The sequence below is a fragment of the Stegodyphus dumicola genome, chromosome 7 (genome assembly GCF_044657685.1).
Source record: "Stegodyphus dumicola isolate Sdum_Otavi_A_Nest chromosome 7, ASM4465768v1".
Taxonomy (NCBI): domain Eukaryota; kingdom Metazoa; phylum Arthropoda; class Arachnida; order Araneae; family Eresidae; genus Stegodyphus; species Stegodyphus dumicola.
This window is the reverse complement of record NC_140774.1, coordinates 126,471,537-126,615,715: the sequence shown is the minus strand read 5'-3', so window position 1 is coordinate 126,615,715 and position 144,179 is coordinate 126,471,537. Positions and strand designations below refer to the sequence as shown.

The 144,179-nt window shown below is 34.1% G+C and overlaps 1 protein-coding gene across 1 annotated transcript; it reads right to left on the bottom strand.

Moving 5' to 3' along the window:
* Nucleotides 1-26,493: 26,493 nt before the first annotated feature.
* Nucleotides 26,494-132,707, bottom strand: LOC118193781 (uncharacterized). The gene is made up of 3 exons (XM_035364921.2): nucleotides 132,561-132,707; nucleotides 29,214-29,399; nucleotides 26,494-27,409 (listed from the first exon to the last, which is right to left on the bottom strand). The coding sequence occupies exons 2-3, from the start codon at nucleotides 29,231-29,233 to the stop codon at nucleotides 26,773-26,775; spliced, it is 657 nt and encodes a 218-aa protein (XP_035220812.2). The 5' UTR covers nucleotides 29,234-29,399; nucleotides 132,561-132,707; the 3' UTR covers nucleotides 26,494-26,772.
* Nucleotides 132,708-144,179: the final 11,472 nt, after the last annotated feature.

The window sequence follows — 144,179 nt, the reverse complement described above, 5'->3', positions numbered from 1 at the left end:
ATTGTTTAACTTTACACTTTATTTCTATTATTTAAATGCAAAATAAAGAAAGTTTTACATTGGGCTCTTTTTTTTGGGGGGGGGGATCTTATATCCTTTTAGTCAAAATAACTCTCCTAATTGCAAACTCGCTATCCAAAAAATAGAAGGAAATCTGAATTAAGTATTATACTACATAATCATTGTAAAACTCACAAGATTAATGAAAAAAATCAATAAATCGATACGAAAACGGAAAGGCTATTAATCAAAGTAAATGAGAAAATAAAATGTAGTTTTTTGATTATGAAATATGTATTCAGAAATCATCAAGTAACAAAACGTGTCATACAAGAGATTTGTGTTGAAATCCAAAACTTAGTCTCTCATATATAAATGTTAAAACAAGAAGAAAAATGTACTAAATGAATAGAATTAAGACTGCATAAGGCATGAAAAGAATTAAGAATTCACAAGGATACACGAGCAAATGTAAAACGTTAACAAAATGTTAAATAGCAATAAAGTAATAATAATAATAACAATTCCAATTAAAAAATAAAATTAAACGAAGTGTTTACTGGAATCAATTAAATAAAATACTACATAATCAGTTTTTAGTACTTACTATAATACGATTAAACCATTAAAAGTGCTGTTAGAATTTTACTAAATCTTAAACAATTGAAGAATTAAAACGTTCCAACGCTTTATGCTCAAAAACCTATTATCAAACTCCAGTGTAATATGATTTTGCTAATGGCTCAACTATGAAGCATTCACAGGTGACAAAAAGTATGGAAAAAGAAAGAATTACAAAAACCTTTATAAAACAAACGACAAGCCTTTTACCATTTAAGGGAGATGAGAAATGGCGTTAAATCGCTAGTAATCTTAGCAACGACTTACCAAGAGTAACAAGACTAGAAGCTTTTCTAAGCAGCGAAAAAAATTGCTTTGGTTGTGACTTTCGCAGCAGAACCGTTTAATGAATTCCCCGTTGAATAGTCAATTCACAAACTTGGGAAGTAGCCAAACGAGTTCTATTCAGTGAAAATGGCGCATCTCTTGAGGTTTATTGGCCCATTGGTTTTGCTCACTAGGAAGAGAAATGTTTCCAAGCTTTGCAGTCATTTAAAATTTAAGCAATTGATCAAGATCCAGTCAATATGTTTTCACTCTTCTAAAACTTAAAGCAGATGCCATTAATAAAATTGTGATTTCATATAAATAGCGTTAGTACTTGCCTAGTGCCTTTGGATTAATAAGACCGCTATCAATATAAAATGGCACATGGTTGTTCTTTAATAATTATGGAAATTAATTTACCCGTGCAGAACGAATGAAAACATGCTGATGGAAAATTCTGTGTTCATGGATTTTCAGCTCATGAATTTTCAGATTTGTAACTTCGCAAAAAAAAGTTTGCGTAGGAATTATATACGGCTAATGGGCTAGATATGTATGCACAAGCATCATCAATTGAGAGTGAGAAAGAAACATTCCATGTTATTGTGCAATGTCTTTTCTATATTGATTTAGTAATTATGTAGTCTCATTAGGTTATTTTTAAGCAGAAGTTATGAAGAATGAGCAATGCCTTAGACGGGAATGGAAACTGGGCCTCTCGAACTCGCCCGAGTGTGCTACCGTTACACCACGAAGGCATGCAGAAGAGAGGAAGAAAATACCTTAAAATGGCTCTGTGTTTTTAAGTTTTGAATAGTCAATTCACAAACTTGGGAAATAGTTTTAAATACTTGGGAAATAAATTTAATATATAATTATCATTTAACCTTCAAACACAACAGAAGTTTCGTAATAGGAAGATAATTTTTGCAGATGCATCCAATTTATCGGCTGCAGGAGGCTCACAAGGGCTCACGCGAACTCGTTGTTGAGTTTGTGTCTAATTTGAAAGTCTTTTTTCTTTTTGTTTGATTATTTATTTATTCAAAGGAAAGGTTATGTTTCGCCTGTAATAATCATGTTTTTACTTGTTTTAGCCTTTCTATTCTTGAAAATTAGAGCTTCGTCTTGCTTCATTTTAGTTCAGCCAAGCGCGTTGTAGATAGCCTAAAATTTAAATAGGTGCTGGAAAATGACGTCTGTTTTCAATTAATTTATTGTCGGGTATCAAATCTCTTAACATTAAGATGATGGGATGAAGTTTATTTAGTTTTCTATTAAAAGATGGAAGATATTCTTTGGTTGTACACTATATTTCTAATTTATCGGTAGTTTCCATAAGTGAAAAATCTTTAAGAGAATTGAATCCTAAATTTTATGCACAAACTATTTTGGAAGATCATACCTCAACTTTAAAAACTTATCAGAAGATGAAGTGATATAAATAAAGAAGAAATTAAATGTCCGGCAGCTTTTGACATTAACTGTGCCGTATAAACAAATGTACTTATGTAATTTCTGTGATAATTTGCGATTTTATAATTTTAAAGGCTTTTTAAATTTAAAATATATTCTTTTTCAGGTACAATTGTTTGTATTTTCTCTTTCTGCAAAATTTTAAACATTTAATTCAAATTTCATATTTTACTTTTATAAGATGCAAGCCATTTGCTAAACTTTTCTAGCTCACCAGTAGATGCAACTCATGTTTAAGCGTAATTACGTTGCTTTTAAGCTAAAGGACTCACAGCTGTCTTATAAAAACTCAAATATTTCTTCCTTTCTTCAGCCTCTCCTTTTTCACCATATGTCGCGCAACTGCACCATATGTCCGGGGTTTGTCCGGGGCTGGGTAAGGTTGATTCAGCCTTTCATCCCTTGAGTGGGTCGATAAAATTGTAAGGATCTTAAGTTTTACTAACGTTTATTGTTATTTTAAATCTTTACTATCACTTCTTATTTTCTACTTCCGGCCAGAATTAAAAGCTTTAACTTATTTATGCAAATTTGTCTGGCGAACGCCAAGTACTTAAGTTGTGGCTTTTTGCCAAGCAAGGGAGAGGAAGGAGTTAGTCGAAGCAGGCCGCTTCCCTTAGCAGTTTTACTCGGTTGCTGGTTGCCTTCCAGGCCAGAGGTTTAATCCTCTTGATAATTTTAAACGTATTGTAGAGTTAACAGTTCTCTGTACTACATACGGCTTCCTGTTAATATACGGCCAATCTTCCACGTAGGCCCTTGTTTATTATTCCAAAGTTAAGATAGAGTTTAGTTAATATTTTTATATTCTGACGTTCAGACCACAAGTAGTTGGTCTCTGTATTCCGAAGTACGGAAATTATTGTAAAGAGTGAAAAATAAAGGGTTTCGTATACCCTTCCTGTGTATCTTGTCTACTTCCCACATTTATTGAACATAGCTTTAGTAAGCTCCCTGTTCCGAGTCAGGTCTTTGCATGTTCTCAAAGCATGTAGGGCGGAACACTGAACCTGATAGTGGCGCCCGACGAAGAAGAATAACCATGGCCGAATTTCAAGAAGAACCTGTGCTGCCTGCAGAAGCGGCTCAGAATCCAGAAATGCCAGCTGCCGCCCTGGAAGGATTTGGTTACATCGTCCAGACCATGCGCGCAGCGATGAAATCAGAAGCAACATTTAATGGAAACTCACCGGTTACCAGTTTTTTGGAAAAACTAGATGACCACTTCATGATGTATCCGTGCATGAGTTCCAAAAAGTCACCTTAGCTACCAGCGCTTTGAGGGGCCAAGCGCTTAATTGGTTCAAATGCATAGGCAGAAGTCTCTTGGGTCAAGCGGGAAGTCCCACCTATACTTACGAAAATTTCAAGACTGCCATAGTAAAAGCTTTCCCTGTCGTAAGGGATCGTGCGAAATTAGAAGCGGAACTTTTCAGCATATACCAGAAACCAATTGAAAATCTCTCAAGCTTTATTTTAAGAACAATTCATGTCTTCAAACTCTTGTATGGAAACCGTCCGGATCCTGAGATAATTCAAGTGATTTTGCCGAGGTTACTTCCCCAAGTACAAGACTTTATTGAATTAAGGAATCCGACTGCACTGGAAAAGTTATTTGAGCTAGCAATCCAGTTTGAAAGTAGAAGAACGGCGGACATTGAAAGAAGACGCCAATATCAAAAACGAAACCAATTTGGTGAGCCAAGACCACAGCAAAGTCAAGCACACGGCTACGGAAGCAAAGCGAATCAGTGGGCAAGGAAACCCGAGCATCCAAAAACAGCCGGCGAACGTCGACAGTTCAATAGCAATCCAGGAAAAACGTCTCAAGGCCAGTGGGAAGAGAAGGAAAGCATGGAAAGAAAAAGGATTTAAACTAAAACGGATTTCTGCTGACCGGAGGGTGCGGAAATCCGAAGCCAAGAAAAACCCTCTTCCTTCAAGTTAAATACAGTAATGGTGAAAAATTTGACTCTTCCGAAGATTGAAGTGTTGGTGAATAACATCCCAGCCACCGCACTCCTGGATACAGGCGCGCAGTGTTCCTGTGTGGCAGAAGATTTTTTTAGGAAGTATTTTCGGAAATACCGCATATATAATTCGGATAATACGACAGTGTTAGCTGCGCAGGGAGAAAGATGTAAGTGCATAGGTAAATTACCGCTATACATTCGTATCAAGGACGAACAAATAAAGGTTATGTTTTTTATAGTAAAGAATCTGCAAGCACATATTATCTTGGGGATAGATTTTCTTTCAGAGGCAGAAACAACGCTGGATTTTAATGAAGCGTCCCTTAAGCTGAAGATGAAACCAGTTCGAGAAGAAAAATCGGAACCGCCAATGTTAAACCTTGATCACCTGCCTAAGGAAGAGCAACAAAGAATCCGACAAGTGGTAAGTGAATTTGCTTCGTTATTTAGTGATATTCCAGGATTTACTCAAGTTACTAACCATAGTATTGACACCGAAGATTCAATGCCAGTTCGCCACAAAGCATACCGGTGTGATAAGAATAAAGAAAAAATTATAGAATGGCACATTAGCGATATGCTACGTAAAAAGATCATAACGCCCATCTCAAGTAGTTATGCAAGCCCGGTGGTTTTATGTAAGAAAAACAAAGACTATCCATTAACACATCCAAAAAGGTGGCGTTTCGCGATTGACTATCGTAAACTAAACTCCATAACTAAATATCCGGTATATCCGTTACCTATTATTGAAGAAATTCTAAGGAACATAACGTCTACCAAATATATGACGACTTTAGACTTAACGACTGGTTATTTTCAAATAGGGATTAGACCGGAGAACGTGCCTAAGACTGCTTTTATAACCAAGTCTGGCACTTATGCATTCCTGCGTATGCCGTTTGGCCTTTCAGGGGCACCGGCAACATTTCAGCGATGTATGGACATTGTGTTAAGGCCTGTTCTTGGAAAGTCCACATTTATCTATTTAGACGATATCATTATTACTAGTGATAATCTGGACCAACATGTACAGGATTTAAGACAGGTGTTTTCTTTATTAAATGAGGCCGGTCTAAAAATTAATGTCGAAAAGTGCAAATTTGCAGCCCCTGAATTAAAATATTTAGGTTACAAAATATCTCAGAAAGGAATCGAGACAGACGAATCAAAAATAATCGCTGTGCAAAAGTATCCGCTACCAAATACGGCGAAGAAGCTCTCTTCTTTTCTAGGACTTTGTTCATATTATAGGTCCTTTATAAAAGATTTTGCAGCTATTGCTGAACCATTGTTAAAATTAAAAAGGAAAAAGGCAAGATTCTCGTGGACGGCCGCAGCCAATAGTGCTTTCGAAAAATTAAAACAAGCATTAACGCAAGCCCCTGTGTTGAAATTTCCTGAAAAGGATGAGAATTTAGAAATTTCAGCGGATGCTTCGGATTATGCGGTAGGAGCAGTACTTTCGCAAAATCAGCAGCCCGTGGCATTTTTTAGACGAACTTTAAATCAAACACAAAGAAACTATTCCGCGACCGAGAGAGAGGCACTTGCAGTTCTGTTAGCAGTGCAAAATTTCCGAGTCTATTTTGGAAGAGCGCCAATAACAGTGTATTCTGATCATGCGACGGTAACTAGATTGTACTCAGGGAAAAACTTATCCCCAAAGTTAATAAGATGGGCACTCAAGCTACAAGAATAAATATCGTAGCAGATGCCCTATCCAGAATAAAAATAGATGAAGAAGGTAATACTGTAAAGGTGGCAATGCTCACAGCATGTACAATAAATTCCCGAGAAACTGTAATAACCGAACTGGGTAAGGATCCTGAGTTTGGAAACATTTATGAGTATTTAAAGGATCCTGAAAATTTTAGCCACCAAGAAATTGTGGCGATAAGAAATAGGGCGGCCCATTACGAACTAATAGATGGTCTATTATTTTATACAAAAACTACAAATTCCAACAACGAATTTCGACCTGTTATCCCAGCTAGTCTTAGATTAAATATCCTGCAGGAGTTACATGACAGCCCTTTAGCTTCTCATGCTGGTATTCGAAAAACTATCCAACGCGTACGCGAGGCAGTCTACTTTCCTGAACTGCAAAAGTTAACAAGGGCGTATGTCCAGTCCTGCCCAACATGTCAAGCAGTTAATTATATTAATTTCCGCCCGGCCGGGTTTCTAAATGGTATTAAATCCGAATTTCCAAATGAAATAATTGGCATCGATTTATTGGGCCCTTTTCCAAAAAGTCAGTTAAATAAAAGTCGCTATCTCCTTGTTATGGTTGATCATTTTAGTAAGTGGACCGAAACTGTTCCCTCAAAACGAGCCTCCGCGAAATTAGTTACTGATTCTATTTTAAATAAATATATTTTAAAATACGGGGCGCCCCTAAAAGTTATATCGGATAATGGTCTTCAATTTGTAAGTAATATATTTGAAGACATGTGCCAAAAACTGGGCATACGTCATTTAAAAATGGTCCCGTATCGGCCGCAATCAAATATAGCGGAACGGGTCAATAGAAATATAGTGAAAATTATCCGTAGTTATGTTAAAAATTTTCATAAAAGCTGGGATAACTATGTCAATGAATTTGCTTTCGCCCTTAGGACCGCAAAACATGATACAACGGGCAAAACTCCTGGTGAGTTATTTTTAGGCAGAAAGATTATAACGCCGTTAGAAAAATTATTTTATGTTCAACAAAGAGCCCCAGAATTTAAAATGGGTGATATAGAAAAATTAATTAAAGAAGCAAAAAAGAACACTGAAGTAGCACAAAGAAAACAGAAGCTCTATTATGATTTGAAACGACGGGGAGTAACTTATAAAGTGGGAGATGAAGTATTAAAAATTAAGCATTCACTTTCTTCAGCACCAGAAGATAAAACCGCCAAATTTTTTCCACGATTTGAAGGACCATATGTCATAGAAAAAATAACTCACGCTGTAGTGGTGTTAAAAGCCAGGAATGGTGAAACATGCTCCGCAAACATTGACCAAATAAAACCATACTATGACCGTAATAAAATGCAAATATTCAAAGATCTTTTACAGGATCCGGCACGGCAGGCACTGCAGGCACAAGCTCCAGAGGTGGAACAACGACAAGTACAAGGGCAAGCCATTAGGAGGCAGGAGCAATTGAAAAGAAAGTTTCCCCGTTGGAAAATTGAAGGTAACAAGAAAAAGAAGCCGTTCCACCGACCACAAAAGAGAGCGCACGACCACCCCCAGAATGAAGAAGGGAGAAGTACGACGAATACAAAGAGAGCCAGGAGAAATAACGGCAACTATAACCCGGCTCCCAAACGGAAGATCTACTCATCGGACAGGACTCTTCGCACAAATGTCGCCGAATTGCGGAAGGACCACCACCGTCGGAGGAAAAGATACAAGGAAAATTTGAACGGCCAGCAACGAGATCCAAGCAGGAACGAGAGAGAAATGTCCCGGTTCCGCCAAGACCAGCTGCCATCAAACGGCCAAGTCCACAGGCAGAGGCGAAAAAGAAGGTATTCAAGGGTGACCGAACTGGAGGGAAAAGAAAGCTTCTAGAGGAAGGCACTGAGTACGAGCCCGCACAAGAAGGAGGATAAATCAAACCAGAATCTGCGCTACCTTCCAGGACTGGGCTCAGAAAAGAATGTCCGAATATCACAAAGATAAGTAAAATTTTATGTTACTTTGCAAACTTAAGTTAATCTTTCATTCTTACTGCAAGTGGCAGATTTCAAGAAGTTTTACCTCATGTGAGGTCTACCTTTATCGCCAAAAAGGCGAGAAATGAGTTGTTACCGATTTTGGTATTATGTTTTTCAATTACTCGCGCGTAAAACTAAAGTTGATGTATAATAGGAATGTGTAAATACTTAAATATTGTAAAAGTTATTGTATAAATTTTATTTAAAAACAGTCTAACAAGAAAGAAGTTTTAGTCTGAAAGACTTTTTGAAATGTAGTATTTCAATGTAGAATTGGCACTTGCTTGGAAAAGAATAGAAGTTAGTATGTTTTAAAATGCGTAAAATTAACGGCATGTTAATATTTTCTTATATACAATGTGAACTGTTATTTTAAATGTTAAGAAATACTGTGATATGGTAAAAGTGAAAGTAATGCCAAAAATTTTAAAACTTATTCGTGTGACTGAAAAAAGACCAAATTATGGTGAATATGTGTTAAAGGTTGAATGAATGTAGTTAGGCTCTCTGACGCTACACTTCAGAGTTAGCCACTTTCAGAATAGTACCTCAGGGTTTAGAGATGAAGATAGGGTGTGTTACGAGGTCTTTTTATGTTGAATTTTAACACGTTAGTGTTTTGATTGTAGGAGGCAGCGTTGAACACGTATACATAAACACATTCGTGTTTGGTGTTTTCTTTTACAACACATGTCAGAGAGCACGGGGAGAGATAATTAAAATAAAGTCATGAATGAAATAGGAATGTTAAGAGAAATATAAATATTCATGTTACTTGCCATTTCATTGTGTAACATTTCATTAAACTAGTTTTCCTTCCATATCTCTGGAAGGAACCAGATTTGAACTAAAAGCTCCTGTTTAGATGCAGTACAGATGAAAAGTGATTGTCCATGGAGCTGATAATGTAAAAACAATTTTTTTTTTAATTTCTAGTTTCTCGTGAGAAATGTTTGTAAAAGATTGGCCTCGCGTTAGATTCTAGAGCTAAAAGTTTTCAACAAGGTCGTTTTAGACCTCAGTTTCAAACTAATTAACTCTGGCGGGAAGTATGTAAGGATCTTAAGTTTTACTTACGTTTATTTTTATTTTAAATCTTTACTATCACTTCTTATTTTCTACTTCCGGCCAGAATTAAAAGCTTTAACTTATTTATGCAAATTTGTCTGGCGAACGCCAAGTACTTAAGTTGTGGCGTTTTGCCAAGCAAGGGAGAGGAAGGAGTTAGTCGAAGCAGGCCGCTTCCCTTAGCAGTTTTACTCGGTTGCTGGTTGCCTTCCAGGCCAGAGGTTTAATCCTCTTGATAATTTTAAACGTATTGTAGTGTTAACAGTTCTCTGTACTACATACGGCTTCCTGTTAATATACGGCCAATCTTCCACGTAGGCCCTTTTTTATTATTCCAAAGTTAAGATAGAGTTTAGTTAATATTTTTATATTCTGACGTTCAGACCACAAGTAGTTGGTCTCTGTATTCCGAAGTACGGAAATTATTGTAAAGAGTGAAAAATAAAGGGTTTCGTATACCCTTCCTGTGTATCTTGTCTACTTCCCACATTTATTGAACATAGCTTTAGTAAGCTCCCTGTTCCGAGTCAGGTCTTTGCATGTTCTCAAAGCATGTAGGGCGGAACACTGAACCTGATAAAATGAGTACCAAGTTCGCTTGGGGGCTAAACACCGAGGGTCCTGCGACCAAGCTGACCACTTGCCTCGGGCATATGCTGAATGCACCCCGCGGCCCAAGGACAAGAAAGCAGATTTCCGGGCACTGCAGGCCATGGCTCACTAGCACTGTTGCGCCACTCGGTTTTTTTTTTTTTTTTTAAATTTAGAAATAAACCTAACTCTGAAATTCGTATTGGCATATTTTATACCTAAAAATAACATCAAATGGCAAACTCGGATGACAAGCTTATGATAAAAAGCATCTTACCGCAATTTTGCACAGGGTGATGAGGCCACATTAAGAACATTTATTATTCCAAAATTCTAAGTAGTTTTGATATATGCATTTGATTACTGATTTTTATATCGGTGATTTAGTGCTTTTAATAGGCTTCAGGTAATTTATCCATTACACAAATACTTGTTCGCAAAGGAACGCTTAAATTAGTTTCAATGAGTCCGTCTTTCCTTAAATTTTAAGAATTTCAGATTTGAAAGAGAGTATTTGCAGGAATCTGTAAAACATTGTAAGAGCATATTTTAGAGCTATTCTTTTTACGTTTGAGATTTAACGGTAAAATCATCGAGATGCTTCTAGAAATAAAGAATGTATTTTTGATTGCTATTCCCCACTTAATGCTTTGTTCCAAACAAGCCTGCGCTTATTTAGCCGTTAGCATCATAGAAGGACATTCAAACGCATTGTTTAATAAATAAAGAGCTGGAATAGACCTTCCGTGATTTAAATGTAAAGATTTTGAATTAAACGCCAGAAATCAACGAATATCATATATTATTGGCTCTAGAAATTGCACAATAACTGACTTCTTTTCTCTTCGCTTATGAGGGACTGCGAAAATGAAAAAAACATAGAACTGCAAAACAACAAACTCGTATCATCTTTGCAAGCTCAATTTAAATCTGTTAGAATCAGAATAAGATAAATAATATGAAGATAATAAGAAGATAAATTTAGAATTGTTTTCTGTTCCTGAATTTCGCCTTCTGTCAAAGCAGCAAATATTGTCACTTGAGGGAAATTCTTGTTGCGAGCTTTGTATCCAAGCAATCCAATGAAATAAATGCGCAGCTAGGCCTTGAATAATTAAGTTCTTTCCCTGGATTATTAAGTGCTCAAGGTCGCACGTTGCATTAATTTAGGATGGAATAATGTAGCAATTTTTCTGTCTATTGTTTTGTATAGCCAACTGACTTAGGATTTTTAAACATAACATAGTCTCTATCTTAATTTCTACAGAACTAATTCTAAATTTTAGTGTAGTAGGCCTATCATAACTCCTAAGCATAAAATTAAACTTTTAAATTGAAATCTAATATACCAAGATCATAGTGAAATTTCTGTTTATCTTCTGATGTTTATATTATTTAAATTTTTAAATGCTTTTTAATTGTTTGGAACTTGGGGCCTGAACTCTCTGACAACTGTAACTTTCAGATTGTAAAATATATTTATTTTTATTTATTCAGTCATTAATTTACTTGCATTTTTTTTTGTTTCGTTATATCTTATACAGCCTCGTTCGTTTTGGTAGCATAAACTAATAAGCTCTAGAAAGACTGTATGAGGAATTATCCCCAGGTCTTAAGATAACAGAAAAGTCAGAAGAAGGGTGTAAAGAACCCTTTATTCGATCACATAAAGTTGAGCAAACGGCCTCACTTCGGCTTACGTAAACCAGCACTTCTAGCTTAAATCAAACAAGTAATGTTGAACTTGAAATAAAATGTAATCAGACTATCCTAACGGCCCGCAGGATAATTTAAAAGCGCAGGAAGGCTCGGACTCGTAGAAGCCGGTGGAAACAAGCTCAATGGCTAGAAGCATTCAGCGCCACAGGACCAAATCGCTAGTAAGTAAAAGTTACAACGTGAGTTTCAAGCAGGCATAGCACGCTCTAAAATCACCTTCCAAAAGCTCGCTTAAATAGCACTTCTCCTTTAATTTGAATACACGCGCGCTATCTGATTAGCATTCTGGCAGGGAAGCGTGGGTGAAGACAAGAATGAAAAGAAAGTTGCTTTAACTGAGATTCAACTATTAGTCAAAATAAATAAATAAATCCTAAGAATAAAGTTTTGTTCGCATATATGCCATGGAACATGCAATTTTATATTATGTCCTGATATATTTATATCTTTTTTATGAATTCAAAGAAATATCGTTTTCTTTTCATTGTCAAAATAAGGATCCCTGCCTTATTTCCTTAGAAATTTTGAAATTGTTCCCGTTGCTTAAACTTTCGAGTAAATTATGCTTACTTTTGGTTCCTTTCAATTTTATTAAGTTAGTGCAATATGAATATTTTCAATATTTAGACATGTTCAACTCCTCATTTGATCAATACTGAAGGACTTTTTAAGTTCAAATTTCCTGTTACACTTTTAATGTTTTCAAACTTAAGATTACTTCGTATATCGGTTTTATTAATTTTAGGCTTAGAAATTTCTGGATTTTTGGTTATTACTGCAAAGTTTCATGAAAATTTAATGATTTAAGTTTCATTGCGTGTGCTAGAATAACTGTCGTGTCTCAAGCATTTTCTTTTTCAATTTTATTTCGCTGGTTAAATATTTGTTTTAACTCTTTTATATATATATATGCGTGTGTGTGTGATTTAAAAGTTTATGCCGGAACGGAGAATATGATTTACGGAGTCGTAGAGCTTGGTGGAATAGAGATGGCAGTCGTAGTGGCCGATTTAACGTACTTCATTCACAAGCACATTCTTAATATGAATTACATATCATACCAGACGCAATCTGCTAGTGTATTTGATTACATTTATGTCTTTTCTACATTTTTACAGCAATTGATTTCGATGCAACAAAAATAGTGCAACAACAAATAGCAACTTATTGGCAGCAAAGAAGCAAAAGAGGGAATGCGACGAGTCTAAGAGGAAGACTTGGTTCAGAATAATTGGGTTTTAATTCTCTTTTAATCCCCATTGACTAATAATAAGTTTTGGTATTTTGCGGTAATTTGGTTTCAGCTCACAATTAATCCCTGCTGGCCTATAATAAATAACAGTTTATTTGGAGTCTGAAATATTTAATGCTTCGATTTGATTTAGCTTCTGTAAAATGACGCAGCGTAGAGACGCACCAAAACCTGAAATCTGAGTATTAATTGGATAAAATCCCTTCTAGAGTCATGGCATACTCTTGAGAAAACTCGAGTTATGATATCAACGTAATTATTCTTGCATATGAATTTTTATCCCTTACTGTATTAAGAGCAATTTAAGAAGTGTAAATCAGTAAAAATAGCAAAAAAAAAAAAAAAAAAGGCGACAGATTTATAATTTTGATACAGTACTTTAAAATAACGGGTTTAACATAAAGCGCATATTTAATTGAAATTTTATTGAATAATTGATAAATTTCTTAATTAGATTCAATTATTTGGTTGCAAAGTATCAATGAGCTAGTCTTCCGTGTCTCAGTATCCATGGAATCATTTAATCTGAAATTGATTCAAAAACAACCTTGCCGACAATAATTCTTGATGTTAACAAACTATAATGCAATCTAAGTATCTCAAAAAGTACATATCAGATTTTCAGTTTTAAAATCAAGTATCATTTACCGAAATAATACCAGAACGATATCTACGGTTAAATCAAAATTACGGTTAATAAGCAGTTAAAAATAAACAGAGAAGAGGAGTAACTCATGATATAACTAACACAAAATACTACTAACTATTTATCCGTATTTTAAGCAATTCAATCTAGCAAATAACTGTGTGCATTGCATAAATTTGTAGAGTCATTACATTTATTTCCGAGCAGAATGAATGATAAAAATCAACGATGCCTTCGTTTTCTTAAAGCAGGATGTATAGTAAAAATCAACCATGACTTCGCCAGGATTCGAACACCGGACTTTCCGATAATTAACTAAATTTGCTTCCAGTTACATTATAAATGCAGGCGGTAAGAAAGGAGAAAATTCTTGGAAGAATAAACGATTATAAATGAAAAAATTAAATTATAGATAGCATATGAATATGCCACTGAGTTCTACCTCGCTTAAAATAAAAGTTGGTTAAAAACTTACTGGTTTTTTTCCCCCACTGTAACAATTTTTATATATTCAGAACTAACTACATAGAAGCAAATTACTTATTGTTAAGGATGAAAAATAACACCCATATATTATGTCAGCATCTGCTATCACTGTTGGTATCCATGCTATTTTCTGCTGTTTTTGTATTTACCATAGGAGGGAGAGAGCTCCGTTTTACGCTTATGACTTATAATAGTAAGATTGCGCCATTGACTACAAGTTTTGCAGTGTGCAGCTTCAAGTCATTCTGTGGGAAAGTCGCCTACTGCCATCGGACGTGCATTACAGACGTTTGCAGAATATTATATGTACAAAGGTTTGCATTTCCGGTTATTTGTATCTACATGAGATTTACAATGCAATTCCGGAATGCATCTTTTAGAATTGTAACTTTGTAAAATGGTTGTAAAGGGGTTTTCCTCGCTCAGGAGAGTTGCAATTTCTGAACATGAGTTGGAAATATGAGATAGAAAAGGTACTAAATACTACAAGCTTACATTTTCTCTGGTTTTATTGCGATTTAAGCATTAGATGAAAAAAAAAAGAAAAAGAAATAAATTAATAATAATGATGGAAATAGGAGGCAAAATATAGTTTACTGTGAGTGTACGTTTTGCCTTACTTGCCTCCCTATAGATTTGTTTGTTTGTGTGTAAATCTAATTCCGATCATTTACTCAAGTTCACATGTTTGCTTTTCATTGGCATTTGAACATTTTGTTGCTATTCATGTGAATGTGCAATAGATTTTACAATGGTCTGTGACATAAAGTTTTCCATATTCTCACAACCATTCCATTTTCTTGACATTTCCTTATTTTTTTACGGCTGGCTACGTTAACTCACCAGTTAACGCTCTAGATTTTTCTAAACCTAGCCGCGTTTCGCTCATTGCGGATGATGTTATAATCTGGTTCAATGATTTTTTTCAAAATTTGATTTATATTTTTTAAACTTTAATTTTGGTTGATTGCTATGTATCTTCGTTTAACAAACAAACTGAAATTCTCGGAATTTTACTGTTTGCAACATCGAATAGAGAAGAAAAAATCTTTTTAATGAAATTTATGTGAGGTTTTAACGAAATTTCTGATATTTTGCCAAAATCAAAGGACATTTTTTCAACCATTTGATGTAACGAAATTATTGGAAATAAAAGAGTGATTATTCGTTGTTGAAAAACGTTTATTCAGTTGAATAATATGATGGATAACGTGTCATTCACACTAAAGATGAAAATAAAATGTTTATAATGTTCCTCGATACTTTTCTATATATAACGTCGAGGTACCTAGTGAGCTAAGTAGCGACTTATCGTTGAGTTCCAGTAGTTACTACAAAGATGCGAGAAGGGTTATTCACTCAAAGAAATAATAACAAATAGACCCTTCTTCAGCAGAACTTCCTCTAGGGCTTTTAAATCAGAATACGAAAATAAGAAACTAATTTAATGCTAAACTAAATAGACTTAGAGGCGAAGCTAGACACAAATACCTAACATAGCTTTACCTAACCTTAAATTAAGGTTAGGCCGATTATCAACAGGCACGTACAATACGGCCTAGCGCAATAGATTCAAGAATGAAGTAGCCAGAAGGTAAACACGCGCCACTAAGGACTCCTAAGCACTTTCTCACCAAGTAAGTTGAACTTCCTTTAAATACTTCTTCTAGCTCATTTGCATTCAACGCGATTCTAAAAACTAGGGTATGGTACGGCATGTGTAATAGTCGTGCAAGTCAGAGTATGGCAATATGTACCATGCAAGTCTGAATTGGTAGCGATAACCTAAGTACCTAATTATGTCATTCTAGATAAGGGCGGGCGTGGTGCTCATACCAATTAACCGTAACGGTAGAGGGATGGTGCCCACGTCCTCCGTCACTCACTCACTCACTCTAAAAACTAGGGAGTTTAAGTTGGAAACAAGAACTGAAAGTAAAGGGTTTCAAAATTAAAAATAAATGTTATAAAATTTAAGTACACTTTACATGTTTTATGAAAATGTGTTTTGTAAAATAAGCATTTATTTCGAATCTATAAAATCATTAATGAACTGAAAAAATAATTTATAATTTAATGGAAACAAGAAGTTGGGACTTAAGTAAGAAACCGAACAATCGCATTATGTTATCAAAATTATAAACCATTATCTTTATAATGTTGTCAAGAACGCCCTATGCTTTCATAATTAGTGATATAAAATTGTAGATAAATTTTGCAAGCAGACTGATTTACTCTCTTGTTCCCATTAAACTATATGATATTTTTTTTCTCCTTTTGACTCATTAATGATTTTAGGAGTTTTAAATAAAGACTCATTTTGGTAAAATGAACTTCTTTATTATACAAATAGTTTTATTACTCTGTAAAACTTTTTATTAATCTGCCAACAACATTTCTGTTTTTGTAAACATCTGTCTTTCAGCTTTAGAGATTATTCTACAGAATCAAGCCTTCCACGTACGTCCTTACTGTTATCACGCAACATAAAAAAAACAGAATGCAAACAAAGTAAGCGGATGCCTTCAATCGGAGGATATCACCCGTATGGACTGGACAGCATTCTCACCGGACTTAAATCCAGTATAGCACGTGTGGGACATGCTTAGCCGACGAGTTATAGCCCGTCAACCTCCTCCTACATGTCTACCGGAACTTCGGAGAGCATTGCTTTTTGAGTGGTGTAATGTCCCCCAAGATCAGATCGATAATTTGATACTCAGCATGCCTAGGCGTTGTACGGACTGTATTGCATCATCTGGGAGACATAGAATGTATTAACAATCATCAATCATACCAACCATGTAATATTGTTTTTTTGTAAATAGTTTTTTTTTTCTTTTTGTAATTTGCTCCAGGGAGGAAAAAAAATCGCTAATTTTTTTAATAATATCAAACATATAGCATCTTTTTTTTTTTTTTTTTTTGCTCTTTACTTTTTAACAATTTGACAAATAATTCAAATTTGCTTTGCTTCTAACTCTTCCTTTGCCTGATTTTGCATCATCCTTAATTTATGGACATGAGCGTATCTATAGTGACGTTAGCAGTCTGCGATATGGCACCATTTCCTTGAAAGCCCATGTTCTCTGAATTTGGCCGCAAAAAATACTTTATCATCAATAGGTGTTGCTCGCCAGTCATTGTAACTGCATCTCTTTCCTCTTTTTAGGGTGAAAATTTGTCCAATGATGTCATTATGCCATAAAAAGTACTACATAGTAACGTTACTATGTATTTTTGAAAAAGTGAACATAAATCATAATTTCGTGCTTACTGTAATTAAGATATTTTATTTGAAGTTAATTTCAAATAAAAAGACTTCGATACATTGAAGTGTTGTAAAACTTTGGCTGCTGTCTTCAATTTTTTAAATACGATCGTTGGCATAAACTTCCAATTTAAGTTCCTCAAAGCAAAGAATCTTAGGTAAACAGTTTGAGCTGTGTGAATATGCAAAACCTAATTTTAATGTGATAAACGAATACCAAAATATTTAATTAACAAGAAATCATTATGGTTTCATAAGTATAAACTAAAAACTCCCACATCCTGGTGCAAATTTCAGAACAAATATATTACCTTACATCATTTTTCACAGTTTGCAAAAGTTAAGATTATTTTACAATATTTAAGAAGCAGTTTCAAAAGAAAAGTTACTCTCCTCAGTGATTATTAGTTTTGCTCAATGTAATTAACCGCTTGCATAATTAACCGCTTGCATAATTAACCGCTTGCATAATTAACCGCTTGCATCTATTGATCCTTCTCATCTTCCCAATATTTTCGTATAGAAGGATGTGGCTTTTCTTGCATATAATTGAACAGAACTTAACAAAAAATTTACTACTCATAACTTTTGCTCTATAGAGAATATAACAAGAAGTTTTGCTTCATATTTACAGAACTTTTGCATCAGCAGGTAAGAAACTGTTTTTGTAAAACTTTTTACCTTATTTTGACAAACTGCCTAAAATGAAATATACATCTGGAGTTAATATTTGTTGAAATAAAGCATATAATCATCTTTTTCGGAAACTCTGCAGTATCATTTGTCAGCTGTGTCGAATTAATGTATCTTAAATTTCAAAATAGCAAAAGTAGAAACTTAAGTTAAGGGATGGGGAAGGAAAATTTAGTAAATGTTTTATCCATTAATAATTGTTGGCTTCTCTGCTTTTATCTCAGATTTTTACTTCTGCTAAAATTGTTTAAATACTTTTTGTTACTAGTAAATGAGATTTTCTTTAAGTTTCTTACAACCATCAATGTGTACCATGCCATTCATTTAATAATTTTAAATATAGTCCTTACCATTAAATAATAGTTTCAAACTTTTGCTCCTAAATATGGCTTTTATCCTTATTTTTTCATTTGCTTAAGTCAATTAGCGAACACAAGTATTTTTTTTTATTTAGCGTTTTCTTTTCAAGTCTGGAGAATTTCATGTGGTCTCAATACTTTTATTCCTGCTTATCATAACACCGCAATTTTAATGCACTCGTATACCTGCTTTTACGGTGTTTATCGCAAGTCTAGAAGATACAGAGCTGCATATCTTGGAGTCACGACTTTTTAAATTTTAGCTAATGATATTCAGAACCTACGCAACAAAATGCAACAAAATTATGTAGTTCCAAACGATCTAAGGTATAGAAAACCTAATCTCACTTTATCCAGCATACACCGTCAGCAACAAGAACTGCTCATTGTTGTGTAGCGAATTTTAATTACATTAATGTTTGTTTTATCATTATTCTAGTATTTTTTGTTTGTACCCATGTGTATTCTAATTTGGTAAAAGAGTTTTTTTAAGTTGTTAGGGCTTTATCTGGCTCGTTATTCTTAAAACTGTAGTGTAACAAAGACAAGAAACGGTTGCAAGAGCCACCTGGGTTTATGGCCTTTTACTGACAGTGGAAGCATTTAGAGTGTTGTTTTGTCGCTTTCTTCGCTGGTGGCCTTTGTACTAATGGCGTTGAAACGAAAATCGACTTGCTTTCGCTTTGTTATAGTTTCAATTTTGTTTACTTCAAGACAGTGGGATTGTTGTAAGCTTAGGTAATTAAATTCTCGTATAGCTTAGTTTCCGCTTGTTAGTTGGGGGGTCTTCTTACTTTTCCACGTTTCTGAGTACAGATATTTTGCTTCTTTGTCAGATTTTCTTGTTTTTGATTCGTCATGGGGGTGGAATTTTCTCAGTTAAAGGTAACGTAAAATTCTGGGATTGGTGTGATTTAATTTTAAGTAATTTTGTAAGCCTATGATCTTACGGAGGCGGAGAATCCGAGATTTCCTGGAAGGCTGCACCATGTTAGAATTCATTCGGACTCTGATTTTTCAAGCTAAAAGGAAAAGGAGAAAAAGAGTGTTGGATTGACCCCTTGCGGGTCTTGCTCTCTCGAGGACGTGAATCAGCGGGCTGCGATATTGGTTGTAGCGGAATCTGATTTAAGTGAATTTTGAGCAGCCGCTATGTGAAAGAGAAAGAAAGATGGAGGGGCATTTTGCCCTGTTGTGGGCTTCCTGAGTAAGAGGACTTGAGTTGCGTTTTTTCCCTTACTCTAGTGGATGCATTCTTTCTGCGAGATGTTTAAAAGTTTTGTCTTAGAGATGCAGGGAACTATTTCCTGCGAGATGTCTAGAGCAACGTGCGCTAGCTGCAAAGAGCATTTTAATGAGAGCTGATTTCTACTTTAGTGCGAGATATAGAGCAAATCTACCAAGAATATCTATGCTAAATTTTCTTGATAGATTTACTCTATATCTCCCTCTAAAGCAGTAATCAGCTCTCAGTCAAATGCTGTTTGCAGCTTATACATCACGCACTAAAGTAGTAATTGCAACTATAATCAAGCGAAAGCAAGACGATTTTCGTTTCAACGCCATTAGTAAAAAGGCCACCAGCGAAGAAAGCGACAACACAACACCCTAACTGTTTCCACTGTCAGTAAAAGGCCATAGAACATGTGGCTCTTGCAATCGTTTCTTGTCTTTGTTACATTACAGTTTAAAGAAAAACGAGCCAAATAAAGCCCTAACAACTTAAGAAAACTCTTTTATCAGATTAGAATACACATGGGTACAAACAAAATATACTAGATTAATTATAACTTAAAACAGACATTAATATAATTAAAATTCGCGACATAACATCATACATTTCAAGAGTTAATGAAGAAAACCTTCACTCTGCGTCATATGACGCACATCTACTTTGTAACCGAATTAATAGCTTTTTACGTGTTATCATATCCGTTGTAATCGTCTGCAGCACATAGACTATGCGATCATGAATTTCCTAGATGAATGGGGCGTAAACACTTTAAGGAAAAAATTTCGTATGGTGTAAATGTGGCGAACGAAGTGGTCAAGACAGGAGATCGTCTTCTCTATTTGTAGCATGTTGGACCTACACAGCAGTACATCAGTAGAAGAAACACAATTCAGAAGAGCTCGTATATTCCTATGCAGAAGAGCTTGTATATTCCTATGCAAGTGAGGGAAGAATCCAATCTATTTGTAGATTGTGGTCATTACAATTGGTAGTCACTTGGAGTAACTTACCGTTCTCTTACATATCCAGAACTGAATCGCTAGTAACAGTTGTGTTAGGAAAGCAAAAAGGATACTTTCTTGTGAACATTACCGAGAAAAAAATGTCTTTTAGAAAGTCATTCTGCTACGCCATAACCATACCTGAAACTCGCGCTACAATGCAGATCAAGATATTTTAAAACGGAGCACACAGGAAGTCTTCTCCTGGAATGAAGCTGACATAAAACCTTCCATAAAGTTAATCAACAAAGTGAACAGTGACCAAAATTACAAAGTTACCGCTGCTGACATGCAGTTTTTGCAGGTGCAAGATGAAAAATAAATTTGCTAGTAACAATAATTCAGAGTGTTTTTTTCTATACTCTCTTTTATATTTAATATATGTTATCAATAATTCTAACGGAATTAATTGTCTCTCAGTTTATTTTTAGCTGAGTTTCATAAAAAAATTTAAGTTTAATTGACATCCTTCCTGTATGCTTCGTTTCGTCGTGGAATCATTCTAAAGAATTATGTTGATATGAGAGGCACGCTGTTTAGTAAAAAGTCAGAGAAAATGTTCAAAACCGTGGTAAGCGTTCGGTTCAACTTCTGGGCTGTGCATCTAACACCCTTGCTTATTAATGAAAAATCTCTGTTCGAAGACGGAAGAAGAATTTCTGCACGTTAACTTGATTGGTAAGTTATGCGAGAATCGTCAGACTTATTCTTCTCGTTATTGGTAGTGCCAAGTAATAAGGTAATAACTTTATAAACTCTAATAAACGTAAATTATTGAAACCAAATGTAGATTTTCTTTCATAACTAAATTACTTATTACAATATAAAAGTAAATGAATTTCAGTTAATTTTATTTTTAAAATATGAGTATACTTTGTAGCAACATATGCTAAAAATCTCTTTTCGAAGGGAACATAAATAAGGCGGTCTGCAGATCATTATAATTTTTAAATGTGATGGGAAAATGGTTTTAGAAACACTGAATTAATACAAAAGTCAATGATCTCTTTAGCGAACAACACAAATTTCCCATATTATAAACTAAATGTAACTTATGTCTTATGGCATCAAATTTCAGTCTTCTGAAGGGGAGACCTGAGACACTCGAAAGTACACCTCAGCTCGCAGACCTAGAGTATTCAGTACATATTCAATAAGTATAAAATCAGGTGAGAATGGTGGGCAGTCAATTCGAATAATATGTTAAAACCCTGTGACCAGAAAGATCATATATATATGTGGTTCAGAACATTTTTGCGACATCTTTAAGAAATTATATCTACGTGCTTCTTGAAATACGCTCAAGAAATTGAGACAATGTATTAAAAGTACATAAATTCAGGGCAGTTGATTTTAAAAATCAAGAAAATGCTTCTTTCTCATTCGCAGTTTTGGGACACTTGAGGTTTCTTAGTGAAAGCCCGAGCCGGTCAGAGGGTTAAGTCTGAAGATATTCGTCCATTATGGCGATTCAGTGCGGTCTATTATTGTCTTCACGAGCTGTGACCACAACAACGCTGTGACAAACGACTGTGACCACAACATCACTAAGCAACCTTAAGTTGGGATTTAAGAATTTTATCAATTACCCTTGCATGTTTACAGGATCTTTCAATACGGAGCTCACAGAGGCCATTTCTCATGATTCCTCCTCAAATAAATAAGCTTTTATTTGCCCAGAATCACTATTTAAATTAAACTTGCGTTCATCCAGGAACAATAGTCAGCTCCAGGCATCTAGGCTACATTTACGATGGAAATACTACGAATTAAATGCACTTCTTTGGAAAAAGTAAGTCAATGATCTTCTTGCTTACCGAAAGATCTTGCAAAATTTTTAGAAGCAAAGCTTTGCTTCTTCGAGTATTATGTTTATTGGCTTTTGAGAAGCATCCGCACTGTCTGGCAGATGTGCAATTGTTTTTAAGAGGAAGGCAAAAATGACAGTGCACCAGGGAGAGGAGGCACCCAGACCCAGATTTGTTTCCATACTCGGTGGACCATCAGCCAGAGGACATTTCTTATTGGAATGGCACGTTATGACACAGGGCAGTTATCACAAAAGCATTGAACATTGCTTATGAAAGTGAGACTAGTGCCAAAGCTATATGTTGTTCCATTCCCAAATAATAAGCTGTTAAATTTATTCAAGGACTTTGTAGATGCCATGTTTTTTTTAATTTGAGAGATGCAACTATTACTTACCGGTTACTTTATAGAATCATTAAGTACTTGTCGGAGCAAGAAACATGAAAAAAATCAGCAGTACCCTGACCAGGATTGAAATTCTGGACCTCCCGATTGCTAGCTGGATGTACTTCCAATTTAATCATGAAGGCACGCTATGAGGGAAGAGAAAGTTCCTTTCATCTTTATTCCACCTTCCTTCTACTGAACTGATTTCGTGATGATTATGTGGCGTATTTTTTTATGTGGAATCTCACATACTATCTTAGTGGTATATTTATTTACACAACTGTTTAAGAAAAATAGTTCAAAATGAATCTTTATGAACCATCTTTATGAACAATCCAGGCACTCTGGATTTCTTATATCTGTAAATCATACATTGGTCTCCGTATCTTATTCGCCCAGGTGCTTAAAAAATATGGTTCAAAATAAATACAATTATTATCTTTTGAAATAAGCCATGTACAGATAGACCAAAAATTGCTCCAGAACGGATAAAGTTCATTACACACATCCTAATGTGTTTTCCCTTTTGGATATTAACATTTCAGTTCTTAAAGATTTGTTATGGAGAAATTCAGCACGCTCAAATAATCAAAATCGAAGCATTTTCCTTTTTTCTGGGGGAGGGAAGTCAATTTTCTCACAAAGAGAAGATACATGCGTCATTATTAAATGAAGTATTTCCCGCTAAATCGCCGATAATTCGTCTAAATCATTGTTTTCAAAACCAGGGATCTATAATCGATTTTACACGAATTGGAAGACCATGTTTCATGCGAAATTAGGTCATACGATAAAGGTTCATCCGGATAAAGAGCTCTCATGTTAAACAAAGCAATGAACACAATGCATTGCATCAGTGTCATTCCGACATCATATTCGTGACCTTTCAAGACGCCCGTACAGCGAGATAGAAACCTTCAATAGGTATGTTTGCAGAATGATTAATTTAAAAAATTACTTCTTGCAGCTGACCACCGTATTCACCCAATTTAATCGCTATAATTTTATTTTTCTTTGAGACCACCTAAGGAGACGTTTACAATATCCGCAATATCCAGCAGCTGAAGGAAAACATTCAAATATAAATGTTTTCACTGGAACCAGACGCGCTCAACCACGTCATGAAAAATGCACTGAAAAAGACGTACGTTTTCAGAACGCCAAATTAATGTCATTTTCGGGACATCATCTTGTCATATACAGAAATATTATATCATTTAAACTTTATTTTATTCTAAAAGGTTCTTTGCGTTTTAAATGGCAGCCTGAATTTTCGAACATTGTGTATATACGATGTGTATGCCATTAACCTTGTACACTGACTACCAATAAGTATTTGGACACCTGTGATAGAAAAGAAAAACTAACTTTATTCAAAATCAATAATTGGTAGAGCCTCCACGAGAGGTAATTACAGCGTGGAACCTCCGGGGCATACTTTCCACAAGTCTTTGTATGACAGTTAGTGGTATTTTCTTCCACTCGGCTTGGAGAAGACATAGAAGTTAGTTCACCGATTTTGCACGGGTAGTGCACCCGTGAATTCGGCGATGCAACTCGTCAAAACGGTTCTCGAAAGGGTTCAGGTCTGGACTCTGGGCAGGCCAGTCCATTCGATGAACTCCATTAGCACCATACCAAGCCTTGGTTAACGTCGAAACATTGTCGTCCTGAAAGTAACAGGGGTCCAACCAGTAAAACTGCCACAACGTAGGAAGCACATTGTCATCCAAAATAGTGCAGTAGGCATCGGAGTTGAGCTTACCATGAATGGGGAGCAAGGATACCAGCCTATACCAGGAGAAACTTCCTCATACCATTCTGGCATGAGACGTTCTCCAGGTAGACGCCAGACCCAGATTCTGCCATCCGAACGGTAAAGGGTGAACCTTGATTCGTCACTCCAAAAAATCCGTTTCCACTGATCTACGGTCCAATTTCGATGTGCTTTTCACCACATTAACCGAGCAGCGCTGTATGACTTTGTGATCAAAGGTTATGGGCAGCAGCACGACCATGAAAACCAAGCAGATATGCTTCCTTACGGATGGTATTCATTGAAACAATACTCCCGGATGCCTGTCGAAACTCCTCGCGGATGAGGGCCATCGGTTGGGTGCGGTTCTTCCGAATTTCTCTGGACAGCACTCGTCGGTCTCTATCTCCCAGTTTGGTTGGTCTGCCGACCCGGGGCATATTCCGATAATCACCGCTCACCTTCCACTTCTTAATCACATAGGCCACTGTCGATTTTGGGTACTTCAGATCTCTAGATATGTCCCTTAAGGATCGGCCACATTTGTGATATCCGATAATTATACCTTTCTCGAAATCAGAGAGCTCCGAACTGCGAGCCATCCTGCATGCGACTAAAGCCGATGCTGTTTCCTACACGATATATACCGGCGGAGTCCGTGACGTACCTTAGAACCGCAGATACCGTCATTGCATAGGTGTCCAAATACTTATTGGTAGTCAGTGTACAATAATATAATTAATAAAAATAATGTGTAATTAATATGTACAAAAATAATATGTAATTAATATGTACGCCATAAATATAATCAATAAATGTAGAATTAATATTTTTAGAATAATTGCTCCTAAATATTGGTTCAACAACGTATACTTTGTGGTCCATGAATGCAGATCATATTCTAAATGGATGGATTTTGAACACCACTGAATTAATTCTTTTTGGAAAATTAAATTTTCAAAATAATTTCTTTGTATCAGGAATATCAAAGTAATCTAAGCATGAAACATGAAACGTATTCCAGAAGTTTCAAATATTCAGATATTCTATAAGGTATATTCATGTAATTCATTTGAATTATCCGTCCTCTCAAATATGCTTGTTTCATTTGACTTGACAACTGAAAGTGAAAAGCAACTATGACTAAAAAAGGAAGTATCAAAATAACAATATCGGCATACTTTCAGACTAAACCAAAATGTTTTAATATTCTTGCGATCTTTTAGCTTTTCCAGTGTTCTTAAAAAATTACATTCTTTTTGTTCTGTAAAATCAATCATTTGTTACTAATAAATTTAAATAAAAATAATGCTATATTTCTATGCACTTCTCTCACTTTCTTTGGTAACATAAACTCGTGAGTTCTAGAAAGACTACAGAGGAATATTCCTCTTATCTTAAACTGCAGACAGGCAAAGTCAGAAGAATAGTGTAAATAGCCCTTTTATTTGAACACAAAGACGTAACAATGTCCCAGCTTGGGCTTACACAAGCCAACATTACTGGCTTAACTTAAACAAGTAACGTTGAATTAGAATGAAATGTAGTTAGATTAGCCTAACAGCTCACAGGATAAATTAACGAGCAGGAATGCTCTGGTTTCTAGAAAAGTGGCTAGAAGCACTAAACGTCACAGAATCAAATCGTCAAACAATCTTTTTAAACTATTGAATAATATATTGTAGTCATTAGGTTTTATTTGAAGCAGAGGATATGAAAAATTTGCAGTGCCCTCGCGGGGTCTCGAACCATGGCCCTCTCGAATATGCATCGAGTATACTTCCATTTACACCACGAAGCCATGGCGAAAGATGGGAGAAAATATCTTACGAACTCCCCCTTTTAAAGGGCGACTGGGGATTAGGAAACCCAATCGTTAAATCCTGGTGATACCGAATTATCGTCCACCACCTTTTAGTTCGGGCGTCACTGCAGCGTCATTTTGAGTTTTTTTAAACAGGACACGTGAAAATTTGCAGTGCCCTTGCTGAGACTCAAACCTTGGACCTCTCGAATACGAGTTCAGTATGCTTACAACTACACCACGTAAGCATGTGGAAAGGAGAGAAAAAAGCCGTATAATACTTACTCCGTTCTGTGAGGATACGTTATATATGTTGAGAATACATACATTATATGAAATGGCGGTATCAAAAAACAATATTAAATGTTATACTTCTTGCATTTTAATGCTACAATATTAAAAAATAACAAAAACAACAAGCTAGTATTTACATTACATTCTGTTAAAATTATTGAAGTTACATTTAATATTTGATTCTAACACTTGATAACGTCTTATTAACCGAAGCAAAAACATTTCAAAATTAGAGAAAAATACGAAAAATATGTACAAATCTTCTCGCATTTCACCTCTAAGACAAGCATAGTAAAATTTTGCACACTGCAGACAAGTACCAAGTTAATGTTCACAAATCAAAAGCATGCTAGTCGAATTTCACTCTCTTCTTATATTTCCTAGACTGCATGTATGCGCTTGGATGGTGAGGTTTATAATCGGTAAAATAACAAGAAGCGCCCTCAAATGGAGGCAGAATACAATCTTGCTCCGGACGGTAATATGTTGGGATGGGTTTCTTCGGGCAATAATCTTCGTGAGACAATGACTGTGCAGAAAATTTCTTTTCGTTGACGTATTCACCTGGTTTATAGTAGAAGTCTTCTTTTCGTTTGTTTCTGGGAAACTTGGCTTTGCATGCAGTTTCCTCTCGTAAAGTATATCTTCTATAATCTGTTTCTGTCATCGTCTTGAATGTGAATCTCTCGTTCTCCAAACGGGGTGGTAATGGCTGATGACGCTGCCCCGCTTTCAAATGGGCTGCTTCCTTTAATTGTCTAATAAGCGTCTTGTTGCAGAACTCCTTCTTATAGACCGAGTGGCTGTAGGTATCTGAAACGGGTTCTTTGTACCTTGGAAGTTGGAATGCGATACAACCTGGACTTGTCTCCTTCTTGTGATGCAGAAGGCGTTTGTTAGAACCTCGCCTGCAAGGACAGTTGTCGCAATTGCAGATCGCCATTTTAGAATCACTGGTCTTGTTGACCGAAGCCGTTGTTCCGGATCTGGGGAAAAAACATGATATTTAAATTCCAAAATTGAGGAGAAATGTACTATAATAAATTATATGTAACTAATCTACGAAGGTGTTAATAACACAGCTTTCTTTCAAACTCAAGGCAAAACTAATACTTCTCAATAAAGATTTAATGCTATCCTCATTTTGTAAACGGCGCCAAGATTATTGATAAATTGCAACCATCTCAAATGGTTGGCAGTCTTAAAGATGATCATTTATAGTTTTATCGTGACGAGAAAAGCTCGGAGTAAACCACGCATTATATATATATATATATATATATATATATGTTATGTACTGTATACATTATACACTAGACATCGTATTTTCATAAGTATAGTATTGATCATTGCTTCTGTAAAAACACACAAAAAATACTATATATAAACAAAATCCTTGCCGCCTTCATACTTATGTATGAATCTGCTGTTAATATACTCCCGACAGATCGTCGTTAGGGACCTCACGGGAGATGCTGGCATCCCCAGATAGTGGAAGACCGTGGTATAAATATCTGCTTACGCCTGCTACACAACAAGTATCTCCGTTTTCCATCACTTATCACCTGTTCAATTTTTTAGAACAAATGATAAACATTCACTAGGTAATAAAATAATAAACTTTTACTAGAGTACAGGCACAAAATAATAAATTTTACTAGGTCACAGGCACAAAATAATAAATTTTACTAGACTACAGGAAGAAAATAATAAATTTTACTAGGCTACAGGAACAAAAGAACCGCCGAAAAAAGTGAGACTTTCTATTTTTGACAAAACGGGTTTATTTTAAATTTAAAAATAGCATAACATTAATATTTAAAAAATAATATTAAAAAATAATATAAATAAAATTAATATTAAAATTTAAAACGTTTTCTGTAGTAGGAAGTACATGCCTATGAAAAACAGTCGCGAAAACAAATGCCATGTAGGACTATGGTGTATACTACTCTACATATTTTCTAAAAGCTGTTACATTAATTTAAATGAATACTATGTACAATGTATGAATTACCTCATAAAGCTTAAAATATATGCAGGTTATAATTATTAATAAAACGTTTATTTTTTGGTTACCTTGTGGGTAGCTGATAGTCTTAGCAACTGATTTTACGCCTAAAAATACATTAACAAATCAGATGATGTTTATTCAGTTCTCTCTCTACATATAATGAATATTTATCTTACAACATGCAGAATAACTACATTAAGTTAAATGTGGTATGTATTATACCTTGCTTTAATGAACTAGATGTCTTTCCATTGTAAAGCGTTAGCTGAGAAAATATTTTGCTCACCCCCCCCCCCGAAATTTTTATGTTAGAAACTGCGCAATTGATTTTGTCGACTTTGGGATTAAGCGCGATAGCTGCTTCAATAGCGAAATACTAAACTTCTTTCATTTTAATTCTGTAATTTTTGTTGAAGTAAAATGAAATAAACGAAGAATAAAATTAATTCATTTAACTGATAACAACCAAGTATTTTGCCTGAGAAGAAAGACAAGCCCAAATATACTGCAAATACTATGATCCAGTCATTCCAGACATTTGTCATACTTCTATACAGTACGTTAATTGAGTTTGTGTAGAAAGACATTTTGTAATATTCAGAGCAGTAATGATTTTTTCTCAAAATATGGCTTTTTCTTGTACACTTTTATAATGTCATTCACTTATTTGTATCATTCTCAAAACAGTAAAGAGCATGCAAAGCATTTCTCAGTATATTCATTTATGTATTTTTACACACGTCTGTGAAATTTTATAAAAGGAAAAATAAACTTACTGGCATAAAACTCCAGGCATCGTAAATCAGAATTTCGCAGCAAAATTTGATCACAGACTTGCTTTATCTTTTTCAAGTCTTCGACACTGCTATCTTTACACGTATGATCAATCCTAAAATTCTGGTTCAGGCAGAAGTAGGCCCAGTATTTATACGCGGAATAATAATGCCACAGTTTGGCTAGCACTGGAAAGGAAACTTATCAAGTGTTATTAAAATGCGCTTTTCCTAAATATCAACCAAAATATTCCATTTTAATTAAACAAATATGATAATACACAACGAATTAAAAATCTATGAAATAGATAACGAATTAAAAATATATGCTAATCTACAGCGAATTAAAATGCTTAAAACTTAAATTAAACAAAACATCATCAAACAAACAGTATCTTGGAACGAACGTGATAAACTATAGCGTGATTTTGGTCAAAAAACATTTAAATGTTGCCATTCAGTACTATCTTATTACAATTATCGCAACAAAGACACTTAGATTATTAATCAAAGTTAGTGGAAAATCTGTAAAAGGATTTCTTAATTACTTTTACATTTGTTTTAAGAAACTTCTTTTTGGCAAACGTTTCGATAATACTATATATGTCTTACGGAAAAAAAAATTTAATACGACTTTTTACATCCTTGTTCGAAGTAAAGGAAATATTGTAATCGAAAAAAAAAAATCCTGCATCATATTTCAACGAAAATACTCATTTTGACCGCTCTCGAATCCATATGAACGATTTTTTGGGGTCACATCCGTACGTATGGGCAGTACAAAGGACTTATTTTTCGAAAATGGATTGTAAATGGATTTAAAATAGTTTCAGAAGGGAATTTTTTGGTGTGACATCTGTACGTATGTACTTACATACATATTTCGCATAACTCGAAAACTAAGAGCCTCAGAACGTTGAAATTTTGTATATGGAACTGCTGTAAAATCTAGTTGTCTAGTTGCGAGCCTCTTTTTTTTTTAATGCAATGCGCTGCACAAAACGTATACGGTACACACAAACGTGTGTGTGTGATTGAATATATTGTTCTTATAAACTTGGTTAAAGGTTTCATGAATTTAGTTTATCTGCATGCAATAGTTGTAGAATTATATGCTTGCAATTGTTGTAGAATTATCAACAACTTAAAAGTGTAAGTATATTAAATTTAAAAGTGCAAATGTCTGAATTTAAGTTCGAGATATGTCGAGTCATTAGGCTATTTTGAAGCAGGAGTGCATGCAAAATGAGCAATGCCTCGCTAGGATTCGAACCTGGACCTTTCGAATACACGTGGAGTATGCTACCGGTACATTACGAAGGCATGCTGGAAGGAGGGAGGAAATACCTTACATACTTTCCCTTTTGAAAGGCGAATGAGAATTAGAGGACTCACTCGCCAAATTCTGGTGAGAACGAATTATCATCCACCACCTTATTCAGTTCAGACGCCACTGTAAGAATCATTAGATTATTTTGAAACAGGAATGCATGAAAAATGAGCAATGCCCTCCCCGGGATTCGAACCTGGACCTCCGAATACGCGTCGATTTATACCACGAAGGCATGTTGGAAGGAGGAAGAAAATACCTTATAGATATATATTGTTACGGATTTTGTTTTTAGTTAACTATTTTTGGTAGAATTGTAATTAAAATTGTTTTATTTCCCCGTGTAATTCAGCGCGTGACGAGTTTTAAGAGAAAGCTACGCCGAAAAATTAAAAAAAAAAAAAAAAAAGGAAACAGAAACACCCGCATTTAATAAATAGATATCTCACGATTTATATTTACATTGAAATAATGCAAGTGTGTGTTAGCTGCAACTGTAATTCTACTCTTTTGCTTTTCAGAAACCTCGAGAAATTATGAGAAGTTTCTCGTGACTGTTAAAAAACTTACAAAAGCCGGAGAAAAAATCTCAGTTCAGTTGTTTTAGTAAGTTGTTGTTGTTTATTGAGCTGCTGTAATTCTGAGATCGGATTAGTTTTCTCTGCTCTTTGAATTGTGTTTTATTTCACGTTTTAGCAGTTCAAAATATAACCACTGTGTGATAGTGTACGAATATCTGTGAGGAAAGATTTCAGCATTTCGTTTTTACTTCTTGTGATAAGAATAAATTTTATTAACTTTTCATCGGATTTGTGTATTCAATTTATTATGAACCCGTACGCACGCAACAATCTAAATCGCTCGCTGTCTATCCTCAGTCATTGAAACTCTTAGTTTAATTCCACGTTCCCTTAACTCATAAAAAATAAGATTAATCTTATTTATTAAAAGGTGATTAAATTTTATTTTATTTTTATTTTATAAATATATATTATGTCAATTAAAATATGCAACTCAACGATTAAGAATGTTATTTTTATTTATTTATCTATTTAGTCTTATTATAAGTTAATCGGAGTTGCCTGTCAGTCTTACGCATGCCATGCTTGAAATGCTGTTTCCTGTGTTATAACAGTTTGTGAATTACATTAAAACTACCGCGTGGTTGACAGTGGTTCACCTGTTTGCAGTGTCACTGCTTTAGTTATTTATTTTATCTTTCTATCGTGACAGAAAATTCTGTAATGACGATTTTAAGCCTACACAGCCAGAAGAACAGTAACATAAATCTGGTATTTTCATTTAGATATAGTTAGTGCCTCCTGAATTTTTCCCTTTTCAAATTTCATAAAACAGATTAATTTACATGATTAATGAAACAAAGAAAGATGGGAACTATAACTTCTGAGTTCTATTTACAAGCATAAAATAAACATCCGGTGAAATTCATTCATCTTGCCATTTGTTACAAATTATCTCCTGAATTCATTAATCTTCATAAATAACGAAAAGAATATTTTCAGTTCAGATTATAAAAAAAACCATCGTTCTTTATTAGTAAGGGAAACATTTATTGAAATACATTAAAGTTTGTGTTCAATTATTTTTTAAATGCCTATTTTGATTCAAACTTTATTAGTCCAAACGGAGTTAGCCCAGAAGGGCTATTAATTTCGTTTTGGCATTTTGCGTTGATTCACTATAAACGGCGAATCATGTTTTAAATTGCTGCAGCCAAATATTAGAGCCCTATGTTGTATTTAAAGAAATGAACTAATGAAAAATCTGCATAAATGTATGTATTGCTACGAATTTCTTATTTAGTTAGATATTTTTACTAGAATTCTAATTAAAACTGTCTTATTTTCCTGTGCAGTGCAGCACGAGGCATATTTTAAGAGAAACCTTCGCCGAAAAATTAAAAATACAGGAGCACGTGCATTTAACATTTAATAAATAGATATCTCGTTGTTTATATTTAATTTGAATAAATGTAATTGACTTTGCTAGCTGTAACCGAAATTCTACTCTTTTTGTTTTCCAGAAATTGCTAGAATTACCTCGCGCGAGCGATTTAAGAAAAGTTATGAAAAGCCAGAAGGAGAACATCTCAGCTTAGTTGTTCGTTAGCTGCTGTTAATTATTATTGATCGAATTAGCTTTCTCTGTACGCTGTGGATTGCGTTCTAATTAACGTTTTAGTAGTTTAAAGTATAGCTACTGCTTATATCGCGTGATATTGTACGAATATCTCGAGGCTAAAATTCGGCGTTCTGTTATATTTCTTTAGTGCTACTGCGGTAGACGGTTGCACGAATTTTGGCGATTTTTTTGGCGAGCAATATGACTTACGATAAATCCATTGCTAAACAACCTATTTATGGTAACCGATACTTCGTTGTCATTTTATTTTAAAATAATGCGTTTTATTATATATAAATTCCGTGTTTTAAATATTATTTATGGCTTCTAAATATTAAAAACCAAATTAATTTTGCATTTTTATTTGAAATAACATTTTTATTTTTTATGACATTTTATGGAATTTTATGTTGTGGATGATGTAATGAAGGACGTCACATTATTTTAAAAGTAATTGGTTTTAATATCTATAAATTTAATCTAATGTTTTAAACATTATTTATGGCTGTTAAATATTAAAATACAATTTAATTTTGCATTTTTTAAAATGATTTTATTATGAATAATTATGTAGGCTAAAATTCCATAAGCGGAGTAAGTTGGCGCCAAACTATTTTGGCCTTCAAAATTTGGCGAATTTTTTAGGCGCACTAAATGAAAGCACTAAAATGTGATTTTTAAACGTAAACAGAATAGGAACTTTTAAGTTTTGCAGTAGTGAAACGCCGTTATTTTATGTAAACAGAATAGTTTACTATGAGGTGATAAAATACTAAATGAGTAAAACAAAGTCCAACAGCTTCGCAAGTAAAAGCATAGTCCTATATATATGTAATTCATCATAAAATAGTAGAATGAACAATTCTTGTAAATAATAATTGAGTAAATAAATGTATACAATTATCAGATCAGAGCACTGCGAAGTCAGTTTTAAACGTAAACAGAATAGCAAATCATGCGTATTCAGCATCATAAATTAACAATAAAAACATTCATAAATTATAAACTTCATGTCATATGAAATCCAACATTCTCCCACCACCAACAGCCTAACCTTCTGCAAATATTTATATAAATATAATATTAAACATATATATAACAATAATATTAAACAGTAAAACTTTTAAAAACAAACACACTATTTCAAAATTAAATATAAAAAAAATCTGGCTACACTAAATTCGAAAGGAATTTTGTTTATAGATTACCTTCAAACTGGCAAAACAATTAATTCGGATTATTATCGTAACCTTTTGAATCAATTAGACGAAAATATTCGTGAAAGAAGACCTGGATTACCGAAGAAGAAAATAATTTTCCACCAAGATAACGCACCTGCGCACACAGCTCAAAAAAACATTGCTAAAATAACTGAATTGAAGTACGAATTGTTGCAACATCCAGTCTATTCGCCAGATTTAGCTTCCTCCGACTTCTGGCTCTTCCCACACCTCAAACAATATTTCCGTAGAAACGATTTTCTTCAAACGAAGAGGTAATAGCTGCTGTGGAGGGATATTTTGCAGAGCTGCAAAAAAACCACTACAGTCAAGGGATCCATAAATTAGAAGACCGTTAACCAGAGAACAGGGGCTCCATTACCTAGTTGACATGATGTCTGCCTTACACGGATTAAAGCCCATGCCTCCAGAAGCTATTTATTATGACTAAGCAGAATAAGTTTACAGTGGCATACAAGGCCTTCAAGAACACAAGAACATAAGTAACATAGTCATAAAAGACCCTAAAGAAAGCATGTTACAAGTAGTACCTATAGCATTCAAACAATAAACCGAGTATACTTTCATAATTTGTACTGAAAATAAGAAATACTTTCAAAACTGAGTCCAAATAATTTAAATAAAAACTATAAAACAAAATATAATACATCCATTACTGCATTATACACAATTAATATCAATTAGATTCACAAATTCAAGAAGAACCATTCAATTTAGAAAAAAAAATGCATAAAGATAAACTAAGACAATAATAAACTGCCAAATAAAATTTTTTCATAAGAATTCAGAATTAAGAACCAATAACTTTGATATCTGAACAATATTATCATAAAATACACTGAACCTGAGATATTATTACAATGCAAAACATAAATTTGGTTTAAAAACAAAACCACTCCAAGTAATATAAAAACTCTACATCAGGTTTGCTGGCAACGCGATAGAAATACAGTACAAGAATAATGCCAACATAAATATATGAAAAATTCCGATTCCAAAAACCGCATACATTCAAAAATAAGTCAAAAAAATTATTATAAAATACTGCTTAAATGCACATTTTACAGTAGAGAACTCAAGTAAAACCAATAAAATTCACAAAAACAGGTCAACTATTCAATTCAGAAAAGTGCAAAAAGGTATACAAAATAATTATTCTAGATTAGGTTTGCTGGCATCGCTAAGACAAATGCAATACCAGAAAAATGCCGACACAAAATTTTACAGAATTTCAAAATCAAAAACAAAATGCATTCAAGATTAAAGTAAAGAAAATTAATATAAAATAACTATCATGAATGAAAATTTTTATAATAGAATGCACAATTAATGCCTATCAAATTCACCAAAGTGAATCAATTCAATTACAAAAGAACGCATTAAAATATGCAAAATAATAAAATTGTCACAAAAATTTTCTGTTAAATTTAATTAACAATTACAAAACTAATAGGCTACAAGTAACCGTTACAATTTATAAGAGCATGAAATTAGAAGACCGTTGGAATAAGTGTATTGAAGTTGAGGGAAACTACGTTGAAAAATAAAGTCATTTTTACAAATAAAAATTGGTTTCTTCATTTCCGTTCCGCGAACTTATTGAACAACCTGGTATAGTTCTGTTAAAAATGGAGTGGCCACATTTAGTACTTTGAAGACATTTATCTAAAAACTGTCAAGCTGGCTGTTTTCAAAAGGAACTAGAGCGTTTAGTGATTATCTTAAACAATGTTAATTTCTCTAACTTTTTAAACTGTTACTATACTTATTTTGGTATTTTTACTCTCTTCAATGTATAAGACCTGAGTTTCAGCTCTGTACTAAATCATAGGTAGAATCTGACTTGTTTACAAATCGTTTTGACTTCCGCATTCCTGTTTTTGAATATAACATATTAGAGCTCCTGCTTTCTTCAGTTGACAACACGGTTTAGATTTTAAAAGGCTTAGTAGTATTACAGATTATGCTAGAGAAAACAAGAATTATTAAGTTTCTTTTCTACTTATGTTATCGAACTATAATGTGTTATTGAAGTTGAATAAAATTTAAGTATTTGACATTTTCATTATGAAAGTTATTTTTAAATTTTATAACTAAGACAACAGTCGAATATTTCACATTAAAAGAAACAAAAATTTTCAAGAAGTGTCATTTTACGACTTCAATAAAAGAATTTTAAATTAATTTCTTTTGATAGAAATATAGTTTCGATATTGTATTTCACTAAAAAGCCATAGAACACGAATATTAAATAAATATTCCAATTCCTTCTATTTACTCTTTTCTTCTTTCCGGTTATTATGCGTTTTACACATGCACTGCAAAAAATTAACTTCCATCATTTATATTATTCAAAAAACTTCTCAAAATAAAACATTTTAATACAATTTTTCTTAAACATTTAAGGTTCAGTAAATTTTAATGTCCTGTTTTAAACGTTAACTTTTATTACTGGTGTTTAAATTTTAATAACTCCCTCTTCGAACCATAACTAAGATAAAGCAAAGTATCGTTAACTTATAGAGAAATTAGGTTATTTCGAAGCAGGAGATGTGAAAAATGAGCAATGCCCTCGCCTGGACTCGATCCACGGACCTCTCGATTACGCGTCGATCGTGCTGACCATTAAACCACGAAAGCATGCGAAGAAGGGAGAAATACCTTATATACTACCCCTTTTAAAGGGCGATTGGGGTTCTAGGAAACTCAATCGCCAAATCCTGGTGGTGAAGAATCATCATTCATCCTGGTGCTGAAGAATCATCATTCATCCTGGTGGTGAAGAATCATCATTCACCACCTTTTAGTTCAGGCGCCACTCTAGAGCCTTTTTTTTTTTTTTTAAAGCAGGATATATGAAAAATGTGCAATTCCCTCGCCGGCAATCGAACCACGGACCTCTCGAATACGCGTCGAGCGTGCTGACCACTACACCAGGAAGGCATGCTCAGAAAGCTCGAGAAATACTTTATAAACTTAGCGCAAGGAAAAAAAACTACAAGTGTTTAATTTTCTGACATTTTCATTCACTTTCTGTTTAAACGAATAGATTAAAAAAAAAAGTACGAAGAACATATTTTCCGGCTAAACTTTGACATTTTTTCAGCTGGTAATGAGCTTATATGTTAGAAGGATTGTTTGTATAAAAACATTTTTCAAGCATGTCCGTAAAAAAATGCTAAGAGAACTGAAAGAGAATTCTAAGACACAATGTTTTTCTAAAATTTTGCTATGACCTTCTGTTTTCTAAATCAGCGCGAATAACACTTCAAAATGCATAAGTAAATAAAGTTTCATAAGGTTTTGAAAAAACTTTTATTATCTAATTGTATTAAACCCTCCACTACAGCCCACCGGCGGACGAGCGGTAAAGTCGCTGAACACTGGTAGTTCGGTCTGAGGTTCGAATCCCGCGAACGGGCTGGCTGCATGGTGGTTTTCACCATGTGTAACGTGTATACGAGGAGCTTCCCTTAGAAAGTCCTCCACGAAGGCATCCATTCCCTTAGACAGATAGCCCTCGAGGCATTACCGTAATTAAATAACCTAACCTAACCTAACCCTCCCCTACAAACAGAAAAGTTTTTATAGATTTCCTTTTTAAAAAAAAGAAAAAAAGAAATTTATCACTCGGTGAAATTCTGAACTGGCTGCAACATGTTTACGTTTACATTCCACCAGGAAAGGCAAAATAACACCTACACTTCACCAATGATGTATTTTCATTAATATCATATATATAGATTTTTTTTAATAATACTGGTTACAGTTTATAATTTTTTATTATTTCACAAAGGAATGTATTCTTTTTCTAATGAAAAAAATATTAGAATGAAAAAATGCATTGATAGCTTTATTTTATTATACTCTAGCTTGCGACGTATTTTTTAATTTTCAATTTCAGTTTTCACTTTTTAGCATTTAATGTTTATTCCTCAATAAATATGAATAGCATTCATACTTTAGATCCTCCTTACTAAATCTTTTAAATAAATTACAATTTAAAGTTATAAGCAGGAACGAATGAAAAAATTTCTCATAAGCGCAAAAGTCAAATAAAATGGGATATTAAAAGATATTTAATATTACAAATCGCAGCCAGTAAAATAAGAAATTATATGGATTTGTGAAAGCAAACAAGATAACTGCGATGATGTTGCAATAAATAAATAATAAATTTATCTTCACTTTAAATGTAAAACTGGATTCCAAATTTTACCCAGTCACAAGGAATTTCCTAAAATATTCCACAAATAAATCAATTTCATTGCTTTGTAAGCAGAAGAGCAATTTTTATTTTTTTAATATTTTGAAGCGAATTTTATTTTTTAATTTAAAGTAGTTTCTATTTTTTAAATATTTATTAAATGTAATGTACTGCACAATACCAAAAACTCATTGTTAGTTTTGTTTTGCTTTTGTTGCATAACGCTTTGCTTTGGAGTTTTACTAAAAAAGAGTGAAATATATTATTGAGAAGCTAAAGTCATTCCAAAATATAAAAAGAATGTTTAAAAATTTCTTCATTAAATTGAATTTAACGTGATGTCGCAATGGAAAATACTATACACGGAGTATGCATTAAGATTATGGACGATTACGGACTGGAATTAAAAAATGACAGCCTACCTCATAGATACTTGCGAGTTCTTACAATAAATCGCTTACTGCTTACTCCCTAAGATCTTCAAGATCAGAGGTTGTTAACACAAGAGCAAGATAAGAGTTGCTGGGGAGTTCATTGTGAATTCTGTACGAAGGAAATGGTATAATTACATATTTTTTTTTTCATGACGTTTCCTTCTGTATAGCACATACCTGCCAGTTTCCTTAAAAAGGTGATCTATGGGTGCAAAAATACAAAAAGAAAAATATTTTTCTGTGCAAAACTCATGTCTTTTGTTATATTCGTAACCGAAAAGACTGGATGAGGAAAAAATCAAAAACATTTAAAGCGGATCATTTTCTGCATCTTTATGTAGCAAAACAGTTAGAAATGACAACAAGCTGAAAGAATAGTAATTGAAAGTGGAAAATTGAAATTCTCGATTTACATTGATAGATTAGATCTACTGCTTGATTCTCTTATACAGAGTGGTTATAATTAAAGTTCTACTTTTAAATAGTCATAAAAGAAAACTACTGGACCAAATAGTAATTCAGAAATCAAACAACAAAAATCAGCGTTATATTTTCAAATTTTATCAAATTGTCATCAAATTTGGTAATCATGTAAAGGAAGGTCATGAGAATTTATTTCCGGTGAAAAAAAATGTTCAAAAACTCATCACCAGGGGGAAATGGCGCTATATGCAATATTTTAAACGAAATAAGGATCGGAATCTAACTTAACCTTTTGTTACACAGGTTTAACATGTTGCATACCCTTAACATTGACCTAACTAAAACTACCATTTAAAAATGTGATAAAAGAACGGAGAAATCCATCCGTGAAAACCACAAATTAGAGATTAGAAAATGTGAGATCGCAAATCGCTCGCAAAGGTGTGCGCATTCCAGAAGTCGTTTTCTTACAAATCGTTCATATTATCCACCCAGTTCCATTGCACTCTCCTAAAGTCACCGTTTGGTGTGATATGACAGCTAGTTTCATTAATTGGACCATTTTTCTTTGAAGAGCAGTCGACAGCTGAACCTGTTACATGCACTGTGACTGCAGGTCGCTTAGCGTCAATGTTAAGAAGTTTCGTGATACCTGAACTGCAGCAACGTGGCATTTTAGTCATACAGATTTTTATGTAGGACGGGGCTCCACAGCCCATTAGTACATGTGTCACACAGTTATTTAGGCAACATTTCAAGAATGAATGGGTTATAAACCGACACTTCCCCATTTCCTTAGTCACCCCGGTAACCAGACCTCAACCCCTGTGACTTTTTATGGTGATAATCTAAACAATTTAGCCAAATTGAAACATATGATACACTGAACATGTCCGTAACATTCCTCCTGATGTGCTAAGAGCTGTTGTTGAGAATGCAGTAATACGATTTAACTTGCTTTTGGAAAATGATGGACACCTCACTGAACATGTTTCAGGAATGATTAAACACATTTTAAACCGATGTTTTATTTCGTTTAACAATATTGCATACAGCGCCATTTTGCCGTCGGTGATGAGTTTTTAAACCTTTTTCTCCGGAAAATAAATTCCCAAGAACTCCTTTACACGATCATCAAGCTTGATAACATTTGGTCCAGTATTTTCATTTTATGACTATTTCAAAGTGGAACTTTAATTATAACTACTCACACATTCAGCGGTTAATACGTAAAACGCAATTTTTTCGAACTGTTATAGTATACAGAGTAATTCAATTATAAAATGTTCTCTCTGGGAAAATGGCAAAACGTCCTGTATTTTTTCAGGTCACTCAACACTCTTATCAAAAAAATATGTTTGTCTCATTAGCATCAGAAGACTTCTGTTCGAAAGAAATAACTTGGAACTCCCTCAAGCAACATACAAATTAAAATTTGGCAGACATCTTGGAAACTTTAGGCCTGGGGTTAGTTTTGTTACCATAATGAAGCAAATTATTTTATGTAAAGAAATCAGAAGAGGAGATGAAAAGTTAAAAACTACGATTTACATTATTTGGCTGAGAAAGTTGGGATGCATCCCAACTGGAGCTGGATGCATCAAGAGATATGCACCCAGCAGCAGAACTTTTACAGTGCTAAAAAATAACACCAAGAATTCCATAGACAAACACAAAAATGATAAAGCTATCTGTGCAAACACTGTTGAGGGCAAAGGTGCCAGTACGGAAGCAACACCTGTTAAAACAAAAACCTCCCAAAATCTCTAAATGATAAACAGCAAAATGCTTCGATAAAAGAAATTTCCAAAATACCAGTAGGAATTTTTATTAATTTAAAAATTTAATCATAAAAATAAACAGCGTCTCTTTTCATGTCTTGAACTCTATTAGGAAGAATTTAATGGTGAATATTAAATTGTCTTATTTCAAACATATCAATTATTTTCTGTGCAAATGCTATCAAATAACAGCAAACCAGTTAATTTTCTCAGTTTGTATTTCAGTATAATATTGACTTATTTCTGATAGTTTCTGACAGTTTGTGAGAATTCAAAATTTGCAAATTTGCGAATAATGATGGAATATTATAGCTACATATAATGATAACAAATCCCATCAATAATGTAACTGCTGCAATTATTTGGATTTGGAATCTTAAACTTTTGTATATAATTTCGACGGCTGCGACAACCGAGTAAATGAACCCAACAAAGCTCATATAAAGGTTCTAAAGAAAAAATTAATTCGTCTGATCTCAGCTGAGCAGGAAACCATTATAGAATTAAATGAAAAGATCCTTCTTTTCTACTTTAATTTCCTTCTGTGCCAATCCAACAATTCGCTTCAACATTACTAGAGAATTCCAGGAAAGTTTTACATTTATTGATATTTATTTATTCTGTATTATCATTTTGGAAATAAATATAGTTGCTGAAAAAAGTGTTCAAATTACACTCACGTCATGAAGTTGGTGTATCTAAGGGCGCTTGAAGCAAAGTAATACATGAGTTGAATCCGTAGACAAGATAGTAGGTGCAAGAAAGGGTATGCCCAACTGTAACATGGTCCGCTGAGATATTCTGATTGGCTGTGTAAATTCAGGCAAGGCAGAAACTTTACCATTAAAGCATCAAAATAATATTCAAAGACCGAGAATAAAAACTAGTTAAAACTAGTTAAATAGTACGTAGTAGTAACTAAGAAAATATAACAAGTGCAGGTTACAGAAAAAGAGCACAGTCGTCGTGAATGTCGAAAAATGTTAAAGTCACGTGATGTGAGTAATCCTGCATAAGATGACCCAAATAAGTGCTGCAATATTAGCTATGGCAGTCCATAAAAATTATAGAAGAGCATACACATTAAATATGATTAGAAAATGCAGTAAGTCCTTAGGAACCCCACACATCATCATCTATAAAAATGATATCACAGCGCATAGCCGCAAGAAATGCGTAAACATACTGCTCAAGAATACGATTTCTGTACCTCACTAGAATCACGATACTGTGATGAAAGTTATCGAGATCAGAATGCGCGCCGACATAATCCGTACCTAAATCGTCATACCGCCTCTGTATTCGTTAGTTTCACAGATATTATTTGCGTAATTGCAAGTTCCAAGCATTTTTCAGGCCTGTAAAGACTGCAAATTAGTCTGCGTAAAAGAAAGTCTGGGTGAAGATGTCAAAAAGGCGCAAATCAGTAGTGGTCTTTCATACACCCTACGTGTATGTCGCCTGACTGCAACCAGTTTGAGGATATGCAGCTGCTCTTGCCGATGCTAGTAGGAAAGATGATGTATAATAACTGTGCCTATGCACAGAAGAGGTTATCCTGAGGGTTTGCTCCTGAGCTCAAAAGCAGTTCACTTATTGGTCATCGGGATACAGTTGTTTCCTACTGATATTGGCTACAGAGGCAGCAAATGACGGAACGCATGACGTTTAATGCTCGAGCTTCTTTTAATCGTCCCTCGTCCCTTCGAAACTTCCTTTATCTTCCATCATCTGATGTATTCGAATGATATGGTCTATTTGTTCTTCAAAACTTACCTGAGTTAGTTATCCTTCCGCAATGCAGAATGCGAACAGGCTATCCACGATACAGGTTGTTTTCATACTTAACATGCTCCCTTGTTAAAAAATTCTCGCATACAACATTTTTTCTATGAACAGTTTCCGAGCGTTTATGCTTGCTTTTTATGCAAAATTTATGGCTATGTTTTATAGTTGTTATTTTCGAAGTACTTTTTTCGAAGATCTGGAAATTAAAAAAAATTGAAGTTATTATTATATAGGTATAGAAGTTCTAAAGTTTCTGAGTCTTTTATACTTAACAGTTTACGGAACTACGGTTTCATCCGCTTAAGCATTTGCGCATTAACATTATTATATGTATGTGGGGCATGAAATGCTATTAATTGAAAGGGTAACTGCTAAAGATGAGATTTTTATCTGCGTCGCAGTTACTTGGCGTGGCTTTAGTGCGTAGGTACAAAGACGACATTCACAGGGCCGAATTCAACATAATTTTATTGCTGGATAAAGCGCTTCCAGAGACACAATATTGTTTCACATATGTTTATTATGGGTGCGATATGACCTCACAATTTGTACAGCTTACAATTCGTTCTAGACAAAGGGCGATAACAGGGCAAGAAACTATACGTAGCTAGCAGAAGCAAGGCGAAGCAAGGAAAAAAGGATGTGCAATAGTAGCAGTGATATTTATAGTAAAATGTTTCGTTAATCCGATTAGACAAGAGTTGTCGCACTGAAGCATGATTACATAAACACGAAACGAAATTATTTTTCGATGAAGCACTTTGGATCCTAGGAAGGAAACATAGCCAAATTAAAATGAGGAATTTAAGGGATAAGTTAAAATTAGTAATTTTGAGTTCCATATCTTTTATCTGGGTGTGTGTTTATATATGTACGATAAAAAATATATAACTGAAAATCATAGCTTTAATAAGAAATAGCACCTTAATTTTTCATTTTCATTTGGGTCCCTTTTCTGTCCTAAAATTTGTAACTATTTATAACATACCAATCTAAACTGCGTCATTTGAAAATTATTCAGCATTTTACGATCTTACATAATGCTTCAAAGTAGACATATGTTATCTAATCACCGAATAACATTTCTATAAGGAATCGAAACTTTTTGACTCAGTTTCCCACACTTCTTCTGAATATATCACTTTTTTTTTTTTTTTTTTTTTTTTTTTTTTTTTTTGCAACTTGCTGCTAGCTACCTTGTGTCTTCAAAATAATTTTTGACATGTCTGTCGGTACCGATGTAAAACTTCTTCAGAATAAGGCGCTGCTGTGCCTATTTTATTTGTGGAATTAATGAAAAATGTGTGCCCCCATAAATACAAAAGGAACTAATTGAATTCGGTCACATCAACCGGTGTTTAATATGTACATATTTAAAAGCCCTTTAGTGAAATACCTGCAGCAAAAAACTGAGATGTGAAGGACATTCTATTACAGACCATCAACTAATGGAAAGAAATCCTAAATCATAACGTTTGAAAGAACGCTCAGCAAATAAATAAATGAGTAAATAAAAATAAAAATACAAAGGAAATTCGATTATAAATTAACAAAGAGTAAAAATAAATGTTCAAATGTTTTCTTAATCTAGGATAACTCTATTATCTGCGATAATGATACGAAGCACAATAAAGGCTTAAATACAAAGGAATATGCTAATGGAAAATAAATGGGGGTATCAAGAAATTAAAAACTGTGATAATAAGAAACTTTGAAACCGAAAAACTCAAAAGCAAATGGGGATTATGTTTCGCAATGAATTTTAATGACAAACAACACAAACAATAAGCTAAAAAAATGTTGTTTTTGGAAGTACAATATGCTGAAACAATAAAAATTAAGAAAAATGTATGCAAAGCATCTATGTTATCTAGAAATTAAAAATAATAATTACAAATTAATGTAAAAGTAGACCCAAACAGTCCGAGTAATTTGCGATTGTTTTATTTATAAACAAAACGAGAAAAATTATTATCTCTATATGTAACCAATATCAAATAACTATAAGGATTGAAATTCTACATAAAATTCTCAATGAATTTTGAACAACTTAGATTTAAACTGCGAAAGTCTTCTTTAACATTAGCAATTTTTTACAGCTAGTATTCTGGGAAATGCTTGGTTATCTCAGAAGTTATTAGTAGATAAAGAAACAGTCTACAAATACTAAAAACTGTATTTAAATTAACTACGGACTGAATGCACAAAATACATTTAGATTTCTACCTATTTTGTTTTGTGATTTGCTGCAACAAAACACATACATATCTGTTATAAGAATTTCGCATATAGTGCTTCACATGACTCTGTTCACAAAGAAAGTAGCATAAATCATGTATATATTAAATTAATTTTGCTACTGTTATAATTTCGCAGACGCTTCATGTAGCTGTATTGTATTAAGCTCTACGAATATATTCTTAAAACGTCGCATAACTTTAATCATCTCAGTGCAAACAATTTGTTATACTAGTAATTAGGGCATTACAATGGAACGTGAACTTTCGTGTTTCTTGACCATTTTTCATCGCATTTACTACAAAGTATTCAGCCTCAAATCATTATAGGTTACCCACAGAGACCACCCATTTTTCGTACTGGAATTGTTTGTAAGAGGCAGAGAAAATCACAGCATGTCAACAAAACGTTAAATTGCTTGGTATGACCGTAGATTATTTTAATATAAGTACGGCTTTCACAGTTATAAGCTTCATCATATTACGGAATGCTTGTTGTGGTGTTCGAAATAATTTTGTAAAATTCAGTTACTAGTCATATTGATGCGATAAAAACTAAATTTTAACACTTTCTTAAGGGGAAAGAGATATTGAAGTATGAAGCATAACTGCAGACGTAACAGATCTAATAAGAAGCAATCGTAGTAGATTTAAATAATGAAAGAGCTATTATTAAATTAAGTTTGCAACTCAGCGGCTTTCAAGCGCGTAGTCACGGTGTAGTGTTCAGAAAATGGTAAATGGTAAATGGCAAGCTTAAGAAAAAGTTGGAAAGAAAAATATTTTTAGAATAACAGTAACTGACAAAACATATAAGGATAAACTACGTTTTAAAAGATTTTATACAGACCAGACAGTAATAAATAAGTATCAACGATGTGATAGGAGATCTGTGAATATTTGACCTTCTGGTTTCTGACTTTTACATGATTGGTAATTCTTTCTTCTTATAACGTGAAAAAGAAAATGTGAATGCGTTTTAGCAATAAAGTTTTTCATTATAATATTGTTGCGAAATGCGGTAAGAGAGCTTCCCTGCAAAGCGGGTTTAGGGTTGCCAGAAAATGACAAGGAAAGGCAGGATTCCCAGATTTGGCGAATCTCCTATTTGGCGCGGAATCTCCTATTTGAAGACAAAACTGGCGATATGCCATAGACGAAGCGAGAACATTCTAGAATGAATTCTCACCGGTTTTCCGCAGAATGTTCTCGAAGGCAGGTCAAAAGCTATATAAATTCCCTGTCTATGCTCGGAGTAGTAACTAGTTTATCGGCAGTGTATCTTGAATTTATCGTGAGGAGTATCTGGAGTACGTTGAGTTCAGTAGTAGTGTCTGGAGCTCCGAGAGTGATTGACAGAGTAGGGAGCTGAACTTTAGTGCTTTGCGTGAAGCCGTCTTCACTTATAGCCTGAAGGCTGTATTACTGATTATTTCAACGTGTTTATCGTAGTTTTTTGACGACTGTAACGCGTCTTTGGAACTGTCCTGTGTAATACTGGCTAATTAAATTGTCTTTTGATTCTTCGTCAAGTGTTGTCGTCAATCACTCCAAATTCACGAACCCGTAGAGCGCAACAATACCAACTCACATATAGTAACTATTTCATCACCATTCATTAGATTTCTATTCGAGAGTTAATCCAAAGGTAAGTGATGATTCCGCTTCGTTATTAATACATACAAATTTATTTAAATATAATAAAATGTTTACAAACATTATTATTAGGCATACGCCTTCATTATTATTAAGCTTAACACCTTCGTACTTCCATGAAACTAAAATGAAATTTATGGAATAACATCAAATCAAGACGCTCGGAGCGCAACCTAACGGCGGGAGGTATCAGTTAACATCCTGCATCTCATGAACTGCAAGTTCATCAGTTATATCTAACTAATTAATATCATACAATACTTACTTATCAATAACAATAATGATTAGTTATCAGTACTACAATTAATATCAAAACAACATAATGAATATACTGCATTAATACTATAATAATAATAGATAACAAAACAATAATAACTAATAATAAGAAGAAGAATATATAAAATTCTGAATGAAAGGTTAAAAGTTCAAATTGTGTTATTTTACCAGCTTACAGTCTATTCTGAAAGTTCCAATGGATACAAAAGTTGTATTAGTCTTTTCACTGTACCAGATTTACGTTTTACGCTGCACGATCGGATCTTACCGTCGCGTCCAGTATATATTTCCACAATTTTGCCTAGGTTCCACATATTTCTAGGCAACTTGTTGTCTCCGATCAAGACTATACCATTCACCTTAAAGTCTCCTTTGACCTTTGTTGGTGTTATACAGTTTGGAGATTTTAAGATTAGCAAATATTCTCTTTCCCATCATTTCAAATAATTGATCTAGCAGATTTTGTCGATAGTTGTATCGTTTTATCATATTATTTCTATCTGCATTAACATTTCCATCATATTTTACCGGTGGTAAAGAAATCAAATTCTCTACAAGAAAATGCGCAGGACTTAATGAAGATAACTCCTGTGAATTATTATACACATAGGTAAACGATCTTGAATTTATCACAGCTTCTATTTCTGTTAAAACAGTTCTCAATTCTTTGGTTGAAGGAGATGACTTCTCAATTGTTTTCTTGAGGCTTGTTTTCACTGTTCCCACTACACGGTCATAAACGCCGCCCCACCATGTCCCCTTTTCAACGATAAATTTCACTGAATTCCAGTTTTCCCGAAAAATTCTCTACCTTCATGGTGGTTAATTTTCTTCCATATTTTCTTCAGTTATATATTTGCTCTTTTGAAAATTTCCACATTATCGGAGTAGACAGTAGAAAGTATTCCGCGTCATGAAATGAATCTTCGAAATGCAGGTAAGAAAGTTTCTGTACTTAAATTAATAAATTGTGTTTTGATTCTTCGTCAAGTGTTGTCCTCAGTCACTCCAAATTCTCGAACACGTAGAACGCAGCAATACCAACACACATATTTTTAGTACTTTTAGTGTAATGTTAGTTATAATTTCAGAATCTATAAACGCTTAGATTTATTAAAATAATAATTTTGAATTTTAGTCATGATTGTCAATTTTTTTCTAAGAAAGTTATGTTTACATACAGCTGAAGCTACAGTATACAGTAAGAAATTTATTTAAAACCCTGAAAAGGAATCAAATTTTACTTGAATTTATTTTCTTACTTTATTTTTAATATTGCTTATTTAATTATGGTAGATCATTTAAATGTTATCTACCAACTGAAAATTCATGAAGAAATAAGAAAAACTGGTTTAAGTATTTTACTTACAGTTTTCTGAAAAATTAATAAAAAATGAATGTGGATATGGAATAAAATTACCAGTATTATATCAGTTAAAATCTTAGTTTTGAACAGCACACTGCCTTTCAGATAAATTTAAAGATTATATATTAAGGAAATTTTATAAGACTAAATGCAAAAAATGACAAAGATTAAATTATATTAAGGAAAGGTACTAAGAACAGCAGATAAAAAAAACATTAAAATTTCAGAAGGTGCCACGGTGTTGCGCCGAAATAGAAGGAAACTTCAGTTCTGATCTGATCTCCATAAAATAGCAGTTTTACCCATCTTTGATATGTGCTGCAATTAGTAAAATAACTGAAAGTAGAAAATAATCCTTTCCTGACTGTAATATGTTGGGGATGGATTTCTTGAGGGTAGACGACAATGATCTTCGTTAGACATTGAGACTCACCCTGCCTACAAAAGTCTATCAATTTTATCCTAGGAGACTTGGATTTGCATGCAGTTGCCATTCAAATTGTTTATCTTTTATAAGTTGTTTCAGCCGATATACTAAACGCTAATCTCTAGCTTAAGGTATCTGCAATAATCTGCTTGTCAGATGGCGTTGCGTTGCTTTTGGGTGAGCGGCTTGCTAGACAGTCTTGTCTTGAACTCGGGTGAGTGGCGTTTTAGAAGCTGGCTACAAAGGCAGTTTTGCAGCTGCAGATAAACATTTTAAAATCTTTTGTATTGTTAACCGAAGGCGCTACTCCTTACCTGAAAAAGTAAAATATAATATATACATCTCAAAATCCAGAAATTTTTAAGAAATTACTGTAGATTAAATCCAGTGAGACACTGATTCTACATCACTCCATTCATACCTCCAAGAGTGATAACGATTTAATATATTTAAAGTTCTTCACTATTTTTACATCAAATCTGGATATAACCAATCAAAAGGAAACTTTTCTATACCCATATGTATCGTATCAATTTCCCTAATTATATTCTGAATTTCTTGAATTGCTGGCTTTTTTGTTTTTACACAAGTCAGTGTTTTGAAATGAGTTTACAAGAAGCTTGTAGTACGTATTATATGGCCAAGCCATTATAATAAATAATGTAAATGGTTCGCTCTACTCTCTAAGGATATACCCTATTGGAACCAAATGGATAATTCTGTTATTGCAATACAGTAGAACCTCGATTACCCAAGATAACTGGAACCATAACAACCTCGGATGATCGAAAACATGGTTAAGTTCAGAGACTATATTTTAAATCGTGCCTATTTTCTCTTTCGAGAAGGTTTACTGATATTATTTATCTTGTAGAGACATTAGGAATTTTTTGGAAGCAGGTAAGATGAAAAATGAGCAATCGCCTTCGCCGGGAATCGAACCACGGATCTCTGGAATACCGGCCGAGCGTGCAGAACCACTACACCAAGAAGGCACGCTAAGAAAGTGGGAGAAATAACTTATAACCTGGAATTCTAAAAATAAAGGAACAAATACTGTATTTTTATTAAAAAAATATTTTATTACATTAATCAGATTTATTTTCTGGAATTAAACGGATAATTCACACAAGGTTTCATTTCGTAAGAAAAATGCTCATAGAGAAATGGAACAAGCAAATTTCATCAAATTTTTCGCAATTTGTTATCGCCTCAAGTTTCTTACCTGCATATTTATGAAACATACTTTTTTTAATTTTACAGGAATAAAAAATAGTTTTATTTCTTTTTTTGTGTGTGATAATTTTATAATTCTATCAGCGGCTACATAATCATGTCACATTCCTCTCAACAAATGATCCACAGAAGAAAAAGCAGGAAGTTTCTAAAGAACTATGCTTAAGGTTTTTGCATGGTTAATTCTCAAATTGTCCGTTTTCGCTTCAGCTTTTTGCTTAACATCACTCTCATCACTGCAGTTTTTATTCTTTACTGTTCTATGGCGTGAATAAATTCTTCGTCACTTTTTTGGTTTGCTTCATTCTTTATTTATCCACTCTGAAATGTCATGCTGAGTGATTTCATCTTTTATCCTTTGCAAAGCTGCTTACAAAACCAATGTCAGTGGGTGTGTGATGGTTATTGTTGGTTTTGTCTTTAACACATACAAATTGTATCTTTCATCATAATGCACAGTAACGTATGGTTTGGTTTATTTGATTAAAGGCGAGTCAAGCTAGAGCTACATGCCTAAGGTCAGGGTGCATTCAAGAAGAACTTTCTAAGGAAAACTGGCTAATACTCAGAATATACAGGGTAAAAAACACGAAAATGCAGGCAGCCCGTTCTCTTGTAATCGAATCCAGATCGAACTACCAGTGTTCAGCGACTTTACTACTCGGCCGCTGACGAGTCCATTGCTCCATAAGTAAGCTCTAGAACGATCCATCACTGACAAGACAACACAAAATATGATTCGGGTAAAATCATGACATCAGAATTCACGAATATATTATTTTTGTTGTACGTCTCTGAAGCTGCTACATTTTCTCAATGATTTCTTTAAACTGACTGACGGCTCGGTTAATAAAAGCATTTGTTGGGAAAGACCTGGTTAATAGAGGTTTAATAATGGTTAATAATAAGCATCTGTCTATGCTCTAGCGAACAGAAATAATAACCATAACAGGAGCTATAAACGTGTCAGTTAAATTAAAACCCCAAATAAATTTGCGCTCCCACTAAATTTTGTTCCATATTTAAAAGATCAGGAAATAATTTTTAATTCAGGCACATTTAATAATATATATTTGTTACTTTTCATATACTTTTCATATATATATTATTTCTCGTATAATACATTAAAGTGAAGTTAATATTTAAGATATTTCTTAGAAATTTTCAAATCAAAATTTTAACTAGAGGCAGATAACATTATATCAGTTTATGATTTTCAGCGTCTAAATATAACCGCGCTCTTCTTTATTCATTATTATTATCTATTAACAACGTTTATCACCATACACAATGAACCATGAGAATGTGTTGATGAGAATATATAAGATAATATAATATCAATGTTTTCAGGTTTTTCAACAAACGCAAAAATTTCTAAAACGATAGTCCACAGTCCTTAATACCTCGTTTTCCGCATTTCTGTCTGTTACTTACCTGTCTGTTACAATCTCTCCTTTTCGGTATTTTCAAAGTTGGTTTTAAATCAACATACTTCTGTCTCAAGGATGCGCTAATTTAGAAATCATACAATTTAATTTCAAAATCACGTACATTTATCCATAGAAACATTTGTAAGTTGAAATTATCAAGTTATGTATTATTTGGAAGCGTAATAAGTTTATCAGTCGCTTCCAGCTATTTGATCTTAAAAGATCTTAGAAGGATCTACGCAACAGTTGATTCAATAACGCTTAAAAAATATTTTCAAAAGACAAGGGAAGTCCGTTTCATTACCCCTTTGAAAATCATTGATAAAAGTCTTTAAGCGTGGAAAATATCTAAATCCGTCACTGTCAACATACCACCTTAAAAGGTGCGCTGTTAATTTAAATACACAATTCAGTGAAGAGGTTGAGCATTTACTTATTCGATAAGTTTTTAAAGTTAACCTTAAACTGCATATCAGAAAACGGTCCTCGGCATGCCATGTTTGCAAAGTTTGTCAAAGATTGGCCTTGTCTGTATTATTGCTAATTGAAAGATTCTAAAGATGCCGCGTTGTTGGCAATAGTTCTTTCATTTCATTATGCTACCGCCCTATTTATTTTCTAAATACCCCGAAGGAAACTTCTTTTGGTATTTATTGTTTCCATTTCGCGGATTTCGTGTCCTGGCAAAATAGAAAATATTGCCACTTGAAAGAAATATTTGCTGCAAGCCCCATGAGTAAAACTCCAGTGAAATAAATGCCTAAATGTATTTGGAATATAAAGGAATTTTATTCATTAAATAAATGGACAAATAGCCACGTAGCATTACTTTTACAATAAAATAACATTTCTTACCATTTGCCTTTGTCATTTTGAATGTTTATTTTAAACATAAAATGATTATGTTCTATATCTTTAATTTTTAGGAGACTGATTTTGAAACTAGTGGTCTTATCATAACTTCTTAGCTTAAAACTGCTTAGGAGGGTAAATTAAATCTGCATGCCAAAAAAAAATTTTTTTGCAACAAAAAAACAATATTGAAAATTTCTTTTCAATATCATGATTTTTTTTTTTTTTTATTTTTGTAATTGTAACATTTTTAAAATTTTGATAATAAAAAATGAGATCTTAGATGATCATGACATCTTACAGTCATGACGATTGTACTTGAGTAATAGGTGACAGGTAACTAGAGTTGGATCATCCGATTCACTTTACTGAGCGAATTTACTCTGATCCTAGAAAATGGAGTTGCAGCTTTTTTATAGTTCACGGAGAACTCTTGTTGGAAGCGTACCAGGAACAGAATCGGCTATTCGTTCATGAACTAATTCGCAAAGAAAGAGCAAAGCTATCATTGAAAGGGTGTAAAGAAAATTCAATTTCCATTTTAGAAGAGAAAAGAATGTTTATCCTCTTATGTTAAAAGTGATTTTAATTTTAATCATTTCCCAACTTTTTGAAAATTCTTATTTTAGAACATCATTTTTAGCTCTGTGTAGATAGGAGGTTTTAGAGAATCTCAAAACTACAGCTGAAAGAAATTAGTTCCTTGAGTTAGCGTTTGATTGAGTCCATTCTTCCGATTCCACTACTCGTTCGATTCTTTTTACTTTTTGATCCAACTTCGCTAACTATTCCTGATCCCATTGTTCATTATTCTTTCTGCTCTTTGCGCCTTCTTCCTAACAGCTCTTTATTTCACCCTCGTTCCGGATCTTTTTCATCACATTTATTGTTAATGAGCGGTGAGTTATAAAAAAGAACTAATTCATATCAGTGAGCGAGTGGTTCTGAATCCCGTAAAAGAAAAGTTCTGCCCATCATCACAGGTAACGGAAGATGAAGACGCCAATATTTTGCTACAAAGGCTAGACAAGTATGGTCCCACACATGTGTGTATATGTGTATATATATATATATATATACACTCACATCAATTATTTGACATTGCTGTCAATATTATGATGGAGGCTTGCTGTATTTGGAATACTAATTAGAATTATGTATATATTAGTAATAGGGGGACCGGAAAGTAATGTCGTTGTTGAGAAAAGCAGGTGTTTGAGTCCCCCATAATCTCTCCGAAGAGAACAAAGCCAACCGATCCATCACATGCAACGTATTGCTTCAACGGCACCATACAGAACCGTTTTTTGATCATTTGATTACTGGAGATGAAAAATGGGTCCTATATGATAATACAAAACGCAAAAGGCAGTTTTAATAGGGGTTACAAAGGATTTACATCCCAAAAAGACGCTTCTGTGTGTTTAATGGAGTTTTCGCGTAATTGTTCATTTTGAATTGCTGAAACCTGGACAAACTGTTAATGCAGATCTTCATTGTGAACAATTGGATCGAGTGAACCAATCTTTAATCGAAAAATTTCCGGCGATTGTCAATAGAAGAGACATCATTCTGCAACACGACAATGCAAGACCGCACTGTGCAAGACGGACGCTAGAAAAAATGAATGAATTGGGATGGAAGGTGCTGCATCACCCAAACCATACTCGCCCGATATTGTACACTCGGATTTCTATTTATTCCAAACCCTACAACAGTTTCTTAGTGCCAAAAAATTTGAAAATTTGAATGATGTATAAAATGCCATCTTGAGATATTTTACTCAAACACCTATTGATTTATATCATAGATTGAAAATCTGCACACTAGATGGCAAAAGGTTGTTGATAACGAGGGTGATTACATTATTGATTAAAAATAAAAACGTGTTAAAAATTTATTCGTAGGAATTTGATGTAAGAAAACGACATTACTTTCCGTTCCCCCTATTATAAAGAAGTGTATAAACATAGATGCGCAGACGATACTGTTACATTGGGAACATAAGTAGGGACAAGGCAGATAAATCTATGCGATATTTCACTTAGGGTATTTCGTATGATGTTTTGCGACTCTTTCCTATTTCAAATTATCTTTTCCTGCTATATGATTAATGAAACAACACAAAACTTAGAAGAAAGCCACCGAATTACTGTACGTTTTCGTATAGAAACAAATATGGGGGGAAATTCATTAATCATAAATAAAGATAAAGTTCATGTCATTTGTTACAAATTATCGTTTTTAGTCATTAATATCTCACAAACAGTGAAAAGAAAATTGTAATTACTAAATAAGGGAAGAAAACATTATTCATCATTAAGAGAGGAAAAAAATTAAGCAAATGGGCTTTTGTTTCTGTATTTATTATTTTTTATGCTGCTTTTTGCTCCGAATTTTATTTTGTGTTTTATCTCATTCAATTTAATATTTTATTTTTAGTTTATTACTTTTATGTATGTTACCATATTTCAACTGAAAACATTTGATATATTACAAAATCTTTCATCAGAAATATGTTAAGAAATGCAAACCACCCTGTGAGCGCATGAAATCAGGTTTCATATATATTGGATTGCAACTCAAATAAACGTTAAAAAAAGCTATTTTTCGGCACATAACACAGCAACACAAATAAGATAAAACTTAACGCGCATAAATATCTTTAATTTAACTGTAATGAGAATTTTCATCCCGATCAGTTCTCTCCATATAGATGTTTTGAAGTTCTTTAATTTTTTTCAAATGCTTCTAGTATCTTTTATGGCAAGTTCATTTTATGACTTTTTTAAACCAATTTTAATTTAGGTTTCCATATATGGAAATTTTTATTAGATCTGTTTATTGGCTGTTTTTCCATTAGTTGGTCTTTCACGGTTCGCAGTTTAAGTGAGTTTGTGACTTTTGTATTTAGAGGGTTTACTTGGCAGGAAATTCTTCCTTCACTAGCCGAAGGGTAAAGTAAAATAGTTAGATTGATCATAAGTTAGATAAAAAGTCATACTTAGAATTAAGGCCATCTCTTAAATTACGCTGTAAGTGCCAAAACTCGGAGATGGTTTTGAAAGGGAGATATAAATCTTGGTTTAAGCGAAAAGATCTCCATTCATCATCTAGAAGATCTAAATTGTCTTCAGAAACAAAGGAGGGGATTGCATTGCTAAATGTAAAATTCAGGATTTCGATTTGATATGACAATGTTCTACTATTGGATCAAGAGCAATGAGACTGGCGTCAGTTTCATTGTAATATAGAAGAAAGTCTCCTTTTGGTTTGTATACTAGTTCCAAAAGAAATTTTAAATGACCTTTTTTAAACCAGATTTGGATGCCACCGAGTGGTGTTGAATTATGTTATAAAACCGCACAACACCCCCACATACATTTTATTCAGGGATTTATATGAATCAGCATTTAACATATCCCATATTAAATGCTGATTTATTGCATTGCTGGGATATCTCCTTGAGCTAGCTTGCATGAAATACTAAGTTCATGCAAGCTGGTTCTTTTATGAAAAACTAAAAAAACTTTCATTCTAAACTGAAACCATTGAATGAAGCAAGTGCAATCTAAAATGGTCAGATTCAAATTCAGTGTTCAGACAGCTTATTTTCTCTGGTGTATCATTAAAAGAGCAACCATATGCTTAGTTCCTTTGGTCATAGTACTTCCTTTGATCATAATACTTCAAATACTGTCTTCACCATCCATTTTGCTCATTTTTGATGAGAATAAAAATAAAGAAACTAACGAAGCCCACTGCTCATTAATAATTTTTAATGGCATGGGATACCGTACAGAAACCGAGAGGTAAATCATTGAACACTGGTAGTTCGATCTGGGTTCAGTTTGAATGGGCTGCCTGCATGGGCGTTTTCGTGTTTTCTCCCTGCGTACCATGGATACAAGCTAATTTCTCTTTCAGAGTCCTTCCTCGACTTCCTTCCCCTGCGTTATTGTGCTTCACCATAATCATACCAACCAACCGAAGACACGGAATAACCAAGCATGCTTATGCTAATTTGCCGATTTTATGCTTAGCAACAGCTATAATATCTTGAACTTTTAGTCTTTTATAATGTAACGTATTTGCCAGATATTTATTCTTGTATACGTCTGTAATGAAATTTTACAATAATTTCGCCATTTTTGAACAAACAACCAACTTTATTAGTCAAAACTTATAGACTAACTGAAAAACATTTTTTAAGCGCGCGCATCGTCTGCGGTAATTTACATTTCTCAGTGGAATTATGTTGGTAGCGAATACTAATTAAAACATCTAAGATGAAAATACAATACACCATACTCAATACATAAATAAAATGTAATATTCTAATATTAAAATAACTACGGGGAAAATAATGAGAGATGTCTTTGATAAATATTTCTAGATATAATGGTGGTACCCTGACTGAAATACTAGCACATAATACGAAATAATGGCAAACACATATCCTGTTAAAGGCTGATGGCATTTCTTTTTTAGCAATAAGTGGACCTCTCTTCTTACGCATCATAATGGGAGAATTATCACTTCCAAAGCGAATGAGATTACTTATTGGAATGTTTCTCCTCCTTCTTTTGTATCTTGATAAAGGCCTTCTGAAGAACTCTTTTCGGCACAAACAATGTCAAGTAAAACATCTCCGACTTCAAATTTTGACATCGAATTTTTTAATATCAAAATATTTAACATCAATAGCTAGAATTTATGATACACACATATATTATACATATATACTTTCATACATTATCCTTTGAGACATTATTGTTTCTGCGTATGTTAGAAATGCATATTTTTTCATGATAGGTTATTCCATTTTGTACTAGTTAATACTCTTTGGTTCCCTTCATTTTAACTTATTTTGCAATAAAACTACACTGACTACCAATAAGTATTTGGACACCTAATGCAAATGACGATATCTGCAGTCCTAAGGTACGTCACGGACTCTGCCGGTATATATCGTGTAGGAAACAGCATCGGCTTTAGTCGCATGCAAGATGCCTTGCAGTTCGGAGCTCTATGATTTCGAGAAAGGTATAATTATCGGGTATCACAAATGTGGCCGATCCTTATGGGACATATCTAGCGATCTGAAGTACCCTAAATCGACAGTGGCCTATGTGATTAAGAAGTGGAAGGTGAGCGGTGATTGTCGGAATGTGCCCCGAGTCGGCAGACCAACCAAACTGGAGATAGAGACCGACGAGTGCTGTCCAGAGAAATTCGGAAGAACCGCCCCCAACCGATGGCCCTCATCCGGGAGTATTGTTTCAATGAATACCACCGTAAGGAAGCACATCTGCTTGGTTTTCATGATCGTGCTGCTGCCCATAAGCCTTTGATCACAAAGTCCAACCGCGCTGCTCGGTTAATTTGGTGCAAAGCACATCGATATTGGAACGTAGATCAGTGGAAATGGGTTCTTTGGAGTGACGAATCAAGGTTCACCCTTTACTGTTCGGATGGCAGGGTCTGGGTCTGGCGTCTGCCTGGAGAACGTTTCCTACCAGAATGCATTGTGCCAACAGTCAAGTTCGGAGGAGGTGGAATTATGGTCTGGGGTGTTTCTCCTGATATGGGCTGAGACCCTTATTCTCCATTTCATGGTAAGCTTAATTCCGATGCCTACTACACTATTTTGGATGAAAATGTGCTTCCTACGTTGTGGTAGTTTTACGGGTGGGACCCCTGTTACTTTCAGGACGACAATGCCAGTTGTCATGTTTCGACGTTAACCAAGGCTTGGTATGATGCCAATGGAGTTCATCGAATGGACTGGCCTGCCCAGAATCCAGACCTGAACCCTATCGAGAACCTCTGGGACGAGTTGCATCGCCGAATTCAGGGGTGCACTACCCGTGTAAAATCGGTGAAGGAACTATGTCTTCTCCAAGCCGAGGGGAAGAAAATACGACTAGCTGTCATACAAAGACTTGTGGAAAGTATGCCCCGGAGGGTCCACGCTGTAATTACCTATCGTGGAGGCTCTACCAACTACTGATTTTCAATAAAGTTTGTTTTTCTTTTCTATCACAGGTGTCCAAATACTTATTGGTAGTCAGTGTATTATAACTATTATGAAACAATTTGCAATATAACTATTATGAAACATTTGCAATATAACTAATATTAATTATTTTACATGCTTCTATAAGATGCGTAAATGGATTATTATACTTAGAAATAAGTGCAGCAACTGATGACTCCGCATTTGCTTATTTCTTCGTTCTCCGTAACTTTAATCTTTGTGAAGAACGTATCCAACTCTGAACTTAGCAACATTTCACTTTTTTTAATGTTTAAATATATTTTTGTATGCTAAGTTTCAGACATTGTTAGCATGGCTATTTATTATTTATCTTATTTAAAAATATTCTGCAAATTAAAAAAGCAGTAATCCATTAACATAAAATAGAAATAATCATAATAATTTAAAATTATTGTGTCATTGGACGTAACACATGCATAAATGTGAATACTCACGAAATAATGTAGTAATCCCACGAATGATCACGAGCACTGTGCAGTAAAACCGCCGTGCAGTATCTTCTGCCTGCTGAATAAACTGCACATATAACATATTAGAATATGAACGAAATGTATAGGGTAGATAGAGTCCTGAAAAACTGAAATCCTTATGCATTCGTCATACTTTGTAGATGCATTTAAAATGTTACAAACTTTTATCAATATTGTTATAACAGACAATTAAAACGTTGTAAACTATTATTAAATCTAGTAAATTTTAACGTATTTCCTAGAAATAAAAATAAATTTTGACTTAATATTGAAAATTACTAAAAAAACAGATAAGGAGATATATTTGTTAAAAAATAAAATCTATGAGACCACATTACAACCAAAAAAACTCAAATCTGGGTGGAAAAGCACAGGGGTGGGAGCCTTGCCCAAGATACAACAAATACTTCGCATGGTTTGGCTTCCATCAGTCACAATTAATTATAATTGAGTTTGCAATTATTAAAACAAGGTTCAGTTTTAATTTAGAAATATAAACAAAAATTTAATTGTATTTAAAATTATTTAAATACATAAATTATCGATTTTTTGGTGTATATAGCACAGTCTCCTTATGCTCGATTTATTTCATGCCAATATAATGAATATTTGAATTTTTTCTCGAGTTACTCGTTGTAAATGTACGCAGCATGCTGCGACTGTTCGTTCTTTTAAGTTTTAACAGCCGTTATTGTATGGGGTCGTAAATAGCATAATGGAAACTAAACAGTAAGTTGTTTTCAGTGAATCTGTTTCAGTCAGCGCTATTGAGTGCATCAAATCGAACATTAATGAAATGGTTAAGATGAACAACAAAGATGAAAAACAAAAATTAACAAAGATGAATAACGGATTATGAAAAAGAATGGGATGAAAACTTAGAGAAAAAAAGTGTCTCCAAAGTGGAGTATACAAAGCGATACTTTAGGATACTCTAAAGAAGCAGGCTTGCGAATATTTGCGAGTTATGATCGTGTATCACGTGTTACAGGTTCTCTCATTGGTCGTTCACTGTGTCTGCTTTGACTAACGTCTAGGAGCTTAACTTCATGACTTCACCAACTTTAAATTGCAGCACATTAGATTACATGCTGTGCTGTACTGTGCTGTGTTGCGCTGCGTTACGTTACGTTATGTTACATTATATTATATATTACATTATATGGCGTACGATTTATAATTATTGTCGTCTTAGGGAAACGCGATCAAAACAGTCTGGAAATGACTGACTGAAATGTTTGAGAGTGTGTTTAAGGCTTTCACAAAACATTTGAACAATAGCAAAAATTATTTGAATGGCTGAAATATTGTCAAAGTATATCATGGAAGCTGATACAGTAGTAAATGTAACCTTAAGTTTTGCCGTGCGGTACAGCAAAGGTTGCTACATTCAAATGCGCGAAGAGAAAAGGCCAATGTAAAACTGACCAAAAATTCATACTGCACTTTATCGAGAATAAAAAGTGAATTCCAGAAAACATATATTTTTATTATAGTTTCTAATAAAGAAATTTGAATCTCGTTTTACTTGTTAAAATAGGCGTAAAATATATTGGAATCTGTTATCAGTTTATGTATGGATTTATTTTCTCAATTAGTTCGGAATTGAGGTGAAATTAATACGTGAGGTATAGCTTAATTGTTATAATAAACTCTTTGAGTGAGTATGTAAGTTCGTTACGCTGTGCTCTCTTAAAGGTGCCAAATTCTGACCATGCATAATTCTGCACCTCGAAACCTGAATTCTGATTTTTGAATTTTGTTATTTGTTTTATGTTCTGCGCACATTTATTAACATTTTTCTCCACTCTCAGAGATGATATTTTGTTATCACATAATTTCAGATTTTCACCATAGTTAACTACAGGTATACGATGTACGTAAACTATAGGTATTGTACTCTTTTTAACGAAATGTATTTCACATCTGTATTTTAAAAACTGAAATTTTTACAGGTTTAGAAAAAAGTTGCCAAAATGTGAAAATATTGCGAAACCTATTTTTAAATAGCCTATTGAAAAAAAAAAAAAAACTAATGGTGGCAGAAAATACTGAAGAGCTAAAAAATTTTGTTTCTAATAAATTTTGTTTCAGCTGTGTCTTAAAAAAATTGACTTGACTATTTTTTAATAAAATCACTTCAAAATAGTTCATTTTGAGATTTCTTTTAATGAATTTGTCCCGTTACAGCATGCCAATCTTATTTGCCACGCGGATGTAAGGAGCAATGGCATGGAATGTCTTTCGAATCGAAAGATTAAAATATTTAAAACATTTTTTACTGCTGTTAACATTTTTGGTGCTTCAGAGAACAAAATTAAGTTTTATTTACATGTGAATTTGCACGTTTAACGTTCTACCATATACTTTCACAGGTCAAAAGCTTCCTGTGCTTGAAAAGCAGGTAATATTTATTGTACTAATAAAACTAAATCTGATTGCAGATTCGTAAGAAAATTTCGCACAGTACAAATATCATCAACTTTAAATCATATGCAAACGTTCGATGTTAGAATTTTATTTTCTTCGTCCCATATAAAAACAATAATTTTCGATCACCGTGAATTACAACTTTTAATAATAATGCATTACCTGCGTGTATGTGAATGAAACATTTTATTCTTTATGCTATAATTTTTTCTGACTGGATTTAAAATAAGGGAGGCTTAGATATTGTTTGAATATGGCAAATAATACGAGGGTTATCTACTAAGGTGAGGGAAGCATCGTGGAGACTTCCTAATGTAAGCTAGCTCATATTCATGTTATACATGGCGAAAACCAGCCATGCAGCCAGCCTATTCTCCTGATATAGGCTCCGGTTGAGCTACAGTGGTCTTCAAAAACGTCGGTTCAGAGCGGTGCGTGCGTATATCTTGGGTTCCCGCGCAACTCTCGCTATCTCAGTATAACAAACTTGGCGATTTTCGAATACGTGTTCATAATGTTAGAAGTTGGAAAAGTCCATAATCAACAGTTGTAACAGCAGAAGCGTGACATAAATGAAACACAAGAGTTTCGTAACACATATCATGATGAAAAAATGAGCCAATAGAGTCTTTTCGCTATTCCTAACTGCCGATAGACCAAATCCGGCAACGAAAACTGGAGGTGTTCGTAGGTGCTCAGTCAGTGCAATATTATACATATTATAAAAGAAATGCTAGTATTGTCAAAACGCTAATACACAATCAATCTGATATAAACAAGAGTCTAAAGCATTTAAATGGGGGGACTTTACAGAAAAGCAACAAACAAACACGGAATCAAGTGTGGTATGAGTAATAAATACAGGTATAAAATGAGAGTTAGAATGTAATTACATAATGATGAAAAGTATTTAAGTAATATACCTTAGGATAGCAATTGGCCTTTTCCTATTTTCACTCGCACAATAATCAAAATTTAGAACAGAACGTCAGCCACTAGTAGGCCACGTGAGATTTAGAATGCTGAAGTAATTCTGAATAAACTTAAGATCCATCACATCAGAAGAAATAAAATAATACATATTATAAAAAAAAAAAATCTGAAAGCTTTCAGATTTTACATTACGCCCAAGGGGCGTTTTTTAACGTTTTTTTTTTTTTTTTTTTTTTTTTTTTTTTTTTTTTTTTTTGTGCTTACCTTATTTATTAAATATCATGTTCTTCGCACTGAAACCATAAAATTGAATTTAACAGCAATATCGCAAAATAATTTTAAAATGAGCATACCTTTAGAATTTACGATACACAGATAATTTTTTCCCATAGAGAGTTGCCATTACTCGCTTTGAAATCGTTGAGTTTGTTAATTAAAAATTCGTTAAAGTTTTACAAAAATAAAATAAATAATAAAACAGATTCCAAATTTGGACTTCCAGATGCCCATATTAGCGGAGAAACGTACGTTATTCAAAATTTGATGGCTCTAGGTACCGTTGTTTTATCGCAGTGCGAGAAACGTACATACGTTTATGCAGATTCTTCATTATTTAATTTATTTAAATATAATACAGGGTTGTAATATTTGGTGGCAACAGTTTGAAAAGTGAACCGATATTTAAACTTTTCAATACAAACTACCAAAACGAAATTAATAGCTCTTCTAGGATAACGCCTCTTTGAGCTAAAAATTTCGTTACTTCTTTAGCAAAGATAAGAGCCAAAGTCAAATGCTTTGAGATATATTTCTAAGAAATGGAAATTGCCTATTATAGATTTAAAAAAATTTTTTTTCGTTTCAAATTTGCAAAAAAAGTTAAGAAACTTTCTTAATTTCCTGAAAATAATTTGCCATTTATTTAATAGTTTGGAAATGCATTCTTAAACTAAAACTGCTGTTCTGTGATAAATGTACAAAAATGGTAGTCCTATGTAAATTCCAAGTGAATCTATTAAGGTTTTAAATAATTTTGGTAACTGGATTTAACATATCCATATTTATGTTAATAAACCACCATTTTTTAAGTTTATTTATTTTATATAATCAATAAACTTGTAACAGGATTTTCCCCCAAGAAATCTTCAGTCGATGTAAAATATAAAGTAAATATTTGGTTTAAAATAGTTCATTTTTGAACAATTTTCGGACAGTCGAATTCGACCAAGCCGTGAGGACAGATTTTAGCACCTGAGGCAAATATTAAAGTTGCGTCCCCTTAGGAATATTTCATCACTTTCATACTAATTTTTAACTGATTAAGTTACAATTTTGCGCAATCTCTTGTTTACATTCCAGCTAAGTGCTCACTTGCCTCACCCCCGGCACGTGTTCACACTTGGTTATTATCTTGCCCATTTTCCTTTTAAAAGTAGAAACTCAGTTTAATTCAGTTTTTGATCATTCCTTTAGGAATTTAAAACGCGATGTAAAAAAACTTCTCAACTCTTGAGGCATTATGCTTGTTAGAAACTCTCTTAAAAGAGTAATTTTCGCTGTCTCAAGATCGTCAGTTTAGAATCTTTGGTGTCTGGTTGATTGAAGATGTTCTCCGTATATGAAAACATATATTATGAAAAAAAACTCCAAAGTAGAAATTAATTCTGTAATAAAATTGAACAGATTTAGGGTTACTCTTCGCCTTTGTCTTAAAAAAGACTGAAATTCTTAGTTTAAATTACTTAAACTTTTTGCATGCTATATTTGTTGCATCAACTTTGATAATACATTCTATCTTAATTTTTTTTAGCTAGGCTGTTTATCATTGCATGTTTTTTTTTAAATCTTATAATACGGCACAATATCATATGTTCAAGCCGTTATACGATGATAAAAATTGGTTATATTTTGACAATAATAGCTCTAAATAGTTGGAAATATATACATAAGCCTATTTGTTATACTTTTTCTAGAAGCTCCAATGTTTTATTACGAACTGAAAAAATAGTCCTAGTTGATGCTAAAGAAGTACTCTGTTATATATTATGTTGTTTGGTATTTGGGGATATTGAGGGTATATGGTTAGTGAAAAACGTTACCTACCGAAAGTTACCAAACAATTAAGAAACAACTCTTAAGAAGCAAATTACTAATGAAAATTAAAGAATATACATGCTTTGAAATGTGCAAATTTTAAAAACTAATAATGCTAGAACTGAGATTAAACGTCATCAGAATGTTTAACAACACAAGTTCTTCAGAAAATTCAGTATGAGTATTTTCAGGATTTGAAAGTGGTGAAGTCTCCGAGACGACAGAAAATCAATATGTTTAGGACATTTTTCCATATAAAAAGCATAATGACTTAAACAAGATGTCTTCAGGACATCTTGGACAATTCAGGACAATTTCAGGACAATTTATCATACATTCAGGACAATTTATCATACAGTTTAACAGAAATATGATATTTAATAAGACCTCTTTACAAAATTTTAGGATTTAACTCGTATATCACAAAGTATAAAGCATGGGGCGGCCTTAATAATTTTAAAACGATAACGGCTTATACTTTTGATAATGTAATGTGATTGATATATTTCGTTATTTAGGCGCCCACACTTAATATTCGAGATATTATATAGAATAATATATATCTATTATATATATTATTAGAGATACAAAATTATAGATGAATTTTGTAAACTGAAATATCTGCAAAGAGATCCAGGAAAACTACCTATCCAAAGTCTTAGGGCTCATTCTTCCCGAAGCTTTCAGAAGTCCGTATTACGCTATATAAATAAGACTACGAGAGTTTGAAAGTCAAGTTTTTAATCAGCTCTAACATTAAATGGTTAACTTAACTGATATTTAACTGATATTTAGAGTTTTACTCTTGTGAGATATTTTGAAAACTGACGGTATTTTTCGTGAGCTAAGGGGGATGACTTAATATCCGCGTTCTCATAAGAGGTATTTACAGATATTTCGGGGGCTCATGGTCATTTTATACTAAATTCTATGAGCTTTCCTTTCCTTTCTGCTTGTCTAGACTGATGATTTCAACAAACTCGTAGCACCCAACAGCATGCCTGATCTTCTACAGATTCGGTCTAGATAAATTACCACATCTGACATGCATTCTGTCTGCCGATTTATGCATGCCAGTTTAATGGCTGACCGAGCAAGAAATTTCAAAATAAATTCTAAAGATGTTCCTCAGTCAATACACTTTTTTTAATCATTTCTTATTTTAAAAGGATACGTTTTAAAACCTGTGATGTTTTTAAATCTTTATAATAGATACATTTTTCATTTTCCCATTATGAGCAAAAAAATAAAAAAAACATTACGCTACACAAATTAAGAAAATCAACATTAAAAATTTAAAAAAAACTCATATAGCCTTATAAGGTAGTTCTACCGAATTCTTAGATGGCTTCGTGGGGAATGTGGTGGTCTGAACGCTGGGTGCATATTCCAGAGGTCCGCGGTTCGATTCCCGGCGAAGGCGTTGCATATTTTTCATCTCTTCTACTTCGAAAAAAAAACCTAATGTCTCTACAAGTGGAGCCCTAACTAAAATGGTGGTGGATGATGATTCTGCACACCCAGGATTTGGCGATAGGGTCCCCTAAAACTCCACTCGATCTTTAAAAGGGGGGGGGAGTATACAAGGTATTTCTCCCACCTTCTTGACATGACTTCGTGGTGCGGTGGTCGGCACGCTGGGTGCGCATTCCAGAGGTCCGCGGTTCAATTCCCGGCGAAGGCGTTGCTAATTTTTCAACTTGCCTGCTTCCAAAAATACCAAAGAATCTATGAATCTTTTTTACTGAAATAAAATAACAAAACATTTATTGCACAGTCTCCATTGTTGTATTCGAGATACTAACGTTCTTTAAACAAATGCCTTTTGATTAAAATGGAGTCGTTTAATACATCGCAAAAAATCATTTCATTGAATATCGCGCTTGGTCCAAATTGCCCGTATCTCTCTCAATCTGATTTTTGCGTTCTTTGAAATCTATTTATAAAAATAATCTTGGAGTGCTAGTTGAATTTCTTTCGCCTTTATTTCTTAGTTTCCCATTCCCTGCGCAGATCTTCTCGACCCCATCAAGTATTACATTATTCGCTATTTCAACCAAGAATATTCGAATGGATTTCCGGGTTTTAACTCACCGGGTATAAAACGCTTTCTCAAAGGGCTAAAGGAAAGGTTAAATGACGTTGTTCTTGAAAATACTTGAAATAATTAACATTTTAACGGTTTTAATAAAGCACAAATTCTTTTTAAGGGAGCTGTTATCGAAAATGATGTGTATTTTGAGACAAATCTTTTGGCATGTTCGTGATATCAAGTTCTTTCTTGCGCTAGTTTTATTTTCTCTAACTCAAATAATGTTTCATTTTGCCGGATCTTTTTAATGTTCTTTCCCTCAAAAGCAAAGTAAACTACATTTTTCATTAATTTAATAGCACTTTTAAAGATATTTTTGTGCCTTCCAGTACAATTAAACATAACTCCTCAATACTGAGTCTACATTTTGTTGGGTGCTCCAATTACAATGTTTTGAGTATGTTAGTATAAAATTAGCAAAAAGGGTTAGTTAGTTTAGAGATATTTACATATATACATGAATGGATGCTTGCTGCCTTTACATTTCGTCGGGTGCCGTCTTGTTATCTGCTACGATTATGTTTCCCTTAGAATAGACATACTCTATGATGGTTCTGACGCCCCGCTGTCCGTAGTAATCCTGAAGAAGGTCTTTAAGGCTATGTGATTCCTGGAGCTGAGGAAGGTAGGCTATGATAGGAGAAGTGAGTGGGCAGTTGTGGATGTAATACGAGACGTCTGCTGAAGAAGCTGAGGCACCGCAGGCGAATTTGACGTTTTGCTGGCAGACTTTGCTGAAGTACGCGGGAAACCTTCCGTGATTTGAGAAAGCTTGTTGTAGATAGAAGTCTATTTTGACGTCTTGGTAGAGACCACGGGAAAGGTGGAGTAGGTGTGTCGACAGGTGTCTTAGTCGTCCCAGTGAGCTTGTCAGATAGACACGAAGGCCATATGACATGATTATTTAACACTACTTAGATGTTCATAGAACAAAGCCACAGATAACACAAACAAAGCCTTCTTCTTAAGTCCTAGATCTTTCTGGTCTAACGAGTCTATAAGGCATTAAGTGGACTTACTCATATATTTGGAAGTGACGCAGGATGTCAATGGTGATGTTAAAAGTGAAGCACAAAGGCGTAGAATGGTTAAGCTGAACGCTGAGTGAATGTAGGTAATCACTGAATGAAACTTAAGCAAGGTCTTAAAATAAAAGCTTTGCAAATAAAAAATTAAAGTGATAACCAGGGAAAAAGCTAATATCAATGCGAAGAGAATTACCATTATGATGGCCTCTTGACAATGATTTTTGGCCTCTTGACAATGCAGTCAGTTATAGGATCATAATTAGTAATTTTTCAAACTGAGCGTCAGTGATAAATTATATTTACTAAAAGTAGAAAATTTAATATAGTAGTTTGGAGAATTAAGGATTTGGAAAGCACTGCAGTGTCATCTGTGAATTAAGAACTCCTGCACCAAATGATTCCGGGATGTAACATAGATGTTAAGAATCGGAGGACCAAATATAGAGCCTTGCGGAACTCGTCTTAATGACGTTTTTAGTGGAAACAGTATCATAAATAACAACTTGAAAAGTCTTACGTTTTAATTTAGATAAACTTTATAAAGTATGGAGGAAAACGAATTTTTTATGAGCGTGTAAATGAGACATTGAAGCCCAACGGGGTCACATGCCTTCTTAAAGTCGAGAAAGCATGCCGCAACTGACTTCTTTTTGTAAAATGATGTTGCGATAAATTAAGTAAGATTCAAAATTGTATGAGATGTACCATACCCTTTACGAAAGCCGAACTGGTTCTTCCGAATGAGATTATTTTTTCCTAGATGTTCTTTTTTTAATAAATATTTTAAAAACTTTTATAATATAAAGTGAAACTTAATAGCTCAATAGCTAGAAGAGCATTTTAGATCTTTACCATGTTTAAGAACGACGATAGTTATAACATTATGTTTCCATTGCTGTGAGAATTAAAGTAAGCGTAAACAAAAGTCAAAGATATTTGCAAGTAATACCAACACAGCTTACTAGTATTTCCTTTGGTGCGTTATTAAGAAATTAAATCGGTGCAGCAAATTTGTAATTTTTTTAATTTAATTTATTTATTTTCTCTGTAACAGTTAGGAGAATATATTGGTTGTCATTTCTGCTTGATAGGAGAATAAATCTTCCTCTTCATTGTCACTCGAAATAGAGGTGAATTATTAGCGATATCAAATTCTGGCTGGGCAAGCAAATTGTTATGTAACATCAGTTCAATGAAATTCATTTTATCAAAGTGAAGAGATTTAGTTATTTCTCATACTGTTTCCAGTTGAATTTCGATGCTATTGATTAATTTATTCCATTGATATGAACGATACTTTTTTTTTATCAGAAAAGAAATTTCATGCCGTTTAGCATCAAGTTCATGTTTAGTAATTGGGTCTCTCGTGACTTTCCAGAGCTAGAAAAGCCTACTCTTTTCCTAACTGACTTCCAAAAACAAAACACGGTCAGGCAGTGAGGTATAAGAAATCGGAAGAATAGTTGTTGGGGAACAATTTTCAATTTTATAATAGCATATTCAATATAGTAAGATAATAGCATATTCAATATAGTAAGATAATAGCATATTCAATATCTGCTAGATTATGAAGAGAAATATAATATTTGCTTTAATGTGAGATAAAAGATCTCTGAATTTAAGAACAAAGATAAAAAAAATAAGATAAAAGATCTTTGTTTGAATCTTAGATCCAATTAATTCATTTGCATAGGATTCCTCTCCGTGGGGTGAATACACGCCATAGAAAATAAATAAAAAGTAAGGTGATAAGAAGATAAGGCATTCTTTCATGCCACTGATTCATATATTAGAGCTCGAAGGCTTTGTTGATGCTCGCGTATGCGCAAATACAACTACCCTATTAAAAAATATAAATTTTTGGAAGATGCTAATTTTATTTTTGCAATATTCAATCTACCAAACTACGGTTTTATACGCTGAAACTATCCCAGATTAGAATTATTATTTCTAATTACATATGAAGTAAAATAGCCCTTCTGTAAGGTGTTACTACCAATAAAAGGGAAGGTATGGCTCACATCATATTGCAAATGCAAACCCTAAACCCATAAAAAGAAATCTCCTAGAAAAGTAAAACTCGAAATAACACTCAGGCAAGGAAAATGAAATACAGCAGAAATTCGATTACAAGTGAACAAAGAAAAGTAAAATAAATTTCCAATAGTTTTTTTTTTACTTAGAATCATGATTGCCTGCAACAGTGGCGTGGGCTTAAAAGATTGCTTTACCAAACAACTTTACCAAAAACAGAAATAGACGGCACTAAGAAATGAAAAATTATGATAGTAAGAGAAGATGGAAATAATGCAATTGTAAAACGTTATTTGCAATTATTTTGGTAAGAAACAAAATGAGAAATAAGCAAAAATGCTAAACTTGAAAATGAAATTGCCCATGAACAGATAAAGGGGAAAGTATCTGCAGAAACCTGTAGTCAAGATATAAAAAATAATGATCATAACAAATGAATATAAAGCTAACCGACTGTAGTAATTCCCAATTGTAATTCTTGATAATTTTAGTAAGAAACAAATTAGAAATAAGTAAAATGTTACTTTTGGAAGTAAAAAATTTGCATAAACAACATGTAGACCTGTAGATAAAAACTACAACACCGTGAAAGGAATCATGTGAATAAACTGAAATTTAAAAGGAATGTAAGGTACTGTATCATCGACTATGATATGCATATGATTAGAATTGCAGAGAGACAGCCCATGCATGGGCTGAGTAGCTCCCTCTGAACCTTCAATATTTACTGTATAAGCAGAAAGGCTGTAGAGGAACTTTAAAAGTAGCGTTTCGTTATCTGCCAGAGGTAACCGTTTCGAGACGTCACTACACGTCATCGACAATAAAGGGCCTAATATTATAAGCAAATTATGCCGTTTGAATTAGAACGAATAATTTGACTTGCGGAAAAGAGGATTTCACTATTGTGAAATCTCAGCCTATATGGGTATAATGTCTCGTCATGGATGCACTTCTAAAAGCGACGGGCTCAATAGAACCAGAGAAGGCCACCTGGCATTGGGACACGAAATGTTACGTCAGCACGAGATAATAGACACCTCATTTACATGATAGCGACGACTCCTGCAGCTTTATTTCGATTGCTTGTGTTGCGTTGAAGCACTGCTACAGCTATGCCATGGTCAGTTTAAACAGCTCATTGATGTCTGCTTCCCTGTGAATTGCGTGAATGCATTCTTTGCGCATAATTTCTCTGAAAAATCATCGACCTGGAGATTGAAATGGGTTCGTCAACACTGCTCCTCGCGTGCATCAGATCGTCATTTACGATGAATCATGTTTTAATTTGGAGTACAACGATGATCAAATATGTGTTAGGCGCCATAGGGGTGAGAGTCCTCTTCCAGAATGCATTATCAAGCCTCTTAGCGGACTATCGCCAAGTATATTGATTTGAGGCATCATTTGATATGATAGGCGGTTTCATCTGCTAAACTAAAAGTACTCTCACCAGCAACTGCTACATCAGAAAATTGTGTAGTCCAAACCAATACTCTTCATTCAGTGTAATCCTGGAGGTGTATGTCAACAGAGCAATTCCTGTCCACAGGTTGCTAGAAAAATTTAAGACTTCTTTTCAACATATCAGATACCGCTTTTCCTTTGCTCACCCATTCATGAATGATGTCTCCTACTGAAATGCGAGTACCTACAATTGGGTTGCACAACTCACTCATGAAATTCGCCCTGCAGCCAGTGCCGATTAATTCTGGGATCGAATAGAAACTCTGATAGATGCTATTCTTCAAGTACACATTCAAAATATATTTGATTTCATGCCATGACGAATACGATTTCTCATTGGAGCGCATAGCGATTTCATCAAATACTAATATTTCATTTAATATTCTCACACATATTTAAAAATTAAATTGTTTCTATGCATCAGTACAAGCTATATATGGAATAAACCTCACTCATTTCTAATTATTCCTTCTTGGAATTGCAAGTTTTACAAACTGGTATACATATAGATGAAGAAAGATAACTTTTGAATTAATGTCATAAAAGATTAGCTTACATTCTAATATTAGTTTAAATTTTTAGTTTTTAATTTTCGAAATACGCCTAATATTTACAGTATTTTCGTCACATAAGGCAAAAATCATTGATGTCTGCTCATTGATGCATTTCTTTTGATCTCATTGATGCATTTCAATGCGATATGCATTTCTTTTGTAAAACAACCTTCAAAGTCAGTGAGAGAAAAACAATTCATCTTTTAAACAGATAAAAAGAACTATAAATACATTTTCACTTTCCCAATTTGTCTTTTAAAAAATTGCTTTTTTCTAACTGTTTTATCATTGCAATTAAGCATTATCTTAAGAATATATCACATGAAATGTGTATTAATAGGTTTCTTATGTTAATAGTAAGAACATTGATCAACACAATATTAATAATAAAGATTTGGGGAGCTATGCGAGTACCTACAATTGCTCAGGATGGAAATTTCTTTAAACAGATGAGTCAACTGAATGTGATATCTTTCGTCTTCTAATTTGCATGCACGATACAGGAGATTAAAATGCAAATGCAAAATACTGATCGGACTAGATTTAGAAATTTTTTTGTAAATATTCTTAAAGCATTGTAATTTCATTGACGGAAGAAAATAACACTGTCAAAAAGCGCCGCTATGTGTTATCTATAATAGTGCATCTTATACCATTGTCAAAATATGCAAATTATGTGTACTTGAAATGTGAATTTCACAGAATCCCTTTTATAAAAAAAAGACACATGCTAAATGCTTTTCACACTGCGAAATGAGAAATGAGGATTTTAAATCGCTGTGATCCTGTTACCAAGAGACTGTGCTCTTCTTTATCAGAATGACGGTCGAGTATTGACATCGCTGAAGACATTTAGTGCTTGAGAGCCGTTTCAGTACCTGCAAACAGTTTACGTAGAATAAAATTAAAATTTGAAGAGATGCTTTTTTTCGAAACCAAATATGATTCAGAATAAACATCATTCTGCAGTCAGACAATGTACTATGTTACCAAATAAGAAAATAATACGCCTAATATTCACAGTATTTTCGTCACATAAGCCAAAATAATAAAATAAATAACAAGAGTTACCAAAATAAGCAACAATGAAAGGGGGTCTTTACGTGTCTATGAATACGGTCAGCAGTGTTCAATAAGTGTTTGAAGTGGTATGTTCACAAAATTTCCTGTGCTCATCAGTTGCTTTCTATGTGTATAAAAATTATTGTGCTCTAATTTCTTGCTCATATGAACCTCGATATATGTAGGTTTGGAACATTCTAGAGACGTATAAAACACATTTTGTCTTCGTAGTGTTGTTAACGTGCATAACTGCAAAATTGTAGGAAACCAAAAATCCTCGCGAGCGGCACTTCATTCTCTAAATGTCAGAATGTAGATGTGGATGTACAAAGATGTTCATTGATGATCACTCTATCACTCTCTTTCAAGGAACACAGTCTAAAGGACCACGATACCTGTTCCATATGTTCCCAGCGATATGCATTTCTTTTGTAAAACAACCTTCAAAGTCTCGACAGCTTCATTGTTTAGATCCGACGATTTTCTTGAAGACTGGTGCTTATCCACTTGTAGCAAAACCAGGAAACCAGTTGCTTCCGATTATTATGAAAACAAAAGAATAATCGATTTAATTTTCAATATAAAGATGTAGGTTGCTTTAATTAATTTTTTGAGATTATTTTAAGTATTAACTTAAATTTGTGTCATTTTTTATTAAGATGCAGGCCGGGTTTTATTTCTTTCGTTGCACCAATCTTCTAAGAATGATTCAGCGAAAGCTATAAATATGGGATTGATTTTATGTATATATAATATATTGTGAAAGACTGTGTCCACTGCCGGAGATAGCTTGTCAAGAGTGCATCTAGCCAGACGAACCATATTCGCGAATTATGCTCGAGTTCAAAAAAACACTTAGATAATCGTCTGCTTTCGTCAACTAGAAATTAACGAATGTTAGCTACAGTTTTTATTACCACACTCATCAAAAATAGACTATGATTTTATTTTCGAATTCTTTTATGTGTTGGTCAAAAAATTAAAATAGCGATAGTTTTTAGAACTGAAAAACCTCTGGTATAAACAAGGTGTACCACCGATTTGGTCAGGTCAGATTCTATTCTATGAAATTTCCTTGAAAATCAGAGATGAGAATCTGCACCCTTCCGATCATTTTCACTGTCCGATACACCTGAAGTCTAACAACCACTTAGGTTTCTGTACTGGGGGCACGAATTCCACCCTGGGAAAGAATTTCGCAGTTTCAATGAGAAACGCTATCAGCCTTTTATTTACCTATTAAGTAGTTAGTTTTAGTTTACGAATACAAAAAGCTACTTTTATTCAAACTTTTGTATTTATTAACATTTTCTATAGTTTTTATTGTTTAATTAATAAAACACATTTAAAAATAGTCTTTTTTTTAATCAATGTATATGTATTTTTCGAATTTGAGAAAGGAAACGAGGGAATGATCATATAGTAATGATGAAAGGATTTTATGAGGCAAGGAAGGAGTGAGAGCCACTGATTTATACGCTAATCTCCAAGTAAAGTGGATCAAACGTTAGCTATTGACTGCAGGATCATAGTAATGGCCTGTCCGTTAAGGCCGATCCTAGGCTTTTCGCCGCCTGTGCAAACTCTGTACCTTCTAAATTGCTCTACTGACCATCTATGAGGGAATCAAATAAGGGCCAAGTTTAAACCAAAACCTTAAAGAAAATTAACGCTTGTTTATTTAATCATTTTATTAAATTTCAAAAATTTACGTCAATCAGCATTTAGTAACAATTCTTTTTATGTTATAATTGATCATTCGCCTGGCTATTTTACTGTAGTTACTATTATTTAAAGCCTCAGCGAGAACCTTTCAGTAAAAAATTCTCAGTGATAAAATATCGGAACTAGGCAAGTAGAGAAAAATATTACTTCTTTTAGAGCTTTCTTACTTACAGGACTGTATATATGTCATCTCTTGAGAAATTTCCTGCAGTTCGACTTTCGATTCCAATTTTCTTCTAGAGAACATCGAATTTGCATTAAATCTGATTTTTTTACACGCACTACGCTTTTGAAGTTTCATGAAAGTATCACAACAAAATATTCAAATTTGAAAGACAGAATGGTGATATCTTAGTTTTAAACTTTCGCCTAAATTTGTCTTTTACAATTTTACAAAACCGGTACCGTCCATACAGGTTTTTTTGTAGGAGGGGATTATTTGCATGAAACTTCCAATATTACTTTTTTATTAACATTTGTTTCAAGTTTACAAACCTCTCCTCATACATCTTTTTCTCCAAACATGAGTTACTCTTAACAAAACGGTGTTAATCGACGATTTATTTCTGGAGATAAATATAATCAGTTAAAGTTAAGCAAAGGAAAACCACATAATTGTGAAAGCATCTATAATAACAATTCATAAGGACGAAAGCAATCCGGAAATCTAAGCAAAAGAAACTTTTCGCTATTCTGTAAACTATTTCAAATTTTAGGAGTTACAAATTGTAGGACTTTTTTAAATGAACTTTGTGACACTTTTCTTACATACAGAACCATTTATCCATAGATAGAAAATATTGATATCAGTGTTCTATAAACTGTATTTATGTTACAAATTAGCTATTATGTCCAAAGAAGTATTTATTTAAAAAAAAAAAAACAATGTTGCAATTTCGGTTGTGTCTTTATCATCAACGCCACTTCGTAGTGATGTGCTTTTATGAGCTCTTAAACTTAAAAAAGTAAAATCAAATCAAATAATATAAAATAAAAATTTTAAAAATGTTTATTTGTCTTCTGGGTGTAATTCAACATTCCATATTTACTTCTTATCCATACTAACTTTTCAAACATGGCTCTCTCCTTTGTAATTGCTTTAATTTCAAAAGAATATGGAAAGTTGTAAAGCACTTGAAAAGTTATTATCCTCCCCACCAGAAAAAAATTTGCACAAAGATTTAAAAGTGTATATATATCAAAATTCAAGAGTATCAGTGTTGTATTTTACGTTTCATTCGTACTTCACGAATAAATATTGATACATCTTTAAACATTACATTCTTTAATGTGTTTTTCATTGAAAAGTTTGCTAAAATTAAAAATTTTGCATATTAAAAATGTTTTTATGTTGTTATACAAAACATTCGAAAAATTTGAGAATTGTTTAGGATGTGGATTCAGATTCGAGAAAATTTTGGATTCGTCACAGCTCTATTCAAAATTAATAGCGAAATTGCTAAAATGTCAAAATTTAGTCCTTTTTTCAAATTTAGTCATTTAGCAGTTAATTCAAAAATTTACTTACTCTCCTTTCTTTAGTCTCCCTTTGTTTCGCTTCGCGAAAAAAGTCTGAATATTACTTGATGTATTTTAATCTTCTTTTGTGACCTTCTTTGTTTTCAGCAGTTCAGAAGCGAAATCGTTCAACAATTAGTTGAATATTTTGTAACTAAATGCATATTTCTTTTTTCCGTTGTGGATTTTGCACCACAGTATACTAAATTATCCTGGAGCTAGTTACTGCTAATGTCTGTGATTAAAGAGTAACCACTATACAGATTTATAAAAGTCACAACAATTTAAAGGGACCATTTTATAAAGTTTTAAAAAAAGGTTGTAGTCCTTTACTGTACCTAGAAGCTTGCGTCACAGTCCTGCAGACCCAACTAGACTGATAGCTATATATCGTTAATCTGAAACAATTACAAAGTCAGAAGGATAAGAAGGAAAGATTATATTGCAAACATACTTCACAAGGTCACGATTTTGTTTCCTACGGTCTGGTCATTCAGGAGATCATGTAGGAAACCCTGTAAAGGCATCAATAGCTTCACTGTTTTAAGCATTTGAAGAATAAGATGATTTGCATTCCTCTTAAATCATGTTCTTTTGGTGTATTATATAAATCCGATAATCTAAGAAATCGGCTTCGATTTTCGCACAGTGAATCTTTCACAAAAATCCGAATATCTCTACAGTCAGGCCTTATCTAAAAGTAATAAATTCTCCTTCGTCACCAACTCGAATTGATCTATTAGAGGGATCACCTGTTCCTATAAATCATCTTTTAGATGAGGTGTGGGGAGTATGAAACTGAAGCCATTTCTCTCATATGTTTCTGTGTGATAAGTAGACAATATAATCAGTCTATTCACGAAGACACCGATTTAATAAATGGTGAGTGAATACTGAGTATTTCGAGAAAAGTCGTTCCAAAACGAATAAAGCCAAAATGTAGAATACAAATATGTTAAATTTCCTGTATCTTAAAAGACTTATTATTTTTATCCCGTGAGACTAAAAACTGCAAGATCAATTTCGATGACTATAAAATAGATGTACATGATTTGAAAAGCAATGAAACTGATTTTATTGAATCTAAGAAAGCCACTGGCCAAGTAATACATGTCATTCAAATGGCCAATCTTTATTTACAATCTAGCCTGATTCCTATGCTATACATTAAGCCTAATGAGAAATATGACTGCATTTAATTCAGTTACATAAAAACGTTATTACATAAAACAGACGTTATTACATAAAAATCATTGAGGGAAAAAAAAATATTACATATTGATTAAAATTCGAAAAAGTGCTACTGCGAACTTAAATTTATGAAACAAGTGTAAAATAATTATTCATTCCGTGGCTACTTATTCATGTAGTATGTGTCAATCTAAAATGTATAATTTCTCTTCAAAAATGAGCTGTTCAAAATGGCAAAACCAAATGACAGGGGAAAAAATTCACTGTTAATTAATACCGCATGGTGGTCTCAAAACTTATTTCGATATTTAAGATGTGACTGAGTATTTATTCTTTGGACGGCTTTTACAGGAAACTTGTAGTAAATGCTTCACTAAATTTTCAACGTTTTCTGTAGAGACTTGTAGAGTTGCGCGCCTCCAACCTGCACGCAACCAAGTGGTGACAGCTGAAACTGGAAATTAGACAGAGTCCTGCGAAGGGTTTAAGTCCCTTTTTATTCAACTTTAGAAATTACAAATGCGTGCTCTTGACGCTCACAAACTACGCCGACCTGGCGGTTAAAATAAAAATAAGAACCTGAAAAGAAATAATAACAAGAGACTAACTACGAGGCTGTCTAAACGTAACTAACCTCACCGCGTTTTACAATACCGCTGCTAATTCAGCAAACTTTGAATATTAACAACTGGCCGAGACAAGCACACAGGCCGAAACGCGTGGTTCTTCAATTTCTGGCAAACTACCTCCGCGCTCGTGAAGTAAGAACAGCACACCTCGAACTCGTTTCCTTTCTATTTAACTCAGAATACTTCCGCTGATAATTTGAATCCTTGCGCGTTCTACTCAAATTTATGTACTCTGGCATTGGCAGTTCTAGGGGAAAGTAAGGCTTGACAGGAAAGATAGTTTAAACTTAAAATAAATGTTAGTTAAAATAAATATAAACCCTACATTTGCCGCTGCCAGAATTTGGAAAACTTGGAAGCAGGTCCTACAAACGACCTGTTGTAAAGAAGTTTCTACAATTCTGAACTAACTTTTAAGAGCCTCGTTTACACACACACAAAAAAAAAAAAAAATCTTATGTAACAAAAGGTATACTAAATTTCTGTAGATACTTATTTAAATCTCTCTTCTTACAGCAAATTTTCCTGGACTTCAGCAATCAATCTTGTTCTTTTCCTTCCAGCATCTGGAAGGAATAAGTATCAGTTTCTTTCTAAATACATTATAATTTACACTTTTTTGACACTGAATACATTTTTGTTTTTAAACGATTTATTTTCCTTAGTTACTGCTTACTTCACATTCATTAAAGTATTCAAACATTAATTTAGCTTTACCCTGGCTCTCCACCATGTGTGGTGTCAATTGGGAATATTCGTGTTTTAGTATTACAACACTTCCCCTAACCACCATGATTTGTTAAAATTCAACGACCAAATAGACACACCTTACTCGACACTCTACAGCTCGATGAGCTACTTTAACATTCTTAAAATTCAAGTGTAGGTGGAAAACCCTACAAAACACATTCATTCTAACTTCCCCCTCATTCATCTTTAGACATGCAGGCTTTCGCTCTAAAGCATGATTTTATCTACAGTTTAATACTTAAATTTTGAATTCATTGCTTTTGAGCATTTACTTTTAGCATCTAAAATTTTATGCTTCTAGACTAAATTCTACTTTTACATAACATTCAAGTATTTACGTATATTTACAAAATTCTAATACATATGATTTTTACAATTTACCATAAAATGAATAAGAGAAAAATAAATTTTTACTTTACTCATTCTTCGCCAAGCTGGCGGCACTGAAACTAAAGTTCTTATTAATACAAGAATACGAAGTTATTTTTATCTTCGGCCAAATTTGGGCTTAATTTGGACATAACAGAATTAGTCTTTCGACCAACAGAAACTGCTTGTTCTTAGATTTTATACTTAAAGAAAATAATACTTTTGCCTTAGCTAAATAAAGTAAAACAAAACTAAGTCTCAAGCGAGACACATTGACTTCCGTCAAAACATAGAACTTCGCATTTACGCATAACATTTCGGAACAAAAGAAAAAAATTTTATAGAAGATTTTAACTTATCTTTGAGTTTTCGATGATTGAAACTCCGTCATTCTTTTCTGACAGAATTTTTCCCACGTTATAGGTTTCATGGACGTCAATCTTCTCCTTACGGACCTCCGAGTGTCGTCCACATTAGTTTTTCTTTTGCGTCCTCTGCATGCTGGCCTCTTGGCGTAGTAATCGTCGGGTTGTTGTCTTTTTCGTTTCTCCCTTGGACACAGGTCTTGACGTCCTCCGGTCTGGAGTCCTTCTTGAATTTCTTCTGTTGTTGCTGGTCTTTTCGTTCCTCCTGCTGTCTTTTCAGTTTCCGGAACGGCGGACTTGTTTGCACCTGACTCTCTGGCCCTGGGAGCGTTCTCCTTGATGTATAGTTTCTACTGCGATACGTTGTAGGTGGTGTTTTCCTCTTTACCAATATTTCTTTACGCGGTGGCTTTGCATTCTTGTTTTTCTTAAATGCTGTAGTCTGAAAATTTTCGTTTTTTCTTTTCGGTACCGTCGCCTGGGTTGTAGAAGGGCTAGGTCTCTCTTCCGTTCTCTGCTTCTTGGGTGGTGGAACGGGTGACGTTATTTCGGGACCTTCTACTTCTTTTACGCTTGAGTCCTGCAAGAAAATTTTAAGGATTTCAAAATCATTTTGATTATAGTATTTTTTCACCTGGTCTGGACTTGCTTTACAGATTTCCCCTCTCTCGTTCTTAAGGTACAATACGACTCCTTGATTTCCTGAATTACAAAGGGGCCGTCAAATTTTGGAGCTAACTTTGCAGTAAAATTGTCTGGGGCACTTGATAAAGAAAATTTCCGCTTCAATACTTTATCCCCAACTTTAAAATCTTCACGGCGTTTTCTATCGTAATATATTTTTTGCTTATTTCTTGCCGTATCCGAGCTTTTAAGCGCCCGATCAATAAGTTTTTGCACATCTTTCTGTTTAAACTCTTGCTCTCTTTGTTGCAAAAAGAATAATTTATCTAAAGGCGTAATTAACTTTCGGCCTTAAAATAATTCTGCTGGGGTTTTTCCCGTAGTAACGTGATTTGCCATTCTTAAAGCATAAGGTAACTCATTTATGTAGCCATCCCAGCGCTTGTGATGTGTGCTAACGTAACTGCGAATTATTTTTACGATGTTTTCATTAACTCTTTCTGCTATGTTTGCCTGTGGTCTATACGGAACCATTTTGATATGGCGTATGCCAAGTCCAGTGCATATGTTTTCAAATATTTGACTAATGAATTGTTTACCGTTATCGCTAATGACTTTTATCGGTGCACCGTATTTTAAAATGTATCTGTGTAAGAATGCATCTGCGACTGTTTTGGCTGACGCGCGTTTAAGTGGAACAATTTCTGTCCATTTTGAAAAGTGATCTACAATTACTAAAAGAAAACGATTTTTATTTAACTCGCCCTGGGGGAAAGGACCAAGGAGATCTATGCCTAAAATTTCATTCGGAAATGTAGCGCGAATGCTATTTAAGTACCCGGCCGGGCTGTAATTAATATCATTTATTAACTGACATTGATTGCAGGACCTGACATACGCAGTTACTATTTTGTATAATTGCGGGAAATATACCGCCTCGCGTACCCTTTTTAAAGTCTTTCTGACCCCTAAATGACCCGCTGTTTTCGCGTCGTGTAATTCCTTCAAAATGCTTAATCGAAGCGAGGCTTGGATGACTGGTTTGTACTCGAGATTTTCGTTTGTTGTTCTCATATAAAATAATAAATTATCTATTATTTCATAGTTTTCTGCTCTATTTCTTATCGCATCGATATCAGTGTGCTCAAAGCTTTCGGGGTCTTTCAAATATGCATAGATACTTCCAAATTCAGGATCAGCTTTCAGTTCAGCGATAATTGTATCTCTAGAATCTAAAATTTTTGAAGTCAACACAGCACATTTAAGTTCATTACCTTCATCGTCCAGTTTTATACGAGAAAATGCGTCAGCTACATTGTTTTCCTTACCCGGTTTATATTTTATTATTAGATTATATTCTTGGAGTTTTAAAGCCCATCTTATTAACCTGGGCGTTAGGGTTTTTCCCGAGTAAAGTCTACCAACAGCCGCATGATCCGAAAAGACTGTTACTGGCCCTTTGCCGAAATAAACTCGAAATTTGTGTACAGCCATTAATACGGCTAATTTTTCTCTCTCTGTAGCTGTATAATTTCTTTGTGTGTGATTCAACGTTTTACTAAAAAATGCCAGAGGATGGCTATTTTGCATAAGAACCGCACCCACCGCATAGTCCGACGCATCCGCTGCAATTTCCAGGTTTTCGTCCCCCTTCGGGAATTTCAAAACAGCGGCATTGATGAGCGCTTCTTTTAATCTTTCAAATGCGGTATTTGCTTCCGCTGTCCACGTAAATTTACTTTTCTTTCTTTTAATTACTACAGTGGTTCAACAATATTAGCGAAATCTTTTATGAATGACCGATAGTAAGAACATAACCCAAGGAAAGAAGAAAGTTTCTTGGCGGTGTTGGGCGGTGGGAAATTCTTGATTGCTTTTATTTTCGAATCTTGCGTTTCTATACCCTTTTGCGAAATTTTATAACCCAGATATTTACGTTCTTTAGTTGCGAACTTACATTTTGAGGCGTTAATTGTAAGACCGGCCTCTTTTAATAATTTAAAAACTTGTTCGAGGTCATTAATGTGTTGTTCCAACGTACTACTCGTTATAATTATATCATCTAGATAAATTAAAGTTGATTTTCCTAGAACAGGCTTTAGAACAATGTCCATAGCTCTCTGGAATATTGATGGGGCCCCACACAACCCAAAGGGCATGCGTAAAAATGTATAAGTGCCCGATTTTGTTATAAACGCGGTTTTATGTATGTCTTCGCGTTTCATAGCTATTTGATAGTAGCCAAACGTTAAGTCCAAAGTAGTCATGTATCTAGTAGATTTAATCTTTCTAATAATTTCCTCTATAACCGGCAAAGGGTAAACTGGGAATTTTGTAATACTATTCAGTTTTCTGGAATCGATCGCAAACCTCCAAGCCCTTTTATCCGAAGGAGGAAACTCGTTCTTTTTCCTACATAGTACGACTGGACTCGCGTACTCACTATTTATAGGCGTTATTATTTTTTTCTTTAACATTTCCTGAATATGTTCTTCGATGATTAGGTCTTTTTTTTTATCATAACGATACGGTTTAGTCCTACAAGGTTTTTCGGCAGTTAACTGTATCTGATGCGTAACTATTTGACAGCTACCAGGCTTTTCTGAAAACAAGTTAGAAAAATTACTCACCACTTGCTGGATAGCTTGACTTTCATGGTCATTCAAATGGCTAAGGTCAACTTGCGGTTGTTCCACTGGTTCCACCACCCTCTGGTCCATCTCCAGCACAATAGAACTGTCCTGAAAATTCAATTTGGCCCTCGCGGCCCTTAAAAACTCCATACCTAAAATAAGAGGATTTTGCAGATGTTTTACCACAAAAATTAATACTTTGAGGCTTTCCTTATTTACCTGTATGTTTAATGATACTTTCCCGATGCAGTGACAGGTTTTTCCTTGCGCCGCTATAATTTCTGTGTTTTTGTTTTTAAATAATCGTAACCTATAAAATTTCATTTTGAAGAATGTCTCACTCATAAAATTACCTTCTGCTCCTGTATCGATGACGGCTTCTACTGGTACATCGCCAACCAGGACTTGTATAATCGGTAACTGTGAGTTCTTTACCACGACCGTGTTTAAATGTCTTTTTGAGAATTTTTTTAAAACTTCCGGGGTCTGGACCCTCGCTTTCACAGGCCCCTCTACTCGTTTAAAGCTTTCCTTTCAACTTCTGCCTTCTGGGTACGCGAACGTTTGTTTTCGAATTTCCTTTTTGGGCCTTGACCTTCGAGGTTCGATGAGTTAGCTTGATAGCTCTTTCCCCCATAAGAGCAGTTTGCATTTCTGGTTTGCTCATTTGAAGATTGCCTTCGGGTACTTTGAGAATACGATGCCCCTCTACCTTTTTCCACTATTCTGCGATTTTGAAACTTCACCGCCAATTGGAAGAGCTCCTGCAATGTGCTTGGGTTTCTAATTTCGAAGTAGTCTTGAACAGCAGGTAACAATCTTGGTAAGATTATTTCAATAATCTCCGCGTCGGGTTTCTTCCCATACAGCATATCCGTCAGCTTAATTTTTCGCAGAATAAAGTCCGTTAATTCTTCTATATCCCGTTGATAGAAATTATATAGTTCGGCTTCTAGCCTTGCTCGATCTTTCAATATGGGGAAGGCCTTTACTAACGATTTTTTGAAATTTTCAAATGTATATGTTTGGCCTCCAAATTCCCCTAATAAAAATTTGCCTATATTCTTCCACCATAGCGCGGCCTGTCCTCTTAGTGCAGATGTGGCGATGGCAACTTTTTGTCTTTCAGGCACACGGTAGAGCTGGAAGTGATTTTCTAGGCCTTCTAGAAATATCGCCATCGAATTTTTTCCGTCGAAATTGACGTTTGGCTTAATTGATGCTCTCAACGTCTGGACCAGGTATCCAAATCCTTCCAATTGGCTTGCCATTTCTTGTTGTCGTCCCGCGGCTTCCATCCGATTTTCGGCCATTTCAGTTCGACAAGTGTTCGTGCGCCAATGTAGAGTTGCGCGCCTTCAACCTGCACGCAACCATGTGGTGACAGCTGAAACTGGAAATTAGACAGAGTCCTGCGAAGCGTTTAAGTCGTTTTTTATTCAACTTTAGAAATTACAAATGCGTGCTCTTGACGCTCACAAACTACGCCGACCTGGCGGTTAAAATAAAAATAAGAACCTGAAAAGAAATAATAACAAGAGACTAACTACGAGGCTGTCTAAACGTAACTAACCTCACCGCGTTTTACAATACCGCTGCTAATTCAGCAAACTTTGAATATCACGTTGAACGATTAACTATTGGCCGAGACAAGCACACAGGCCGAAACGCGAGGTTCTTCAATTTCTGGCAAACTACCTCCGCGCTCGTGAAGTAAGAACAGCACACCTCGAACTCGTTTCCTTTCTATTTAACTCAGAATACTTCCGCTGATAATTTGAATCCTTGCGCGTTCTACTAAAATTTACATACTCTGGCATTGGCAGTTCAGGGGAAAGTAAGGCTTGACAGGAAAGATAGTTTAAACTTAAAATAAATGTTAGTTAAAATAAATATAAACCGTACAGACTGTAAATCCGAGGTGGAAAAAATTAAATGTGCAGAAGACTGAAATAATTACGCAGTTGTTGTTCATTTAATAAATTAAATGAATTGCTATGTTATACCAGTTCTAATAAAGCATCTTGTGGCTGAACAATTAATTGACTATTCCAAAAATTTTTAGTTACATGTTAGTTTCCATTTCAGGGAAGAAAAGTAAATAAGATAGTCTAAAAGTTTTCAAATTTCAACGATCGCCAAAAGGATTTGTTAAGGTTTTCCACGTTCTGGCTGACCTTGCAATCTACCAGTCTGCTGTTGCACTCACTACTACTAACTCGTTTCTTTTTTTCTTTTTAGCTTTATTATTAAGCAACATTTTCTTCACACTTACGACATATAAAGTTCAACGGCAAAATTGCAAAAATTTTGAAAGAAGCATATATTTAGAATTCCCGATGGTGTGTGTTAAGCATTTGGATAAAAAGCAATTTCTGTTTGCTCAGCCTTTTCTCACTTTGTCATATCAATAATCAGTTTTCTTAGGAAGATGGCTCGCAAAACGTTTTTCAATTTTTGACTGACAGTTTCCCGCGCTGGAGATAAAAATATTTTATCCCGTACAGTGTTGCCACTGCTCGCTTTCAAATCATTGAGTTTGTTAAAGAAGTTCATTACAAAGTTCTACAAAATATAAAATATAAAATTCCAAATCTGGCCTTTCAGCTGTATGTATTTGGGTGGAGGACTACATTATTATATAATTTGATGGCTGTATGTACCGTCGTTTGCTCACAATGTGGGGAACGCACATATATACATGCAGATGCTTCATTCAATATCTTTAAAAAATAATACAGGGCGATAATATTTAGTAGCAACAATTTGAGAAGTGATTCGCCGTTTATAGTGAACCGATGCAAATTCTTATCTAGAGACATAGCACCTTTTGAGCTGAAAAGGAAAAGGTTTTCCTCAAGATGTTTAATAATAAATACAATACCATAAAATAATTTTTAATTAATAGAAGACGTTAAAAGTCTCAAGTTTTTAAAGAATGGAAACATTTTGATACAAATCTAGCAGAACAGGAAAAATAAGGGCTTAAGAAAAATGGGAAGGACTTTTGAGGAAACTCCGATAATAAAAAATTATGTTCCAATAGCTAATCGGTTTTTCAAGAGAAAGAAATGCTAAAGTTAGTTCAGCGTTTAAAATATCACGTTATCGAGTTATGAGTACTTAACAACGCTTTCAACGGCTCTGAGTTGTTTTCTCAAAAATCGACGAAAACGTCAATAGCGAAAAGTGAAGAAAAACTAAAACTATGTCTGCAAGCAGTCTAACTAAAACTTTTCAAAGTTTGTGGAACTTACCGACCGTGAATAGTGAATCATCTAATAACAGTAGATGAATAATATTTTTTTAATTAAGCTTTCGATCTAATAAGATTTTTCTTTCTTATCCGTTTCAGACCTGATGTTCATTTAAAAGGATACAATAATTAGATACTTATTGCTACATATTTTTGTTATAGAAGCGTAAGACTTAATATATACATTTTAGAAGGGGAAAAAAACCCTCAAATTTATCCCCAGTTTTGAATTGAAAATATTATCTCAGTTTTGTTTACGTCCATATTTCCACCAACATGATGTAGTGTTGCAATAGTTGTGGCAGTTTCTTACATGTTTTGCATCTCGTGTTCATGGTTTTAAGAATATATTTATTGTAATTTATAGCTGCAGCTACTTCTACCACAGATAAGTGGCACAAAATAAGAAATCCAATGAGTTTCTTTGTAGAAAATGGAAATTTAGAATGCTGAATGTGCGAACCCAAATTCGCACTTGCAAATGCAAGGGTCTGGTGGAAGTATCATGATATGGGTCATGTTCTGCCGGCATGGAAGTGATGCCGTGGTATTCCTTGATGGTAAAGAAACAGCCATGACATACCTAGATATACTGGCATATCAAGTGCACCCTGCAATGCTGCATTTTTACCCTGATCGCGACGGATACTTCCTGGACGATGATGCAACTATACATGGTGTCAACATGTGTTCAAATGGTGTTCAAAATTGGTTCGTTGAACATCAGTCTAACTTCCAACACTTCCAACACTGACCACCGCATAGCCCGGATCTTAACCTCATAGAAAATGTGTGGGATATGGTAGAAAGACGCACCCGACAGCATTCCCCTCTTCCATCTAATTTACAAGCTCTAAAAAGCTGCATAGGCAATGTATTCAACTCTGGACGTAAATGAACTCCAGGAACATGTAGACTGGTTGCTCAAACGAATCAGAGCAGTTATCCATGCAAAGGGTGGCTCAATACAATATTCATCTTGGGTTTCTAATTCATTTTTCAATGTGTGTAGAAAAATGCTTTATGTTTATTAAAAATTTTTAGCATAAAATTAATATAATTTACGTATTATTAGCATTACTTCGGGCTCCAGGTATCACTTACACTTGCATTATATTTAGTTACTGGGGTATGGTTCCTTTTTTTTTACACAAAGTCTAGCTCTAATGATGTTATTTGCAATCGCATTTCATATTGTACGTTAAATTTGTTTCTATATTTTGTTTTTATTACCATATACGTTGAGAAATATTTTTCACCTAAATATGTTGTTCCGAATGACATTAAAATGTCTATGAAACTGCGACCAAAAATTTAGCAGCTGCTCTTTTGAATTTAGAGGTTAAGGTCGAATCTGTTCATATTATCGGTAAGTTACTCCCTTTTCTTTATTAGCAAACCTTTTGGCTTATCGCAGTTGAACGGACTTTTTATCCAATCATACATACGTAGTTTTCTCTACTGGGAAATATTCTCTTATGTTTTCTTCAACTGAAAAATGTACTTCATTATAAAATTTTTAACACTGTCGTTTAAATGCATTTTATTTTCCATTAGAAAACTGTTTTATATTTTTAAAGCATTGCACGTCATTCTCTTTTGCATACATCATATGTCGAATTCTTATTTTGATTCATAGAAGGAGTTTCACTCGCGGAACCCCAAGACCAGTGGTATAAGGTAACCGTACACTTTCATATCATTTGTCACAGAACGGAAAATAGCTCTGAACAGTGTTTTTGAAGTGATGAAACACAGACTTGTACCTTCAAAAATTGAACCTGCCCTTTGCGTGACACAAATATCTTTATGAACGCCACTGTTGAAAAAACCGTTTTTTAAGATCTATTCTACTGAACACACGTGTTTTCTGCAATAGATGATACATCTTCCATCGAGGGCAAAGGTTAGCTAACTTTAACAATAAATTTATTCAAGTTCCTATAAAGTCTAAACAGATTCTCCGAGTACTATATTCTTCTTTTTTAGTTAAAAAGAAGAATATAGTAGCACTACAGGTACTCCGGGTACTTTTTTAATAAAAAATAGTACTCTGAGAGTAGCATTAATAGTACCCGAAGAGTAGTAGAATTTGCAATAAATTTTTTTAATTTTATTGCAAAATACACTGAATTTTACTTTCATAACTTAAATCCATTTCTGGCATAAATTCTTGAGGAAAACTGATCGTCTGCAGCTCAGATTATCCTAAAGTGAATTTTAGAAAAGCATTGTATGATCTTGAATCATTAGCGACTGAACTTTCAGACATTCGAGGCGAGATCTCTGAAAAGGCATGGGGTTTTGATACAACAATTCGTATTAGAAGACGCCGAAAAAATGCCCGAAGAATTGCCTATAGATGTTGGCCTTTCCACAGAAAGTGAAGTTTCTTGTGTTATTAAAAGCGTTCATGATCGTCTGCAGCAGGGAAAAAAGTACACAATTTATACAACTAAATGATCTTAATTCCAAATTTGAGAAAACTTTGTATTTGGAAAAACGTTTAAACTTTATTAAACGAGGATAATATTGAAAACGATCTAGAAAATGTTGGGTGAATTTTATACGGATTTTGATTGACCAGAACTGTGTGTCGAAATATGTGACTGCAAAATGTTACTCCGCAGTAGAAAAGAAATTGAATCTAAAACTCCATTAGAGCTTCTTGCCTTTATAACCTCGTATCGAGAAAATGCTTTTTCCAAACCTGAGAATCGCACTTCAAATTCTCCTTTAGTATCGACTGTTAGCTGTGAACGTTCGTTCAACAAATTAAAATTAATATTGGCATATCTATGATCACCAATGGGACAAGATCGCGTAAGTGACCTAGCATTTTTAAACGTGGAAAGAAATAAATTTGAAATGATTGACACTGATCAATTCGCTTCATCAAAGGCAAGAAAATTGTATACATAGTAATAAATTGTTTTAGTGTGTTATAATATTATATTTGTCATGATCATTCCTAAGTCTTGATCAATTCAACTTTGTCGGTTGATTTCCATCCACTTATGAATACTATTTGTCAACTCCACTCACGAAAAAAATAAAATGACACAATAACGCATATTTAACAATAACACAAAAATTAGATATATTTTCATTCTTGAAATACAAATTATCTCTTCACAAAGTCTTTGGTTTAAAATTACATCGAACGCACAACTAATACATTTTATCTTCCAGTTATAAAAAAAAACCAAAGGAAAACAGAAGATAAGCCAAAGTTCTTTCACACGGGCGTGCTGTCCTCGCATCAACCACGCTTCTTTTCCCCGTTGCCAGATTTCCCCTCTCTACTTTCAGAGATAGAAGTCGTTAGCTTAACCTTTCTTAGGGCAGGGCTGTGTCGGTAGTTTCCCCCTACCGAGTATATGCATGACACGCCCCTACCAAGAATGAAATTTGTCATTTTTTGAGACGTATTTCATTAATCACTAACCGAGCACATTTTGTTAGTGGACGGAAAGTAGAAACAAACGTTTGTTATTGCGTTTATTGGCTGTGAGAAGAACAAGTTCATACAATGGATATACAGGTAGTTCGGCGCTCGCAGGCGCCCTCTTGCAGAGAACAAAATCAAAATTTACTTAAGGTGCGAACATGCCGCCCACCTTGAAATACTGTTTCAACATTCAGTGGTTAAAAATTCAGCAAATTTAAAAAACACACAATATTAAAATCGTGATATAATACTGTTGCGTGCGTACGGGTTCGTTATGAAATGAATGCACTAGTCCGATGAAAAATGAACAAAAATTTATTATTATCACAACAAAAATGCTTAAATTTTCTCAAATAATCGTGCAGTATTACAATATCTCACAGTAGTTACCTTCTAACTACTCAAATGTCCAATAGAACGTAATTCAAAACAGCTAAAGAACGCTAATCCACGAATTCACTACAATCAACAAGAGCAATTTTCTAAACAACAACAAACTAAGCAACTACAACGAACTGAGATGTTTTCCTCCTTTTATAAGTTTTTAAAAACACGCGCTAGAATTTTCCAGTACTTTCTCGAAATCAAAAAGAGATATTTATTTATTTAATGCACGCGCTCTAGTATTTTCAATTTTCCTGCTTAGCTTTCTTTTAATATTCGTCACGCGCTGCACTGAGCGAGAAATAAAACCATTTAATTTATAATTGAACTAACATTAGCTTTTTAAATACCAAATTCGCAACAATACTTAATTTATAATACATGAATTAAACCTCAAATTGGTAATGGACACAATTTTGTAATATTTCTTTTGACCATGCCATCTGAAGTCTTAATAGTCACAACTCTAACAATATTATCAAGACCAGGATGTAACTGAGTAATTCTACCCATTTTCCATTTACTTGGAGGTAAGTTATCCTCCTTTATGACATACAGATCATTAACATACAGATGACATACATATTTAGAGATTAGAGTGAAGATTTTTAGTTGGCAGAAGCCATTTAGGTCTTTATTGTAATCGACACAGATATTCTTTGTGCCAACGCTTCCAAAATTCTTGAACCATATTTTAAATATGTTGCCATCTTATAAGATGAGAAACTTCAATGTAATTTGGTTCAGAAATGCTTGTTAATGATCTACCAATAAAGAAATGACCAGGCGTCAATGCTGATAAGTCATTTGGATCATTAGATAAACTTGTTAAATGTCGCGAGTTAAGACAAGCTTCTATTTGTGTGAGAAATGTTTCAAATTCTTCATATGTCAAACTCGCCTCGCCAACTACTCGTTTTAAATGGTATTTTGTTGATTTTATGCCAGCTTCCCAGAGTCCACCCATATGTGGCGCACCTGAAACGTTTAAATGCCATTTAATGTCATTATCTACCAAATATCTACTAACGTTTTGGTTATAAGTTGCAGGTCTAGCAATCCTTTCAAATTCCATGTTTTGCTCCAACAAACTTGGAGCCGCAATCACTATATATATCACTGCTTTTGCCTCTGCGGGAAATGAACCTCTTAAGAACTGCAATAAAAGCATCTGCTGAAAGATCAGTCACTAATTCTAAGTGAAAAGCTCTTGTCGTAAAACAAACAAACAGAGCTATATATGCCTTGAATGACTTAGAGCCTCGACCCTTATTTGCTTTAATTTGAAAAGGACCTGCGTAATGAACTCCACAGCGCAAAAATGCAGGAGCAGGGATGAGCGACTAGATGGCAAATCTCTCATCAATTGATTAATGACAGATGCTCTAATTTTGCAACACTTTATACATTTTCTAACTAAATCTCTGATAACAGGCCTATGACGAAACCGCAAATTCCATATTTGCAATCCCAAAGCCCACCTCGTCAATTTGGGCCTTCGAGGAGTAGTTTCATTCAAATATCTGAGAGGATGTGATCAGTTATAATTTCTACCTGAGCCCCATATATCCATTTATCAAATTTATTCAGGGCAAATAAGACTGCCTAAGCTTCCTTCTCAATGCTTGCCCAATTTCTCTGAGTTTAAAAAAGCTTTTGACTTGCAATAGGACAATAGTTACCACTCTCGCCTATCTGAGTTAAACAGCAACCTACTGCCAAATTGAATGCATCAAAATGAATCTGAAATGGCTTTTCAATATTTGGTGTGGCCAAAGATGTCGCTTAGCACAAATTATCTTTTAATTTGTTAAAAGCATTTTGTTCCAACTTCCCCAATAGAACAATACTGGCATGTCCCTTCTTTGTCATCTCTGTCAGTGGTGCCGATATTTCTGTATAATTGGGAATATAAGATAAATAAAATCCCATTAATCCTAAAACCGATCACACTTTTTTTGTGACTGGCCTGACGAGTTTTCTAATTGCTTTAACTATTTCTTCATCAGTACCATGTTTGCCTCCTCCAATTACATGCCCAAATATTTGATTTTTTTTTAATGCAAAAGCACATTTGTCCAAAAGTACAAAAAATCCTAATTTTTCTAATCCTAATAGTGTCCAGAACCAGAGAAAGGTGTTTCAAGTGTTCCTCAAACGTTTTTAAAAAGATCACCACATCATCTATATATGCCTGAGCATAATCACTATCACTCTGCAAAGCACAATTCATTTTCCTCTGGAATGTCCGCGAGGCTCCTGATAAGCCAAAAGACATTGTTCTCCACTGATATACTCCATTATATATTGCAAATGCAATCAAGGGTTTGCTGTTGTCATCCATTCGGATTTGCCAATGTCCTTTTCGAAGGTGAATGCTTGTCAGCCAGTTAGCTGCCACAAAAATCAATTCCTGCATGTCTTTAATAGGGAATGTTGGAGTTTTTGTCACAGCATTCAAGGATCTGAAATCTATACACATCCTAACTGTAGCATCGTTTTTCGCCACATAAACTATAGGATGAGCAATTTCTGACTCAGAAGGTTCAATTAATCCAGTTATAGCAATTAAGAAGATAGCAATCTAGAATTTATTTGCTCATCTACTGCTTTGCGGTATGCCATGGGTATTCCATAACAGTGGGGTTTCTTTCTAATAGCAGTAGGAATAAGTTCGATCTTGTGCACCTACTCGTCCTGGTTGCACTGGATTATGCTTGATAATAATAATAACAATTTTTGATATTTCCTGAGTAACCCTAAAAGTCTACTTCTTTGGACCGAATTTAAATTAGCGATTTCTAATCCTTCTAGAGATTCCGAAAACTCCTTCCTCCTTGTTGACAGGTGTAGATTCGATTTCCCCAAACTCTTCTTCCCCATCCAAGATAATATTTACTGCTTGGGATCTAACTACATAAGGTCTAATGTTATTCTGATGAATATGTATTTTCGCTCCATCAGGCATTTGTACTACAAAAGAGTGAGAACTTCTCTGTTCCAACATACTTGCAGGACCCTGTCACCTAGTGTAGAGTTTGTTATTAGAATCAGGAATCAGCACTATCACCTTATCTTCACCTTAAATGTTTTAATGGCAGACCTTAAATTATGATAGTGAGCTGTCTTCTCTTGTTGAATTTCATCTGTGAGCTTTACCTGCTCAACTGCCTTCTCAAACCTAGCCTTTACATTTTGTAAATAGTTATAAAAAGGAGTTGCATCTAATTGTAAATTTTCATGTTTCCCTTTCCATGATGATTTTAATATCGACAGAGGTCCCTAAGGTGTCCTGCCATACATGAGTTGAAATGGAGCAACCCTAGTTGTTGAGTTGGGTACCTCTCTATAGGACCACAACACATAAGGAATTTGCAAATGCCACCCTTTACCTTCTTCTCTGATGAGATTATGTTATGTTATGTAGAAGTGAGGGGGACCACCTAATATTTACCCTAAGTAAGCAGATATTAGTCCCACACACTAACTAGAAAACTAACAACATTCTGGAATCATTCCTCGAGTCGTGATGGAAATTGTGACTCCAGTGAGCACTACAAGTACTGCCGCCGGCGGTGGCATCAGCGGTACTCCTAATCTTTCAGCGTTAAATTAGCTCAAGTAAAAGGGATTAAATTACATGATATACATTATGATATACATAGGTGTGCAGGTTTAAGATGTTATCTATTGCAGTGGGTACAGGCAATATGTTTCAGGACATTATATGTTGCATTAGAAACAGGCATGATGTTCCCATGTTACAAATAATTTTTGTAAACATGATCTGTTTACTATCAGAATTAATTAAGAACTATAAATTGTTTACAAAGCTTACATTTAGGTACTGTTGTAAAGGTGTGCTGAAACTTTAACAGCTCAATTTTGACGATTCATTATTTGCTGTAACGTACGTTTTTATATAAATTAATCTTCAGAAATTATATTATTGTCTAGCTATACATTGTTATTTGCATGTAAAAATTGATCATGACATTATAAGTTATGGTGACGAGAAGCAACTTATACACATCATGCCTACAATCATGACATGTTTACATCATTTTATTACAAACAGCTGTCAAAATTTGAGAAAAATATAAAATAATAAAAAAGACATAAATAAATAAGTCTGAAAAAAAAAGAAAAAAAAAAGCTTCATCTGCATACTTATGCTCACTACGTACTTTTAGATATATCTGCATACATATGCTGATACACAGCCAACTTATTTTTGTCAGTTCATTCTGATGAGATGATGCAACATTCTTTTTAAAGTACCTTTAAACCGTTCAACTAATCCATTAGATTGAGGATACCCAGGAGTCGAAAATTTAGGACTGGCTCTTATTCGTCTCTCAAATTCTTGAGTCAAATCTGCTTTAAAATTTGTTCAATTGTCACATGTCACTTTTGGAATACCCGTTCTTCAAAAATATGTAATAACACCTCACAAGTCGACTTGGCAAAGAGGATAGTTAGAGGTATTGCTTCTACCCATCTGGTACGCTCCAAGTCCAAGTGCCGCTGATATGCCGCAAGTATCATAATATTTGTATTACGTGTTCTGGCTTTTTGAAATAACTTCCCTGTGGGCTGCCTGACAGTAGAGTTTTTCTGTTGCATGGTGCTTGAAAGCGAGGTTCTGATGGTGAGAAGGAGAGATCACAAGACAGCACAAGTCTGAGAACTAACAAAACGTTCTGCGGCGGGAATAATAAACTGATGGTAGGCAGTGACGTCATGTCCAGTCCGGAAAATACACTATAAATTTAGTTAGGTGGTAAAAAATCTGATTTTCAGCAAACATAGGAGCTGCAAGAGGTCAGATATATCTATCCTCATTCAGTAACTCGTAATAGAAGGTTCCAAAATAAGTAAGGAAATCGCATTGTTTGGCAGAGTTGAAGAATTTCCTGTTTGTTAAAAGGAGATATAGTCTTTTACATATTCAATTTTCAGCTTCTGATGAAGTTGTTCATTTCTCACAAATTAGTGCGCATTTGTCATGCATCTTAGAATTTTACACTGTAGAATTTGTAGCTGGTTGATGTTTGCTTCCGTTACAGCGGCCCAGGCAGGGAAGGCATAAGTCATTATTAGTCTTATGACTGAGAGATAGATATGCCTTTTCTTGCCCAAGTTCAATCTTGAGTACTTCCCTAGTAGTGGAATAAGGCAGTGGAAAACAAAATTAGCTTTCTTCTTGACATGTTAAATGTGATTTCCCCAGGTGAGGTTGTCATTAATTATGATTCCGAGATGTTTTGCTTGTCTAACTGTCGGGACCGGCTCGTTAAAGATGAGAAGTTGTTTCTTCGTAAATTGGAATTTTTTCTTTCGTCTGATAATTAATTGTTGCAAACTTTCAATCTCCGGCACCTGTTTTAAATTTGAGGGATGAAATCCTGAAGTTTGCGAATAGCGTGGTTGGTGTTTGCCGAATTAACCGCAAATGCGATATCATCCGGGTATCAAGCAACCATCGAATTTAAATTTGTAGGAGTTGGGAAGTCAGCAACGTAAAAGAGATAAATATGGGCCTATGATACTGCCTTGGGTTACTCCTCCGAGGATACGTGTGTTTTTTTTTTTTTTTTGGAAGTGTGCGTACCCACAGATCCACAGAAACATCGATTTCAAAGAAACGAGTGGATGAACAAGATGAATTATCTTGGGAGATGGCAGCCAATGAGCTCTGCTATGAGCCCCACATGCCAGACGAGATCAAAAGCTTTCGCTACGTCTAGCATGAGTGCAACATTCAGCTGGTTATGTCATGCTGCACCGATGAATTCCGTGATTCTCGCGAGTTGCTTGGTGGTTGAAACCTGCGCAGTGGCTAATCGCACCGACGGTTCGAATAGCTAACAGGCTATTCACACCACCTACGTTCGCGCACGCACACAATCAGCCCAGGTACCAGCATTTTACGCCGATTTCCGTAAGGCAGGCGGTAGTGAGAGAGAATGTTGTTAATAGTTCACCAGCAAGAGAATAATTTGCAAGTAATAATTATCAGTTACAAAGGCGAGGTCAATCTATATACATAATAATGTTCAGGAAAAACTTTAATGTATTGACAAAAAGGCTAAAGAAATTACTTAAATTCTGTTATTTAACAGAGGAATTTTTATGCAAACTTAGACCCTATTCTTATAGCATAGTACTGTCAGAATTTATTATTCAATAAGAAAACTTACTGAAAATGATAATATTCTTATATATTCATCACTTTTTCAGTATCCACACAGGTTTATAGGTTCAAATGCCATATTTCAAAATCAAAGTTATTTATGAAATAAAACCTTAAAAAATCTGATAAATCATTTGTGTGTGCAAATTTTTAAATCTAAATCTCTTACATTATATTATTTCTGTCTTTTAAATTACATCCCATTATTTATTTCAATTTAATTGATTAATGTGTTTGTACTAATATTTCAAAGTTCTTTGAAGCACTTTTTGTGTCCTGAAAATGCCAAGTATTTCCATAAAAAAAGAAATAAGCAGGCATACAGAATAATTCATTTAATAGTTGATATAATCACTTTTAACTTATTTCATGTCTAAATTTTCTACACAGAAATCCTCTGTCTAATTTTTAGTATTTTGTATCAGACGAAATTTTTCAAAGAGGAATGAATTAAAGTCTTTTTTGCGCAAAACACATCTTTAAATCTAAATGTATTCTAAGAAGTACAAAAAATGTAAACAAGATTTTATCCCCCCCCCCCAAATCAGACATTTAAACTATTCAAACGGTTCAGGAAAAGGATAAACATTGCGAACATAAAAATCTGCCCTTTTTTATATGTACTTTAATAAAAGGAAATGTGTTCCTTCTTTTTATAAAAAAAAGAAACCCATTTTCCTTTCTAAACTTTTGAAAGTTGCCAACGCTTAAAAAATGATAAACTACGCCAAAGTAGAAACCCGCCTTAAAAAAAAAAAAAAAAAAAAAAAAAAATTTAAAAAAATTTGAAAGGTTTCAGATTTTAAATTACGTCCAAAGGGGCGTTTTTTAACATTTTGTGTGTTACCTTTCTTTATTAAATATCATGTTCCTCGCACTTAAACCATAAGATCCAGTGCAACAGCAATATCGCAAAATAGTTTTAAAACGAGCATATCTTTAGAATTTCCGATACAGAGACTCACGCGCTGGAGATAAAAATGTTTTTTCTGCACAACGTTGCCATTGCTCGCTTTGAAATCCTTGAGTTTGTTAATCAAAAATTCGTCAAAGTTTTAAAAAATAGGAAATCGATCATAAAACAAATTTCAAATTTCAAATTTAGTCTTCCACATGCTCATATTCGTTGGAGGATTACGTTATTCAAAATTCGATGACTCTATGTACCGTTATTTTATGACAATGTGAGAAATATACATACATTTACGCAGATTTTCATTATTTAATTTCTTCAAATGTAATGCAGGACTCATTATAACATTTATGGCAACTCATTATATTATTTATGGATAACATTTTATGGCAACAGTTTGAAAAGTGAACCGACATTTATCCGTCCGACGCAAAATGCCAAAACGAAACTAATAGTCCTTCGGGATTCAAATCCCTTTGGACTAAAAAAAAAAAAAAAGATTCGCTACAAAAGTTCGCGTACGTAGAATCCGTTCCTTTCGATGGGGTTCAATTGACGGATCTGACAATTCAATGCGCATGCGTGGTTAATGTTGGTGCGAATAGCTTAAGCGGCTAATCGCACCGGTAGTGCGAATAGCATCGGCCTGAAACCTGTTGTCGAAAGCCAAATTGTTCCGCTTGTAATTTCGTGAAGTAGAACTTTATTCTATCGAAAATAATTCTTTCATAAATTTTCCTTAGTCCTGGAAGAAAGCTGATGGCTGATCCGCCAGGCTTAGTGAGATATTTTCCAGGTTTGGGCAGCATAATTACTTTTGCGTTCTTCCAAATCTAAACTCTCAAAAGTTGTGAAGTGGAATAAACTTGATAGTGATTTGGTGATGACAGTTTACCACACAGATCGGACGTAACACCTTATTGAAACTGCAATTGTACTAAGTAGTTCAAACGAAAGACGTGTTACACTTCTAAACCGAATTAGAGGTGCTATACCTTTGGAATATATGAGAATTAGAAAAATGTGTATTTATTGCAATATTCACCTGAATTGTGAAACGCGCAGTCCACCTAGAGGTTTTTACTAGCGTACATACTTCCTCACATTCAGGAGATTCATCTTTAGACGTGGAATTCGCAAATATGTATATCGGACAATGTAACCAGCTTTCGGAAGCTGAAGAGACCTACAGATAGTGTGGCAACTAATCAAGCATCCTAAAACTTTACATTATTTCGGAAAAAAAGGAACGTTTACACTGAAGATTTATTGTTGAAAGAACGGTATTATGGAGAGATTACATTGGAGTCTCCACCTTCATCTTCGGAGTTATTTGTGCACAGCATCAATATCATCGGGTGGCAGACAAATTTAACGAAAGGCTTTTTTCGATGTCGGCTATAAATGCTATACTCAAGAAATTGTCGTAATATCTCTACTAAAAGTAGATTTAATTTAGAACCACAGGGAAGACAATTATTTAAAGAAAATTCGTTTTTTGATCGGCTAAATTATCAAAAACAATTTTTAAGTATTTGCGATGTAACGAAATTGTTATTACGTCGTATAACTAGGTGATGAGACATGTAACAAATTCTTCCTGTTTCTTCAGAATTTTTCAGCTATCCCACTTTTAAATGATGTTACATAATTATCTGATACTGCCGAAATAGTGGATCATTTTCAATTTTGTAAGCAGTTCATTAATACGAGCTTCAACATTTGCATAATCAATTTTTGTAAACCAGGACAGTGAACAGAGGATTTTAAGAAAGACTAGAGGGATCCACTAAAACTTGCCTAGAGAATATCTGGAAAAGACGCTTTAGGATGTGAAGGTTGGAGATAATTTCTCAGAAATAAAAGCAGTGCGCATCCCCAGACCTTTCACATACGCATACAGAACTCTTGTATCCTGGGCATTTTCTCACTCGAAAAAGAATCCTTTGCCAAGAGACGAAATTAAAATAAAATAAAAATTTGAAAAACGAACATACCAGACATTATAAATATAGGCTGACGCTTCTTCATAACTCGTAGATGGCGCAGAAGAACTACTATCTGACACGACTTAGGAAAGCGTAAGGTATCAGAAATTTGCGGAGATAGTGTATGATGATTTACCGAAATATTTGTCAATCGGCATTATTGAACAAGCGCATCAGAAACACGAAAGTTCGACGGTTAAAACTGAACTCATTTGAAGAAAATACAGGCCTCACTTTTTCTGCATAGAAGGATATTATAAATTCTAAATTTAATCACTATAAATTCCAGTAACACCCGCTTATGAGAGAGCACACTCACACATTTTAGAGACTTTTGCAAAACTCGGAACGATGCAAAGGTATTGCAAAATATTTGTTGCCTTGATTATTTTCTTCTAAGAACTTAAGATTTTGACAAATGTCTGACATAAGCAGAAGAAGCAGTTTTAAAGCCGCCCAATCGGGACAGTGGTTAGTGACGCTGACTGTCGTACCGAAGTAGCCGGGTCGAACCCCGGAGAAGGCATGGTTGTTTGTAAATATAATCTATGCGGCATAGGGGCACTCTAAATATGCGGCGAGCCGAAAGTTTTCTCGAGAGATTGGTTATAGAGGAACCTGTTCCACTACCGGCGTGTTCTCTATCAAAATTGGGAGCGGAACTGAGCAAAGGCGTACTGTCAGCTATATGGTGCTTAAAGCTCTATATGGTGCTTAAGCCTCAAGGTCATCTATATGGTGCCCAAGCACAGGCTCAATCTTGACCCCTTGCTACGATAAATTTCGTGGACTTACTCTGATATCAGAGACCTGATCTGATGTTACTGTCGATCGGGTGCGATAAGTCCCAACACAACAACAGCAGTTTTAAAGAGTTTTTATGTATTTTAAAATAGGGATGTCAAGAGTTTTCGAGTCATGAGCATTAATAAAATTGCACATTAAAATTTACTCCCCGAAATATTTTTTGTTTCAACTATTCAGATAAAGAGTATATTCATCATCGCTCCAATCATGTATATGCTATACTCCTTAATATTAAGATTAGTTGAGATCACAGGCGATAACATGTATATTTGTCGAAGAATTCCGAGTACTACTTGTATCTTGTATTACAAAACATAACTTTAATGTAAGCCAATGATATACATATCTATGCCATAAGCAGCTTTTAATAGCTCCCATAGCCCATAAGCAGCTTTTAATAGCTTTTTCGGAAATACATATATTATCAAAAATAATTTAATCCTTTGTATTCGAGTTACTAGCTGTAGGAGAAAATTCAAAAACAGAGAAAATTCTTTTATTAATCTCAGGCATAAATATTTTGATTAATTAATTTGTTAACAGAGAAACTGATATTTTAGCAGACAACTTTTGCTAAATAAAATAATAAACACAAGTAATAAATACAACTTTTTTTGCACAAATTAATATTTCCACATTAATTAAACAGGAATAAAAAACTGGAATCATAACACAAAAAATTATGCCTAATATATTTATTTTTGCTCGAGAGAATGAAATAAAACGAAATGTAAATGTAATCAGGAAAAACGAAATGATGTTACGAATTAATTTCTTTTTATTGTTTAATAAAGCATGGTAACGTTAACAATAACTTGATATCTATCTACTTATTTCAAAACGTTAAAAAATATTTTATTACCGTGCAAGTGGAAAACTGTTAGAAACACTTGGGCATTATTTTCAGAAAATTGCATTTAAAAAGTGTAGAATTAGATTTACCGTTTTTGAAATATTAGTTTAATAATAAGATGTATTCTACGAACCCCATTCTATTATATACCAATGAAGAGATTTCAGTTAACCATAGTGATCAAATTTTAGAATTAACGGTAAGCACTTGAGAAGGGGAAGAGTCATCTGCTATAAATGCTCGCTTTATTTTAGATTTCTGAATGTCCTCTTGATGTTTCGTATGAATACCTTGTCCGGTAGAATTTTTATACAGTAGACTCCGGTTAACGCGGCAATACCAATGACCACGTCACGGATTACCCAAAGTACATTTAATACAGCAGCAGTTTGAAAAACACACGAAAAAGGAGCTATCTATACTATAATTAACTAAAAAGTACTTTTGATCAATTTATCTAGATTTTTACAAAATTTAACTTTGGAGAATAAGTTTGTAAATAAGTTGAATAAGTTTGAAATTGTTTTGTTCATATTACATGAAACAATGATTGCCACAGCCTACTCAAAGAGAGATTGGACTTCTATTTTCCACCCCCAATTCTGAGGAAGAGCACCCCGGGGAGAATCCGGGAGTCGCCCACCTCTTTCCGCTTCCACCAATCCACGCGAGAGGACTTTCGTCTCGCCGCATATTTAGAGTGCCGCCATGCCGCACCGACACTATACATTTACAAACATCCATGTGTCCGGGATTCGAATACGGCCCTTCGGCACCGTAGTAACCACTATACCGTCTGGGAGACGGAGAATGAGTTCATTTGATTATATAAATTAAATCGGCATTCAAAACAAGCGAATCAAACTTCTAGACAAAAAAAAGAAGGATATATTTGTTTCTATTACTCTTGTGTTTAGACAGAAGTCAATGGGAAACACACGGTTGTACTTAATTTATGTTTATGATTTAGCAATTAATTTTTAAGATAATTTAACAATGTTTATATATTCCAGGTTATGTACAATTAAATTACCTATTGTTCTGATTAAAAACACTTCCTGAATAGTGTAATATCATCATCTGTTATCCTATGCATTTTCTTCTCCCCTTTGTATTTTTTAAGAAAATTTTCCGTTATTCTGATATTTGTGATAGCAATTTTTTTCAATTTTTCTGCAATAAACAAACGTAATATTTATATACAAGGCTAGATTAATTCGTCCCCGGTTCTAGTCCTGGGAAAATTTGAAAGTAACAAACGTAATATTTTTTATACATGGCTAGATTAATTCGTCCCCGGTTCTACTCCTGGGAAAATTTGAAAATATAACGTTGATTTTTGTTGTTTGACTTCTGAATTAGTATTTAGTATTTGTTTGGCGTGTTATTGCGTCTTAATATACTTAGCTTTTAAACTTTCTCCAAAAATTAATAAATATGATATAACTTGTTCTTTAATAGGCATTTGCAATAAATATAGGCAGCAGATATTTTCAAACTACATCATGTAAAAATATGACCCGTCTAATAGTTTATGATGCTACAAATTTGTTTGGTGTTGGTCTTCAGTTATTTGATAGCGACTGAATAAAGGTTTAGATTAAGGATGAATTAAGAAACTTAAAATAGCTGTTAGAATCTATTTTAAGATACGAAATATCTTGCTGTTATATTAGAACAAGCTTCGAACTTCCCACCTCATTTATGATCTCGATATATTTATTTAAATCAGCAAATGTAATACCTGCAAACTTTGTAAAGTTACAGTATTAAGAATAATGAAATTTTAAATCGACTGATGTTATAAAACTGACTAAAAGTTTCTTCGAAAAACAAAATCTGAACAAATTTGATCAATCTGCTGGTACCTCAACAGATAAAATTGCATAAATTTGGAAAGTCTAAATAAAAGAAGAAAATATGAGCACAGCTGCACGTGGATATTTCTTATTTTTCAGAATGATATAAACTGCAGTTCAAATGTTTGTATGAATATCATAGAAACGAAGCAACGAAAGATCAAAGATATACATCAAAGGGGTAATCACTTTCGTCGCAAACATATGCAAGAGTTAATGCACTACTACAACAATTTGCTGCCAAATTTCTTATAATGCAGCGTTTAAGGGCGGCACTAACATAATACATTATTTTTTTTTTTCATTTTGCATAGAAAATAGCATTATAGGCCACCAGTTGCTACTACTTGTGTAAATAATATTATAAACCTAGCAACGGCTTTTAGTTATCGAAAGACCTTTTTCTTATTTTAAATCCTACTTTTGGCTGCATGCTGAATTGTACGATAGATACACAAAGTAATGATATAAAATATTTTACTATTAAATGTAACAAATACAGTAAGCATTTATATATTTTTAAATGTAAATATCTCCCGTCTTTTGTTTATGTTAGCTATACCCTCACTTGAATCAAAAACATCTCATTAATTTATACATCTTAAAGCAAGTGTGGGAAAAAGGGATCACATAAATATAAAAAAGAATATGCGATTATAAATACTTTACGGCCACTGATTTCTGTCGTAATGTAGTTATTATTTCCATTCAGAATTTTTAATATAGGGCAAGTGACAGGTGAATGCAGGGCCCGGACACCCGGACGGTTTTATATGACAAATCGGGTGTATCGTCCGCTACCCGCACCTATCTAGAACAACACAACCTTCGCTGCTTTTCCCGCGAGGGCTGCATCGAGAGTATATTAATGTAGAATATGAGGTTTTGACGTGGCCAAACAAGGGCGTATGCATATATGCTTCAGTATACAATTAATAAAAAGTTTTATACATAGGTACATTGGATACATATGTATATTGGTCAAAGTAGTTTAATATAGGACAGTATGCATATATCTGGCAAACTAGATTGTTCTCTGAAAACCTCAGACCCTCTACCGCTATGTAGCCAACGGCAGCAACTTCGAGGCGCTGGGTCTAGTTTCGAACACCGAATATAGATTGGATATGTGTAATAATTGTGCCGTACTCCCATGCGGAACAGTATGTGTAAAATGCATTCTTTTATGATATTTGTAGCATAGTAAAAAGTATACACGATTCGAGGTTACCATCCTTCCAAGTACCTCGATTATAACTGGGAAGGTATTTGAGAGTTGAAGAAGTAGCTGCATCTGATAATGAATGGCGTTCATGCTCCGCTTTCAATCTCTCCAACTCAAACACTAGAAGAAAACTTAAAGATCAGAAGAGAAATAGAAAGAAGCAAATACTGTTTTATTAACATGAGTAATGCACTTTCAAACATCTGTTATTGTGGTGCTTCTGAATATTTACAAAATGTGGTAGTCATCATTATGTCTTTTTTCCGTGATCGTAAAAAGAAATGATTAATGGCAGAGTATATAAGAGAATACTAAAAGAAAAAATAACTTTCCATTAAAAAAGTTTTCCAAAAAAATTGCATTTTGAATTTAAAATATCTTTGTGCGTGCATAAGAAGTATTAAGCAAAAACTTAGAATGCATTTCTATCATGCAGAATATATTTCGTATTCTTTCGTTATTCGCTTTTCTTGCCAGTACTGGAATGCAGTGATATTTTAAAACAAATTCTTTACATTTCTAAAGGAGAGCAGGACTATGTATGACCTTCTGTTAGAGCTGCTTAATGTAATAGGTGTTCTTATTCAACACTTCTAGGAAATTCTCTCTCAGAGGTAATTTAGATCCCAAATTCTTTCTCAGAATATACAAAATTTTTCTTTATTTATCTTCATATAAAAAAATTTCATTGGCTTTAAGTGAGGATTCCTAGCGGGCCAAAGAAAGGGCAGATCTTACTAATCCACCAAAGTTATGATACTGAGCATAGCTTCTGGAAATTATCTCAGAGAATTTGGATCCCATTTTTGCTTCCTTGTACAGAATAAAAAGGAAGTATTGTAGTCGCGAAAAACTTCAGGCATCATATTTCAACGAAAATATCTATTTTGACCCCTATCGAATGCAATTTAACGATATTTTTGAGTGACATCCTTACGTAAGGACAGAATAAAGGACTCTTTTCCCCAAAAAAAATTATAAAACTGATTTAAAATGAATTCTGAAGAGAATTTTTCATGGCGTCTGCGCGTACGTACCTATGTACATATCTCGCATAACTCAAAAGCGAGTAGCCTCAGAATGTTGAAATTTTGTATATAGGATTACTATAACATGTAGATGTGCACCTCGTATTTTGGTTGCAATCGGCCGCACCAAAAGTATATATATATATATATATATATATATAAACTCTCTTACTCGGCTCAGTGATCTCAGTTTCTTTATTTTTATATGTTTGTAAATTGTTCCTTTTTTGCTTTAAAAATAATTGAATTATGTTGTTCTTATCTTCCGGTTAAGGTAAGTCCTTTAGTAAATCTGCATGCAATATTTTTAGAATTATCAACAGTTAAAATGTTGTTTAAGTGCCGCTAAGCCTAATTATTTTTGCCACGGCGGCCATTTTTGTTTACACTGGAAACTGCAGAATAGTAGGTTTGTTGCCAATCTAGAGAAAGTAAGCTTCGTAATAACAAAGGTAACGCCTTCTTTTATTATTGCGAATTAAATCATGTCTTATCCATTCTGGAATTTATTCGAGGAAATAAGCGTTTTAATATTTACTTCATAATTTTCAAATATAGATATTTTGAGTTTTAATGTATTTTTTCCTTGTCGCGAAGAGAGAACTGAATTAATTGAATGAGAAATACTGTGTCGTCTGTAAAAAACTGTTTCTTTCTTTCTTGCTTTTTTTTTTTTTTTTTTTTTTTTTTTTGTTTTGTTTGCTTCATTTTTTTTTTTAAACATCGTTTTAGATTTATTATATTATTTGAATAGAACATGTGGCAAAGATTAGATGATTCTTAAGATGATATAAATTTTGAGCAGTTTGAGTTAAAAAATGAATGAAATCTAACGCTGTTGAATGAAATCTAACGTAACGTAACCTAGGGCCAGAGTATCGCTATGGTAAACAATATAGTAAATTTTAAAAGAGTGCATTTATTCTATTGTGGTTTATATGCGCTATCAACGAAATAAATTTAATTCAATCCAATAAGTTTAAATGAAATGCAAGAAAAATGCGTATAATTTAATATTCCGTACAAGTAAGTCATGTGGTGTACACATCAGTTTTATTATTTTTTTCCCAGAATATCCAACGTTTCTTGCTACTTATCTCCACATAAAAAACTCATTTCTCGCTAAGTCAGGACTCTTAGGAGGGCAAAGAAAAAAACCAATATACCTTACCAATCGACAGACGTCGTTATTTTGACCATAGGTCATAGAAATATAAAACTTACCTTGGCCATTCCTATAGTCAAAACGTGGACCCTTCCCTAGTATTTTGAAAAAAATCACTTAGATAAAATACATTATTGTGATTTAAAACCAAGCCCTCATTTTTCATGACTATATTTTGTTCGCAGTTTTTATTTTTTCTATTACCAAGAATAAATTCGTGAAAAGCAATTCATGAAAGGAATACTATGACGCTTCCGTATTCTTTGATTTAATATCCGAGATTCATAACGGCAGAAGATTAGAGTGGGAAAAAAACTCGAAGTTTTCTAAGTTGCAAGTTTTAAAGGTAAGTGGAGTGATAACAGATCATATTTTTTTATTGAACAGCTCAAACACGCCCAGTGATGTCTTGTCAGGCATTTGCACGCTCGTTTCGGTTGGTTGTAAATAAATACAGATATGAAAACAACGACTGGGGAATCTTATAATCATGGTTAAGTTACAGGACATCTTCTAAACATAGCTTGTATTGCATCTTTATAATTATCAATATATTGGCTTAGAATCTTGATTTATATCAGTAAAAGAATATTTTAATTGGATTCATAACCTTCACTATGCTCAAAGGCGTAGCTAGAATTTTTGCCGTCCAAGCTCGTTTACTGTTTCTTTAAAATTTTTGAAATGTTAAATCCGCATATAAAGAAATGAATATAAGCTGCATGTTCCTTTTGAAATAAAATTTTACCATTATTCTAAAGTGCTACTTTGCTTTTCTGTTAGCAAAATCGTTGATGACATTTTAGAAGTTTGTTTCATTACTTCAGTTGTTGTGAACAAAATACAGAAAGATTTCTTAAATGCAGGGTACTCATTTTTATGTCTTTAGGTGTTTCTTTACGATCTTTATATAGAAAAACTCTTCTCACAACAAGTAAGACTTATGGCAGCTGTGAAAAAAATTCATATTTGCATTAAAATATTTAGAATTACATTCTGGAAAGTGCTTTTGAATAAACTGCAAAAATTCAAAGAGACCATCTTTCCAGCTCTCTGTTACGTGTTCCAAAAACGTAACACTGAATAAATAAATAAACGTAAATAAAACGCTGAAGTATTTCTCTCTTATTGAGAAATTGTTTCCTATTTATCTTATTGTGACCATAATTGATATTCATATTTTTCATTCAAAAATTTCTTCGCAGTAAGAAAAACATAGCAAAGATATTGAGTTTTTGATCTCTTTGTAATTTCTTTGAATGTCTGTCTACTGTAATAAAAATTATCTTCTGAATTAAATTTCGTATGAAAATTCAGCATCTTGTGATTCTTCATCAATGACCCTGTGGATAAGATGGCCGAATCCTAAATAACGGGCTTGGCTGTATGAGCGCTTCCGTGGTTTACCTTTCATATAACGTAGCACACACGCATGTATGGTATGAATAAGAGTCATAGCCTCCTTCGGAACGTAAATATGCATCAGTTCCACTATTTTTAACCCTTCTCTGAGAACTTTAGTCCTTTACGAAAACATCCGTAGACTAGCTTTTCTGAGTCTGTTGTCCGTGGACCACAAGTGGACTGCCTTTGTGATCTTTCTAGATTTCCGAAGAGAACAAAAAGCAAAATTATAATTAACCATGTATACTACACCATAGCTGAAAATCTCCGAGTCTAGAAATTACACATGGCAATTGCCTATCATATTTTCTCCCAAGACTAACGTTTTATAATTTTTTTTACTCGTCATCCTAACTACAGATTTGCCACTCCAGTCTGAGAAACGAAAGAAGAATTTAAAACACTATGATTGTGGTGCTTCTTACCAACATAACACAGCTATGCAATAAGCTATGCAACAGCTATGCATTATAGATAAATACTATCCAAACTCTAATAAACTTGAATTATTAAAAATCAATATAAATTTTCTTTTATCAGCTTAATATAAAGTTTAAGGAGTTTTATTTTTAAAATATAAGTATACCAGGAGTAGCATATGCAAAAGGTTTGCTTTCGAAGGGGACAAGAATAAGGTGGTCCGTAGAACATTTTAGTTTATAAAAACCAAATGTTCACATGAAACAAGTTCAAAAACGCTGCTTGAAACAGATAACCGTAGTGAGCGTTGCTACAGTCTAATAAATCCCAATCCTTCTCGTGTGCATGTTTTTTCGCCCGATGACATTTCGCCAAATATTCCTTTCCTCCATCGACTGGTAACAATTCGACCTCCCTTTGACGGTTGTCTCTTTCCCTAGCGAAAGGGTTATTCTTCCAATAACACTCGCTTCTCCTTCTTTCGCCCAATATTGTTCTGCATTTTTCTGCTCATTAACATGCTCTCAGCTTAATTTTTTCCTACAAATTATTTGCTTAAACTATTCTACATAACAATACAGCGTAAATGTATTTATATTTTTATCACTAAATTCAATAACCATATGTAGTACTTAAAAAATTTAATTTATTTGATAACTACCCACCTGTTTAAAACATTTGATAATTTAGGATTACGCGACGCTTGTTTACTTATTTATTAACAATTTACACTTTATATTATAATTATGAAAGCTGTAGAGTTCCTCCCTTCTTGTTCTACAAAAGTAAGTGTCGAGAAACCTAGTTAACTGTTAAGCGAATTATCGCTTAGTTCAAATAAGGAATCGTTAACTCAAGGAGGGTTAACTAACCTTTATTTCACGTAAAATAAGATGAACAGTTGGCCCCTTTCTAAAAACTCATTCTGGTTAGGAGTTTTAAGTTGAAACGAAGAAAAGATAGAAAAGCACAATTAAATTAAAATAAATGTTATAAAATTAAAATATACCTTACAAAGCTTCGAAAATCTCAAAATCGTAACTTAATCGTCGTTTAGCCAAAAATTCAGATTTCCGCCGTTTAAGCAATATTCTTAGAGACTCATAAATTTTCATGATACAGCTAAATAAATAGTTTTCCAATTTAGTTCTGGATTATTCCGGATGTAGATGAAATAATTTAAATTTTAAGGCAATTTATTGCTACAGTTTTATTTATCATGTGATGAATTTATAATATAGCGATGCATTTGATATATAATGAATTCATTTAAAATATATAATAAATTCACATAAAAATTTGTTTTTAATGTTAGCTTAAAAGGAAAATATTTCTTTGTCAGCTACCAAAAATCCTTCAGTAACCTAGTTCACTATCGAAATTTTGGAGATTCTTGTTTTAGGTATTACTTAAGATAGCCTGACAAAATTTTACTATACATATTTCAGGAAAAAAAAAAGTAATACCATAATAATTAATAAGACGAATGCGGATTTGATTTGATTTATAGTTAAAACTGAATTTTAATTAAAGTATCATATTTTTGATAAGGAAGGCTGTCTACTTTTGAAGAAGATTGGGTTTTGATTCATTTCTGAGACACGAAAATAGACTAGCAGGAGGGCTGTCTTCATGAAATGCTTTTTACGGGAAACTGATATTCACGTGTGTACATATGGAAGATTCCGAGAAGCAGTTGTTTTTCGTTAAGAAGTTACTTTGCATTAATACATCTAATTTTTAACACAGAAGATGAAAAGAAATTTTTAGCGTCCTACTTCATCATCAGGTATTTAAAACAAAATCATAGTAAATCATCTAGTAAAAATGTTTTCTTTTCCTTTTTTTTCTTTTATCCCTCCCAATGAGCGACTAAATTGCGATATTCAAAATACTATTTGTTACATTTTTGCTAATTAAATAGTTCCTTCCCCCCCCTTAATAAGTACTTAAAATACCCTTTCCCGGAATGTTACTCTGCACTAATCCCTTCTGACTCTAAAATACAGATGATGCCAGTGGAAAATAATGTGTTATTATTGCATGAAAGTAAGCGTTTATTTTACGTTATTATTATTTTACGTATTATTATTTTACGTTACTATTATTTTACGTATGTAGAAGTTAATTTGGGAAACTAATGATGTTATTGCACTTATTTAACTAATCATAAGGAGTTAATCAGCTTTTTTTATTACTTATGATCTAAAATTTTATATACTATGTAAGTAAATAAATTTCTAAATTAAGATTAAAATTGTTATGTTCAAAGTATTAAAAATTTTACTTTAAATAAAAGCATTTTTCAGGTGGAATACATTATACAAATTCAAGTAAAGTTTAAAAAATGTATACTCAAAACTATGACGTGAAACTAAGGAAAAAAATTAACATTTAGGCAAATTTCAACACCTAGGCTTCTAAATGAATGTAGTTGCTCACAACACCGATATAGTTTTCTAATAAAATGCCATTTCTGAATTAATTTTCTTTAAAATTTTTTTATTTTATTTTCTATATTTCAACTGGAATCTCGTGGTTTATTGCAGCAGCTTAGCATCAGCATGACGACTGATTCATATTCTGCTTGGTTTTACTTTAGAAGCTGAATCAATGAAAATACTTTTAAATAGGAACCGGCAGCTTTTTCTATTCAACATGGAACGCCACTTTTCATTTATAATGCTTTTTCATCTAGAATACCTGTTTTTTTAGTTAATATAAATAATTTTATTTAATAAAAAAATCTGAAAGTGTTCACATTTTATATTACGTCCAAAGGGACGTTTCTCCCATTTTCACACACATACTCGTTTCGAGAGAATTTGAGCTAATGACCCTTTGGGATAAAACTATTTAAACACAGCATAGCTTTAGAATATCCGATAGACAGTCTCGCGGGTTGGAGATAAAAATGCTTTTTTCTGTACAGTATTACCATTGCACGCTTTGAAATCGTGGAGTTAGTTTAACAAAACTTCGTTAAAGTTTTATAAAATATGAAACAGACAAGAAAACAAATTCCAAATTCGGCCTCGCAGGTGCCCGTATTCGGGTGGAGGGCTACATTATTCAAAATTTGATGGCTCTAGGTACCGTTCCTTTTTCACAGTGAGAGACACATACACACATTCATGCAGATTCTTCATTATTTACTTTCTTTAAATACAGTACAGGGCGATAATATATCTAGCTATGCCACTGTCAATATTTCATTTTAAAATTCCTTTCGTTTCTATTATTTAACCTGCTCTTGCTACTAGTGCCTTATCACAGCTCTTCTCGTCTTAAATTCTTATTTACCACAACAGGAATCCCAAAATGTAAGATTAATGATGCTACAAGATCTTGGAAACCACACATGTACTATTAGTGTTTGGGAAATTAATACTTATTATTTCTAACCATCCTCGAAACAGTATTTTAAGTAGTTACAAATTAAGTCTTCACTGGGCTCCAGCCAAAATTTAAATTGGAGCTCTATTTATGTAAGTTATTTCGAATTAAATATTAAATAATGTTAGTTGAAATTTTTATTAATGAATAGACAGTATTAACACTAATGTAACGATGTGTAATAAAATAATTTCTGGTGTAACGAAAAAATAGAAAATTATATATAATATTAATCCTTAATCAGACTTTGAAAAAATTAAATTTTCATTTCAGAAAAGTGTTCAATATTTTCGCATTCCAGCAGTTCGAGAGTATCTTGCTCTAGCAAGCATTGCTAAACATCTTCGTTCTACATTGTGTTGAACCTCTTAGATAATTTTAACTCGTTTTAAAGCAGAATTAAAACAAAATCCTTAAATTATCATTATTAAACAATAATTAAAACATAATTTTAGAACAAAAACTATTTTCAAAATAATCTTTGTTTCTCATTAATTGACATCTGTGTCTTATCGCTCTATATAAATATATATATATGTAATAAAAAATTCCATAGTCAAGAATACACTTAAAATCTAACTGTATGTTCTTTTCATTTTTAATGGCGACGGTCTCTTATTTGAAAGTACGTGGAATTAAATCCACAGCCCCGTAGTCAAGTTGTTTGTCCCGCCTTTTCTACACGTACAGTTATAGAATGTTCTGGAAATATTTAAAGCGAACTGGATTGGCTGACGAGGCTGCTGTCATTTCTTGGAAGCTCCGCCTTTCCAGAGGCTATAAAAAGACTCGCAAAAGAATATCGGGCTTTTTCTTATAGAGAACGAATAGAGACCATATTTGTACAAATGCAGTTTGTATACTCTGAGATAATACAAGTGACTTACATAAGGGACACTTATACAAATGACACAGAATGAACACTTGCATAGTATGTAGGGCTCCGAATCCAACTTTATTAGTTTATCAATTATAATGATGACATTTGTCTGAATTATTTAAAATTAATAACACAAGGTCCTATATTATTGAAAATATATTATATATATATTTTCGTATACTGAAGCTCGATCCTTTCGAATTATGGTCCCTAAACGTTTGCCTTAATTGTCTGGTGGTTAATCCGGCAGTGATGTTAGAGTGCGCCGTAAAGGAACAATTTTATTTCTCATTCCTAATATGTGAATTAAATCAAGACACCAAAATCCCTTATCTTTATGGATTCAAGAAAAAGCATATTCTAGTGTATTTCACACTACTTTAGTTTATACTGCAAAATCTAATGTATTATAGTATCGTATATTAGAAAAGGCGCATGTGCGTGCCATAGACACAGTCAGCTGATCAAGGATCAAAGGAATTCTTCTTTTCCCTCCGTTCCTTCCGCAGTACGAAAACATGGACAAATTTTTCTCGATCTGCGTAAAAATAAATGAGTATGAGCCGATTTCTTTTGTTAAGTTTACTGCTCATTGTTGCGTAAAGTTTGAGTTATATTTTAACTGATCCACCTTCGTTTAATCTTCATTAGCACAAAGCGGTAATTTGCCCAGAAGGGCTATTAATTTCGTTTTGGCATTTTGCGTTGATTCACTATAAATAGCGAATCACTTTTTAAATTGTTGCCATCAAATATTAGAGTCCTGTGTTATATTTAAAGAAATTAAATAATGAAGAATCTGCATAAATGTACGTGCTTCTCGCATTGTGATAAAACAACGGTACCTAGAGCCATCCAACTTTAAATAACGTACGTCTCCACCCGAATGTGGGCATCTAAAAGCCCAAATTTGGAATTTGTTTTATTATCTAATTCACATTTTGTAAAGCATTTATAAGTTTTTGATTAAGAAACTCAACGATTTCAAAGCAAGCAATGGTAACACTGTACGGGGGGGGGAGACACATTTTCATCTCCAGCGCGCAAGACTGTGTATCGGAAATTCTAAAGATATATTCTTTTAAATATTTTGTTATATTGCTGTTGAATTTAAGTTTATGATTTCAGTGCGAAGAACATGATATTTAATCAATAAAGGTAACATACAAAACATTAAAAATGCGGCCCTTTGGGCGTAATATAAAAACTGAAAGCTTTCAGATTTTTTTTAATATTATTGTTTTTTTATTTCATTTAATGTCTGTTTTATCTTATCGCCAAGTCTCATAATGAGTATACAGTTTAAAATTGTCATTTATTCTCTACTTTTCAATTCTCCCGTCCACATTCCCTTCCCATGCATTTCATGTCGTAACGAGTTTCATGCGTTCGCTTATTTGAGTTGTTAGACAATCAGCGGCTGATTAGTACAGAGTAAATCATTTATTTAATGTTGGTAATATCTTGCTTGCATTATTTATCAATTAGATTTCAGTGTAATTCCACAACTATCTTGTTTTATGTAACGGTGTCTATTATTTGCGATTCATTTACTCGTGATTAGGCCAGAAAATGTTTCCTTCGTATGCGATGTCACTACTCCACTTTTATCATTACACTAGAACTAAACATATCTGCAAATATTGATGTTAAAGAATTTCCATGCGGAATATGCGGAGAACTAGGGGAAAATGCATAGTGTAGCTTCGAAATCCATACTTTTTCAAGATTTCAGTAAGGAAATGAAGTCGAAAAAGTGGGCATTGTGCTGGCGAGACGGTAAAATGAATTCTTTGCTGGGATCATGCGAGAACGTCAAATAGGATGTTCAAGACATATTCCTTAGAATTTATTTTTAAAGGGAAAAAATCGGTAGAAGCGAAGAACTGTTGAACAAATGTCTTTCATACAAGTAAAGTGACCATATTTATTGGTTTATTCCATTTTGTCTGCGTTCTGATTTGAAACGTGCACTCAGTTTTAGAAAGAATTTTAAAACTGGTCATTTTTAATTTCCTTTTCTCGAAAACTATGCTTTTGAAACTGTTAACTATAATGTATCAAGTCTTATGGAATGAAAGCTTTCAAATAAGAATCGTACAATTTATAATTCTGTATGAGAACACGAATAAAAATTGACATGTTCATTTACTTTTTTGTCCGATGAAAACTGGACAAAATAATTGAAAATCCAATTTATTTTTCAAACAAACGCTTCTTTTCGAGGTTTTATTTAAAATTTATATTTGAGATGATGACTACAGTGTTCATGATTATAAAAATACTAAATTTTCTATTGGAGTTAACTTAATTTGAGTGAACTTAAAGCAAATTTATCTGCCAAAGAAGGGATGTCTTCGTACAAGAAGTTTTTAAGGAAACTCTCTTACTGAAGATTCATGCAAACTTCATACAGTCTGTTAGTTCTCTGGTAAGAGAACACACAGCTGATTATAACTAGTGTTCAGCAGCGTGTGAGCACCAGGTCCACGAAATTCTATTGAGGGGTATCTTATCTATGTGCTAACTACACGAAACCAAGGAACAATAGCCAACTTTTCAACACTCCAATTTAGTAAGTGAAAGGCGCCCTGATGGTATTGAGGCGGTATGACGGTATATTGGCACCCTGACGATATAGGGGTCTCTGAGTGTCATACCGATGGAGTCGGGCTCAAATCCCGGAGAAGACATGGATGTTTGTAAATGTATAATGTCTGTGAAGCAAGGGGGCACTCAAAATACATGGCAAGCCGATGCTCGTCTCAAGTGTTTATTTCCTAGCAAAAAATTTAAAAGTGAACATTAATTGGATTCCCTTTTTGTTTTGTTTAAATGCTTTGGTTTAATCAATTATAGCAAAGAACGGGACTGCAACTTGCCTGAAGTTAAAGGTTGCTTTCGTGAAGCTCTGACTAAAATAAATGTCGTATTCACGTTATACAAGCATGGAAATAATGATGCAGATAATCTGTTTCGTGAGACAGGAATCTGGGTCAAACTTCCAGCTTTATTTATGAAACAAAGAGATAAAATTACTTCGCTTATTTGACTCAAATTTGAATCAAACGGAAATATCCCTTCAAACCGTTGTTTAATTTTTTTTTTTTTTTTTTTTATTTCCAATGGCATATTTGATGACAACTGTAGTCGGAAACGAAAATATATTAAAACAAGAAACAGGCAATAAAACTATAACTACAGTAAATCTATAAAATCATTCATCTTGTGCTGAGCTCTTCAATATTTCTCCCACAATTGTTCCGAGCCCAGTGCGGGGCAGTGACTCAAATGGTTCGCGTCCATTTCCTCACGAATTTTGCACAATTGGCAAAAGGAACATGGCAGAATTTTTATACGGGCATATTTTTGCTTGGAGAGGCAATCATGGCCAGTAGCGAGGCAAAAAGAAGCAACACATTTGTCTCTTGGCCATAGTGGAATATCTGGGATTTCCTCAATCCATTTCTTGTCATTTTTTGCCTCTCTGATGTTTTTCCAATAGTCCTCTCTAAAAGCTTTTTTAATTAACCGTTTGGCGGTATAAGAAAGAATTGGTTTATCTGTTATTTGAGCAATTTTGGTTTCCTTCTTTGCCAGAGAGTCAGCTGCTCCATTACCCTGGAGTCCACAGTGTGTTGGTACCCTCTGCAAACCAACCTCTTTATATTTTCGATTAAATATTAAGGGTCAGACGAATATTCAAAATGTCAGCTGAAACAGGAGCTTCCAATGAAGCAATGGTCTGGAGGGCAGGCCTAGAATTTGATAGTACAATAGCCCTTGAAATTTTTTCAGATTGACATTGGAGCTATGACAAGGCGATTTTATATTGCAGAGATCTTTGCGTCAAAGGTTGTTTTAAACCTTTCGACAGAAGTGTAAAATGAGAAAAACCTGCAGAAGCACATGCAGCCATTCGTTACCTGGGTACAATTCATGAAGAGTCTCCAAGGCATTTAAAATTAAGTCATTTGTTCCTTCTTTAAAAACTCACTTTATAGGCTTATCCTAACCATGCACTTCCTTCAACTGGATATTGTGACTTGATGAATTTTTCCATCCCCCAGCTCAATCCTAGTTATTCTTCCATATCAAAATCTCTCTGAAGGAACCCATACTGGGTTTTAAGGTTCCGTGAAGATTATGACAAAGGGCTACTCGAGAAGAGAAAACAATCTACTAGTCTTGCGATCTTTTCCCATAAAATTAGTGCCTTGTCTTCAGTTATTGATTTAATACTCATATGTTCGGTAGATAGCAGAAGCGCATCAGTCGGAGTTGTCTTAACAGCTCCCCTGAGAAAACGAAAGGCTTGAGAATGGATTTTTTTCAGAGGTATCAGTAGCTTGCTTACTTGCGACCACTAAAGGCTCGGAACAGTAAGTAATAAATGACAAAATATAGGAATTAAGGTCAGGTCAAGGGTTGTTCTGCAGCATGCCTACTTAGGGCCAGCAAATCTTTTCAGTAAGATAAGTCTCCTAGCAGCTCTTTCCAATATACACTCTTTTGCAAAAAACTCGAAGCACCATGAAGGAAGTGGTTGTTTTTGATGAAATTGAATGTGCGTATAGCTCATACACAGATAATAAAATAATTAAAATCAAGGTCATAGTACCTGTTCACGGCTCACAATCATCTGTTATCATGAAAACTTCAAACGTTTTTATATTTTTATTTGCTTTTATTATAACGGACCAATATAATAGGGTCATTCTTAACCGAAAAGCTTTTAAAATAGAGAAATTTAGTATCAGATTGCAACTAAGTATTGTAACTCAGCGAGAATATACTAGATGGCAGCACTAAAAACATAGCATACTTTATAAATATTAATTCAAATTGTTTTCATGATACCTCAGAGCTCCATTTTTCACTTTTTAAAATACTCGTATATAAATATTAGCATGAATACATAATTTACAACTTACGAGTTATATTGTAAACTTTATTATCCTATTTTAATTCAGAATCAACACAAACAACTTGCAGAATATTTCGAACTTGTGGTGCCATCTGGTGCATAAATGGATTAACTTACATTAGTAAGTTGCGTGTGACTAAGTTTAATTCGTTCGGGTATATTATTTTAGTGTTATTCATTAAATTTAAAATTTATATAATAATTAATAATATTATCATCATAATACTTAAATTTTCTTATTTTTGATAAAGTACTTCGTAGCACCATGTTTAAACGCAAACGAACAAACAGAAGTTGAACTTTTGATTACAGATTATACACATGAAATTAAATTTGGATGCCTCAAATTAATGGCAATACTTACCTACGTATAAAACAAAACATTAATATTTTATTTGTACTCATTATTTTTAACCTGAGGTGGTATTTTGGACTTTTGATCATAAAATTTATTATCTGAAAAAAAATATTATTAACCTTAAAAATATTACATTCCAGGCGCACAGTTTCTGAGTTAAAACATGGGAAGAGATGTAGATGTGAATTAAGAACATTTTGAAAATTCTAATGTGCATATACAATTTTAAGAACCTACAAAGAAACTTGTAGAATGGAAGACGAAATTAATTTAAATGAAATTCTAAAATCCTTAAAATATTTTTTCGCTTTCATCTTTACGTTTACTAGAGCCTCATAAAAGTATTTTGATTTTGTATGTTGGTGTCTCATAGCCCCAGTTAGAGATAATTCTATGTACACTGGAATTAAAAATACCTGTACAGCTTTACGAAAAATTAGTACTCGGCCTCACATGCGTTCAGCTTATAAGGACAGTCGATTCAAAAGCCTTATGATCAGGTTTTCTGAGATTTTCAAATTCTTCATATCCTTTGTATGCGGAAATATAACTTGTCTGATAAGTATAGAGATCCGTGCATTGTTCTAATTTCTTAGGAAGGAAGCCTTCATTGCGAACTTTTTAACAAGTGTGACATCATAATGATATGTTTCCTTCGAAATATATAGGAAATATGATCCGTGCAAATTTCAAAACACGTCTATTAATGTCAAGATGAACCCAGAAACTAAACATTTTTATGAAGGTTTATTTCAAATAGTTCATTGGTTTCAAAATACTGTATTTTGCTAAACATTACAAATTTTTAAACGAAATGAAGTAAAAACGGCTCTCAGATTTAATAGTAAACAGTCCGTGTACTTTTCAAAGCACATTAGTGTGAAGATGAACTTTAAGTTTGTAAATTTCTTAATGAAGATTTATTTGAAATGCTTCATCGGTTTCAAAACGCTGTATTTTGTTAAATATTACAATTTCTTTTCTTTAAAAAAGTTCTAAATGAAATGAAGTAAAAATGGCTCTCAAATCGTAACAGGATATAATAGTGTAAATAATTTATGCGCCCTCCTCTTCTTTATGTGACATGACGCATAGCTAAAACGTACTACAATTCTGGCTAAAGTTATCGTAATATTTCCTCTATAATGCAAGCAGCTGTAATGTGATCCTAGATCTCTTCGTATGTTGCTGACGGTGGAAGCACATAAAACACATCTTGAGAACATCTCCGAAGGAAAAAAAAAACACTGGCATAAGACAGAAAGTCTTATGGGGCATCTGAAAAATCCTACGTTATCTGATCTATGTTGCTCAATCCAGCGATGTAAAAGAGCATCATTTGTATAACGACATTACTCATTGTGCTAATGGATGGGGGGTCGCCTAGACCGGATAATGGTTAGTGACGCTAACTGTAGTACAAAACGGCTCGGGTTGGGATCTCGCAGAAGGTATGAATGTTTATAAGCATATAGTGTTCTGTGCGGCAACAGGGAGTTTAAACACACGGCGAGCCGAAATCCTGTCGAGAGATTGATGGGAAGGAGAGGAGTGGAAGACCATCGGACCGCTTCTCGGTGTTTTCCATCCGGGGCGGAAGTGTGGTACAGCCTAACCTTTCCTAGAATATGAAGTTTTTCTGAAACATCTTTCTTTCGAGCACATATCACAATTTTAACCTATCAGTATAGAACATACCTATCAGTATAGAACATACCTATCACATTGTTCTCAAAAGAAATAAATAGGCCTGTGCACTTTGTCTGTGAAATGGCTCAGAAGACGTTTAGTTCTGGTGAATTCCATTTCTGTTGAATGATAGCATGATCTTTTTGCATGCCTCATATCCGTATAAAGTTTACTTTTCCAGTCCAATGAAGCGTCGCTTCCTCTCTGACAGGAGACAAAATCGTCATCCTGTAACGCCTTTTATTTGCAATTACATAATTAGTTTCATTTGATATAATCATCCGGGTCTAAATGTTGCAACATCTGGAAAGGTGTGGTTTCAGTTCCAATTACTGACGCAACATATTTCTCATGGTTGACTGAGAAATATCAAGTCGACATCTAAAGCGATTTATTGTTGGTTATGCACAAAACTCTTTAACTTTCTCTAACGAATTGCTTGGCCATTTAGGATTCTTGTATTAATACAGTCAAGCTGTATTACTGAAATGTTGATACCGTTGCAGAATGTTTTTGTAACTCGGAAAATCTACTTAATGCTTCGAAACACTGCACAGCACAGCATTTTACATAATCTTAAACGCAGAACTTTTTGCACTAGATCTATCCACTTTCAAAGTTGAATTTAGAAAGAAAGTTTGTGAGAGCTATAAAATCTGTCAGGTTTTCTTTCAGTACGTGAATATCGAGAATACGTGCCGTCCATAACTTGAAAACTATAGAATTTCATTCACTATTAATAATGCTGCATGTACGTCTAAAACGCATTTCTCCCGCCTTCTCAGCATGCCTTCGTAGTGTAGTGGTCAGCACACTCGACGCGTATTCGAGAGGGCCATGCTTCGAGTCTCGGCGAAGGCGTTGCTCATTTTTCATCTCTTCGGCTTCGAAGCAAAATCTAATGTCTCTACAGTGGCGCCCGAACTAAAAGGGTGGGAGATGATGATTCTCCACACTCGGGATTTGGCAATTGGATCCCCTAAAACCCCAGTCGCCCTTTAAAAGGGGAAGTATATAAAGTATTTCTCCTGCCTTCTTAGCATGCTTTCGTAGTGTAGTGGTCAGCACGCTGGGCGGATATCCAGAGGTCCATGGTTCAATTCCCGGCGAAGACGTTGCTCATTTTTCACATCTTCTGCTTCAAAAAAGGAACCTAATGTCTCTACACGTCAACTATTCGCAATTTTCTGTTCATACGTTTTCGGCACGTGGAAGGAAAAATACGTCTATGTAAAAATGTAAAATAACCATACATGAAATATTGTTAGAATATGATGTAAGGGAAATCAGTGGACTCTTTATTGCATTACTGTTGCTTTCGTATTTGTCAGATACTTTTAAAACGTGTATAGAATTGTTGCATGTCTCCTTCATGCTGTCGTGATGTAAATGGTTAATATATCCAGTTAAAAAATGGATGATCCGTGGTTGAAATTCTGGCTAAAGTAAAAAGGATTTCTCCTTTTTCCAGGCTCTCAAATACGTCTCTACGGTAGCATTTCTCCATTATTTTTTACACTTGCACCTTTAGCCTATCATTATTGCTCCTCTTATCCAACCTTACCCTTATTATGTACAATTACTAACATCTACATGTTCAGGTACAGCAATAACTTTAAAATATAGAGATATTTTTACTTTTACCAGTTATGCAAAAATGTTGTAGATTGGTGATTAATTATACACGTTTATATAAATTAAAAAAGAGGAGCACATTTACCAGGAACCTTGAGACTGTTTAGCAGTACTCAGTAATTTAAAATCTGGATAGGAAGGTGAGAAACACTGTGTTAAGTCTGAACATGCGCGGGCAAATCTGTTACTGTACTTATTTCTTAGGTATGTGTAGGACGAAAAAACACTCTTCGCTAATACGGTGCTTGTGAACGGTAGCAGAATAGTGACTGCTTTGTTGAATAGTTCAGAATATTTTTCTTTCGAATCAGTCCAGAGTGGGATGAAGGGCTTCTTTTCATACTGTAATTCTTAACTGACAACAGCATTTTATCTTTTTTCTGTTATTCAATTTGCCTAATGATGTCCACTATCCACTATAGCATCTTTTTTTTTTTTTTTTTTTTTTTTTTTTTTTTTTTTTCGCATACCCCACGAGACTATGTCACGACCTCTGGAGGTATGCGTACTACACGTCGAGAAACGCTGCTCTATGGCACCATCCGAATTAAAACTGTAGTACATGATAATTCGTCACAGCTTGGAATTAGTCGACTGGGTTTTGTGCTCCTGCTTAGTTGGCTTTTAAAAGGATGATGGATTGGATTAAGTTCTTTCATTATGATAAAGCACTCTAGCTTTTAAATGAAGGTGAATGTAAGAAACTATGATATTTTACTTGAATGTTGTTGAGGTGAGAGGCACTTCAGCTAACAATTGAATAATCAGTGGTTCGAATCCCGATGAAGGCACAATTGATATCTCACGTTTTCTGGCTCCGAAAAATCTAATAATCCCTAAAAATTTATTTACCTGACTAGCATCTTCAAATTTAATTTATACAATAAAGTCATGAGCGCAGATATGCACATATGCATATGTATACATGTTTCAAAGTGATTGTACAACTAAATCTCTTGTATTTGAAAAACTGGACTCTTTAATGTCTGGTGGGAAGCCCAAGGATTCAGTTTAAAATTGAATTAAATAAGGCTATGTTTCTTGAACTTTTAACCATCAAGAACGCCTGCAAATAACAAAGAAGTTAATTGTTAAGAAAAGAGGTAGATATATAAAATAAAATAACATAATAATGGTCTGATAGTCTATAAGAACTATGCATAATAATCAATCTTAATAATTACCACCAAATGGTAAAATCGCTGAACACTGGTTGTTCGGTCCAGGGCTTGAATCCCAGCAAACGGACTGGCTGTATGGACGTTTTTGTAGTTTTCCCCTTGTGCAACGTGTATACGGTCCAGTTTCGCTTAGAAAGTCCATTATGAAGGCATCCCTCCCCTTAGGCAGAAGCCCTCGAGTACTTTGTCGTAATCAAATAAACCAATGATAAATAATTACGAATTAATGAATAATTTTAGATAAATATAATTAATTGTGGAAAAAGATGTTCAAAATTTTTCGAGACACAACGAAAATTTTCTGGAACCTCTCACTTTGGGAATCATTGATGCAAGGAAAGATTTTACACTGCATGACGTGATATATTTTAATACAAATATACGAAATTCAAAGTTTTATATGTTTCCTTTCCATGCAGAATTTTAACCGCTTGTTGAGTTTAGAAGCTATTTTTCAGTGCAAGAAAAAACAAAATCCCTTAGGAAATTATGTCACTAGAAAATCTCACACCGGAAAATATTTCTCTCCCGCCATTCTTGTTTCTGTCGAAACGAGGGGAAATTGTCACTATGGCATTTCGTCAGGAAATCTTGCCAAACAGGGAGAGAAATATTACTAACTAGTCCTTACCACAACTAAAATTTCAATTACGTATGCCGCGCATCAGTCTTGATGGCAAAATGATGAGTCAACTACGATGCATTTTTTTCTGTAATGTAGCATTAAGTTTTGTGTGAAAAATATATATATATATATATATATATATATATTATTTTGCACGGATATTTTCAGAGATGAATTTACAACTTTCTAATGAATATTTCCTAGCAATTATTTTCCATCTCAATATGACAGATACTATGCGCTGTATCTGGTACTGCCCTTCCCAGATGGTATAGTGATTAAGGGAGCCTATTGCGGTACCGAAGGCCCCGGGTTCGAATACCGGAGAAAGCATAGATGTAATTGTCAATCCCTTCATAAGCCATTTCCCTTAGAAAGTCCTCCACGAAGGCATCCCTGCCCTTAGGCAGATAGCCCTAGTATGAGGCCCTTAGGCAGATACCCTCATATGAAGGGATTGTGTGTGTGTGTGTATTTGCCATAATTAAATACACACACACACACACACAATCCCTTCATAAGAGGCAACAGTGGTCCACCTAATTAGGCTCTTCCGTAATAAAGTGTTCTCCAGTTCCAGCCTTAGTAGTGGCAAAGCCTAACGCTCAACTATATCATACAAGGCCGCGCAGGAAATGTCATGCCCTTTGTTTTGCTTATTAAAAATTTATTATCGTCGAAATGTTACAAAAAGTTGTAGATTGAGCATGGAAAGTGAGTTTGGTGCTGAATGTGTTCAATGTGTCCACCATTTTGTTTCATAATTTTTTGCAAGAGAATATTTCCATTTGTTACTGTCCTCCAGTACGTATCTTCTGGAATTACACGACACAACAGCACGATAAGAAACTTATGTTGCGCTACATTTATAGGCTTCCTCGAAGATACTTTATTTTTAAAAAAATTCTGTGAAAAAAAAATCGCATGGATTAATTATCCGGGCTATGTCTCTCACTTTTATAACGTTCTTATACAACTTAATAACAACTATATCTCACCTTTATAACGTTCAGGCTTCCGATGTGACGTTATTTGTACATCAGAAAATCTAGAAAAACATTTGCAATGTGTGAGCAGCTTCCATCTCTCATGAACTATTGACTATGTAAAAGTAGATTTGCTGTCATTTTTCAGGTGTGTGGATGCCTAATGAGCGTCGTCGATTCTTCTCCAGCACAGAATCAGTGGCTTCCAATGGCACAACTGTGATTGATCTGTTTGCAAGGAGCCCCACCTGCGCCAAAATATGCACGAAAAGTTTTTGTGTCCTCCACAAACTTTTCGTTTCTTCAGAAAACACTACAACTTTCACCTTTTGTTGAACATTCGACCACCATTACCCGCCATATTGCAAATTGCTATTTTGCGTCAAATCAGAATCTGATACTAACTTAGCACTCGAATACGTGTTTTTAGCAATTAACAAATAGAATTAAAAATTTTATGGGATAAAAGATTGGTATGAGATTTCGTGTGCCACCTTGAACTGTGTTTCCGTGAATCACTTCTCGAAAGAGATTATCGAATAGAAATCTTATAATTTATTTAACTCAGTGCAAGGTAAATATGGAAAATATGTGTGTTGCTGGTTACAAAAAAAGCTTGCAAATACTATCTGCTGAAAAAGAGAAAGAGTTTCTAAATGAAAATAGACAAATCGATTGCCAAAGTTACAGAAAGTCATCCACGAAGGTTTCCCTCTTCTTAGCCCTTGTGCTTTTGCCGTATTCAGATGAGCTAGAGGGAAGCGAAACAGCAAATATGCTTGTAGGGTTTATATTTATTTTAACTAACATTTATTTTAAGCTATCTTTCCTGTCAAGCCTCACTTTCCTCTGGAATTGCCAATGCCAGAGTATGTAAATTTTAGTAGAACGTGCAAAGTATTCAAATTTTTAGCAGAAGTATTTTGAGTTAAATAGAAGGGAAACGAGTTCGTAAGTGTGCTTTCTTGATTCACGAGCGTGAAGGTTGCTAGGTAGAAATTTCAGAACCGCGCGTTTCGGCCTGTGTGCTTGCTTCGGCAGTTAGTTGAATCTTTCAACTTTTTATTCAGAAAGTTTGCTGAAATCTCAGCTGTATCTTAGAACGCGGTTAGGTTAGTCACGTTTAGAGAGCCTCGTAGGTAGTGACTTGTTATTATTCATTTTTAGTTGTACTTTCTTATTTTTATTTAACCGCCGGGTCGGCGTAGTTTGTGAGCGTCAAGTGAACGCATCTGTAACTTCTAAAGTGGAATAAAAAGGTAGTTAAACCCTTCTTAAGATTTTGTGTACTTAAGAGTTTGTGTCCAGTTAATAGCAGTCACTACTATTGTTGCGGGCAAGTTGTGGCCACGCAACACCACATGCTCACCAAGGAAGCAGCTAGCAATGTTAAAGCAGCAGAATTTAACATTTAATCGCCATCATCACATCTGAAGCGAGCACTGCTGGGCAAGGCGATCCATAAAGGGCAACTGGAGTGGAATGACACAGGAAGAGTGATATAAACAAGACGACACAGGACGATGAACTCATGGCTTCATACCGAAAGTTTCAAACTTGTAACTAACCAATTACGTATATTACTGTCCATGTCCGTTTGTAACGTAACCCTATCATTTTAATATCTCGGGCATAGATGTCTGCTTCTGCGGAAACGAAGGCTACCCTAACCGCTGCGCTTTGCACTGCCTGCTAACGGTGGTGCAAATTCATTTGTGTTTTCCTACTACTAACAGCGTTGATGCATATAAGTGAATTATAACCACCAACCGAACAGCGATAAAAAAAATCTACGGAATGATAAAATTCATACCAGTAATGGGACAAGATATTTGTCGACGGCACTAGGCTCAAAACGCTAGCAAATCAGGGACATTCACTGAGCTACTCTTCTTTCCGTCAAGCGAACGAGTAATATCACAAAAGTTACGCTTGGTGTTAACAAGAATTACACTTTTGAAATTATGGAGCTTATTTCCAACCTAATATAAGTTTTATTTTATTTTAGGTTTAGTTTGTTTTTAGTTTAATATAAATTTGGGTTTGATTAGTATTATGTTATATATTATGCTCTAAAACTACATGTTTAGTTAGAAAACAAACTTAATTCTGTAAGATTAAACTTTCTATTATGTATGCAAACAAAATCATCTGTAATGTGTCATTTACGTATTTCAACTCATTTGGCCATGTCAAAATTATTTTGGATGCAATAAACACCTGATGGAGGATGAAGAATTCTCCTACTAACCTCTGGTAGCCGCCAGGAGTCTCCGCTCTCCGTCGTCTGTCACCTGTCACCTGCCGCATTCAAATTACTTAACCTAACCAAAATATACAAATATTACCTGTTAAATCAAATTACATACAAATCTTACTTGGCAATTTACGTCTTCAGATGTTACCTGTTACTTTCAAAGACTACTTACCCAGACTATAATATGCCATTTCTAAATTAAATGGATTAATAATGTTCTAAATTAAGTGGATCGAATGGGGAAAGAATACTTTATATTATTATGGACATTTAAAGCCATTTGTTATTGATAATTGATCTAAATAAATCTTTATTAATCTAAAAAGAATCATGCAGTCATCGAAGTTTATAAGTATAGAAGCTTGAATGATACTTAACAATAATTTTAGGTACACAACATAAGGCTATCATATATCATTATAACAACATAAGGTTATAAGCACTACATACAGATGTTCACATACATACAGCTATAGGACCGGTGGCGCGGTGGCCAGCGCGTCGCGTAGCAGCACCACAGGTCCGGGGTTCGATCCCCGGCCTGGGCAATGTTGACACAGCCTTTCATCTCTTGAGTAGGTCGATAAAATGAGTACCAAGTTCGCTTGGGGACCAAACACCGGGCGTCCTGCGACAAGCTGACCAATGGTCTAGGACATATGCTGACGCATCCCGGGCCCAAGGTAAAAAAATCTGATGTGTACACCACTTGTACGGAATATTAAATTATACGCATTTTTTCTTGCATTTCATTTAAACTTATTGGATTGAATTAAATCTACTTCGACGACAGCGCATAAACCACAATAGAATAAATGCATCCTTTAAAATTCACTCTAGTACTTGTTTACCATAGCGACACTCTGGCGCTAGGTTCACTTAACAGTATTATATTTCGTTCATATTATAACTCATAATGCACAAAATTTATATCATTTAAAGAAGTATCTAATCTTTGCCACATGTTCTATTCAAATACTATAATAAAGCTAGAACGATGTATAAAAGAAATTAAGCAAATAAAACAAAAAAGAAACAGTTTTTCACAGACGATTGAGTATTTCTCATTCAATTAATTCAGTTCTCACTTCTCGAGAAGGCAAAAATACATAAAAATTCAAAATATTTATAATAAAAATTACGAAGTAAATCTTAAACACTTATTTCCTCGAAAAAATTCCAGAAAGGATTAAGCATGATTTAACTGGCAATAATAAATGAAGGCGTTATCTTTGTTGTTGCGAAGCTAAGTTTCTCTAGATTGGCAACAAATCCACTAGTCTGCTGTTTCAAATGTAAACAATCAATGGACGCCATAAAGAAAAGGCTTAGTGGCACTTAAACAACTTTAAAATTGTTGATAATTCAAAAAATATTGCATACAGATTTACTAATAAAAACCTTAACCGGGAGATAAGAACAACATAATTTAATTATTTTTAAAGCAAAAAGGGAACAATTTACAAACATATAAAAATAAAGAAACTGAGATCACTGAGCCGAGTAAGAGAGTTTATATATATATATATAAACATTTGGTGCGGCCGATTGCAACCAAAATACGAGGTGCACATATACATGTTATAGCAATCCTATCTATAAAACATTTCAACATTCTGAGGATACTGACTTTTGAGTTATGCGAGATACGTACGCGCAGAGGGCATGAAAAATTCTCTTCAGAATTTATTTTAAATCAGTTTTATAATTTTTTTTGGAGGAAACGAGTCTTTTATTCTGTCCTTACGTACAGATATCACGAAAAAACGTCGTTAAATTGCATTCGATAGCGGTCAAAATGGATATTTTCGTTGAAATATGCTACCTGAAACTTTTCGCGATTACAATACTTCCTTTTTACTTCGCACAAGGAAGTAAAGAGCAGATTTCGGGGCACTGCAGACCGTGGCTTACTAGGGCTGATGCTTCACTGAGTTTAGTTTAGTTTACAGATGTTCATAATCCTTATTTTAAAACAGTATATGAACTATTGCATTCGTATTTTCTAGATGTTTTATTTTATTTTATTACAGCCTGTCTCATCAGATAAATTTATTGCAGTATGATAATAATTAATAAAATAAAAATAACTAACACAAAATTGTTAAATATTTGCATAAGTCGCCTGTAGTAACGGCAACCGCCGGCAATAAAAGGAGGTGCTTTCCTTAGTGGCACCGCAGTTCCTTTTAGTTCGAGCCAGAAATAGACCTGCCCGGGGAGAAGCCAGGGGATGAGAGATTCCGGTTTCCGCCCTGTTCCGGTTCCCGTCTTGTTGCGGATCCAGTCCTGTTCCGGTTCCCGTCTTGTTCCAGTCCCGTTCCGGTCCTGATCCAGTCCTATTCCAGTTCCAGCCTGGCCGTTTAAGTCCAAAACACGTAGCAGCGGATGTCTGAATTTAGCGAAATGGAGATATACGCCGAAAGGGCTAGATGGATTCTGTCTTTTAAAGGAAAGTGTTCTTCACCGTGCCGGCATAGCTGTTACTTTAAAGCACTTTGAAGTTTTTCCACCCAAGATGTTAAGTTTTTGTTTGTGATGTTAAGTTTTCATCAGTGTTGAAGTTCCAGTTAAATAAACCTTTAAGTTTTAGACAAGGTTTTTGTGTTCTTCAGAAAATTTTAGATTCGAAGTCGGATACAGCACATAGGATTATTATCGGAAAAATCAACAAAATAAAGTTGCAGATTGAAGTCTGTCATCAGGTACAAAGGTAGAAAGGGTACAAGTTCATTCAATTCTATCCTCTTGGGACCCTTGGTACCCAGTTGGGGACTTCAGTACATTAGCATTTACTCCAATAATAAACGTTTGTTTGATTTAAATCCCAGAGTACCCAATTGGGAAAAAACTGATCTTTATTGTCTGCTAAAAGAGCGCAGCTTCATACTGCTGTCAAACTATTTTATACAGCTTTGAAATCGAGAAATGAGAGAAAATGGCGTCTCGACCGACTAAAGGTAAGTTGATTTATTTTTTTAATATTAATGATTATAATTATTAAGTTTTTACTCATTTTTTTCAACTAAGAAGTCTATAAGCTTTATTCTACATGCATTTTTGTAAAATTACTTAGTTGTTGTTTTCAATTTTTTTCACTTAGAAAAGAAAGTACCCGTTTGGGTACCTTGGAATCAGAGAATACCGATGATGCTAAATGTTGTTTTCATTTTTTTTCAGTAAAATATTTGACAGATGAAGAAATGAAAGTGTTGCTTGAACAAAATGATGGGGGAACTTTCTGATATTGATTATCCAGACTTCGAAAATATTCCAGAAAGTGATACTGATTCGGAACATCTGGAAAATGAAGGCATTCTGACATCTGAAGAAAATGAATGTCTTCTTTTGTCAAGTGCATTTGGTATCAAACCTGAAAGCAGCTGTAAGAGGTGGGCAAAAGAACAAAGACAGCGAGTAGATGTCAGACAACCTGTTATTGTAAGGGTATATAACACTTACATGGGAGGTGTTGATATGATGGACAAACAAACAAGATTTGGGCATTCCCTGCTCCGTGCACTCGCACTCTATAGGCAAAGAATCTCTAAGTAGTCCCTGTAGCAAAGAATCTCCTTAGAGATTCTTTGCTACAGGTGCACTCTCCCTTTGGGCACTTCGTGAAGGTTCAACCTCCACTATTACCCTTCCAAGGGAGCAGCACACCACCTGGATAGGACACCAGGAAGCACTGGTCATCAATTGCTCCTGCCAATCGTATGGGCGACCCCGTTGCAGAGGGCAGTTGTCCAGCAAACCGTGGGTAAAATCCCCCGGCTACGGATCCAACCGCTCAGGACATGCCATACCCCGAGGCCGACCAATTAGTGACCATTCCCGGGCCTTTAGAACCGCCAAGTTCATAAATTTTATACCCACGTGGCCGAGACTGCCTAGGTACAGATCTTACCCAGTAGTTTCGCAGAATTCTCTATGTCGATCCCGCGGGGGATATGATGGACAAACTAATCTCATATTACCGGATATCCATACGAAAAAAAATGGACAATGCGTGACTTTGCCTGTTTTTTGAATATGGCAACTTGCAATGCCTGGATTATGTATATTCGTCATTGTGAGCAATGTGAAATTCCTCCAAAATAACAAATAACTGTTTACCAAAACTATATACATTGATGTAACTCTTTACATCATTATAGTGACATTATATGCATATAGTTCCAAGATACCCATTTGGGTAACACTTAATTAACATAAATAAAATTTTCAAAATATACTTTTTGTGTTTTTTTTTTTTTTTTTCTTTTTAATAGTTCCATTTTAAGTACACACAAAAAAAAATTAGATAAAAATATCGAGGAATTACTTCTTGGGTCTCAAGAGGCTAAAGAAAGAAAAAAAGCGATTTTAAAATTAGAATGAGATCATTAGAACAACTGCCTTTGTAGCAAAGCACGTGAACAAAATTGCTGTTTGGTTTTGTTCTTTATCTACATTTGGAGAAATTTCTTGTAGAAGTTCTAAGGAGACATTTTTTTCCACTTTTGCTAAATGGGCAGTGAAATGTATTCAGATGGTATTTTATCCGGTGAGCTCTATGTGCAGACGAAAGGAAACCCAGATTATAGAAGCTGTATAAGACGATAGTAGTATCATGGCCAACCATCCTGTCCTACATCCATGTCCTGTCGTAAGTGCCCTTGTCGGCTAAATGTTCTGTCGGCTAAATGTCCTGTTGGCTAAATGTCCGTGTCGAATAAATAACCTGTCAGCTAAATGTCCGTGTCGCATATATAACCTGTCAGCTAAATGTCCGTATCAGCTAAGTGTCTTGTCGGCTAAGTGTCACGGACCCGTATGCACTAAACGTAGAAAAACAACATTGTCTGTAAACATAGTTGAAACTTAAGTGCAGTTTTTGGAGAGACTTTTAACTGCTTTGATGCAAATGGCTTCTTAAAAACTACAGTAATTCTAACATATAGGCAAAGTAATGTTTCATTTATCAGCATTTTCTCAATTATTGCGAATTTCAATAATGCAAATTAATTACACGTAAGTACATAAAATAGAATAAAGAACTATGCAATCTCGAGTTTGCATAGGTCGGAACATTACTGTATAGCAAATTTCATACACGTGATATGACTTATCCGTGATTTTTTTTTAAACAAAGAAATATGCCAATAATAACAGTAGCGTATGTTGAATGGACTAGAGGGGCTAGGCTAATCTTGTGTAATAATTTCAATTTTAAGTAATATTTTCAATTAAAGTTTTACCTAGCATTAATAGGAACATTATTTTACATGTTTTGAGAACGAGCACCCTTTAAGTGAAATTGGACTTTCACGCATTTCGGAAGCTCTCGATTTGCTTCGACTCTACGTGAAAAATGGATCAGCCAGTTGTCACGCATTCCCATAATCACTTTAGACATGATATTAATTACTAACGGTAGGGCATAAGAAATTTTAAATTCCGCATGGTTTTTATAACCGAAATTAATTTAACTTTTAATGCTATATTTTAGGTGGTTTACGGGTACATGAGAGTTCTCTTGAGATATACGAAATAATTCGAAGTAAAATATACTAGAGCAGTAATTCCAAATACAGACTATGACAAGGAAGTGTTAAAAACAACGAGTCCCCGCACAAGAAATCATTACGGAGCATGCGTAAACAAATGAAGGCTTTTTATGACATGTTAAACAGCTGCCAATATCACAATCTTATGCTCTTAGTTGCTAGTTTACAATATCCTTTGGGATATTATATTTTCAAAAAATGTAAGAAATAATCATAAAAAAATAGATCTACCCATATATTCTGATTTATACATAAATGAAATTTTGTAGCCATAATTGCAAAATAGAATATTATACAGTTTCGTAATGGTTATAATTTATTATGGTACATAAATACTACAGTAATATTGTATAAGAAAGGTAATAACTAATATGTATAGCTATACTGTGTGTGACACAGTATTCAAAGAATAGAAATGAAACTCAAAGGAATAGCTCCGAGGAAGCGAAAAGAACAAAAAATCAAGAGCCAGATCCGTGGCTAGAGCAGGAGCCGTGCAAGAGCATATAATCGAGACTCCGCCGGAGCCAGATCCGCGGCAAGAACAGGAGCGATGAAAGAGCGAAGAGTCACGACTCCGAAGGAGCCAGGTCTGCGACTAGGGCCGTAACGCTAATAGCTGGGAATCCGAGGAACTAGCTCCTATAATCTACGCACTGCCAGATGGAAAAAATAAACTCCACCCATTTGCAAGCAGAGGTTGTCAGTTTTGCTGAGATGCGTGGTTTATTTAATATTTTGTTTTTTAAATACTAGATGGAACAGAAGCAAACCAAAAGCGCACATACTATATACATACATAACACACATAAAAATAAGTCCGAGAAGTTTCCGATAAATAATAAAGGAAAGAATGCTAATGTTTTCACTAAGAGGAATCAAATTTTTAGCATGATTCCCAACAACGGCTCTCGGTGAACTGTTAAAGAATTGCCGTTCCGTTTTCGGCAGAGCGCTGATCATTCGTTCAATGAAGAGAATCGGTTCCTTAAATCGGTTCCGGAGCGGATCGTCCAGCTCTAATTATTATAAATCTGAAGTTTCTAAATCGTGTGCTGAAAAAAACTAGAGGTTAAGTACGTAAGGTGTAGAATACGGAATTTATTTTTATGATATCCATCAAATTAAAAATTTATTTATTATTACTCTTACCTGATTTTCACAAGTTTATCAGAATATAACATGTGTAATTAGACTCATTAATCTTCGCAACGACTTAAAATATACTTAATAAATACTAAAATATAATACTTAACTTAAAATATACTAAATATATACTACCTCATCATGCTGCTTAAAATACAATGAACCGTATCATCACAATCAGCTTCCTAAAGCAAGCTCTTGTGAAACGGACTAGCATCCTGAGAATATAAATAAGCATTGATAATGAATGATATTTACGCCTCTACGGTGACCACCTACAATGAAGACCAAAATCATCTACAAAAGTGGATGATCATTTTGGAGAGGATTATAATTTTTCTTTATAGCTAATCCCATGTAGTGAAAACCACTGCAAGCCACTGACATGTAAAGACCTTGTAGAGTTTATTGTTCTTTGCAATCATGCAATCTCTTGGCAGACGTTAAGCAATTATCGCTAAAATTAATAACTGAAACTTGCGATGGGTGCAAAAGACCCCTTATTTAAAAATAAATAAGAACAGAAGGTACACTTTGTGCTTACAACTCAGCCAACCACATGCGGGGAAGTAAAGTAAAATACAGTAAGGTCAAACGAGAATTTTAAATTCAAATGAACTAGTAACGGAAAGCTGTGCACATAAATTAACGTGAAGTTGGCTCAAAATTTCACAGGCGTGGATATCGGCTATCGGCAATTAATACTGCAAGACTGTAAATCTTATATATCTAGAAATTTTATAACGAGGCCTCGAGCGTCAGAATACACTTTGCCTTACAAACTAAAAAACTCGCCTTTACTCTCGAATTAAATTTGCATTCTGGAGGAAAAACGGAAGGTAGAAGTAACAGTAAGGAACCAAAACATAAAATAACCGGGTAACATAAATTAACCTGATAACTTAATTACCTACCTTCGTAATATTTTAAATGAAATGTAACTGACAGTTTAAAAATGTCTTGCATTTTGAACATATCATATATTTCAATTCATTACAAAAAGATTACGGTAAAAATAATAATGATACTAAGTTTATCAATGCCAGATGAACAATCCCGTCCTTTTCTCCGTAATCAACACCAACTATCCCTCAACCGCCCAGGGTGTACTTGAATTAAGTTCTGCATATGAACTCTAGACACCCCGAAGAGACGAAGTCTGTACCAAAGAGGAGAAGCAAAAAGGGGAAGAAGGAGATGTTGACAAAAGCGCAATGTCGACTCAACGTCGTTTCTTCGCCTTCCGTCTGTCACAGCCCTGGCAGACGAACAACAGGGGGTCTTTGTTCGGATTTGCTGTAGTGTGTTGGAGAGATTCCATTTCGAAAAACATTCGCAACGAATGTTTGTTTTTTTAATTCTCCAGGAAGAGAAGGAAAGACCGAGGGGTGGGTGGAGGATAGACCGTCCGCAACGGAATTCTCACCTTACCTGGACGAATTCAGATAAGAAGGAAAAGTGCAAATGATATTATATCGCATCGTCTCTTCTTTTTTTTTCCTCCTCCTCTTTTTCTATCTTCTCTTCAAGGTGAGTAAAGTATCAACAACTGTATCAAAGCTGTCCTTTTAACTCATCAGAGTGCTAAGATATTTTTCAAGAAAATGAGCTGTTCTATGCATAACTCTACTGAAATTTTGTTTTGACTAAGTGCATTTCAAGTATGTGTTATGATTAATATCAACTGTCAAGAAATTTTATGAGCTGTTGCCAGATTTGCATCAATATTAATATAGCTAGAGAAATAATATAGCTACTCAGATAGGGATTTCCAACCGTTTTCTTGCATCAAACCCTTTTAAAAGAATAATGTTCTTCATCGACCCCCGTACATTTTTCTCTATAACATGCAGCATAAAACACAATCATAATAGAAATAGTTGCACACAAATAATATAAAAGTAAAAACTAGACTAAAAATAGGAAAAAAAAAGTTTTATTAGATTCATGTTTTATTATTTATTTATTTTGTATTATTATTATTTGAAATTTTAGAAACGTAAACATGTTTTCAGGGGGGGGGAAGTCACATCATCTAATTGCATAATTAGAGTCGATTTTAATTAACGTGATGACCAAATTCGATTTTGATGACTGCTCATTGATATATTACGACAATATTTGGCGTAAAATTAATTGTTAAACCACTTCGTTCAAAAATATTGAAACTGATATTGTTTTCCGTAATAAGTTATTGATTTGATTTAAAGCCTGTTTCTACTAGGTAAGAAAAGGGAAAAGTCAATAATGTTATTCAGTAACAAATTTTATTTTGGAATAATCTCGGAGGGGCGGATTAAATTCCAAAATTTAGCGTGCACATGCGTTTTGAACAAGCCTTATGTTAACATCTCCCTACAATGCAATCAGCTCTTCTAGAATCATAATACTAAGATCAAGTGTACATCACATTTTAGGTGTTCTGTGAGTCGCATATTGAAATTTTCAACGTCTTGGAAGGGAACATTAAAATTTTCTTTTAAAATTTGCTAGCGGCTTCTATACAACACTAAAAATTCTCCGAAGTTTTTCGTTCTTTGCAATTTTTAGGGAAGGGCGGTTTCTTTTCCTATGTTTTACTTCTTCCAAATTGAATTTTTGCATAAAAAATTGCGCCTTTCTTCCCTTATATTTATTTTACTGCGTGATATAGCTTTTTCTTTCTTACTGCGTGATATAGCTTTATACCAACAAACAATTATCAGGTTTACAATGTTAGTAATTATTTTATTTATTTATTTACTTGTTGTAATCAATAAGTTCTTCATTATGCTGATCAATTTCCCGAGTATAATTGCCTATCGATCTCGAGTCGACCCTTGATCATTACTGAAGCCCTTTGAAGTTTCGTTAGCTCTAAAGGGGTCATTACCGACCCCAATCGCAACTTCTGCTCTAGACCATGATTTGAAACTAATTTAATTATTTATCCTTCCAGTTTAGGAAAGAGGATATGTTGAAAAAATTAATTAATTAATTAAAAAAGTAACAATAATAATAATAAATACAATCTAAAAAATTCACTTTATAGTTTAACCCCTCGTCCTATTAAAAGTTTAAATAAATTGGAGGAAATTAAAAATAAATCATGAAACCTTTTATTTAAAATTAGTTGCTTAAAATACCATATCTATAAGATATCAAACACGAACGGTATTTCACGGTAGATTTATGCCACATAGAGACTTATGCACTTACTTATAAAGAAAAGACTTGCACCTGTTTGCAAAGAAAAGCCATTCCTGAACACTTTTTTACAGGATCGCTTGAGCACACTTCAGTTTTGTACCAAATATTTCGCGTAAATAGACAAGAAATCTACGATTTGAAAACAAAAAACACCTTGAAAGAAAATTAAAGAAAGGATTAAAACACATAACGTGATAATAGTTTCAAAGAACGTATAATTTGTAATAAACTGCAAAGAGTTTATTTTAGAAAAATAAACGTACAAGACATTTTATAAACATTAACTTTTTATAAACATTTAACTTTTTATAAACATTTAACTTTTTATAAACATTTAAACTTACTTCAGTGAAAAGTAGCGAATGACACGGAGCCATCTTACAGTACATATAAGTATCATAAATAATATTTCTGTACACAAAAACATTTGAGTACATGAAAACATATTTCTGTACACAAAAACATGAGATACCTTATTGTGTCTGAAAAATTTAAATTTTCAAATATTTCTTTTAAATCTCTAGGAGACCGCGACAGCAATTTAAGGAACCCTGTTATAGATTTTTAAAGCATTTTAAGAAACATGTTCTAAATTTTCCTAAGTAGTTTAAGAAACCCTGCTCTAGATTTTCATGCTTGAGATCTTCTCAGTCTCTGCAACAGCGAATGCAGTGTAAAAGAGAGGTATCTACTGAAGTGTGCCTTCGGCAATGGTGTGCAATAAGTATAAGAAACAATGGACACTATATAATTCTATAGTACAGTTGAAAAACTATAAACCAGAACTGACTAATTTGCATGATATTTGAAACATGTTTGAAATTCAGAGCATTTAAGTGCTGCAGTTAGATATTTATACCATTTTTAAAAGAGGTCAAATAATTCTAAGTAAGAAGAAGACTTTTAAGTAAATAAATTAAAAAAGAATTGGCAGGTTTTGAGCCTACGATGTACGTCGTTGTTTGCGCATTTATTAAAAATAAATTATCTAATTATTTTTATAAATAAGTAAATTATTATTTTTACTCCGTATCATAAAATTAAGAACTAAAAATTTTTCTGCAATGTGCGTAACTCTCCCCCCTCTCTTCTGTTTATACTTCAATTTATGTCCCGAAAAAATAGAATCCGTAGATATAATTATGGCTGGAAAAGTTGGAGGACGAGTATAATGCAATAAAAGTAACAGTTCCTTCACGCCTCTTTGAGCATAGCGGTTTCTCCGAGTTTTCCTTTCAACAAAGCATAAGATCTTAAGCTCATCTTTTAAATTTAAACTGATTAAGAGATTTAACGGTTTAAAAATAATAACTGTACTACTTACTAATTTATTTATTTATTTATTTATTTAAATTTGAATCTGATTGATATAAAGTAAATGTGCTTTATTTGTAATGTATCCAACTAATAACTTTTATAAGCAGTTAAAGTTTTATTTTAATTAATAAAAGACGAATGCTGCAACTTCGCGACGCAAAGGATCTTTAATTTATCCTTGATACGCTCTCTCTCATACCAGATTCTCAGAACGCTGCCATTTGGCAAAACTTAATATTTTTAATATATTTTTCAAATTTAATAAATTTGTTTTGAATAAAAAAAAATTGGTGATTTAAAAGCAATAAACACATTGCTTAGTAAATTAAATCTTTATTTTACTTATTTAATAATATATCGAATTTATATAAATTAAAATACTACATTTAATTTAATTTAATACATTTAATTTATAATATAACTTTTTTGTAATTAATGAGAGACGTTTCTAATGCCATGTATTACTTAAATGATACAGAATCATGTTTTTTATTTTATTATTTTTATTTTTAGTATTCAATGTTTTCTACATTTATTTAATTTCTTCAAAATTTTGATGCGAAACTCTTCGTTAAATTCTTTGACTGTAATCTAAAACTCTCGAAATGCAGTTTACTTTCCTCCCCCACCTCCTGTAGAAAAACAAACTTTTTCTTTCTGTTAATGAAATATTTTAATAGGAATAAATTTAAATAGGAAGAAGATAGATTTGTTCTCTACACTGATGTGAATCTTCTTTATTCGAGAAAGGAATAATGCAATCCCTTGAAAAACAAAGCCAGCAATTTTTCTTTATTCTTAACCCATACACATTCCTTTGGAATAAAAGCATTCTAGAACTGCGAAGAAATTACAAATGAGATATAAATTTTATTTTAAAATGAGCTATCAACTTATCAGAATTTTTCTCTCCTTTCAAAACAATATATAAGTTCCTCATACGCGGCCCTATCGCGAGGAGTGATGGGTTAATAATCAATTAATTAGACATTTTAAATAATTCGTTCATTATATTATTGACTGGACGACCAGACATGTTTTTTTTCTCCCAGTGAATAATTTGTACATACATGTTCGTAATATTAAATTAAAAATTCGATATATATAATTCTGTAAAATCTACATACATCATTTTGTAAAATTCTACGTACTACATTTACGTACTACATTACGTACTGTCTTTTCTGCTGTCCTGATAGCCGCTATAAAGGTTAAAAAATAATGACGCTTTAACATCGCTGTGCCACTGTCGTTAACTACAATTGAAATGCTAAGAGTTTTGTTAGATATTTAGACGTTTAGAGCATATATTATACGCATCATTTTGATGTTATTATACGCAAAATAAAATTTAAAAAAATTAATTACTTATTGTTAATAAAATATGTTGTAGTACATTTTTACAAATTATAGCAATCAACATTATATATATTATTTCTAACTTCAAAATAATAAAGCCTGTGCATTATTTTGGCTGAACGTAATACTACTAAGAGCACTCTCAAACTGTCTTCGCGAATGCTTGAGAATTTACCCAGTAATCAATACGAAATGTTGGGGTGTTTCTCTTCCATTTGAGGAAATGTTTAAAATTGAGTTAAAGAAAGACAACCGAATTCATTAACGTGAAATTTATTTTTCAGCTAACGTACAAACAGTAGTAGTCGGAGAAATCTGAATTTGGTAAGGAGAATTCACAGCTCACAATCAGCTCTGCATCAAGAGATGAGATAACTGTTGAAAAGCAAATCAAGTAATAAAATAAAGACTATGATGATATATATGATCAACATGATAGTAAAAGTTATCTGCTGGATGATTGAATAGTTGTAGATTGCAGCTGGACAACTGAAGATAAGTAGTTATTGACTAGATCGAAGTCATAAAAGCTCCTAAACAGCTTCATAAATGAAACTGCTATATTTTTTTGTAAATAAAATTGAGAAAAATCGTAGCAATGCGGTTACAATTATTAAATCTAGGAACATATATATGTGATGATTTAATGCGTAGGAGGAATCCGGATAAGTTAACAGCTTGCAGTGTTAGATGGCTGAGTGGAAAGACGAAAAGATGACGCCGACACAAATGAATTTTGAATGAGTCCCAATCTTTATTTTCACATATATGAACTCGTCTTAATAGACGTTCTATCCAATCATAATGAATTACAGTAATTCTTATATACACAGATAAAGGGATACGACGTTATTTTAGGCAAGTGGGCTTAGCAGCGGGGATATGTTGGTAGTGGCGGAAGGTAGGAAAAGAATGACGTAATTTCTTGCGAGTGGTATTTATACTGAAGTAGATGCAATTGTAGATACAAGCTACGATTGGTTAATTTTAGGTTTTTATGTAACATGGAGGCATCTCGAATTTGGGATAGCAGATGAATTCAGGGGAAGAGGATAAAATCTAGAATCGTTAACTTTAAGATCGCCAATTATTCTTAAAACAGCTATCGTATTTTGTTATACCTGACATACATATATATTCCTATTAAATCTTTGCTGAAATAACGAATTACTCAAAAATACTTTTACCCATAAAATAGTCACATTAGCTGACGATCCCAGTTCACATTTTTTAACGTTGTAGATTGTTACAACATATATGAATTGAAAAATTATGTGCTTTATAATAAATTTATATATGAGTAATTTTTCAAAATATTATTAGAGAGTGAAATTGACAGCTGCGAGACAAAAATGAAATGTAAAATATACTAAGATTTATAAAATAATAAACCGAGTAAGTTTGTATGATAAACTGAAAGGAAAAGCTAAAATCTTTGCAACTGAAATACAACAGTTGTGCACATCACCTGATTAATGCAAAAGCAATATTACGTGTTTCTTTAAAAACTACCAGCAAGGAACATTAATAGTAACCTCGATAGATGATGCTAAATTATAAATGTAAGCAAACACTTATAATTCAGACTGTTTTGCCCAATGTTCAACAGCTTCGCAGAAGTTTGATAATTATCTAATTGATTTTACATATTTTCATAAGGTAAATTGACTTGGAGGCTGCATTTTGTTTTCTTCATGAAAGAAAATACCCTGCTGTTCGCATAGAATTACAAAATGTAGTAAATAAATTCCTTATAATAATCTTCAATGCTATATTAAATGTAATGTAGTGAAGTTAAAGGTAAAATACTAATTTGTAGATGCCACAAATTCGAAGAAGTCCAAAATAGGGCAAAAACTTTATCACTTTCGATTTTTTTTCATTATTATTTAATTTCTGTTTTAATTGTTAAATAATTTTTATATTTAAATAAACGTTACGCTACTTTTGTTTATAATTTTGAAAAAACAATCTGGAGTTTTATCTTGTTCCAAAACACAAACGAAAAGCTTAAATTATGAATTACACATAAATACAGTTTTTTTTTATGTATATAAAGTATAAAAATACTATTCTGTTTAAATGGGAATTTTGATCAAAAATAACAATGTTGAACATATTTAATTTCATCGACATCGATTTCGATTAATTTGATCGACTTATTATGTAAATCTCTGTTCGCAATGTATAATATAATATTTATTTATTAACATACTAGTTACTTGTATTATTGTTTCTTTTCTGATATGCATCACCCCTCCCCCAGAAGAAAGTTAATCGCAACATTTTGTTGGGTTCCAACCTTTTATATAACAGCTAAATGAGTAGGAACCTCGTGAACACTTAATAATCGCTTTAGTTCATAGACAGAGACGAAAACTCAAGAAGAGTTAATTACCTTTTATTTCTCAACATAAAAACTTAACAGACGGCTCCTTCTCAGAGCGTACAGCAAAGCCTTCACTTGAGCTTGAACTCAAAGTAATAAGATGTAAAACTAAACTAATGCTTAACTAAACAGATATAGCCGAAGCTACCAAGATTTCTTCGTAGTTGGCCCCTAAATATCAAATAAGCTGGCGAAGCTATCAAGGGCCTGAATTACGGTCGAGGGTAGTAATAGAGAGTGTAGCCAAATGGCAAACGCGCGCTAGTAACTCTGCCTCTCTAACGAAGTGGAACTTCGACTTAAATACCGCTCTTACTCATTTGCAATTAACCGCGATTCTAAAAACACATTCTGGTAGGAAATGGTAAGCTGAAATTGGGAGGGACAGGAAAGTAGCTTTAACTAAAGATAACCGTTAAAAACTTAGGATAAAACTTACAAGTGATATTCTTTAGTGTAATCCCCAGGCTTCGAAAGTTTTGTCCTGCGAATTTAGTCTTTTCTTCCTACGATAAAATTATTGTCTTGCCTGTACGGCATTCTTCATAGCGCCTATTATTCGTACACTTAATTAGTTACATACCATAATTAAATCGGATAAAATACACCCACAATATTAATCGAATTTTCCAAGCTAAGCAAAATTAAACTAGTCTTTAATTTTATTATATGTTTTTGTTCATTCAGTTTTATTTATTTGAAAAAATCTGAAAATATTACATATGTATTAAATGCATAAAAGCAATTAAATACATTTAGATGAATGTTATAATATTCAGGTTGGCCTATAATGTTCGACTTTTCTACATGCCTACAATATAAAAATTGAGAGAAAAGCAATTCCGCACTGTATATAGACCCACTGTTGTTTTGCTTGCTTTGTGAGTTATAGCTTTGATGTATTAAATGTTCGATGCATATACTATATGTGCAATCACTCTCCAATAAAGGAGGTTTTCTTTTCTAGTATCCAGCGCAATTGCAGATAATTAGCTTCTTTCGCACTTTCAATGTATACTGAGTTGTTTTTCATGTGTCGTTAAGAATACAATTTAGTTCAACGTTTTATGAAAATCTTAATATATTATTTTATTTTACTTATTTATTTATTTGAATACCTTGGTTGAGATATATGGTCACTTTACTTAACCTGTTCCGCCAAACTGAGTTAATGGCACTACAGGGTTAGGAAGTTATCCTATTCATTGCTAGCAATCTGACGGTTAGGCCGCCTTTCTACATTTTACTTTAATCTGTAGTTTCTTGGATATAATTATTTTCATTCACTTGCTTCATTATCTCTAAGATGCCCTTGTTGCAGTAATAGTCCGTGAACAGTCTATTCACAGGATATGTGATGTAGTCGGAAGGAAAGAACTGCTGTCGAAGGTGCTCTGTCAGAGGGCAGGAGAGCAGGTAATGAAGTGCGTCCGCGTCTTCCCCGCGAAAACCGCAAGAACAGTTGACGTCCCGTCTGAGGAAACGTCTGTAATACGCTGGGAATTTCCCGTGGTTGGTACAGGCTTGGAGGAAGAGTCGGTTGCATTTCAGCCTCTTGAGAGAAGGTATTGGGAAGATGTTGTAAGTAAATCTTCCTGTCTCTTCTTCCTGCCATCGTGATGCCCATGTCTCTTGAAATGCTGTCTTGAGGAGCCTTTTTGCAACTTCTGCGGAAAGCGGAACTTCCTTGTCAATTTCTGGTTTAAGAGCTGCAGTCTTAGCTAGTTCATCCGCTCGTTCATTGCCTTTCTGCCCGGTATGTCCTTTTATCCAGTTGATCTTTAAAGGTATGGAAGAGCCTAACGTCAAGAAGATCTCTCTAAGTGCTGCCGTGTGTGGATGTTTTGGAGGAAAGGAATTCAGCGCATTCAGAACGCTCATGCTATCTGTGAAGAATGAAGTGTGAGCTGCTGGTTGTGTACCTAACCATAGTGCTGCTTCTTTGAGTGCTAGGGACTCGGCTTGGAAGACTGAAGCATGATCGCTTAGACGGAATTGTGCTTGATAAATTTCTTCATTGTTCGAAAAGACCGTGAACGCTGCCCCTACTCGTCCTGAAATTTTTGAACCGTCAGAAAAAATCTCTCTTTGTTGTCCTGAGGGTGGCGATTTGCACCAGGAAAGGATGGGTAGATCTCCTGGGTGTAAGTTAGGGGAATCTTGGAAGCTTTCTATGCTGGCATATGATAGATGTAAATCTTTTTTAGTGTGAAGGTCCTCTTTGTAATGTAGAAGTCGATAGATTGATCTTTCTAATTCTGCTTTTAGGTCGAGTGGGAGCGTGCCAGCTAAGACCTGAAGTGCTGCGGTTGATGTGGTGCTATACGCACTGGTGATTTTTAACAGGATTACTCGCTGTATTTGATGTAGTTTTTGACATATTCTTGCTGTGCCATTCATCCAGACTGGGCAGCCGTAGAGGATCATGCGTTCAATTGCATTAAGGTATAGATGTTTTAACAGGCGCCCCTTTTGGCTCCACTTGTCTGTGATTATCCTGTTTAGTTTATTGATGATTCGATGCGTCTTATCTCGGACTTCCGTAAGATGTGATACCCACGTGAGCTTCTTATCAAGCGTGAATCCGAGGTATTTAATGGTATTCTGGCGTCGCAATGGATGCCCTTCCCACTTTATGCGTGGTGGATTCGCGTCTATTTTTGAACTTTTTGGAAAGACTATCATCTGTGTCTTTTCAATACTGAAACACAGTTTGTTGTCTTGACTCCATTTTGCAAGCAATTTGAGTGCTGCGTCTGCTTTACGCTCTATTGTTGTCCTATTGCCACCGTCTATTATGAGTATAATATCGTCGGCGTAAGCTTGTATCTTGGCATTGTCTCCAAAGTTGATGTTCAGCGCTGAGTCTGCAATTATGTTCCACAAGATGGGTCCGATATTAGACCCCTGTGGGGCTCCTTTGTGGTAATTCATCGTGATATTTAAGCCATCTCTTTTGTAGGTCACTTGACGTTCTGTGAGGTAGCTTGCGATCAGTTGGTAAAGATTCTTTGGACATCGCAGGTCTTTTAGTTTTGTTTTGAGCGCTGGCCACCATAGTTTATTGAATGCGGAAGCTACGTCAAGCGATATTATACACGTATGGAGGTTATTTTGTCTGTTATTTAAGATGATGTCTTGAACACGGTTGAGGGCGTCGGTGGTGCTCCGCCCTTTAGTAAACCCGAATTGGGCGGGGTTTAGTAGTTTGTTTTTGACCAGGTAATACGTTAATCTCTGCGTAAGCATCTTGTCAAGGACCTTGCCCCACGCTGAGAGTAAGCAGATAGGTCTGTAAGAACTGGGCATGGACTTTGGTTTTCCCTCTTTCTGGAACAATACTAGCTCTGCGTTTTTCCATTCCTTTGGAAAATAACCTAATTCAAGGCACTTGTTAAAGAGTGCTAGAATTTGTTTGTCGTCCGCGAGCCTAAGCTCTTCAATGGTTTCAATCGTGAGGCCATCCAGCCCAGGAGCTTTACCTCGGCGTGTTGAGTTTATCGTACGTTGCATTTCTTCGAGTGTGAACGGCTGATCGTCTTCCGAGTTTGGAATCTCGGTTGATTGGGAACGAATATCTGCATGGTATGTAGAGTCCTCGTTGGGGTCGTCTTCTGGAAAATGGAACCTCATGATTTCTCTAATTGTATCCTCAATTGTGTTCGTCATTGTGCCATCTTCTTTTTGAACTGAACCTATCTGTAATGGATCCATGCTCTTCCCTTTAGCTAGATCGAAGTATGTTCCGAACGGAGAGCTAACAGTGATTTTGTTCCATGTCATGTCCCATGCTTTTTTCTTTTCTTTATACATCTTTTGCCGGTACTGTGCACGTACCCTCTGGTAAAGCAGCCTGTTATGGGTCCTTTCCTCTCCAGTTGTTTTTTGGAATCTTTTCCTTGTTGCTCTGACCTTTTTCCTGAGAATAGTGAGATCTTTTGTCCACCATGGACAGGTGCGCGATCTTGGTTTCGAGTTATGTGAGGGAACTGTTCTTTGATAGATCTCGTGAAGACTAGTGGTAACTTCTCTTACATATTTATCGATTTCTTCGATAGTTGTCAGATTTCTAGGGTCTGCTAAAGATTTTGAGATATACCTTTTGAAACTTAGCCAGTCGGTATGTCGTACATTGATTTTCGATCTTCTCCATGTTGGGTAATGAATGCTGGAGACGTCAAAATAGATATTATTATGATCGCTATTGTTTGCTTCGTCCGTTACCTTCCAATTATCGATCCGGATTCTGTCTCTGCTTATGATAAGTGTGAGGTCAATC

What these genes read in the sequence shown, in the direction of transcription:
- LOC118193781 (XM_035364921.2), bottom strand. Translation starts at nt 29,233, where the DNA reads ATGCCTGGAGTTTTATGCCA. An exon ending in ATGCCTGGAGTTTTATGCCA is followed by an intron (nt 27,410 to 29,213) that starts GTAAGTTTATTT and finishes TTTTTTCCCCAG; the next exon opens with ATCCGGAACAACGGCTTCGG.